General features: G+C 37.4%; 1 long non-coding RNA gene across 1 annotated transcript; it reads right to left on the reverse strand.

Annotated features, from left to right (window-relative positions):
- Window positions 1-8,488: 8,488 nt before the first annotated feature.
- LOC311626597 lies at window positions 8,489-101,377 on the reverse strand. The gene is made up of 5 exons (XR_014795730.1): window positions 101,250-101,377; window positions 99,630-99,785; window positions 56,317-56,409; window positions 55,119-55,401; window positions 8,489-9,187 (listed from the first exon to the last, which is right to left on the reverse strand). It is a non-coding gene; the product is annotated as an uncharacterized lncRNA (long non-coding RNA).
- Window positions 101,378-144,179: the final 42,802 nt, after the last annotated feature.

Genomic DNA, 144,179 nt, shown 5'->3' on the forward strand with positions numbered 1-144,179 from the left:
TGATCCCTTGGTGTTTCCTTAGCCATTAGCCTCCACAGTAAAGCTACTGGGAAAAGAGGTCAGAGAATCAGCTGTAGCAGTGTAGAGTTACACATTTCAAACCTTTGTTTTTACCTTGACTCACAGAATATGTGAGATCAGACTATAGTCCACATAAGAAATGGGAATCAATGTATCAATGATTTACTTGCTCTCCATATTGTGGTAAAATTCCAACCTTTTCTCTATGTTGGGTTCCCCTTCATTTAGTTCCTTTGTGCCTTTATAATCACTTGAGTTCTTAGCTTCTGACTGTCATGTCACCCTGAAATGCCTCCCCTCAGTATTCAAAATCTCAAGCACAGAGATGTTCTTGGAAACTATTCAAACCTTCGGAAAAACAAACCCCTATAAAAACCAGCACATACAGTAGCATTCAGACTTTCAGTTGTTTGTTATGAAAGATTCTGAGCATTCAGACTTGTGTATCACAGCAAGGTAGTAATTACTGAGCTCAACAGCCTATTGTTGGGATATTAAATTAAGGCCAAATAAGATACCTAACCAAACTGCCTCTTAAGTATAGTGACTCACAGACCTAATTGATGTGAGAATCAAATAAATGTTATGGAACTTTTTTTAAGGGGAAGAGATTCCTTTGAATTGAAGTTTAACTTAATGGAATTTATTGAACCCCTTCAAAATTTTCCATAAATTGTCCAATAAAAAACATTAAGTCTTGAACAAGTTTAAGCCATCTTTTAAAAACAGATGGTGAAGCTCTTTCCCTTCCTGTCTACCACATGAGACAGGGAATGTAGTGCTGTAAATTCCTCTATAATTTTAGCTCTGAGACAGGGGTCTGGGGGAAAATGTCTAGGTAAAAAGTCCAGGCTGGCACCGAGCTGCCCAAAGCATATAAGGAGGTGGGCTTTTAGAGTTCTTACGGGGGTGCAGTTGAATGGTGGGACTTTACTATAACTCATTAAAAACATCGGACCCAGAGTAAATGTTCATTTAGTCAGCCTGTGATTTTGTTTTCCTTATGACAGAGTGTTGGTTTGGTGCTTCTTTTTTTATTTTTTTATTTTACTTATAGGTTGCTTTCTGTTATGCAAGGTCAGTTTAGAAGGGTTTTTAAACCTATTAGACAATCTTGATTGTCTAATTCTACCACTATAACTAGTAGTGGGTTAGTGGAGGCCCTAGCATGACATGAAGCATACCATATGGAATATTTGGCATCACAGAAAAGAATTTGAATTCCTTCTCTGCTATATCTAGAGAGAGTATACAATAAGAAGGTCTCACATGCATCCAACAGGAATGAGAAAAAGAGAGAGAATAGTGCACATCGAATGAAGTAAAGACTTAGAATTTTCCAAAACAAATGAAAGACATTAATTCTTAATTTTAACTCTATACATTATTGCATGTGCACTATTAGGCATTATCTGGTTTCCTGGGTGGCCTATATAATAAAAGGCTAATATGCAAATTGACCAACAGCAGAATGACCAGTTGCTATGATGCGTACTGATCACCAGAGCTGACCCTTGGTGGTCAGTGTGCTCCTCCAGGGGGAGTGCCGCTCAGCCAGAAACAGAGCTCAGGGTTGGTGAGCGCAGTGGTGGTGGCAGGAGCCTCTCCTGCCTCCGCAGCAACACTCAGTATGTTTGACTGCTGATGGGCCTAAACCGTCAGTCAGACATCCCCCAAGGCTCCCCGACTGTGAGAAGGTATAGGCCAAGCTGAGGTACCACCTTGCCTCAGAGTGCTTGAATTTCATGCACCAGGCTTCTAATATAATATAACTTATCAGTGCTGGAGATTTAGCTGCTCTTAGAACAATAAGAAATGGGAAGTATCTGGGAAGATAAACCTTCCCCTCTGTTCTTTCCTCCATGGAACACTCCTAGGTGTGGTTCATTTTTGCAACCCTTGTAAAGAAATTACATACCAGAAGGTAAACTCAGCTATTGAGCACCCTATTATGTCTCTTGGCAGCTTGCTGTAGTAGCAAGTATGGTAATGTAATTCATTACATTCCTATGTATTTTCTTTCACGATTTCCCTTTTTTCCCCCATATCCATACCATCCTGGTTTTGCACTTCTCAATGTAATGGCATTTTAATCCATGTCACATTGTCTGCTTTCTTGAGGACCTAAGCTGAGGAACTCTATGAACCACAGGAAGTAAGTATAAATTGTAAATATAAATTGTAAATATAAATTCTAAATATATATATCAAATATAAATATATGATATAAATATATATCATAGAATAAGTTCTGGAAACCAGGAAAATATATTAAAGAAATAAAGACAGACTACTTTCATAAGACCCACATTGTTACATAAGACCATAAAATGCAACAGAAACAATGGAAGCCAAAATACAATTAAGTATATTTTACCATGCTGAAAGGAAATATATAGCAACTTAGGCTCTTATGAACAACAGCAAAATAGAATTCTTTATGGGCAAAAATGAAATAAAGATAATTAATCAATGACAGACCAACATTAAAGGAAATATAAAAATTTATTTTCCGGTAGAAGAAACATGATCCTACATAGAAGTTTGGAAGTAGAAGAAAAAATAAAGAGCAGAACATTTGGTAAATATGTGGGAAAATTGCCCTAGTTGGTTTGGCTCAGTGGATAGAACGTCCACCTGTGGACCAAGGGTTCGATCTGATTAAGGGCATCAGGTGAAGTTTAAAAAAAATATCTTGGCAAATCTATATAACTATTGTCTGTATAAAACACTATGTAAATACTGTTTATAAAATAATGATAATATTTTGGTGATTTAAAATACATATAAAATTTAAAATAGATTGTTCAGAGATGGATAAATGGCAATAAAGTTTTCTATTCACTTTGCATTGTCTAGGAATACGGGCAAAAGTACCTATTTTACTCTATTAAATAATGGATTTGTATTATAATCCTTTGAGTCACTACTAAAATAATAGTAAACTAAGAAAGGTGGAGTACAATGGAAGAAACAATAAGAAGAAATCAATATAAACAAAGGAATTAGGGTGGGGAAAATGTTACAGAAACTGTTTGGAAACAAAGAAAGTTCTATAAATGATAGTAGATTTTAACTGCTTAATAGTGATCTTATATAGATAAATGAGTTCAATGCTTCAATTAAAATACAAAGGTTGTTAAATAGATAAAACAAAAGCACCTCAACCATGAGTTATTTGTAAGAAATGCCTTTCAAATATAAGAATGCAAATAAATGAAAACTATTGAAAAAGAAATACTGAAAATCATTAACCAAATGCTATATTTTAGTTTTATAGACTAAAAGCATTTCCAGAGAGAAAGCATATCATGATTAATAGTAATAAATGTTTGACCTCACCCAGAAGATGTGATAATATAATATATATTTTAAAATATAGCCTTCAGCCGAAACCGGTTTGGCTCAGCAGTAGAGCGTCTGTCTGTAGACTGAAAGGTCCCGGGTTCGATTCTGGTCAAGGGCATGTACATTGGTTGTGGGCACATCCCCAGTAGGAGGTGTGCAGGAGGCAGCTGGTCGATGTTTCTCATTGACGTTTCTAGCTCTCCATCTCTCTCTCTTCCTCTCTGTAAAAAATCAATAAAATATATTAATATATATATATATATATATATATATGTATAGCCTTCAAATATATAAAATAAATGTTGACAGAAATAAAAGGAGACATAGCCACATGTGGAATCAAAGTGGAATATTTCAAGATACTGTTCTTGATAATTAATAAATTAAATGGATAAAATTAGGTTGTTTAAAAAAGTCATGAATCAAAATAAGATTAAAGATAGAAATTATGAGTCTTTTTAATTAAGTGATAATAAAAGGACATCTAAATATTGTGAGATGCAGGTAAAACATAATTAAAGAGAAACTATAGTCTTAAATGGACATCTTGAAAAAGAGAATAAAACCTGCAAAGCAACAAGTTATGCATCTATTGCTAAAAGTTAGGAAATGAATAGCAAATTAAGTCTTGGGGAATGTGAAGGAAGAAAATAATAAAAAGCAGAAGTTGTACATAGAAACAAACATACATTAGAGAGGATTTACAAAGAATAGACTGATGCTTTGAGAAGATCAATAAAATTGATAACACTGATCAAAATCATATGTATAGGAAAAGTAGAAAAAAAAAGAGAGGGGCCGAAACTGGTTTGGCTCAATGGATAGAGCGTTGGCTTGGGGACTGAAAGATCCCGGGTTCGATTCCGGTCAAGGGTATATCGCCAGTAGGGGGTGTGCAAGAGGCAGCTGATCGATGACTCTCTCTCATCCATGTTTCTAACTCTCTATCTCTCTCCCTTCCTCTCTGTACAAAATCAATAAAATATATTTAAAAAAAAAAAGAGAGAGAGAGAGAGAGAAAGAGAGAGAGAGAGAGAGAGAGGGAAGGTACAAAAATCCTAGAAAAATAATAGGCACAAATAAACAATATCAGAAATAAAAATGGACATTATTAAATATTCTGTATACATTAGAAATAAAATATCTATCTATCTATAAAACCCTAATATGCAATTGACCAAACAGCAGAACAACCAGAACGACTGGTAACTATGATGTACATTGACCACCCCATCACCTGACTGGGTTTGCTGGCCAACCTCCTAGTCCCTCCCTCTGGCCAGCATGCACAGATCACCTAATGGGGAATGGGGAAGGGGGTGGCGATGGACTTGCACAGTCAGGCCAAGAAGGGTGCAGGTTGGGGGTGGGGCTGGCTGCTGGCAGCCTGAAGGAAGCCCAGGTGCCAGCAGAGGAGGGAAGCTAGTGCTGGCGGAGCAGTGGGAGAGGGGGGAGGGAAGGAAGGCCTAACCCTGCATGAATTTCATGCATCCGGACTCTAATAAAATATAAAACTTGTTAAGAACTTTTAGATGCCAATATACTTAAAATAAAATGAAATGCACATATTCTTAGAAAATTATAACTTACTGAAATTGACATAAAAGATAAAATGTGTATAAATGCTTTAAATATTAAATATATTGACTCTTTAATCTAAAACCTTCCTTACATAAGGAAGGAAATGTTTTTATAGATTTAGAGCAGGGGTCCTCAAACTTTTTAAAGTGGGGGCCAGATCACGGTCCCTCAGAGAGCTGGAGGGCCGGACTATATGAACTACTAATTCCTACTGTAACACCTTGGCTGCGCTCACTGCCCAAAAAACCTGGCGGGCAGGATCAGACTCCTCTGCGGGCCGCATGTGGCCCGCGGGCCGTAGTTTGAAGACCCCTGATTTAGAGAGAGAAGAAGGGAGAGGGAGATAAAAAATATCGACGTGAAAGAGAAACTTATCTATCGCCTCCCACATAGTCCCAATAATGGGATCACACCCAAGACCTGTGCCATGACCAGGAATCAAACTCACAACCTTTTGGTGTACAGGACTACACCCCAATGACTGAGTCACATGGGCCAGGACTCTACCAAATATTTTTATCAAGAAATAAAAAAGCGTATATTGAGTAGGAATATAAATTGTACAGCCAACTTGGAAAGCTAGTGTTAGTTATTTTTTAGTTATGACCCATCAATTCTATTTTTAGATCAACATACAACTTGTGACACCAAGCAACATGTAGCAAGGTGTTAATAGTATTAGCACGACTCTTAAAATCCCCAACCAAAAATAACTCAGATATCAATCAACAGTAGACTAGCTCAAGACACTATGGGATAGAAATACAAAGAAATGTTAGGCAGCAATAACAATAAATGAATTATAGCTATTTATAGCAAGCAACATGTATACATTTTAAGAACACAATGCTGAGAGAAAAATGTCTGTTATAAAGAAATCCTAGTATATACTGTATGGTTTCACTTATGTAACACTCAAAACAGGCAAAATTAAATTATAATGTTAGAATTCAGGAGAGTGAACACTTTTGAGGAGCCAGAAAGGGGAATTTTCTGTGGTGCCTACAATTTTTTTTTTGTAGAATTTACTTTATGAACATTTATTGAATGGTACCTTTGTTTTTGTGCACTTTTATTCATATGTATTATAAGTCACAATAAAAAATGTAAAATACCACATTAGAAAAAGTCTCAGGTCTCTTTCAAAATCTACAAAGGACACTTTTTGTTTCCTTGTAGTTTCCACATTTTATTTTCTCTTTGCTTGTAATTATAATACACGGCAAAGGTGGCGACAAACAGAGCTCTTTGTTAGAACTACTGACCCATGACTTACACAGATTATTTCTCACTCTCACCAGGTTTCTTCAGGTTAGAGTCAGCACCGTTTCAAACACGAGGAAAGTGAGGCTCAGAAAAAGCTGAGTGATTTCCTCAGAGCATTCCACCATACAAGGTGGGGGCTGAGCGGGCTCTGGAAAAGTCAAACTACAAATACACCCTGAAATGGGTCAGAGAGCAATAATAATGCATTCGTCCAGCTCACTAGGTATGCCATGTTGCCTAAATGTACAATATGTTAAAAATAAATTGTGTATATTTTGTCTTTAGAAGTTCAGTTTGGGTCTGTTTTTTTTTGTTGTTGTTGTTGTTTTGTTTTTGTTTTTTTGTGTTTTTTTTTTAATTTTCCAAGGTTTCCCTAATATCAAGCTTTTCTCTGCCTTCTTGAACATATCAAGTATAATTATAATGAATGTTTTTATACCCTTAACTACTAATTTTATCATTGGGGTCATTGCTTGGTCAGTTTCAATTGATTGTTCTTTCTCCTCATTATGGGTGGTATCTTCCTGCTCCTTTGAATGCCTGGTAATTTTTTTTTTTTATTGGACGTTAGTTTCCTTTGGGGAAACTGGATATTTTTTATTCCTACAAATATGTTTGGACTTTATTGCAAAACGCAGATAAGTTGCTGGGAGGCATGATCCCTTCAAAGCTTGTGTGTAAGCTCTGATAGTCACGACCAGGGTAGCCTTTCATCTAAGATTTTGCCCAACTTCTGAAGCAAAACCCTTATGAGGATTCTACCAGGGATGATGAGGTTTTTCTATGCTGACTGCTGGGAATACAAATAAATTCAACCCCTGTGGGAGCTTCGAAGTTTTCCGCCTTCTTCTTGTGGGCGGTTCTTTCCCTAGTCAGAGACAGTTTCCTTAGAGGCCTGCACTGATCACACCGTTCAAGACTCAGGAAGGACCCTCTCAGATCGCTGGAGCTCTTCCTGTGCAGCCTTTCCTTCCCAGGGCTCTTGTTGTAGCACTAGACATTGGAGGGTCTCCATCTTTCTAGACGCCCAGCTCTGTCCTCTCAACTCAGGAAGACCTTTTGAGTCTCTGCTTTGGAAAATCTTTCCCGGCAGTAAACTAGGCTAATCATTAGAGGACTCACTTCTTCCATCCCCGTCCCCCTCTCTCAGGCATAATCTTCGTGTCAGTGTCTGAAAACCATCGTTTCATGTATTTTGTTGTTTCTCTCGTTGTTTGCTTTTCTGTTTGTTTGTTTCAGGCTGTCACGTAAAGCCAGTGCTTGTTATTCTGTTTGGGCTGGAGGCAGACATACAATGTGTTTGCTTTGGTCTAATCTCCTTCTGTTTTCTACAAGTGAAATAAATCTAACACATGTGTCTGTGTTACACTGACTGGCAATGATGTCAGAACTACCTCGAGGAGAATCTGAGGTGGCAAGTCATAAGGTAAAAATTGAGTGTGCATTCAAGCTCAACTATTTGGATCCTGTTTACACTACTTCCTGGTGCTGTGGAGCTGGGAAGCTGGTTTCAGGAAGGAGTTAATCCTTCCTCTAAGACATACTTGATTGTCTCAAAATTTTATTTTTCCTTTTCACTGCAGAAACAGGCCCATTAATCATCCTATTGAATCGAGGTTATGCAAGGCCAAGCAGTTCCAACTTGCAAACGGATGAAGTTTGGCAAACCCAGTCCCATTTCCAGAACAGCATCTGAGCACTGTGCACCTGCCTGTTCCTTCACCTGAACTCATACCTTGCCAATCCACTTTGTCAATCTTTTCTGGGCTGAGCACCAGGGCTAGGATGCCTTCAAACCCGAAACAAGCCTCCTTGCTTGTGGAATCCCCTGCATGCACTTACTAGTACAGGTATCACAACATAGCCCCTGTGCCCCTTAAGTGAACCTGGTGGGCGAGCCCACATCTCCTTCTCTGTGTCTCTTCTCCCAGTTTCAGCATGCTTTCCACCCCCTCCTTCAATGTCCAGTGCTTTTGCCTGCTGCTTGTCTGACCTTGTTCTTAGTTAAGTTGGGTTATAGCAAGTGGGGCTGGATTTATTAAGAAGAAAACTCTAGTTCCTGTTTGTATGCTACCTACTTAAAAAAAAAAATCCTTATTATTGAAAGTATTACATATGTTTCTCTCCCCGCCCCACCCCATTGTCTTCTTCTAGCCCGCCCCGGCTCCCTACTCCAGGCCTTCACCACCTTATTGTCTATGCCAAGGATTGCATAGATGCATATAAGTTCTTTGGTTGATTTCTTCCCTCCAACCCACCCTCCCCACCTTTCTTCTGTAGTCTGTACCTACTTAATAGATCACCTTTACCAGGGAACACATTGCCTGAAACAAACTAAAGGGAGCATTTCTTAAAGAGGCCAAGAGGCAGATAAAATGGGCTTCTCACATCCCACTTTATCAGAGTATCCGCCAACTCTACTCTGTCTACATCGGAAGCCAATGTTATTCTTACCTGCAGTCTCCAAAGTCTGATCTGATCTCCCACATACATTTCCTTTCTGGATCATATTTTAATTATCTACTTATTGTGGGCTTGCTCTGTGCTTGGCTTTGAGTAAGAGGTTTCACAAGTTCTTCAGAGATCATTAAGCTTCAAAGACAACTTGGCAAAGGGACTATGTTAATCCTTACTTTGTGGATAAGAACACTGACACTCCAAGAGGTTTAGTGATTGTTGAAGTCCTCACAGTAAGTGATAGAGTCAAGAGTCTAACCTCCATCTAGTTTTTCCCACCACACACATTTCGGGAGCAAAACTAATTAATATGAAGATTCATAGGCTGTTTGCATTAAGCTGCCCACTTCTGCTCAGCAGGCCAGTTATGAGATCATGATAGTTACAAAGCCCAGGATTATATACACGGTTTGCTGTTAGATACATACACAGATCAAACCACGTTGTTCATGGTGCTTTGATCTTAGCAGGGAAAGGTCTTTTCCGAATCCAGGGCAGATTTGAGGCATGCTCCCTGGAGGTGAAAAGGGAGAGAGAGAGAGGTGATATCAGTAAATGTTTTAAAACGGATGTGGAGGGAATATTTGATGATGTAACACAAAGCTTTATTACATTAAAAGGGTAGTTTGACTTTGGTAAAAATATGACAACAAGATGACTGTGTTGTTCATTAATGTATCAGGCTTCCTTATTGAGCATATTCTATTTTTACTGCATGAAGAAATCTAAGTGCTATGTTAACCTTCTCAAGTTCCACTTGCCTTTTTACATTCATTACTTTGGAAGCTGATGTTTGCTAGGGACAAAAGAAGGAGGGGGAGTAATGTATATTTGCATGGGCTTTAGTTTAACCTCCATAGCAGTGTTCAGCTCAAGGAAATTCCTGTGGGAATATCTGTGATAAAATGTTGCAGGAAGATGGTAGATTTATGGACAAGGCCAAGTTATATTTCTTCTTAAGTTGAGGTGGGAAGGTAGAAAGCCCTACAAGTATTTTCCTCTCCTACATATTGTCCAGAAATTTACACAAGTAATATTTTATGAAAGTAACTCAAATAAAGCAGACATAATCTCAGAACGATGACATCCCACCTTCCTATCCCTATTCTGCCTGTCACCTTTGCTTTCTTCTCCAGAGCTTTCCTTGCTAACAGTGTGGAGTATACCATTCCAGGCATTATTTTTCCTAGCAACTCACAAACCACACACACACACACACACACACACACACACACACACCTGTTATAACACATGTCACTCAATCTGACTTCATTATTCATTAACAAGACATGAACACAGTGTTGATTCATTCATAGCTTTCACTGTAGAATCTAATTATGTATCTTCCAAAGAAAACTCAGGAGTTCCGATGATAAAAGCTCTTGGGAGATTGCCAGACAGGTCAGGCCTAGATTATTCTACCCATTTGCTTGAATGACTCAGTAGGTGATTTAACTGGTCACAGTATCTTATATCAGTTGTGGCACCTGTCTTGTCCTTTTATCTTAGCGATTTCCTAGCCTCCATGTCACTGCAACTGCCATTGTTGATTCGGAGTAATTGAAAATATAGTTGTAGATATCATGGCTTACTCTGTTTATTGGTATATTTTTCAACAATGTAGACCATTTGTAGAAAGTGGCTGCAATGAAAGTTACCGGCTCGGCTCAGAAAAGGTCCTCAGTCCCTCCATTCTCCAGCTGTGTGACCCAATTCTTTCCTGTGCGTATGCTCCACTCTTTAGACTCATCCTTGATTTTCTTATCTTCTCACACTCCACACGCAATACTTCTGAAAATCCTCTGTCTCTACTTTCCATATATAAACCATTTTTACCGCCCCATGACCACTTCTTACCACCTTCGTTTTTGCTATTTTAATTCAGCTACAATGGTTATTTTTTATAGCTTCTATTTTTTTTGTTTAGCTTTTTTATTTGTTTTATAAGAATTTCTAAATGATTTTGAAATATTTTTAAAAATATATTTTAATTGATTTTAGAGAGAGACAAAAATAAAGAGAGAGAGAGAGAGAGAGAGAGAGAGAGAGAGAGAGAGAGAGAGAGAAAGAGAGAGAGATTGATCAGCTGCTTCCTGCAGGCCTCCTAATTGAAATGGAGCCTGCAATCCAGGCATTTGCCTCTACCAGGATCCAAACTGGTGACTTCTCTGTACCTGGGATGGGATGATGCTCAACCAGCTGTTGATTTTTCATAAGTGTTCTACATCAAGTTTAAGAAATTTTTATTTTAAACTTGTTGGGAGTGTTTTATTAGTCATGTATGTTGAGTTCTGTCAACTATTTTTCTACATGCTCAGCCAGGCTCAAGTATTTTTAGGATGCTAACACTAAATTCCTTGTCAGATAATTCTAACATCTGATTCATCTCTTTTTGAAATCTGTTGATAGTATTTCCTCATTCTAGTTGAGATTGTTTTCTGATTCTGGTATGATGAGTGACATTTGAGTGTCTTGGGCATTTTGTATATTATTTTATAAAACTCTTTTCTATAGCAGGCATTCCCACTGTTAGAGAGCAGCACAAGAGCTGGGTGGGTATGTACAATATATTCACCTTCCCATTGTGCAAATGTGGGACCCTGATTCCCACTGCCTTGTGACATGTGGGTAGGGGAGGAGTTCAGTTCCTCCACTGGCCCCTGTGACACCTGCCAGGGCTACTGTGGCATTGGCTCAGATTGAGTTTATCTTTCAGAGAACCCAGTGGCACTAGGGGAGGAGAGAGGTGAGTGCCAACTCATGCCACCTTTTCCCATCACCTCTTTCCACCATTGCTGTCAACTCTCTGTTGGGCCCTAGTGACATTGGAGTGGAGGTGGGAAGCAGAGTGATGATAAGACCCACTTCCCGTTGCCTCATTAAGTCTCTTTGCTGCCAGGTTGGAATGAGCCTCAGTGTATTTCTGGACCCCACTGACACCACTTGAGTAGGGCAATAAAAGTGCCCATCTGTTTTTTCTGGGAAGCGGGTAAAGAATTACTTGCTGCTTGGCCCTGCTGGCACCACTGGATGGGAGACTGGAGCACCACTGTGTGACGTCCCTGTGCAGGGGATGAGGAGGTAAAGTGGTGGTGGTTGGAGGGGTGAGAGAAGCTCCTTTTCTGGCTCAACTAAAACTGTGGGAAAGTGTATGATGGGTGGCTTTTCTATTGGTGTTTGGTGTGAATAAAGTAAACATTTTTGGCAATATTTACCTTGGTGTGAATAAAGTAAATATTGCCAAAAGTGTTTTCTGTACTTTTAGGCCACACTTCTCCTGGTATTCCCACTAGGACTTTCCTGCAGATTTTTAAAGGGATTCTGTACCTGTTAGCAGATCTGGGTTGGAGGCTTCTGCAGGACCTTTATATCCTTTATGTCTGGGACATAAAGGAGGCAGTAAGGAAACAGGGAACTCACCGCAAGTCCCAGGATGCCTGAATAGTCTGCCTTCTTTTCACCTTTCAGGGTCCATCTATGATTGTTGTTGGCTTTATGTGGATGGTAGATGATCTCGGAGGAAAGGGACTAATTTATGTTGGTCAGAACTGAAAGTCATCAACAGGATCTTTTGAAGATACTAAGTTTTTAAATTATAACAGATCTAAGCCATAGGCCTGGGATGTGACTACCAGCCATGGCCCACCCAGGTAGGAATTTGTGATCAGACCATCCTGAGGTTACTTTTGGCAATTGGGAATGTCCAGTTTATTACATAGCCCCTTTTCTGTTCACAGAAATATTCACATTAAATAAAATATTAACTGTTGATTTTTCATAAGTGCTCTACATCATGTTTAGGAAATTTTAATTTTGAGCTTGTTGGGAGATTTTTATTAGTCATGTATGTTGAATTCTGTCAACTATTTTTCAACATCTGTTGAGATAATTATGTTTTTTATTGTTGTTAATCTGCTGAAGTACATTGATACATATTTGAATGTTTAACTTTATATTTCTGACACAAACCCCAGGTAGTCATAACATATTATACTTTATAGATTTTTGGATTTAATTTGCTGAAAATGTAAGAATTTTTGCATGCATTTTTATTAGAAATATTAGTCTGTATGCTCTTATTATTTATTTGTCAGGTTTAATATCAGGTATTTTCTTTAGATATTACTTGATTATACATTTGCTAACTTTTCTAGACCTCAGTGCCAATAAGCCTTATTTCTATTTCTTGTTTCACCAGGTCTTCTTTTTATATATTCCCACCTTGCCAACAATAATTAAAGCCTTTGATGGTTAGTAATTAACTTTAAGGTCAAGAATAAATTAGTATACATTTAAATTACAATCTTTTGATTTATGGTGGCCCAAAAATGAAGGTAATTAAATGTTACAGCATTAAATTGTGATCAAATCCTTAATGATGAATATTCAAGTAGTTTATTTAAATAAAAAACTGAAATAAAAAACTAAAATTTGAAGGCATTTTTTAAATTATCATTTCCATATCATTTTTTTCCTTTCTTTTTAGATTGTTCTTTCCTAGGGAAACACTTTAGTGACCATGAAGAATGCAATCATGGAATACACCTAAACTTGTTCCTATTTTTTCCCTTCCCCTACTAGTTTAACTTACTAAACTATTGAGAACCAATTATGCAAATGGTGATAATTAATTTGCATCCTTTGACAAGTGCAAATGTTTCATATCTCCAAGGAGAATGAAAGAAGGGGAAATAAGCCCTTATTATTGGAAGAAATAGAGTTTGCAAAACAAAACAATGCAAATATTGATTCCTTGACCAGGACTCTGGTGCCACAGGAGATTTTGCTGTCTCTTTTGCTTGGACTAGTTCCACATGGTGCAATTCCCTAGTTCTTTAAATACAGGAAAGCCTTAAATTTGATATGTAAATCAGGTGATCATTAGAAACCATTTTTATTAGAAAAATAAAAACTAGGTATATGATTATCTGATAACATAGAGCATCAATCTTGCATATGCTTTAAATTAAAACATACTTTTGCTCATAAAAAGATTAATGTGATTTTTAAAAATTTCAGGTAGTTTTCAATAGCATTCATGTTTTCAAGGCTATTCTTTTCTTGAAACAGCCTGATTTGAAGTTTTCCTCTCTGGGTAACTGTTTCCACCTCCGTTCTAAGCCTTAAAGTGTATTAGATATTTAAGGGGATCTAAAATGGTCTTGTGCAAGGTGATGTTATCAGTGGGGTGCTCTCCATGTCCCCAATTGTTCCACGATGAGGTGTCGTGGAAAACTTTGTTTCTGTGGAATTAAAACCCCGAGTTTCCAAGGTCCCATCTCTCTCTATCCCACCAAGGAAAATGTCCCCTTCTGTCTGCTCCATATTTTCCCAGTCCAGTCTAGAGTCTGGCTAGGTCAGCTTGTGTTCCCAGCTGCAGCCCACTGTATGTGTGGTCCACATGGCGAGGCCACATGGCTATGGAGGCGCACAGCAAGTGTTGGTCACTGAGCAAGCAAGACACAGGAGTGCAAGCAGCCAGAGAGAGAATTCCCTTGTCTGGGGGATTTAACCTTCCAGAATTTCCCATGCTTGGAGTGGCTCCACCCACTAGCCGATTATCTTAATTCCCTGGCTATATTGAGAGGCAAGCACCTTCCCTACATCTTCCTGACTTTACTGCGCATGCACCTATTTCCCCCTTAGTTTGATTCCTTCCCCTAGTGGTTTTCAGGGAATGGACAGGTGGTTCATAGGGAGTATAAAACTGTAGCTTCCTGGTGAAGCTGCCCAGATGATCACGCTTATAATGTCTGGCCTTCTTCCCTTTGCTCCTTCCAATTATTAAGAATAATAACTAGTTAGTTACAAAGGTAACAACATGACAGTACAGTATAACTTGAATGAGAGCACTAGTATCACATTATCACAAAATGAGCTGCTACTGAAACTGTGCACTCTCCAACCGTTCTCAAGTATTTCAGCAGTAAGGCAGAGAGAAGAAACCTTTCCTGCAGATTTTCTCCTCTTTTTCCATCCACAACTTCATGGTTGGCAAACTGAGGCTCTTTGGCCCCTTGAGTGTGGCTCTTCCACAAAATACCACAGCCTGGGTGAGTCTATTTTGAAGACATGGCATTAGAAGAAGTTTAAGTTTAAAAAATTTGGCTCTCAAAAGAAATTTCAATCGTTGTACTGTTGATATTTGGCTCTGTTGACTATGAGTTTGCCGACCACTGCACTAACTGAATGATGGACCTACAGGGGTTCCCTCAGGCTGAATTTTCCAGGTAACTGAGCCCTAATAGTTTTCTGTTTTTCCAAAGTTGTTCAGAATTTTGGGCTTATCAGTTAAACTTAGTTTTCAAGTTATTTTTGGATCTTTAGAAAATGTATTTTCTGTCTTTTCATGGTATTTGAGCAGAAAATTAGGTGTTACATGTGCCAATCTTTATCAAACATACACTTCAATCATCACAATAACTCTGGATGGTAATGTTATCTAGACCATTTTTTTTAAGTAGATGAGGAAGCTGCACTTTGGAGAGATTAAGTGGCATATCCAAGATCACAGTTAATCGATACCAGAGCACATACTAAATCCTAGGTGTACTTGAACTTATAACCCATGATCTTGTTTTGAGCGAAAGTCAGGATAGCCAAGTGCCAATTTTGAAGAATGTTCAGTAGAGATGGAGATCATGCAGTGAACAGTGGTAGATTCATTTAAAATATTGTGAGGGCTGATTAAAAAAATGTTTGCAGCGTTATCTAAAATGACAAATGTTCAAATATGGCAGATATAGGAATGACTAAAAAAAGGAATGAGTATTCTTGTTCTACTTCTATGAGTTAGTGGAATCTGTTCATCAGAACTTCAGAAATGGAAGTGAAATCTCTGTTTGCGTGTTTTTTTTTTTTTCTTTCTACCCAATTAAAATTCCATAAACCTTAAAATTGCATTAAAAAAAAATCTCTGGCCCTAGCTGGTTTGGCTCAGTGTATAGAGCATCAGCCTGCGGGCTCAAGGGTCCGGGGTTTGATTCAGGTCAAGAGCACATGTGAGGGCTGCGGGCCTGTTCCCCAGTAGGGGGCATGTAGGAAGCAGCCAATCAATGATTCCCTGTCATCACTGGTGTTTCTATCTTTCTCTTCCTCTTTGAAATCAGTAAATATATATATATATTTTAAAAATCTCCTGATTTTTTACAGGAAAAAGTGGCAATGTTAGAATGGAATTAGAATATTCTGAAATCATTTGGAAAGAGTAAGAGCTACCACAAATATCATCTAAAACTTAAAAATTCATTTCTTGCCCAAGCAATAGCTATTGATAGAATTTTGTATTTTTTATACTTAAAGAAGATTTTAACAAAGAGTCTTCTTTAAAAACAAAACAAAAAAACCAAAAAACTCTACTGTTATTTTTTAATCATTTGAAAGGTTGAGCTGAAACGGGTTTGGGTTTGGCTCAGTGGATAGAGCGTCAGCCTGCAGACTGAAAGGTCCCGGGTTCGATTCTGGTCAAGGGCATGTACCTTGGTTGTGGGCACATCCCCAGTAGGGGGTGTGCAAGAGGCAGCTGATGTTTCTATCCGTCTAACTTTAACTCTCTATCCGTCTCTCTTCCTCTCTGTAAAAAAAAAAAAAAAAAAAAAAAATATGTTAAAAAAAGAAAGAAAGAAAGAAAGGTTGATTTTGTTACCCATTGTTTTGTAAAAAAATGGAATTGTAGATAGGATTGGTGGAAAAAAATGAAGAAAATTACAATTGATCTTTTCTCTCTGTGCATGTCTTTATTGCCTAAAGCTTCTTACCAGCATTTAAGTATGCCTGTCAGTCACAAGCTCTGTTTGCTGTGAGATTGAACACTCAATACATGCCCTAAGAGCAGCATGTTGTGTAGAAGGCTCTAGATGTCTCTCTCAGTATCTGGGGGAGCCTTGGAAGGCTGCTATAGTTGCTACTGATGATGATGATTCACACCTGAAATCCTTTGGGCAGATGGAGCCACCTCATCCAGAGGGGCCTGCGGGTGCCTGAGTCACCACTCTCTTGACTCCAGAAAGGAAAAGCAGCCTGATTCAATCCTACCAAGCCAGACTGACGCTCGCTGTACCAGAACTCTATCCCTTGCTTAGCTCTCTGCTTTTTCATCTTGCTTCCTTCATTGCTACTGGTTTCTCCTGAAAGCACTCCTTTCAAAAATAACTTAGCATAACCATTATGGCTTGTTGCAATTTAGGTTCTTACAAGGGTATTTCTTGGATCACATGATCTCACACATCTAGAGGAAATAATGAACATAAACAGACCCAGAGAAAGAGAACCAGCGATCAGACTCAAACCTCAGAGGGAAAGTAAGGGAGGATAGGGGTAAGGGGAAGAGATCAACCAAAGGACTTGTGTGCATACATATGGGCCTAGCCAGCGGCCATGGACAACGGGGGGTTGGGGGGGGCATATCTAGGGAGGGGTTTGGGATGGGAATGGGGGAATAAGGACAATTATTTGAGACCATAATCAATAAAAAACAACAACAACAACAAAAAACCCAAAAACCAAACTTGCAGCAGAATCCTAGTCTCAGGATGTGCTGTGTGGAAACCAGATCCAAGAAATGTGGCCTTTAACCCACAGAAATAACCTCTCTTATCTAAGTTTCAAGAGCATGCCTGGGTTCAATTTTGAAATATATAGGTGCCTCTATTGCCAATAAGATTGTTGGTTGTGTTCTATTTTTTCTTTTCTCTGTGCTCTTCTTCCATTGATTGAAGAATACTGGTGTTATGTATTATAAGTATTACAATGAATTTTGTAAGCTCCTGAATGTCCCGAGAAAAATGCTCATATTATGGGTGTTTTTGTGGAAATTACTAAAAGAGTATTCACATGGTAATCACCTTCTTTCTTCTTACGTGTTTTAGAAATAATTTTATAATCACTTTCTGTCTGCCCCAAATTTTATTGTCTTCCAGCCATACCTCCTGGGGGCAGCTTCTCACTGTGTTTTATGTGTTTGTTGGTTTCACCAGAATGGAAATAGAACAGATAGGAAACAGAAGCTGATCCTCCTCGTCCCTTCCTGATGTGGACAATGTTAATTTATAACAGAGCTGGTTTGCCATTAATGGGGAAAAAAAAAAAAAAAAGCAAACAGCTGGTTTGATGGAAAATCTGCCCTAATCCCTGGAGAACAGGGAGTTCAGATGTGATATAAACTGACAGAGGGTGAAAAATAATCTTCAGACGGATAACTTAGTGCAGCAAGGATGGGCAGGACTGGATGCCATTTGCCAGAGAAGAGAACACAGCGAATCTTGTGGCCACACATGGTGCTCTTCGAAGAGAGGACATTGGGAAGAGGGAGTAATCAGCTTACCATTGTTTACAGTAACGAAAGAGCGCTAAACATATGGAAATGGAGGTTTGATGTATCACACGTACAGGAGGTTCATCTGCTTAGAATCCTCCTAAGATTACCGTTCTATCTCAGTTGATATTTCCCTAAACACCAGCAGAGGCCTCCAGACACTTCCTTAAATAAACAAGACACTGTCCATGCACAGGGGAGAGCACGGCGGCCCTTGTGTGCACCGGCACCAGGGGAATCAGATGGAATCTCTGATGAAGTTGATTTCAGTGAGTGGGCTGTATTTAGAGGAGTGCTAACTTTTGTTGTATAACCTGCCCACACACCCATAAAAACAAACAAAAAATGAAACTTGATTTAGAATAGAAGGTCATAATATGTGAAACTATTGTAATTTTAGTTCACATTTAACTAATTATCACAATGTGGGCAACATTTAACTGATTATCACAATGTGGGCATTTCTCTAATAACAATTACAATAGTATGTTGTCAATAAGACAGTTCTCTCAAGTCACCTAATTTGCTCAGTTTTCTTGGAATCAAGACACTGTAGATGATGGCATGGAAACAAGGTCAAGGTCATTGGTGGACAACTATCCTGGGTTATTTTGCAAGGACCCCCCCCCCCCCTTTTTTTCTTTTACTCAAATTTTGAAATAAGCATAGTCCTAAAGGAAAAGTTTGCCAAATTGTTAATAAAAACTTTACAGAAAATATAACTAACTCACAAAGAGCCTACTAACAAGCAGTCTACAACACTTTTCTATTTGTAAATATTTGTGCTTTTATATGAGTGGTTGCAAATAAGCACCAAATCCTACATGGCTCACCTACATGTTTCCCCCCTAAGTTTTAATGAATAATCACAATGAGAATCGCCCGATCCTCGAATGCCCCAGGAAGTCTGCTGCTTTCTGAAGTAAATCTCATTAGATTCTGCACATCGCTGATGAAATCGGCTCAGCCCCGACCTCTACTCACAGCTTTAAGAAACTCCAGCAGCTTCTCCATGAGGGACACTTCTCTGACTGTACCTTTAAAAGTATTGTATAAGCACCTTCATTTTGCCACCATACTAATTGATTTTTAGCTAATTAGGAGCATTTGGAGGCCCTAATTTGATAAGAAAGTGTGAATGCATTTTCTCCCACAGCAGGTTTATCATTTGCTGGGGTTATAGGAGCGTGTTAATTAGGTGTAATTCTTCTGTCCGGTTGATGGTTTTTAAACAGCAGTCACCATGCAGACAATAATAGGCAAAGTAGAAGCTGGGTTTTGGCCATTGGTGTGGTTTGTCAGCTGAGGTTAGTTACCCCTGGAACAGAAACCTAGTGGAGGTGGGTATGTATATGCTAATGAAGCAATGAATCTGTTCTTTCTTTTCACAAATGTTCTTCAGAGTTGCAGTCCTCCTGGCCCCAGTGTCAGAAGCTCTCAGGAGGCTGCAGAAATGCACATCTCCTTTCCATCCTTGCCTCTCTCCCCTGCCCTCCCAGCACCCAGTTTGATGTTCATCCTGGCCCTTTTTAATTTTAAATCATAAGTCACTGGTTTTGAAATTCACTGGCCCTGAAGTAGTTGCTGAAGATCTTTTGAACAGTTTGGGCCCTGGGATTTCTTTGTTCAGTCTTTTCTGCTGGAGGCAAAGCTGGGCGGGACTGTCTGCTGTCTGCTGTCTGCTGGGAGCAGTGAAGCAAAAGGAAACAAACAACAGAAATACTGAGATTTCTGTAGTTAGGAGCACGTTTGTAGATGGAGCCCATACAGTGTCTTCTGTTTATATGTGAGGCTTTTCTTAGGGAATGCATAAAGAGGAACTTGGAACAAGGAACCCTTCAGGAAAGGAAAAAAAAAAGGGATGTTGGACATTTTGGGTTGTGAGACTGAGGAAAATGCTCATTTACATAGCGTGAATTCTCTGTTAAGGTACAGTTGCTCTCTAAGGCATGTGCTTTTGTAGGTCCTTTGTTTTATAGCTTTACACCCATCATTTACACATTTGTCTCCCTTCCTGCTTGTGACCAATCTAGAATTAAAAGGACCAAATAAAATAATCTCTGAAAGTCCTCCAGTTATTCTGTTCTACCATTTTTGTTTCTGAAAATCAAATCTCAAATATTGGTCTCACCATCAAAGACCAATTGAATTGTTAAAACTTCCCTTGGAAATGTCTGCAGGTGTTCGAAACTACTTTTTAGTCACGGAATATAACAGGGCGGAGGGAGAAACCCCTTAATAGAATGCCTGGCTCTCTGAAAGGTTCATCTTGATAGATGGTGTGGTGGAGGGGGAATTGCCGCTATTTCCCCTCTTAGTTCTTTTGGCTGGTCTACTAATCAGATCTACTTGAGACAGATTTGGAGAAAATAACCAAATTTAATTATGTATATACATACAGGGGTTCCCTAGTAATACAGGGTCTAGGACAAATAAGGTAGTGAAGGCCTATATGGCATCTTGAGCTAAGGAGGAAGTGGAGGTTGAGGTTTGTCACTTCAGAGAGGGAGAAAGCAGTTCAAGTGGAGATAGAAAAGCAAAGATTGAAAAGGAAATGTCTGCTGGCCACCTTTAAGGACGGGACACAGGGAGGACTTTGATGAAGTTCCCCTCTGTTAAGGACACACTAGTTCATTTTAAACGTTAGTTGTCATGATGATAGCTCCCTTCCTGGCAGGTCCTCTATCTGAACCTTTTAGGCAGTTAGGGGGCAGATCAAAGGGTTTTTTTCTGGAGTCCTTTGTTTCTTAAAAATAACCAGCTTAAAATAATCAATATAGCCCTGACTGGTTTGGATCAGTGGATAGAGGGTCGGCCTTTGGACTGAAGGGTCCCAAATTGGATTCCAGTCAAGGGCATGTACCTTGGTTGTGGGCATATCCCTAGTAGGAGGCATGCAGGCGGCAGCTGATCAATGTTTCTAACTATCCCTCTCCCTTCCTCTCTGTAAAAAACCAATAAAATATATCTTTAAAAATAATCAATATAAAATGTCATATTTTGGTGTGGCAAGCTCTGCTTCCTTCACTGGAAAGAATATAATATTTTGAGACTCCATCTGTTGGTTATAAGCTGATTTAATTGGTCTTTGTGAATCTTGGCTGACTTGCCTATAAGATGCAGTTAAGAATGCCTATCTTCCAACATCGTTGTCAATATTAAGTATGTTTTTTCTTTTGTCATCCTAGTGTTCATAATGATCCTTCTTAATTTTAAAACAAAAGTTACAACTGTTTAACAATGATTGGCAAACGAGCAATTCTATTCTCTTTTTCTACAGCCTGGAGAAGACATACAGAAATGATACCTTGCAAGGGGAAGGAAAAGAAGGAAGAACAGATCAAGGGGAAGGAAAAGAAGGAAGAACAGGCCGAAGGAGAAAATATATTTGGTGTCTGCCACATCTTTGCATCCTTCAATGACACTTTTGTCCATGCCACTGATCTTTCTGATAAGGAAGTCATCTGTTGTGTGACTGATGGTTATTAATGGTGAAAGGCACCACATTCCTTACAGTAAGATTGGCTCAGAACTCAGAGTCAAGAACTCAAATATATGTGAAAGTTTATTTAGAAAATCAGAGGTAAAAGTGAGCCCGCTGGGCTGTGTGGATGAAGCAAACAAGATACAGAGGCAAAAGAAGGACGTTTGGAGTTTATGAAAAAGAAAGCAGAGGTATGTGCCTTGGGGGAAGAAATGGAAAAAGAAATGGACAGGCATGTGAAAGAGAGATTGAGGATGTCAACTCCATCTCCTGCACAACACCTGTGCTTACAATCTGTGGACAGGACTCCTCAAATCATTGTTTGCTATTAATAAATTGTCTTTGTGTTGGCTAAAATAAATAAATAAATAAATAAATAAATAAAATTAACAATGGTTCACAAATAATAGATGTTCAATAAACATTTGAATATCTAGCATCATCTCACATATTTGTTTATATGATTACTACCTGTGGACCCCCATTAATATATAAGCTCCATGAGAATGAGGTAAGTGTCTTATTCAACACCATCCTCCTCTCTTTGTATGTGGCAGACACTCACGAAACACTGGTTGTTTCAATCAATGAAATATCAGCTATATGGTATCTAATGTAAATATTATTGTTATTCTTTGTGGTTAAAATTTACTAGTTAAAATCCAACATAAACACAAAACATATAAAAACAAAAGCAGTATTTATGTTTTTATTTGAAGGAAGGTTTAAAATGAAATGAATTATGTAAGTGTCCATCTCAAGAACACAGGAAAAGAGCAAAGCCAAATCAAAGAAAGTAGAAATAAGAAAATTCTAAAATTAAGATCAGAAATCAATGAAATAGGAAATAAATATAAAATAAAAAAACTAACAAACCAAATTTAATTTATTAAAATACTATAGCTAACAAGTCTTACCCAGAGAAAAGGAAGAAAATAAAACATTACCAATGTCAGAGATTTTAAAAAAGGTCAATGTTGTTGTTGTTGTTGTTTTAAATAAACCTTTATTGTTCATATTATTACAAAAGTTCTTCATTTTTCCTCCTCCACCAGGTTCCTACCCCACCCTCTGCCCTTTCCCCACCCCCCATTGTCTTCATCCATAGGTGCACAGTTTTATGTTCAGTCTCTTCCAGCACCCCCCACTCCTCTTTTCCCTGAGAATCATCAGTCCTCTCCCCTTCCATACCTCTGATTCTATTATATTCAACAGTTAATATTGTTCATCAAGTTTTTTAATTCCCTTGGTTTTTTTTTTTTTGTGTGTGTGTTTGTTTTTTTTTTTTTTTTTTTTTTTTTTTTGTTGTTGTTGTTTTTATTGGCTTCCAAAGGGGAGTTTAAGGTCAAAAGGAGTTTCGGATGTGCCCAGATCTTATTCATCAAAATCTGAGTAAGCTCCTTATTTTTTGGTACAAGATTTAGCATATGGAGACCTTGGTGAGTCAAGGTCCTTTTTGTTCCTCATTCCAAGCACATGGATTAAGAAATCAGTACTGGCCGAAACCGGTTTGGCTCAGCGGTAGAGCATTGGTCTGCGAACTGAAAGGTCCCAGGTTCGATTCTGGTCAAGGGCATGTACATTGGTTGCGGGCACATCCTGGTAGGGGGTGTGCAAGAGGCAGCTGGTCGATATTTCTCTCTCATCGATGTTTCTAGCTCTCTATCTCTCTCCCTTTCTCTCTGTACAAAATCAATAAAATATATTTTAAAAAGGTCAGTGTTAATATGGATAATAAAAACATTAAAAAGGGCAATGTTGAGAAAACTTTAGGCATCTATAATGTAGTGGAAATAGAAAAAATTCATGAGAAACCATTAACCAAAAGCCGCGGAATCTAAATGATTATATATCTTTTGATGAAATTGATTATATTGATATTATTAAGAAAAATCCCCATAAGAAAACTCTGAAAACAAATGGCTGCCTCAAAACCAGATAATATAATATAGCAATATAAAAATTATATATAATATTATATAAAATAATCAAGAGCAAAGAATTGTTATTAGAGACCAAGACTAACATATCCACATTCCTTGTATTCCCAATTATATTATGTATGGCTGTGGAACCTGACAATAAAGAAGGAGAAAAATTGATTCATTCAAAATATGATTGTAGGAGCATTCTGCAAATACCCTTAAACCTCCAGCAAGATGAACAAATGGGCCCTAGAGAAAATTAAGCCTGAAACATTGCTGGAGGCAAAAAACGACAAAACTGAAGTGCCCTACTTCAGGCACATTATGAATCACGAGGAGGCAGGTTTGTTTGGAAAAGACAGTAATGCTGGGGAAAATAGAAGATGGCATGAAAAGAAGAACAAATATGAGATGGACTGACTTCATAAAAGAAGCCATGAGTCTACAGGAGCTGAGCAGGGCTGTTGAGACCTGGACATTGTAAATGTCAGTCACTGATAAGAGTTGCCAGGAATTGGAGCCTACTCAACTGTACTTCACACACAACATATAAATCTTCATTCTCTATAATAATAAAAGCATTATATGCTAATTACACCAGACATCCTTCTGGACAACTTTCTGGACGAAGTCCAGGCTGTGAGAGAAGCCCAGGTTCTGGGTGCCAGAGGGAAGCCAGTGCCAGCAGCCGGGGGAAGGGTGGCCTACTCTTGCACAAATTTTGTGCATCAGGCCCCTAGTCTACATATTAATATGGCTCATTCTAGTTATCTAAAAGTGATTTAACATGTTAACATTCACATATCAATCAATACCACAACTATCTTCATAGCAGCAGCACTATATTTAAATTTATATACTGTATAGCTATGAGAATACATTTATTATAATTAAATGCAAAAACATAGATGAATATCACAAAGATAATACTAAGCAAAAAAAGCAAAACAAAGTATGATGAGTCAGATTGTGGCTGAGCTTGCATGGAGGTAGTAGTGCCCGGGGGGGAGGCAAGAGTGAGACTGGAGAAATTTTCTCGATGTTAGCAATGGTTACTTAGATGGGTTCAATATTGAATATTCATCAAGATAATCAATTATAATTATTGTACCTTTCTGGATAAATGTTTAAACTTCAAAGTAATTTAGATGAAGCATACACAAATAAATCTAATAATATAGCCTAATACTGGGCCTGCAAGCTTAGCATTTATGTTCATGGTATATTTCTGCAGATTCCCACTGTGATCACTCTCGTGTCAAATAAATCATGTTTAGTATAAGGTAAGAAGAAAAATTAAATAAACAAATGCAATAAGAACAAAGCTGTTTAGTCTGGACAGGAGGTGCTCATATAAATGTACAAATAGATGAGTCCATAGTATTATTTCACTTATTCTCTTCAGAGTTTACATTGTAATAATTATTTAGTGATAAAAATACACTATCATTTTTAAGGTCCAAAGGTAATTTTATTGCATAGATATGTTAAAGTCCATCTAAAAAATACCCTTCAGTTCAGCTGATGTGGCTCCGTGGTTGAGTGTCTACCAATGAACCAAGAGGTCATGGTTCCATTGCTGGTCAGGGCACATGGTTGCAAGCTTGATCTCCAATGTGAGGTGTGCAGGAGATACCTGATGGATGATGTTTATCTCTCATAGATATTTCTATCTCTCTACCCATATCTCTTCCTCTCTCTAAAAATCAAGAAAAAAACCCACCACACACACATTAAAAAAACACACCTTCACCTGAACATTTTAGGTGGTTTCCAAATTACTGCCATTCTAAATAGTGCCTGCATGGACTCCTTTTCTAATGACTAAAGTGCTCTGCTTCTGGCTATCTAACAGGTATGTTCCATTCCACCATCACTCATTGCCAGGTGCACACATTTACATGGCAGTGAGAAATGTCTCCCAGTGCACAAACAAGCACCTTCATCATCCCAGAACTCTTCTGTCCCCAAATGGCATCTCATCAGCTTGTTATAAAAGAACATTCCTGGAGTATAGTCCTGTTTAGAAATCTTAGAAGGTCTATGTAAAGAAACTTTGAGCTCTGCCATGTTAATAGCTGAGGAGACTGGGACATCATAGTTCAGTTGTCCTAATAATTTCCTATAATTAACATTGTGCAAATTTTAAAATCTAAAATGAAGTGTTTTCTTTGTGACTATAATCTAAGTTCCTAGTAATGCCTGTATTTCTCAGGTCTTCTTATTCCAATAAAAACCACATTCTTGTTGAAAGATTAAGAAAGAAATAAAAAGAAATAGGCATCTAGCTGTGAAAACATACTGGTTCCTCATTTCTCCCAACACTGTGTATTTTCATACGAGTAAATTCACATTACATATTCAAAATGATAGGTAGATGGTCATAATTCATTAATCCATGGTTCAAAAGCAAGAGTGAAATGTCTTTCTTGCCACCATTTATCTGAATGAGAATAAGACTGTGATTCTGACTTCACTGCAGTGAGATTGTTTATAAAAGGAAATAGCCCTTCTTCACATGAGATGCAACATTTTCAGTCTTTGCAATGACTCAAAAACAAAGACAGTAAAAAGAGATAAATCTAGTGAGGGAACTGCAGAGAACAAACCTGGCCAAAGACTAAAACCCTATAAAATTTGATTTGAGTAAAGCAGGGAGAGGAATTTCCTCTTTAAAATACATGGTAGATAGCATCTCATTTCTTTAAAATGTTTAGGCAAGATAAGCCAATTCAGAATGATATCCAGTGTCACTTTCCTAGGAAAATATGTCTCAGGGAATGACTGATTCAATAGTCTTATAATAAGTAAGTGTAAAAAAGTCTTGCATCCATTTCTTTCTCTTTAGTCTGTTGTTATTTTACTTTATTTATAATGAACCCAACTGGCTTAGAAATGTAATTAAAAATTCATAAAAGCAAAATGAGTAAACAAATGTGTCATCATGCATTTTTGTTTCCACATGCCTCTGAGAACAAGTTGTTACTGACTTTGTATTTTAACTTTGAATTGCTATCACTTGGGGATAATTTGCTCTAATAACCTTACACACTGACCTGAGACATTTGCTGATGAATGTTTTTGTTTTCCTTCTTTGAAATTGTTGACAATATTAGGCTTTCCATAATATAGGAGGAAGCTGCTTCAAAATCCAAAGAAAAGTGACAACACAGTAGGATAAATGTGCAAATTATTCTTCAAATAAAATCTTTGAAAAAAAACACGAACATCTGTTTGAGAATAGAGCTATTAAAGGGAATGTTCTGCACAAACAATATGCCATGCAGAGTAGTTGTACAATAATGCTGTGAAATTGTTTAATGAACTCATAAAAGAGGGAATCTAGTAAAGGAAATATATGCGGTGCACTCTGGAGATATTTGACAGTCTTCAAAAGCAGTTGTGATTACGACTATAATTATTTTAGTAAACTGAGCCATGATTTCTCCTTCTGTTGTAAAACAATGTAAAGTATATTATGAATTCTAAGTAGTATAAAAACCTTTAAACATAAATAATTTCTGCAAATGTTTGCTCTTGGAGCTGTAGCATTGCTTTCATTTTTCTTTTTCATTGAGGTGTACGTTTGTACTGAGCAGAGTATGTATTCAATATGTATCTAGTTGGATTATATGTGTACTTTGTGGAAATTGTTTCAATATTTTGTAGACATGACTTTCACCGTAGATTTGGATGCCATAAAACAATATCATTTTGTCTCTAAGAGTACCAAGTATTTCTAAGATCTTGGTGTGTAGTGGGATTAGAGTAATATTATTTTATTATCAGAAAAACTTGATCAGGGACCCTATAGTGTTGAACATGAAGGCTATATGGCATTTAAAATATTTTTTTAATTTGTGAGGTCAACCAGTTTGACTTGAAGTGGATTCATTGACCAAATTATATTTCAAGTTTGTTTGATATTTCTGTGCAAACTAATTATATCTGCACTCCTCTATTATTTTTATCCTTCTCCATTTGGGAAATTGCGTATTTTCATATTCATAACTCTAGTTAGTAATTACAGGAATGTTACATTTTCTATATATTGCCTTTATCACTCTTATTAACTGAAATTACTGCTAGAAGGAAATTAATCAGACAAATTAGTATGCTTATTCATGAAACCTAGATTATAGCAAACCCTAAGATTAAGACTAATGAAACAATTACTTATTTAATCATTATTAAAAAAGAGGACATTGTTCAGATATCTCACAGTAATTGTGTCAAGCATTAAAAGTAGACAAATGAATGTATTTTTCTTGACTGTTCTTTTATGAAAGTAATATTATTATCACCTGCTGGGAGTTTGATTTCTTATTCAACATTTTCCATATAAGAAAAAGTCTCTTACTAGAAAATGATAAAGAACTGATGTCTCCAGTAAATTTCTGTTCTTTGAAACTTAAGCTATCTGACACTGACTTTTCAAAATATAAAGATGTACTAGTATGTGAGCCCAGATAGTGTTGCTCAGTGATTGAGTGTTGACCCATGTACCAGGTTAGGTTCCCAGTCAGGACACCTGACTGAATTGTGGGTTCCATCCTTAGTATGGAGCATGCAGGAGGCAGCCAATTGATATTTCTCTTTCATCAATGTTTCTATTTCTCCCTTTCTCTCTCTCTAAAATAAAAACATGTTATTTTTTAAAAAGTATATATATGAAAGTGTTCATAAGTCAAAGCCATAGAGCTTATTATGGGTATAATACTGCTGCTACATTATAATAATAAACACTATATTAGAAATATAATATTCATTTAAGGTATTTCTTAAAACAAATTTAAAATGTTTAATTTAACTTAAACATGTATTTCAGAAGCAAAACATGCTGCAGGGCTAATAGTGAAATTTCATCATCTCCTCTGTCATTGCAGCTAGCTTCCCCACACCCACGGACAACCATGTTCAACCACCCGCTTTCAGGTCTTCTGGTGATTGCCTTAATGTTGGATGGCTTTTCTTAATTCCCAACTTTATTATTTTCCCATTGATTTTCAGAGAGAGTGGAAGAGAGAGGGAAAGACAGAGAGAAATACCAATTTAAGAGAAACACATCGATTGGTTGCCTCCTGCTCATGTCCCAAGTAGGGCCCTGGCTGGGGAGGATCCTGCAACCTAGGCCTTGACTGGAATCAAACTTGGGACCCGATGGTCCGCAGGCTGTTCCCCTATCTACTGAGACAAACAGGCTAGGGCTTAATTCTCAACTTTAGACGTTAGCATAAACCTACTGATTTTCTGCTTTAATAGCTGAAGATTTTATTCACACTACTTTTCACATCCTATTTCCTCTCCATCTAAAACAGTTCGAGATTAGTAACTTTATTAGCTACTTTTGAAAATCTAAATATTAACAACATCGGTTTTTTGTTTTATCAAATCTAGACACCATTTCTTGATTCTGCATACTGTAAGGTGAGAATTTAAGCATTCTTAACACTTCCTTATTTTGCTTTCCATAATACTTGGATTTCTTAGTAAAGTACAGGATACTTTCAATTTGAATTTTATATAAACAACTAATTTTTTAATTTTTATATAAACAACTAATTTTATACATACATATATGTCTGTCTGAATGTAAATATATATGTATATACATATATACATATATACATATATATTCATTTGGAAATTGGGAAGCTACATAAGTGATATTTGATGAACTACACTTGGGAAAGGAGAATTTATTTGGAGAATCTAAAAAACAAGACAACCAATGTATCTGTATAACCCCCAAAATCTTAAGAAGTTAAGGGCACAGATACTTCTAAATTAGCATTAGAAGATGAAGCTGAAATAAGGAAAATTGGTGAAAAGTTATATCTAAGGAATAGCTAAACTCTCAGATCACTAAGCCTTCATAGGCTAAATTCCAAGTCCCACTCCAGCCCAGGAAATGAAGTTTCTATTTCTGGCAAGTTGATCTAGGGAGACTCAGCTGGAGGAGAGCAAGTAAAACTAAGCACAGGATATGGCCTTTAATTAGAAAGAAGAAAACTGAGTGAAAGTCTATGTTCTGTATTGTCCCTCTTTTCCTTTTTGGCTCTCAGAATGTTGATGGCAGCACAATTTAGAGGTAGCCTAGAGAATTTTTATCCTGAGCTCCAAAGACTGGCTCAAGACAAAAGGTTTCCATAAACTATCGTTAGGATTTCTCAAGTGAAATAGTATGGTCCCCACTTTATGACTCATAGTAAGAGCCATCAATCCACAGCTTTTTTATTTTCTTCTCCAAACAAAATTTTAGGACCTCCCTTTTAAATATAAATTTCCAGCCAGGGAAAATCAGATATCAGAATCCCTAAAGTAGAAGGCAAAGACCAAAATCAACAAGTAGGAAAGGCAGAAACAAAGCTGATAAAGGAAAACAATAAAACTTTTGTAAAAAGATACATGTAAAGCCCTAGGTGGTTTGGCCCAGTGGACAGAGCATTGGCCTGTGAACTGAGGGTGCCAAGTTGGATTTCCGTCAAAGGGCATGTACCTGGCTTGCAGACTGGATCCCTGCTCCAGTCAGGGAGCACATGTGGGAGGCAACCAATTGATGTGCCTCTCTCCAATCGATGTTTCTCTCCTTCACTCCTCCTCCCTTCTACTCTCTCTAAAAATTAATGAATGTTTCTCTCTCTGTCACTCCCTCTCCCTTCACTCTCTCAAGAAATCAATAGAAAAACATCCTAGGTGAGGATTAACAACAACAACAAAAGCTACAAGTGAAGTTGTCAGTGAGATAAGGTATTGCATTTGATAGTAGAGCAGGTTACTTTCACAAAGGAGCATCCTTTGAGCAAAAGAGAACTCTTTCAAGTTACAAACTACAAAGTGTTTATATTGCAAGAGTTCATGAAGAACCCAGAAAAATAAATCCAAGAAAATAACACCATCACTGGAGAAATGGATGATGGAATTTCAGAACATAAGGGATGAAGAAAATAAATCTTTAAGGATCTGTGAGGTAGGAAGGGGCAGGAGAGGAAGAAAGAAGAGGAGAGAATCTTACCACATAGCTCAAGTATCAACAGCTTTCTATTTTTTTTTAACAGAAACATTGAAAGCTAGAAAACAGTAAAGCAATGTGTAAAAAATCCCAAGGGGAAATAATTTCCAACTTAGAATACTGTACTCAGCTAAACTATTGATCAAGTGTGAAGGTGGAAATAAAAATGTTTTTAGACATACACTGTTTCAAAAATGTACTTCCTATGCAACCTGTGTCTTCAGGAAACCATTTAAAAATGTGTTAGTAACAAAATGACGTACACTAAGGAATAGTAAAACATGGGATCTGAGACACAAGGACCAAACAGAAGGAAGATAAAGAAAATTTCAGGATAATAGTAAAGGAAAGTCTCTGGAAAATAGCTTCTCAGAAAGGCCAAATTAGAGAGGAGAGAATGTTCTAGTAGTTACCGAAAGCTTACCTAATGAGTATAACCATATTTAAGTATACTTTTAGAATTCTGTGTGAAAATTTAAACTGGTGTTAGTTACTTATAAAGCAGTATAAATAGGAAAAAATGCAATTACTAATGTCAAGAAAAACAAAATATTTACAATTAAGGAACATAATTTATAGTATACTATCTGTCTGAGCTTTTAATAAAATTTACAGTCATAATGTACATATTATATATTAATTTGGTGAAATGATAATATAACTGGATTGAGAATATGGTGAGAGGGAAAGAGGAGAGAGAGAGAGAGAGAGAGAGAGAGAGAGAGAGAGAGAGAGAGAGAGAGAAAAGTGGAGGTTTGTATAAAGACTCAAATCCTTTTCTTGCATTATTGGAAGGCATTAGATAATATAACAATTGAAAAATGAAGTTATATAATATTTTATTTATAAATTAGAGGTAAATGCCAGAAGAAATTATTGAAAAGAGATAAAAATTATTACTTGTGCTGATCAGGACTTGGGGGCACAAAGAAATGGAGAAGACAACTTTTTCTTTTGTGTATATGTATTACTTTGATATTAAAAATAAACAAACATATAACAAATACAATGAATGAATAGACAAGAGTGTTAAATGCTCATTTCCTTATAGAAAATAAAAGAAATAAATTAAGCCACATGAACTGAGTAGAATAAAATATCGGAGAAGCTGCAAGTATGGGAATAATAGACACCTTATAGCTAAGAGGAAAGGTGATATTTCTCTGGAGCAATTCCTGTATTGTAATTTGTAAACTGATAAGAAACAGGAAGTGAACCCTGAATGTGGTAGTTTTCCTGCTTTGTACTCACAGCCTGAAGGCCTTTGTGGGGAGCAGCAATAGCTTGTGTAATATATCCTTGTTGGGAGTGGTAAGGCAGAAACCACCAGATTACTTCTGGTTGTAGGAACAGTAGACACAGAGGACTCAGACTGGATGCATTCTTCCTTCTTGAACTTGGTTTTTAAAAGCCTAGGAAATATATCACCACGGAAATAATGACTTCACACTTCCCTTTGCAGCCCAAGGCAATTCTTCAGGAATCCCTATTTGGAATGACTATGAAGCATCACAAAAAGACCTGGCTTTGGGGCAAATTATAGTAACAATAAGAAAGGAAATGTGTGTGTGTGGGGGGTGTCTACATATTTTTAGGGCTGCTATGAGGTAAGCCTTAAGATACCACCACATATCCTAAGTCATATAATCTTTCCCAAGGCATTGGAATTTACACATGGTACTGACATACATATGGCAAAGAAAAGAACTCTTAGATTTCCAGGCAATAACACAGCCTTATTAAGAAGGTGTTGAACCCAATTGAATTCAGTTTTTTTTTTTTTTATAGGGATAGTAGGATACCTCTAGCAATGCAAAGTTAAAGTCTACTAATAAAGTTATGAAATCCAGATCAAGTAAGATGATGGTTTCACTGCACTTTGCCTAGGTCATATGGCATTTGGGATGCCAAATTGGATCTGGCCAAATTGAGACACAGGCTGAGTAAAGAAACAATGACAGTGAGGAGAATCAGTCAGTTTGTATGAGGAACATAGAATCAATCAGTTTGTATAAAGAACATTTAGAAGAACCAAGGATTTAAGTCTAGATAAAGGAAGATATATTAGAGCACATTATAGCTACTTTGCTATAATTAAGTTCTCTTGTATACAAGAAGGAATGGATTTTATTCTGGATTGTTTCTGAGACTGGAATTGATGCAAAGGTAAAAGTTATAGGAAGGACTTGATGGAGTAATTTTTGTTAAGTAGCGAATGGTAGAATATCATGTCTTACAAATTATTGACCCTTCATCTGAATTGTTCAAAGAGCAACCGGATGATCATCAAGTGAGCACTTTGAAAGAATATCCCCACAATGGAATAAAGGTTGGACCAGTTGCAATTTAAAGTCTGAACTAGGTCTGATGTTTCTAGGTCCTTACATCTGTCAATCTCGATACTTAAAAAATATTGGCTATCTCCTATATATCAGAGAATAAAATAGTCATTGTCTTATCTCCTGGAATGTTAAATTCATCAAGGAAGCTAATAATTAAGCAGACATTTGCATATATAATTAATTTAAAATATAACAAATACTATGAAAAACTAAAGACTATTATGGCAACCTATAACACAGGATCTAATATAATTTGGAGAGAGTGGGAAAGCTTTAAGGAAGTGATATTGAAACTGAGATCTAAAAGCAGATTTAACCTCTAGGAAATTACTTTAGATTCAGATTCAAGGTCCAGAAAACTTTTTGGATAGAAAACTGTACATATTGAAAAAAAATTCTACTTTAATACTTAACCACTCTTACATATATCCTTTAGCGCCTCCCTTATTTATTGATGTGATATCGGGTGAAGTTTGCTCCTTTGTTTCTCAGGAGTTGTCTTTGTTCGTAGACTAGTTGATTGGTTTGGATTTACACTTAGGGACTGCTTTTGATGACTTTGTTGTTGTCTCTGACTGACACCAGGACCACTACTCTATGTTTATTGTCACTTAAATGAGTCAGATTCTGAATTATAACCACAGAGGCAAGTGGGATTACTTTCCTGCCCTTGACTTTAAAGTTTAAAATACTGTTTAAATGCCACCTGCAAAACAAAGAAGTAAGGAATGGCTTTAAAAGTAAATTAAACTGTCCTTTTCCTGAGTGTATTTCAAAAACCTAAGGAGTAAAATCTGTCATCTAAATTAAAGATGGGTTTTCACAAAACTTCAAAGAGTCTGATGATATTAAAGGAGTAGCCAGGGCCTATGAAGTGTTGGTGAATAATTACAATCTGAGATTTATTGGTGACTACTCTTGTGTTAGTAAAAGGTTGGCTGACCAGATAAAACCAGGCATTGGCTAGAGGGAGGACTCTTGAGCCACTCAATCTTTTGAACTTTCTAAGGAGTCTTCCAAGGGGAAAATCAGCGTTCACAGGCTGCACAGGAAGATCTTTACATAGACCTAATGGATTCAGCTGGCTTCGTTTGACAGTGTCTGATTCACTGCCTGAGAAATGTTATCATGCTTTGGGCCTTAGGGATATCCATCACACCTGCTAAGAGCTGAATGGAACCTTCCTATGTCTGCTTGGCATGTTATTGAATCTACATTGTCAGCTTCGGATCAATTCAGAAATACAACGTTGTGCAATGGCATTTGATATGGACTTCGTCAAGGACCTTGTAATCAAGAAGTGTCACCTAAAACATGATTACTAGGGCATTATTGTGTTTTCATGGTGCTGAGTAGTTTTCATAGTGTTACTCAAGGCAACACACTCTGACAGTGCTTATGTTTAATACCAGAATAGTGTGGCCTTTAAGTGTGGCAAGCATACAGTAATGGCCAGTAATAGCCTGGGTCTTACTTATAATTGAATTCACAAATGTGGTATCCAAGTTATTTATACAAATAAATATAAATATCAAATTGCCACACTTAAAATGAAAGGTGAGCATTTAGTCAGATAAAGCTCTTATCTTCACTCCAAAATTTTGACTTTAATATTTGAAAGAATTATTTGTTTGGCTGCATAAATACTACCCTAGGAAAGATAGTTTATGAATGAAACAAACTGGTTACTTTCATTTGTCATGAATAATATTAATAATAAGGTAAAATAGGAAATATGGAGAAAAAATTTAAAGATTTATTTATCTCAATTATTTAAAGGTTTTAGATTTTTGTCTTTGAGCAATTCAAATATATTAGTATTATATGAATGTCAGAAGACACTGCAATAAGAAATCTCAAGATTGAAGAATAAAAAAATACTATTCCAGCAGGTCATCAATGCAAGAAGTTCATCAAAAGGTTGTTTTACCTTGAGGCTTCCATGGGGCTGAAGATACATATTATTGCCTGCTGGAATAGCTGAAAGCATTTCCCCAAACCTAAAGATTTGCATATATTATTGCCTGCTACTGGAACAACCGAAGGCAGTTCCCACAACCTGACAATGCCTACTGTATACCAAACCTTACCTTTGATATGTATATCTGCTTTGCTTTAGGACAATTTGTGTTAATAAAAAGTTAGGGGTCCAGAGATTCAGAGAACTTGGTTACTAAGGCTAGGTCTTCTCTGGCTCTCCAAAATGCTTTTCAAATTTATATTTCATGTCTAATCTCTTTATTAATTTACTTGTAGCCCCTTTTCAAAATTCCTGAACCCTTCTAGATTCTGAGAAACACTCCAGCATTAAAATAATAGAAACAAAATTTTATTAAAACAATAAGTTCATCTAAGTATCTGTTTTATAAAAAATATAATTTCTGGATACAGGTATATATAAACTATATAAAAATACTCTCACTCTCAGTCATTTATTCCATGTTTTAGACATGGATTTCTCAATATATATTTAATATATTCTCAATATTCTATTGAAAAATTATAATAGCTCCCATTTATTGAGGGTTTAGTATGTTCTTGGCATACCTAAACTCTTTACATATACATATAATTTATATTCACACCAACCCAATGAGGTAGGCACTAATGTGATTCCCAATACAAATTAAAAAACTGCTTCTTAAAGAGATATATAATTCAAGGTTTTACAGCTAATATTAAAGACAAAATTTGGATTAAGGCATTCTGAGTTTCGAGCCTGACTTTCAATCACAAACTCTACTACTATCTACATAGTAGAACAACTGGCTGAAAAGTGGTGAATTCAGGCAACTTGTCTTCCCTACACACTCTCCAACAAAAGTTTCAAAATTGTGTAAACAGTGCAGCATATTTTACCCCCTTTCACTGTAAGTAGTATCACAAGTAGTGGTCCTGTGTGAGCCATGGATATTGAGAATTCAGAGGTAACATATGACTTCCGTATGAAATTGGTAGGTTAATTAGGACTGAAGTTTATGCTTCTATATTTCAATTGCCTCTTTCTTCTAGTTGCTATTAGACATGTAGACCTGGCGGATGGTGACTTGTAACAGATAATTAGAAAATTTGAAAGGAGAAAAAAAATATGCAGACCTTTTAGAACCAATTAGGTAATCAAGGCTAGAAATTTTAGGATGTGGACTTTCTTTTCTTAACAATCTTTACCATGAAATGTGTCATTCCTCAAGTTATTGTAGTTTCCAGAAACATGATATAATTTCTTTTCTTTTCTTTCTTTTTTTTTAAAAAATATATATTTTATTGATTTTTTACAGAGAGGAAGGGAGAGAGATAGAGAGCTAGAAACATCGATGAGTGAGAGAGAAACATAAACCAGCTGCCTCTTGCACACCCCCTACCGGGGATGTGCCTGCAACCAACGTACATGCCCTTGACCGAATCGGACCTGGGACCTTTCAGTCTGCAGACCGACGCTCTACCGCTGAGCCAAACCAGTTTCAGCAAGAAACATGATATAATTTATTTTCAAAGATCTGTTTGCTCTGTTAGATGGGGTCAAGAACCTTGGGAGTAAAACCTGGCCAGTGTGGATCAGTGAGCGTCAACCTATGAACTAAGAGGTCATGATTCAATTCCTGGTCAGGGCACATGCCTGGGTTGTGGGCTCCATCCCCAGTGTGGGGCATGCAGGAGGCAGCCAATCAATGATTCTCTCTCATCATTGATGTCTCTCTCTCTCTCTCTCTCTCTCTCTCTCTCTCTCTCTCTCTCAATCTCTTTCTCTCACTCTTGCTCTCTTGCTCTGTCACTCTCACTCTTCCTTTCTCTCTGAAATAAAAAAAAAAAAAAAAAAAAAAAAAAAAAAGCCTGGGGAGTGAGGATGACAGCCATGTGTAGAGAGAAAGTGATAAGAGAATCTGGCAGGTTAAATTAGGCCCAGCAGAGAGAAGTAAAAATTGGAGCAATAATATCATGGTTAGCCAACTTACATAAATTATTCAAGTTCTTCATTTTCTGGATTTTTTTCCCTTTCCTTGGAATAATTCTACAATTTTTTAACTTTTTAATAATATATTTTTATTCAAGTGGACTTGATTAAAAGTTTACCTTTGGTATTTGCATTCTTGTGCAGTTTTGAAGTTTGTTTGCCCATTGATTGAATCTTCAGACTTAAATGAACAGTTGAAAGAATGAGGCAAAGTTGTTGTTTCTCACCACTGTTACGCTTTTCAAGTGGTAATATGTAGTCTGATGTCCTTGGGCAAGGAAACAATTTGTCTGGATTTCACCAGCACAAAATCATTTTTGATTAGGCATTATTACCAATTTCTCAGTTTCTATAAGGAATTTAAAGCTCACATTTGAAGGGAAGGGTGTCAAAAATATTTGAACACTCATATGAATGTGTTCCCAGTCCAAAGACTAGGTTCATGTAAGGGTCATTATTTTGTTCATCTTTCCTTAAAAATGTCCAAATTGATGGGTGTATATTATTGTAACATAGAATTATTATTGTAACAAAAATAAGAGTCCATAGGCTCAGCAACAGTACAGGTCAGTGGTGCAGTGTCTGCAGTGTGGAGAGACTGAGAAAGTTTCTTAATCAAAACTTCTACTGATCTTTGATGTCTGCTTATTTATTATCTGTGGAACAGCAGCCTCTTCCTGTTTGATCTCCCAGAAGCCAGAGCCTGTTTCTGTGGCATTTGATTATAGAAACAGAGGTGTCCTCACAGGGGGCCCAGCTGGACGCATCCTGCTTTCTGCCTCTGTTCCTTTCATGGTAGGAGAGAAAGGAGGAAGAAAAGCACGCTATAGAATTGGTAATTGTTTGTGCTACTGGCAGAGCCTCAAGTGGCATTTATTCGGTTACACTCACTTTCAACCAGACGATTCATTTTTGCAGCAGATGGAAGGTGGATAGCATATAAATGTTCGGATTAAACACATACTAATAGTTTAAAATTCTGTCCACTGGTCTCTGTTCTACAACAATGCTGTTTGTAGGCATCCTTTCTGCCCTTACATTGGTGCTTGTTTAGAACAATTCGTAAGAAAAAAAAAAAACTAAGTCATTTGCTTGGTTGTAGTTCCTTACCAAATATTTGAATAGGAGTCAGGTGCCTGTTAGGATGGAAAGTGTAGAAGTTTACGTTTGGCCTTGTTTCAAAAACTGTTAAGCTTTAACAACCCTGGTAATGTGCTCAGTCTCTTAAAGGTTATGGGACTGATATTTCTCTCCCTTTTCATGGGAAGAGAATTAGATTAATTGTTAGGGTGTCACTGAGGAATCTTTGCTTAAGGGTTATTTTTGAGTTTATTCCTGGAAAAAACTGAAACTGGCAGGAACAAGGACAGTTTACTATTATTGATGACTGTTTCCAGGAAAGTTTGGCCAGCCAAGCCACATGGATTCTTGGTCTCTATGGTAAGCTGCCTAAAAGCATACCCCCCCCCCCCGCCTTGGAAATTGTTACAACTTGCTTTTATAATATTGGCATCTCTAAGCTCTTCATGGTACAAGGAATACAATCTTGAGAAGGAGGCTGAAAATACATAAATCTCTTCCACAGTTGGAAGATCTAACTGTCCCTAGCAACATGAAGTAGGGAAAAGTCATTCCAGAAGTCAGAGCGGTTGTGTGTATTCAACCTTCTTAGTGGGTCTGCTGAGATGGATTTGATATTTATTCATATCCATAAATTTAAAATGATAGCCTTGATAAATCAGACATTTATCATAATCATTAAACACCTGGGACATTCAAATGAAAACGAGGATGGCCTAATTCATTCGTTTCTTCATTGAACAAATATTTGTTGAGCACCTTGTAAAGGCCAGACACAAAGTGTTTGTGAGACAAAGTGAGCAAGATAAACATATTTCTGCTTCAGTGAAATTTTACCATATGAAGTAATACAAAACAACGGCAGCTTTTTTCTTTAACACTATACTTTATATTAAAAAAGAGAATACTTGGGTAACTTTCAGCAGGTCACACAATCAAGATGTTCTTCTTTTGATTGTGATTTGCTTGTGATAACATGCACATGCTCTATTTCTGATTTACTTGTGATAACATTACTCATGCTTTAGACTGGTGACAGCTTTTGTTGAAAGTTGGGCACTGCAATAATGTTAATTTATTTATGAAAAATTTAACTTACATCAGTGGCTTTGTTTTAATAACTAAACTGATCAGTTGTCATATTAATGGAATTCCTTTTCTGGCCTTGTTGAATTTAGAACTTGTTAGATAATCATGATTATAAAAAGGTATGTCAGCCTGCTCTTTTTAAATTTATTTGTTCCTTTTAAGAAATTACAGTCTGGAATTTTGCATACATTTATTGTGGTTATTGCAAAGAGTCTGGAACTTATTAGTCAAATAGTTGATATAATTAATTTGTTTCAGGTCTCAAACGAGAGGCAACGTTTTGATAGGTTACAGAGCATGACAGCCTTATTGTTCATTCCATTTCCAGATGTTATTATTGTTAAAAGTACATGTGATCACGGCCATTAGTATATAATATATTGTCCATTCTAATTTACTTTTATGATAATGTTTAAAAAGCATACACATATGTATGTTCAAAGTGAGGTAAGAACTCTGACAATTATATGGTGTTTGCAATAATATAAGCCAGAAATTCTCCATATGGTATGTTATAATAGTGACTCTTTGACTAGTTTCTAGTTCTGCTGCAACTAATTATTTCATCCAAATAAAATATCAAAGTTTGTGAATGATTTAATTTTTAAAATAACTTAGAAAGAAATCAAGGTTACCCTTATAATTTCATTAATTATTATGCACTGTATATTGTGGTTAACTTCTTGAGAGGAAGAGAAAGAACGGAATTGCCTATAAACCTGGATTTATAAGCCTGTGGCGGGGGTTGCATATGTGATTTGTATTTGCCCTGCATGTGCATATGGTGGAAGCATGCGTGATAGGCCTTGGTCCAGGCAGGACTGGAACATCCATGCAAGATCGGTTTCTCCAATTGTCCTACAACCCCCACCTCCACCCATATGCTCTCGATTCATATTGTTCTGACAGATTTATGTAAATAGTTTCCATTATTTACTAGTCGGACTCAGAGGGAAAAAATGGCTGAGGAAAAAAAATTCCTATTGCAAACAGAAGTAACTTCATTTATAAAAGTCAAACTTTCTAGTTCTCTTCAACTCATCATATTTACCTCTTGATTTAGGTAGATTTAACTTCTTTTGGTCTGATGGTCCTGTGCCTTTATCGTAAGCTGCCTCAAGTCCTTTATGGAATACTAGGTTACTTATTATTTATAACTACCAGAGTCTCATCAGGCAACTGGAAATACTCATTTAGTATTTCAAATAAAGGATATTCACTACAGATAATTAATAAATAGGTGACAGAAGAACTAAAAAGCCAACCAGGGGAAATTACTACTTTGGAAGTGAGAAGGAAAGGTTTTATTATCTTGATCATCTACTCAGCCCAAATCTACTGCCAATACGTCCTTTTGACCATATCGTGCATGAAGCCAATATACAAAGACCTGGAAACAGACTCTAGGGGTCGGTTTCCCTGTAACACAGAGCAAAGGGTAAAGAATAGATCTGTAAGCAAACAGGCCAAAGAAGAAATGGGCCAATCAATCAATACAAATGATCTTTTAATTATATTCACAATTTCCTCCAGAAAAGTAAACTGACAACTGCTAAAATAAATAAATAAATAAATAAATAAATAAATAAATAAATAAACAAATAAAAATAAATAAAAAATTTAAAACTGTATCTTTTGCTTAACTTGCAGCAATTTTAAGTCTCAAATTACCAAGAGGTATACTGTACACTTAATTTATTTACTCTTTACCAAAGCATTTTGTTAGTTAAACATAAAATCAGAGAACAGATTTCTGGGAGAAAAAAAATCATGTAAAGTTTTTTCCTGAAATGTTTATAGAAAAGTTAGAAAGATACCTTGCTAAGTTAATCTAAATTTTACTTAAAATCTGGTGATTCTTTGCAGATGGTCATTCCAGCACTATAAATTTTTATCTGTTAAGTTCATAATTTCTATGGTTATTAAATATTTATTTTCAGATAGATGTCAATTATTTGGACTTAGAGTTTGGAGATACTCTGGAAAATAGAGACGTATATATAAAATTAGTATGGATTTGCAAAATCTTAATACTATATAACAGAATAGGTGTTCATGTCTAGAGATTTTCAAAATTAAAAGCAGGAGGTTGGAATGATTTTCAGAGTTTAAAAATATATTTTATTGATTTTATACAGAGAGGAAGGGAGAGAGATAGAGAGCTTGAAACATCGATGAGAGAGAGTCATCGATCAGCTGCCTCTTGCACACCCCCTACTGGGGATATGCCCGCAACCAAGGTACATGCCCTTGACCGGAATCGAACCCGGGACCCTTCAGTCCCCAAGCTGACACTCTATCCATGAGCCAAACCGGTCCCGGCCAGAGTTTATATATAGGAAAAAAAATATCACATATTACATTAACAAGAAAAGACACACACACTACAAAGTATTTGTGACATAGGGAATTTTTGTAAAATGTAATGATTAAAATTGAACCTTGAGTGACTATCATTACATTTATAGCAAAGCTTTGGAGACCCATACAATAGTTTTCTCCTTGGATAATTTGCTTAGGACTTGAGTCCTATTCTGACAGAACCCCCATATCTTTTTCACTTACTGGGAGGAGACGATACCGTCATGCCTTTTAAACTGGAATAAAGCATGAACACATTCTCCATGAAGAAGAATATTTTTTATTATAATCAATCTATTCTGCTAGAATTATATTAAAGCAAAATTTTAACTACAGTTGATATATCAAATGGTTTTATTCTCTCTCTGTCTTGCCTTTTTTCTATCTTCCATTTTGCAAGTTATATACAACTTGAGAAAAATTATTTTTATGTCTAGTTTCAAGGTAGTTAACAACAACTTTAATATTTTTGTCTAGGTTTCTTTGTAAGGAAAAATTATCCTAGACATTTAGAAATTTTCTATTAAATACTAGTTCCATGCAAGATCATTCACTGTAGAGTATAGGAAATGTTCCACCCTGGTCAGCTTGCACTATGAAGTGGGGTGATATTAGTGCCTATCTTGCATTGCTCTGATAGTTAATTTTTGTGAAGAACTCAGAATATTTCTTGGAACATGGTAAATGCTAAAGAAGTTCTAGGTGAATAAGTACATAATTAAATAAATTCCTGTTGTGTCTCTGTCATATTAATTCCCATCTCCTTTCCAGAGCTTATTATATTCACTCTGCTTGGATTCCCACCTGTTCTCTATTTATCTAAATTCTGTGATTCCTTAAGGCATGTTCAGACCTCACCTCTTAAGACTTTTGTGACAATGGGAGAGTCTACTGACCTCATCTTTCTCTTACTCCATTGCACTTATGCACAAATACAATATGCATTTTATTTAGATCTCCCCATTAGTTCTTAAGCAGGGAGGGTACTGGAATTTCCTAGAGAGATTTTCAAAAAATACATATCTCTGGGCCCAGTCCCTATAAGTTTTAGATTCGATGAGTATTGACTGGCACCCCAAACTTGGACATTTTCACTAAAGTACTCTATTAAAAGTGCTATAAACACTTAGTCAAGATACACTGATACAAATGATCTCTTGTCAGTATGTGCATTTTCTTTCTCAATGAGATGATAAATTTCTTGAGGACATGGACTGCGCCTCGTTTTTCTCATGTATCTCCCCACGGTGCTGGGAACATGGTCATGACTCACTAACACTTTTTTTTTGCTTATTAACTGCAAGATATTTATGCATGGAGCCAGTATATGCACTGTCAAAAAATCGAGGTGGCTCATTCAACTGTCACAATTATGCTGTGTAATGAATAGACACGAAACTTTAGTAGCACACAATAAGCAATTATTATGTTTCTAGAATCAGCAGAAATAGGCTAGGCATCTCTGCTGGCTTGTTCGCATATTTGGAGGGTCAGCTGGCATCCGGCTGGACCCACTTAATTGTCTGCAGTTCAACAGCTCACTCAGGCTTCTGTGAGCTGGCTCTGGTCCACATGACTTTCATGCTTCTGGGGCCATCTGGCCAGTCAATGCAAGTTTCTTACGGAAATAACAGAGGACAAGAGGACAAGCCCAGATGCACAAGCCCATTTCAAGCTTCTATTTGCCATGCATTGGCCAAAACAATCCACGTGTAAAACCCATTCATGGGGGGAGGGTACTGCATAGTTACATGGCAAAAACGATAAATTCAAGCAGGTGGGAAGAACTGGGTTGTTATTTTCTCAATCTCTCACAATGGGGCTCTTATTAATGTCTCTTCTGCACAGAGCAGATTCTAATGCCTTACTGAAAGTCAATTCTTGTATATAATCCTGATCAGGATTTTTAAAAACAACCTTACTCTCCCTGAGTAAGCAAGCGACTAATTTTATTCAGAGGAAAAAAGAAGTTGCAAATACACAATCACACTAATGCCACTTCATTTGCCATTAACTAGAAAGCTATCTTCTGTATTTCAGACATGACATCACCCAGATAATGATGTTTATTAAAATAGAACATCAAATGCAGAAAACAAAACATTTGTTGTTCAGTCAGATTATCTTCTACCTGAACAAGGTCTGAGGAATTGTCACCATGATGTATTCGAATTCAGGAAATTAAACCAAGAACTGTGACTGGAAAGATGTAAAAAAAAAAACAAACACACACCACAAATTTGCTTTGAAATAATACAGCATCTTGTCGTCACTTGTGATTTAACCAGTTTCCATCTTTATTACCTGTGGTGCTGTTTAGTGGACTGTTGCAAAGCGACCCATGCAATCTGTTGTGGAAATTCAATTTAATATTGCCAGAGAATCATTTTGGGGCTGAAAGAGAGTTTGTGTTATGTGCCACAGCTTCCAGCAAGTCCATGCCATCCCTTTGTCTAAGAGAACTTATATTTTAAAGAGCCAGGGAATCGTAACATTGCATAAGCAAGTACATGTTATGCTTTTACATATAGTATTCATCACCAAAAGAATAACTAAGTGACTATGACCATTTTTTTAAATGAATGTGCTAGTTTTCTGTATTTGATTCTTTACTTGCTCCCAAGGTAGGTACTTCATTAACTTCCAGTGAGCGAATCTGATCAGCAATACCATTATTGCACATAGTGCAGTCTGGGAAATAGCTTTCCAGTCCTACATTGTCCTTACTGTATCATGGGATTTTAGGCAAATCAGTAATCTAATCAACATTCTTATGTGTGAAAGCAGGTAGTTTGGATAAATGACTAGCAAGGGCCTAAAGGCAAATCACAGATAAAGAATCTGAAGTAAACTCGGGGTCAGATTCATATTTTTGTTCCTGTAGGAGAAATCTGTATAGCACCACCCTGTTAGGGTAGGTTTGTCTCCTATTAAAGGTGTTTTGCTAAATTTTGCTTGGTTTTCCTGTTTAAGAGGAAAGATGTTAACCTGTAGGATAAAGAAAATAAAAGGCAACACATGGGCGCTAAGGTGTGGGCTTGGGCGATATATTCAGTGGAGTTCAATTTTATCACCTTGCATTGATGGGGAGATTTTTAAGTCACAGCAATAGAAATAAATGAGTTAAATGGGACATTGATATAACCAGAAAGTTTCTTCTGAGGCTGTCTAATTGCTAGAGGAGAGAAAAACGGAGAGAGGCAAAAATAAATCTTTCCTGAGACTGGAGACATTTCAGAATGTGATGATGATGGAGCCAGAGAACAGGGCCATTTTCCTGGAAAGTTGGGAGTGACAGCATTCCACAGCTTAAGGGCCTTCTCCCTCTCGCTCACGTAGAGACACATGTGCCCAGTTGCTCTCTAGGCCACACAGCACCACTGGGATCAGGCTGGTCACAAAGCAAGGTTTTGAGAGATGGAGGTTACAGGCTCCTCTTTATTTGCTCAAATGGAAAAATCCTGTGGAACTAACACTGTAGTCTCTCTTTTAATCACAAAGAAGAAGAAAAAATTGCTTTAGAATGTGTGTCAAAGCTTTAGTTGCCTTAGGTTCTTTTTAACAGAGTTTTGTTGCTAATGCCATTTGCTGCAAAGAAAATTTAGCAAGCACTTGGGCAAGCTAGGCTGGGCCTGGGTCACAATACAATTAAGAGAAATTAGCAGGATGGTTCTACAGGAGGATGAGAGAAACAACAGCTGGCCCTGCACTTGGGACCGACCTATATTAACCTTGGGGGGGGGGGGGGGGCGGGGGGGGGGGGGCGGCGCGCGCAAAGGTTAAAATTGGAAAAAAGCCAGAAAATTAATTATTTTAAAATCTCTGCTTTCAACAGTTTCAATCTTGGTGCTTTGTATGTGGATAAACAGTCAATGCTTAGAAAAACACAGAGCTATGAATGTTTAATAGCCAAATGATATCTTGATGTCAAAGCCACTCATATGTACATGCATTTTTAACTTAATTTGACTGTTGCAGTGGGACAGTAACATTGAAGCACAGTTGTTTTCAGGTCTTAGGAGTTTAAAAATTCAAGCTGCATGGCATTGTTTTAGGATAAAATAATGAGGTCAAAGTCATTCATGTAATGGCCAAAAGGAAACAGCACAGAAAAATGGATAATTAATGCCTACATTTATAATTTGGTATTTTTGTATTACAACGATCACCAACATATTTTACAAGAAAAAGGGAATAACGTGTTTTGTTTTTTTTAGGAGACAGCTGTATATGAAGAAACGTGTTCTATTTAATTTGCATATGGAAAATTTAGATCCTTGTTTCCATAAAAAAGAAAAATTGTGACTGACTACAGGAGAACTGCTGGTACTGGAGAGAAAACCTGACTGTGTGACTCATGCTTTGGAACACTGTTTCTCTGTCTCAAAACTGGCCTGAGACCTTCCTATTGCTGGAATATGTTGAATTAGATGGCAGCTTTCAATTAGACAGGGCCATTCAGTCTACTTCCTCTCCATCTATCTGTATCTCTCCATGAGTCATTGCTCCATCAGAAGGATGCAATAGCCATAATTATTTCCGTTATTCTAAAGAGATGTTTCAAAGTAAAAAAGAGAAGGCTAATTTCTAGGTACCAGCCCATTTTCCCGATGGAAATATTCCTTTCATTTTGATTAGACATATTTGCATCTGCTTTTAGCTTTATTGAATGAGCTTTGTTTTCTCCTTGGAGAGCTAAGTTCTTTCCAAACCATTCAGAAATTAAACAATTTCTTCAATTTCAAAAAACTTTCTAGCTGTTTTAACTAGCCAAACTGTCTACATTATCTGAATAATGTAAATCTAGGTAATGTATGTTACCTAAAAATATGGTACATGCAGTAAAAATGTCCAGCACTAGCATAATGGGAACAAATGGGAAGAATTCACATAATATGAGGAATTTTAATGGATTTAGAATTTTAAAAGAATCAATGGTCAAATAATTTATCAGAGAGGCGTAAGGCCATTGCCATCAGACTTCTAAATCTCTCTACCTTCCCTGATATCTTCCTAGGAGACAGCTTTTTAATTGGGTAACTGGTAAATCACACTTTTATTTTGTTTCCTTAGAAACCATCATGTGACAATATCCACCCTCAATAAGAAGTTTTAAAATATCTCTGTGGTTCCTATTACATGGAGAAAGGAGAACTGATTTTGCATGACTCAGCATATGCTGGGCCTTGCTTGTCAAAACAAGTCAGGCACATAAGAATACACAATCTCTTCATTTTGGCCCATCCATCAACCTTTACTACTTATTTATTTATTACTGATTTTTAGAAAGAGAGGGGAGAGAGAAACATCGATGTAAGAGAAACATCCATTGGATGCTTCCCATATGCACGCCAACTGGACCTTTCACCCTTCAGCACATGAGATGGCACTCCAATCAACGGAGCCACACCAGCCAGGGCTAAGCCTTTATCTTTTAGAGATAGTCATAGACGAATCTATTCAGAACTTTCACTGGTCAAAGTAAGTCATATTATTGCACTCAATTTTTAAAATATGAGAAAATGTTTAAACCCCTTCCTCCCCCTAGGAATGAAACTTTATATATTCTTATTTTTATTTAAGTAAATAAATAACTCAAAACAGGTTAAAGATTTAAAAATAAAGCCTGAAATCATAAAACACAGGAAGAAAACATAGGAAGTAAACTACCTGACATTAGTCTGAGTAATATTTTTTTGGACACATCCTTTTGAGCAAGGGAACCAAATAATCAAAAAACATTTCAAAAGCTTCTGCACAGCAAGGGAAACTTTCAACAAAACAAAAAAGCAACTTATTTGCATATTTTGGATATAAACCCCTTATAAATTAAGGGGTTTATATCCAAAATATGCAAAAAACTCATACAACTCAATAACAAAAAATAAACAATCCAATCAACAAATGGGCCAAGGACATGTTTGAATCCTTTATATCAGCCAAATCTGGCTCAGACTCTGTCTTTCCCACAGGACTGAACCTTCATAAACCTTGTACAGAGCCTTTGTCAGACTTGTTGGGCACATAATTTGCTATCAGACAATAAGGAGATTATGAGAAAGCCTAAGAAGTTCTCAAGAATGTGGTTCTATTTTAAGACAAGGGAATACACAGCCTGAGAGAAATTAGTTTAAAATGAATGTAGGCTTTTAAATAATATAGGTAAAAGGTGTCAACAACTTAAAAAATAGGTACATCTCAATTTAAAGGTCTTCCTATCTTAGGTTTATGTTTATAATTAAGGATACACAGCTCTTTTTCCTCACTGAAAATAAAAAAGTTAAATCACCTCTTGAATATAGAAATGCAGACACAAAGCTTGGAACTGCCAGATCCTGGGGTGGTTGAAATGGGGGCTTCCTGCTGAGTCAGGTACATGTCTTTGTGCTTTTTTGGGATTTATTGTTCACTCTGAGCTTAATGGGTGCATGCAGGTAAGTAATGAAGAACAACATCATCATACAAACAATTCATTGAAGTCTGAAGATATGGCTATTTTATATTATTCAGTAAACTTTCAACTTATTTAAAAATATATAGATCAAGTGGCCCCTGGAACACTGTAATTTTGATACTTCCTGATATAAGCAGCTGTATTGTAAAACAAAATCTTGGACGATGACATTTGTGATGGTGGGTATAAAACTTCTGTCTCTCTACTTGCTAGAGGAAAAGATGAGACTATGCAGTTGTGGATCACAGAGCCTGCTGGTGTGAAATTCATCCTAACTAAGCTTAACGCATTGGGTGGCCAAAACCCTGGGCTCCTAGAGCAAATGATTTCAATTTTCACTCTCACTAGCCTTGGTTAATGGGGATGAACACAGGGCAGGAAGGCAGGTGATTCCCCCACCCCCCACCTCCCACCTCCCAAAAGTTACTTTATCCAAGCAAACCACTTTATTTCTTTCTTTTTCTATAGTATGTCACAGAGTAAATTGCTTTAACAATAAACATCCCAGTGGTTCTCACTTCCATTTCTAGATAAGAGACCCTGTTGCTTAGGGAGTTCAGTGGGAAGAAGGTCAGGGGTTTTGACTTCAAGACCCCTGTTTTTTCTCATTATAGAATAGTGATACACTAGGTCCCAGTTTACTCATTAAATCAAGTATAAATATACTTAGTTTGCCAACTGTAATTGTGGGGATGACAAGAGATAGTTGAATTTTAATAAATTTTTATTGTTCATATTATTACAAATGTTCCTTCCCCCCCACCCCCCGTCTCCATTGCTCTCCTCCACCAGGTGACCACCCCACCCTCTGCCCTTTCCCCACCCCCCATTGTCCTCATCCATAGGTACACAGTTTATGTTCAGTCTCTTCCCACGTCCCCCTCTCCCCTTTTCCCCAAGAATCGTCAGTTCACTACCCTTCCATACCTCTGATTCTATTATATTCAACAGTTAATATTGTTCATCAGAGTTTTTTTTTCTTTCTTTTTTTTTTTTTTTAATTTCCTTGGTTTTTAGATTCACTTGTTGATAGTTACGTATTTGTTCTTCATAATTTTTATCTTTATTTACTTTCTCTTCCGAAAGAACCCCCTTCAGCAATTCATATAATTCTGGTTTGGTGGTGATGAACTCCTTTAGCTTTTTTTTTGTCTGTGAAGCTCTTTATCTGATCTTCAATTCTAAATGATAGCTTTGCTGGGTAGATTATCTTTGGCTGTAGGTTCTTACTACTCATCACCTTGAATATTTCTTGCCATTCCCGTCTGGCCTGCATGGTTTCTGTTGAGAAATCAGCTGACAATAGTATGGGTGCTCCTTTATAGGTAACTACCTTCTTTGCTCTTTCTGCTTTTAATATTCTCTCTTTGTCTTTTGCTCTTGGAATTTTAATTATGATTTGTCTTGGTGTGGTCCTCTTTGGATTCCTTTTGTTTGGAGTTCTGTGAGCTTCCTGGACTTGTAAGTCTAATTCTTTCACCAGGTGGGGGAAGTTTTCTGTCACTATTTCTTTCAGTATGTTTTCGATATCTTGCTCTCTCTCATCTTCTGGGACCCCCATAATTCTGATGTTGGTTCACTTGAAGTTGTCCCAGAGGTTTCTTACATTATCTTCAATTTTCTGGATTCTCTTGCCTTCTTGCTTCTGCAGAGGAGTGTCCTCTGGCTCTTTATGTTCCAAATCTTTGACTTGATTCTTGCGATCTTCCATTCTGTTTTTAGGACTCTGTATAATATTTTTTATTTCAGACAATGTATTCTTTATTTCTTGTTGATTCCTTATCATTTCTTGTTGATTCCTTATTAATTCTAGTTGATCCCTTTTCATATCCTCATAGTTCTTATCGACATTTTCTAGGAAATTCTTGAAAAACCTTATAAGCATAGATTTGAACTCTATATCCAGTCACTTTTTGTCCTCCATTTCTTTCGTTTGTGAACTATTTTGTTGTCTCAGCATTTTCGCAGCTTCCCTGATGGGGCGAGGTTTCAGGGTGGAGCCTACTGGCTTGGCTTGGCTTCCATCAGCCATGCCCTATGCAGCTCCTGAGTCCTTCAGTACTCACTGCATGCCCCTCCAAGACTGAGGTGCCCTCAATTTTCGCCTGCTACCAAACAGTCTAGGCTCTCCCCCAATGAGCCCGGAACTGGGGTTCAGTTTAGTTGGAAGTGGAGTTGGAGGTGGCGTTCAGAGCAGTCTGGAGCTTTTGTCTCCTTCCTGCCAGGGCAATCCTGAGGCACATCCAACCGTCCCTGCTCTGCACGCAATGTGCACACCTCCTGGACCTCCTTTCGCCGCTCCCCCGGGGTTCCGCCTTACAGCCCAGCTTCCTTTGTATGAGCCTGGGTCCCTGGGGTCTGGCCTAGAACTGGGGTTCAGAGCAGTTGGAACTGGGGCCCAGCACAGTTGGAGCTTTTATCTCCTTCCCACTAGGGAACGCCAGCCAGGCACTCAGCCGCCCTGCCCTTCCTCTCCGGCTCAGTCCTCTCCACGCACGCCGAGTGTCTCAGTACCTTAGGCTTTTACAGCTCCTCTGCTCTTCCTTCTGGTTTTCTCCTTGCTTCTTGTTGTAGAATTTCCAGTTAGTCGACTTTTCTGTAGTTCTGGGTAATGTCCATTTTATATTTTAGTTGTATTTTATTGAAATTGTTGTCTGCGGCTGTGGCTAGGTGTTTACCTGTGCAGCCATATTGGATTCTCCCCAGATAGTTGAATTTTAAATGTTGTGACTAGTCAAAGTACTATGCAATTGTAAAATAATCATCTTGCTTGTGTTAAGCCCAATAACTGTACTTGGACCACAAAGCCTTCTTCTCCATATTCTTCTTTAGAAAATGTCTAACGCTGATGCATGTGTAGAACCCTGAAATTCTCTATATGAAACATTTAGGAATGAGCTCCCTTAAAGGAAGAGTGGAGAGTCATTAAGAGGCCCTCTCTTAAGATGGTCATTAATTACACTTTTTTTTTTCTATGATGTTTTGGTTCATTTCAATGCTGTTCTATTTCTAATTCATTGATAAAGATGATCCTTTTGCCATAGCCAGTTTAACCTAGTGGAAAGAGCATTGGTCTGCAGACTGAATAGTCCTGGGTTCAATTTTAGTCCAGGGCATGTACCTCTGTTGCAGGCTTGATCTCTGGCCCTAGTTAAGGAATGTGCAAAGGGAACCAATCTCTGTCTTTCTCAGATCAATGTTTCTCTCTCTTTCTCTCTCTCCCTTCCACTATCTCTAAAAATCAATGGAAAAATATTCTCAGGTGAGAATTAACAAAAAAAGATGATTCTCTTACAAGTTTCTGCCACATATTGCTGTGATCTTTAAGGACAAAAGTAAAAACAAATAATTATTTTTTTACATTCCACAATGTGTATGACTGAGATTTTTTTCAGGTATATAGAGTAAGGGTTGGGAATAAAAAAAAATTTTTTTTTTTTTTTTTTGGTAAAGGACAAACATTTTCAGGACATATGATCTCTGTCACAAATACTCAGTGCTACTGCTGTAGAGTGTAAGAATAGCCATAGAGGATATGTAAGAAATAGAAAAACTATTGTTAGCTCATGGGCCATACAATAACAGGTGATGGGCTGGATTTGGTCAGTGGGCCATGCTGAACACTGACCTGAAGATCCAAGAGAAACTTTCATTGCTACTGTACACATTACTTCACTCCAGTGATTTTTTGTTTTGGAAAAATATTTCTAGGGAGTCCATTCTCACAACGCAAACTTTCAGCACTGTCAGCAAAGGCAATATTTAACAGCAGGGGTATAAAATTTAGGTGATCATCCTTGTATAGGGAAAGTAGAAGTACTTCCTCATCAGGAAGTTAGAAACTTCTGTTTTACTGTCAAAGGAGGGAAATGAATTGGCACAAGCTGGCACAGAGTTTGCAAAATCTTGGGACAAAGATACTCTCACAAGGCTAAGTACATCATCACTCTCAATTTTGGTGCTCAATAAGTATATGTTGAGTTCATTGAAATTCCCACAAAGTTCCTAAGTTCTTGCTTATGGTGTAAAATGAAGTAGACATGGACTATAATTGTTTACTTAGAAGACAAGGTTAAAGAAATGAACCTTTAGTAGCAGTCTTTATTGCTATTTGATAAAGAGTGATTATGAAATACTTAAAAGGCAATGAGCGTTTACAAAAGGCCTACTCAGTAGAGCAAGGTGTGCACAATCTAAACTAATAAAAGGCTAATATGCTAACTAGACAGGGTCGACCGGACATCTTCTGGATGTATGACTTTCTTCTGGACAAAGCCATGGTGGTGGGGACGAGGCAGAGGTAGTTAGGGGTGATCAGGCTGGTAGGGGAGCAAGCAGTCAGGGGTGATCAGGCCATAGGGGAGCAAGCAGTTAGGGGTGAGATAAGGCTGGCAGGGGAGAGCAGTTAGAGGCAATAAGGTCAGCAGGGGGGGCAGGCAGACAGAATGGTTAGAGGTAATCAGGCAAGCAGGTGAGCAGTTAGGAGCCAGTGGACCCAGATTGCAAGAGGAATGTCAGAATGCTGGATTAGGCCAGATCCCTAAACCGGCAGTCAGACATCCCCTGAGGGGTCCCAGATTAGAGAGGATGCAGGCCAGCCTGAGGGACCTCCCTCACCCCCCCCAACCCCCCATGCTTGAATTTTGTGCACCAGGCCTCTATTATCTGAATGATTAGCTATTATGAGTTTAATATACCCATGACTAAGCTAATCTATGCCTATAAATTGATTATCTATGGAACCTGCTAAAATCTTAGTTCTTCAGTGTGTAATTTAATCATATGAAGCACTAATTATTGCTGTGTTCTATTATCTTGGAGGCTCAGACATATTCTAAACTCCTCTGCCTCATAGTCATTGCCAAGATATATTTGTCTCTAACTAATCTATAGTTTTTTATGTGTGCTACTTTTATTTGTTCAACTAAATCATAATTCTACCAGCGGCCTGGTGCATGGATTCATAAATACCCCCTGGCAACCTGGGACCCTTCATGGATGTTGGAAAGCAAATTTTGGCCCAATCCCCGCAGGCTCGGCCGAGGGACCCCACTGGTGCACGAATGTGTGCACCAGGCATTTAGTATGCATATAAAATCTTTGGTTAATCTCTTTGCACCCTTCCCTCTGAGATTCATCAGTCTGATCCATGTTTCCATGCCTGTGTGTTGAGTGACTGCTCCCTGTTGGTCATTGTGCATTATAGACACCAACTGGTCAGCTGGTCGGCTGGTCAGCTGGTTGGTTTTATATATACACACACACACACACACACACACACACACACATATGTATATATATGTGGGACAGAATCACATTACATAAATAGGAGCAGCATGATATTGAGAATAAGAATGTGGATTCAGACTGCTGGGGTTCAAACTCTGCTTTGACATTTACTAGCAATGTGACTTAGGATACATTACACAGTCTCTGCTTTTAGTTTATTCATTTGCAAATTATAATAATTGAAGTACTTTCTTGATTGGGTGCATTGCTTTGAAAGCTAAATAAATCAATGCATCAAAGGCACTAAGAATAGTTGCAGGCTAAAAATACACCTTTGGATGCTAATCTGATCCTATAAAATCCTATTTATAAGCTATCAACTTCTCTGATTCTGATCTCTCCATTGAACCCTAAGTAAATTACCCAATTATCATGCCCATAAAACACACTTGACTCGCCCCCAACCCCCGATTCAAATTTATTCTACTTTAGTCTTCTCCATCCAATATAAGGGGCAGTTTTCTTTTTTCAGTTATAACAGCTAAAAAGCAAATACAATTCTGAAATCATCTTTGAGTTCTTTCTTTTCCTCACATTCCACATTCTAGCCATTAGCATATTCTGTGAATTCTAACAAAATATATCTAAAGCAAACTAACACAATACCTTACCTATCATTTAGTCAATTTTACAGTTACCTTTTGCTTATGCTATTATTGCAATAGTCTCCTAATTGGTTTTCCTGCTTCTGTTCATGGTCCCCTACCATCTAATCTCCATTAATTGCCTAGATCTGTATTTATAGTGCCTACCCAGTTTCTGGCACAAACTCAGTAGTCAATAAATGAACTAAATGAAAGTTTGTTTGAAATATTTGAAAGTTAATTGACTTATAACCTTATGTTAGATACTGAAATAATTATACTCAAAGTATAGTAAAATTCTAAATGGTTTCTGTCTTTTAAAAATGTCATAATAAATAATTCCTTTATAAATGAGCATAGAATGAGATAGTAGGACTGCATAATTTTGAAGTATCCATCAGACTAAAATTCTAACATGGCAAATGCCATAATGCTGATAATAAGGCAGGCAAATTAACGTTAGGTGAACCCTTTAGAAAATTCTTAAAAAGTATACCAGATTTGGAAGGTTCAGTTTTGTGAGCACTGAATTGTGAGCACTGATTGGTGAGTCCTGAATTTGTACCAGATATGTAGATTTTAAATTCACACCAACTTAGGACCTATTATTATATGAAAATAAAAAATAAAATAAATCACCCACTTAATCAGATCTTTAACTAAGAAGTTAAAGTAGAAAAATATTTTATGCCAAATTATGAATCATTATTATTTTTTATTTTTTGCAAGTACTGTTCTAGACTATGAATCTTTTAAAAAAATATTTTTATTGATTTTTTTACAGAGAGAAAGAGAGAGGGATAGAGAGTTAGAAATATCGATGAGAGAGAAACATTGATCAGCTGCCTCTTGCACACCCCCTACTGGGGATGTGCCCGCAACCAAGGTCCATGCCCTTGACTGGAATCGAACCTGGGATCCTTGAGTCCGCAGGCCAACACTCTATCCACTGAGCCAAACCGGTTTTGACTGAATCTTTTATTTAGGGATCTTAAAGCAAATGTACTTGTTTGGTATAATTTCTTTATACTGTAACGTTGTTTTTTTAAGTTCAAAAAGGATGCTTTTTGAGACAGGCCCAGGATGCTTTTAACATTAATCTTCCATTCCTCTCACTTCTCTGTAGTGATTGTGTGTTATTAAATATGTGCCATTTCTTTATCCACTTGTCTACCGATAGGCACTTAGATTACTTCCCTATCTTGGCTATGGTAAACAATACTGCAATGATCGTAGGGATGTATATGCACATATCTTTTTGGCTTAGTATATATTTTTTCCAGATATATACCCAGAAGGGGAGTTGCTGAGTCAAAAGGTAGTTCTATTTTTATTTTATTTTTTTAATTTTGAGGAACCTTTGTAGTGGGAATGCACCAATCTGCATTCCCACTAACAGTGCACAAAGGTGCCCCTTTTTCCGCATCCTCACCAACACTTGTTGCTTGTTGATTTATTGATGTTAACCATTCTGACAGGTGTGAGCTGAAATAAATTAAGACTTTTCCTTCACAGCTGCTCCCCCTGCCCACATCCCCAGGCACACACTGACATTATTACCTTTGCACTTCTTCTTGATGGTTGTCCTTCCTACTTCTCAGAGTAGTGGGCAGAAAGTTCCATGGTCAGAGGGAGTTGAGGCCAGATAGAAATGTAAAGGAACAAGTTCATGCCAATACAGCTTGCACAAGGGTATGCCCTAAAAGTTTGAGGTGGTTCAGGAAAAGGTTCCAGATGGTTCCTTTTCATCTTCCATTGACAATCAAATTTATTATTTCTTCTTGAGATGTTTGGTAGAGATGGAAGATGAGGAAGTTGGGTCACAAATGTGTGAATACTGCACCTGTGAACCGCAAAGCACACTCGATTCACAACTATTGATCTAAAAATAAAATAGGAATGATCCGAATGTAGCTTAATATAGGCTATAATCTAGATTTCTTTTTATTTCAGTCTTTGGCTACCAGTGATTCTTTTGAGAGTAGGGAAGAAAAGACAGGAATTCATACATTTCAGAGATAGACAAATACAACATGATTTCACTAATATGTGGCATTAATTAAATTGATTAAAAAATTAATTGATGTACAAAATTGAACTGGAAGCATGGACACGTGAAACAGATTGGCCTGAGGAGAGGGCCGTGGGATGAAGGTAAAGAAGGTGAAGGGATGAGCTAAAGAACATATATACATACCCCATGGACACGGACAGTAGTTTGGTAAAGACCAAGGGAGAGAGATGTATGATGGTGGGCAAAGAGGGGGAGAGTGAGACATCTGCAATTATGTCACCATTAAAAATACCAATTAAAAAAAGAATCTGTATAACATTTAAACACAGTGCTATCAAGCCTGTGATAGCCATCTCCATGTGCTGTCATAAGTAGCTAATGTTGCCTTGGTAACACTACAATGGCAAACAAAGATGTTTTCTGAGAGGCTAGAGGAAATGTGGCTTTCATGCTATCTCACACCCTCCTGTTCCCAACCCTTATCATGGATAAAATATATATATTATTTTTCCTTTTGCTATGAATTTTCACCCTTGAGTAGAATGAAGTGAGCCACTATTTTTCTAGTCTGTTTATTTTTATGTTCTACATTATGCAAAAGTTGGAAATTTTTGTATGATACTGCATATTGAATTCTACAGTCGCCTGATGTGTGGCATTGCTGAGAACACACGAGGGGAAATGCTGTTGTGTGAAATCTCAGGGATATGACAATCCTGACAAGATGTGCTTAAATGAGCTTACCTCGTGTGCTCACACAGCCCAGCCCGGCACTGCGGTTCTCAAAAGCAGCACAGGCAGATGAGGAATGGCTCTCTTGAGGCAAACTTGGAGCTGCTGTAATCAGAATGCAAAAAGGAAATTTGGAGCATTTTAAAGCACTGTTTAACCAGTGAAATAATGTGATGTGAAGAATGATGAAAGATAGGCAAACATGGGTTTCTACAACTTCTCTGAAAGCTCCACTTGAAGATTACAAATCATTATTGTTTTGTAAAGGAAAATATGTAGTATGTTAAAGTTTAACTGGGAAAGGCAGATGGAAGGAAATATAACATACCCAAGAGAGCATTCATTAAAATGTTTAATGATGAACTGTGGATGCTTTTCATGAGACAGTGACACTTACTCTAATATACAGAGACCAAAAAAAAAAAAAAAAATCCCCGAAGGCAATGTTTCTTGACATAGTGGCAATATTTCTCACTTAAGAAGTATTAACTATGAATGGAAGCTTTAAAAAAAAGGAATAAAAATAAGATATAAATGTATGTGTTTGTTTTTTTTTAATATATTTTATTGATTTTTACAGAGAGGAAGGGAAAGGGATAGAGAGCTAAAAACGTCGATGAGAGAGAAACATCGACCAGCTGCCTCTTGTACACTCCCCACCGAGGATGTGCCCGCAACCAAGGTACATGCCCTTGAACGGAATCGAACCCGGGACCTTTCAGTCCGCAGATCAACGCTCTACCACTGAGCCAAACTGGCTTTGGCTAAATGTATGTTTTTAATAGCTTTCTTGTTTCCTGTTTTCTAGGGGAAAATCAGATGTTTGGTAAGATCCATGGTCAAATTTTGATTGGGAAACAATGGTTGGGACATAGATTTGGGTGGAGAAAAGCCTGAATGATCCTCATTTTACAAGTCTGGGTCAAAGCCTGTGAATTTAGAGAAAATGTCCAAGAGGGAAGGAACTGGCAACCGTTGTTACAGAAATACTTCTACCCAGGATAAAGCCAATTTCTCTGTTTGCTGAACCATAACTTACAAAAGCAACATTCAGTGTTTACAAGCTCTGTTTCTCAGTCAATGTACTGAGAGCAAGCTTTATGATTCTGAAGACAGAAACAGAGAAAAAGATTCACTTCTGGCACCTAAAAACACATGTCCCTCGTTAACTCAACTGAGACTGCCTGCCAAAGAACAGAACTCTCCGTCTATGGAGACTGAAAGGTTGTGGAAAAAATAATATAGTGATGGGCAGCAATGATAGCAGAGGGGAAAGGAGGGGGTCCATGGAGATGAGAAGGGATAAGGGAAAAGAGAGACAAGAAATTAATGGTTTCAAAATTTCTTGTTTGTTCCTTCATCTGTCTCCTCTGCACCTATCACCTCATGATCCCTGTAGGTCTATAGATAAAGTACCTTAATTTGTGAGCATCTGTTCACCTGATTTGAATTCCAACTCTCTAGGGGGAATTTGGGATGCAATGAACTTAAAAAGAGTTGCAGAACCATTAGTCACAGCAGAGGTTGGGAGGGGGTCTCTTGCCTGAGGTGCTGCTTGGAAAATGACCTCTGGCACTCCTGGCTTTCCTAATTAAATGCTATCAATCCTGCAGATGGTAAAATGGTGTATGTATTTTGTTTACCATCAGCGAGAGAGCTTTCAATAGAGAGGTGCAATAAGAATGACATTCGTTGACAAAAGAGAGGGTCCCACTGGAATCTGTAAACTTTAACCAAAATAAATAGTACCTGACAATAATTTTTAAAAGGCTATATGAATCTTTGACTTATGCTAAAAGATTTAAAATCCTAAAAAGAAACATGCTTTTTAAGATATTTAAAGGGAGGAAAGGTTTTCTAGTTCAGCTCTAAACTCCCATTCTCCTCCATAATCTGTGAATTTAGCAAAAGCCAAAATTTCCTAAAATTTTCAGGAAAAAAATAAAAGCTCATATTACAGATACGATATAATTCATTAACCCAAATTAGACATTTTCAAAACTGCAAGGAGGCATTTAAAATAATTAAATTAAAACAACATACATAACTTTGGACTGTCCTAAGAAAACTGGACAACTTGAAGTATCGGCCAACCTACCTATACCTTCATCCTATAGATTCTATAGTATAGAAGAACATACACAATTAGTTCTGGTACCATTGCTGCAAATGTTTCTACAGATTGGAAGAGAGGCTGTCATGTTTTTACTCATTGTCTAACTGTGTCCCCACATTTTTGGGTCAGAAATTTGAGGTCCTGAACAGTTAAGCAGCTTTCCCATGGTCTCATTGGAACCTGTGCACCTTGTTGCTTAGATGTATTCTTCCCATAGCACCTAGATTCTCAGGAATATTTCCTATTGCCTTCCTGATACTAATGACAACTACTAGTATAGCTGTAACAGTCCCCAGGGTCACAGTTTCAAGAATGTAATTTATTTTCGTAGAACCCTCTGCTTATAAATTACAGAGTGATATTCAACTATGAAGTTATTTATTTATTTATTTATTTATTTGTTTGTTTGTTTGTTTGTTTATTTATTGTTACTAGGAGATTAAACTAAACATACCCTTCAATACACCCATGAAGGTGGAGCCTTTGAACAAACCAAAATTAAGGAATTGTGGCTGTCAATTCATTATTGTTTCCAGGTGGTGTTTTCCTTTTGTACCTCCTTTTCTTAAATGGAATTTAATTTTGTTAGTGTGGAGAAAAAGGAATGATGATCTAACATTTTTCTCTCTGGACTTACCAACTTCCTCCCCTAGAAGCAAATACTAAGAATGACTTCTGAGGGACAGAAAGGCCAACTAGCAGTAGAAGCACACGGGGAGATGCTTCTCAGTCTTGGGGGACAGATTTATATCAGCACAGAGGTTTGAAACAGTTCAGGTGAGTATTAAAAATAAAGAATTTTTCCAGGATGGGATAGGTGGAGTTTTGTTTTAGGAAATAGTCCTGAAGAACCCTGGGTAATGCACTTAGTAGCTAGACTTTATTCTATGTCCAGTGAGGAATGACTAAAGGATTTCAAATAGAGATGTATACTAGAAATCATTTAAGAATAGACTCGGATGACTTTGAAAAACCTAGATTGTAGGCAACAAAATGCCTGAAGACCAGCTAAGATGCTCTTGCAAATGCTTGAATAAGGGAGGACAGAGCTGGGCTAAGGATTTTACTGGGAAGATTGATAAAAACTGATGATTTAGTAAGAGAGTCAATTATTAAATCAATGGGACTAGTTTTTATTGCTTGTTTGTTTTTCTTGTTTTTTTACAAAATCCAAATAACTAGTGAAACTATATTGAACCACTTAAGGGAGGACTGGGTCATGAAAAAATAGGAGAGAACAACTAACAAAATTCTTGGTATAGAAACAGGGTAATTGATGGCATCCTTAGCAGTAAGATTTACTGGAGAAAAAAGGAGTATTAGTTGGGCATTAGTAGAGGTAATGAATTACATATAAATAGATTACTTTTATGTGTTATGGGACATATGACATAGATGTCTAAAACCAATAAGAATCATCTCCATCCTTTTAAAAAAATGAAGATACTAAGATTTAGAGGAATGAAGTGAATTTAGGTTGATTGCCAAAAATTATATAGAAGAATTAAAACACCCATTCCCGAGATTCAGTCCAGAGTTTTGCTGGGAGCTTCTCTGTGCCAAAACGTACCATATCTCGCCCTTGTTTATTTGGTCGGTTAAAAGGAACATTGGTTGAGTTAATAACATTTTAGTTCCTGGAAAGACTTTGCCGGAGTGTTGCCTTTTCCTCAGTTATTGCCTTGTAGGCTAGCTGTGTGTCAGTATTAATCGTCTGCATTAAGACTTTGCAGACATTCTGCTTTGGGAGCAGAGTTCCATAAAGAAGATGACACATTTCTGTGATGTCACAGGTTCCTTTCCTGAGAGGGTTTTCTAAAGGCTCTAATAATATTCAGTCTGGATGTCCCCATTTCCTCTTTTTGTTTTATTCTGAACAGCTGTGCTGCAAGCAAGCAGAGGAAGTTACCAAAACTGGATGTGATTAGAATGGCTCTTGAACTTCCCTTTCCAGCATCTGTCTTGCTAAGGGGCAATTCCAGCAGGAGGCAACCTCACAAACAGCCTTTGTCAGAGCTAACAGCGTGTTTTCTTGTGAGAAATGTCCCTTTTCTCAATGTGTGGTTTCAAAACTGTTGGTGATTAAAAGAGGAAGTGTTTGACCCTCACTGGAGTGCGTTAATGGTGGCAACGTCACCCTTCCTCAAAGTGAAGGCAAATGTTTGTGAAAGGAGGTTGATATTGAGAGACTTTTTTTTAGGATTACATAAAAATATCATTAATAACATATTAATTTTGTTCTAAAAGAAACAGAAAGCCCATGGCTTGTTGTCCAGGCTTCAAGAAGAGCTATCTATGGGACTTTACAGAATATTGCTCCTGGCTTCTAATGTTTGTGAATTCAACATGATATTTATGTAAAGTTATGGCGACTCAAAGCAATTTCTTTGGTTATTTTGTTGTTTGCAGGTTATTAGAAGATGGCAACATCCTGGGGTATTAGGTTGAATTTTAGTCAGTGGTCTACATTTTCACAATACCATTTTTGTAAATATCAAAGCATTTTCCAGACTTTGAAATTGATGTCTTACAGTGGTTTTGCTCAGTTTGGGTTAGCCAGACACAACTCCCACCTTTTAAGATGCTAATTGTGACCTTTTTCTGGTAAGTTTCAGCACCTCTGGCCTCTTACACTCAATTACTGCTTAGACAGGAAAATGTGTGTTGTTGGTATTTTTTGTTGCTGCTGTTGTTGTTCTTATTTGATTTTGTTTTATTGATTGTGGTGAAGGCAAAGCTAGATGTCTATGTTTATTTAATCCAGGGGTGGGGAATATCTGGCCCATGGGTCATGTCTTTTGGTCTGGCCCTGCCAAGGCAACCAAAGTGGGATTCAAAACTCAATAAACCTACGAGTTTTTGTGTGTTTTTTTGTTTGTTTGTTTTTTTTGTTTGTTTGTTTTCTCATACCAATGTAATTTTTAAGTTGATAATTTTGTATGGCCTGAGAATGATGTTATAAATATCCAAATGGCCCTTGACAGAAAAAAGTGTTTTGTTTTGTTTTTAATGGATTAAACAAATCCATTGTCTTGTTGTCTGTTGTCTTTGGAAAAATTCTGTACCTAACTACTCCCCACCAAACACACATACATGTGCATATCTATCAAGAGGCACGTCTCTACTTCAGGGGATATGATCTTTAAAAAAAAAAAAAAAAAAAAAAAAAAAAAAAAATATATATATATATATATATATATATATATATATATATAGTCTTATCCTCTAACAAGTTCTCTAACTTGAGCCACACAGGTCATTAGTTCCATGATTACTAGTCAGTGAAGTTTCCCACGACCTGTTTCAGGACCCAGTGGTGAGGATGGTGACCCTGTACTATCCCCACTGTGAGTGACAGACTTGCTGAAATGTGCACCAGTGGCTTTAATCTTCCTGATCACATGAAGGACGGGAAGTGGGGGGAGGGGGAGTTCTGGGACTAATTCCCATAGAAGTTTTTCTTGTTTGGTCGCTGGAGCACTATAAGGCAAATGCTCCTCCTTCTTTTAGAAATCCCAGCTGCAGAGGGAGTTGCTGACCACAACAGAGGCTGTTGCCAAAACACTCTTGGAGTGCTGCTATGGCCCAGAAAAAGATGCAAATAAGCAGAAGTTCTCAGAAAAGTAAAAAAAGAAAACTAAGCTTATGGTAATGTTTTAACCTAAAAAAAGGAGTTTTATCTACAGTTACGTCAATATAAACACAGTTTGTGGGTTTAGGGACTAATTCTGCACTATTGTTCATATTGTTCTTTACCCCAATCTTCATCATTATCCCAACATCATTCAAGGTCATGACTGCCTCTTGAAGCAGTACACTGATACATCCAGCCACATGCTTTGTTCCTCCCCATTGCCATACTTCATTCCCAGCCTGGGATTCATTATATGTTTAGAGTCACAGGAAACTGAAAATAACAGGTGTGAAGGAATTTTCCCAAAGAAAATAAATATCTAAATGAACAAAACAAAGACATAGAACAGGTGGGATAAATAGTAAGAAATAAGTAATATAGTCGATTTAAAATTTATGTGGACATGTAAATAGCTAAAATAATTTTGAAAAAGAATAAAGTGGGGAGAATCATCCCTGATTTCAAGACTTGATATATGGCTATAATAATCAAGACTGTGAGGTGTTGGTAGAAACATAAACATTTAGATTACTGGGACAGAATAGAGAACCCAGCAATAGCTCCACACAACTATGACCAACTGACTTTTTTTTTTTTTTTTTTTTTTTTTACCAAGATGAAAAATGGGTATCCATAGCCTGACCTACTCCAAATAAAAAAGAATCTAAACCTCATGCAAAAAATAACTCAAAATGAATCTTAGATTTAAATCTAAATCATAGACCTATAAAGCTGGGATGGGAGAAAGTGGAATAAAATCTTCAGAACTTGAGGGCTGGTGAAGAATTCTTATACATGACATCAAAAGCAAGATTCATGAAACAAATATATTGATAAATTGGACTTCATCAAAGTTTAAAACTTTTACTGCATGAAATACCATGTGCAGAGGATGAAAAACACATACCCTGTAAACTGGGAGAAAATATTTGCAGACCATATTTTAAAGAATTCATAGAATGTAGAAGAATGCTGAACCTCAACAGTAAAACAATTCACTTAGAAAACAGGCAAACTATTTAAAGCACCATTTCACCAAAGAGAATATGTGAGTGGCAAATAAGCACATGAAAGATGTTTAGCCATTAAGTGAAAATTAAGACCAAGGTAAAACATAACTATATACCTATTAGAATTGCTAACATTAAAAGATAGTGACAATACCAAATGTTGGCATGTATATAGAACTTACATACATGGGATTGTAATATGGTAAAGCCACTATGGACAAGATTGTGGCAGTATTTTTTTTTTTAATTAAACACACTTACTATAAATGGTATCTGTTGTATTGCTGAGCATTTATCCCAGAGAAATAAAAATGTATTTCCACACAAACATATATACATAATTGTTCTTAGAAGTTTGGTTTGTAAGAGCTCCAAACTGGAAACAACCAAAATATCTCTGCATAAGGTGAATGGTTAAACAACTTGTGGTCCAACCATATAATGGAATACTAAAATACAAAACAGAAGAAACTATTGATACCTGCAACAACTTATATGGATCAAGGAAATCATGCTTATTGAAAAAAATCTCAGAATATTGCATACAGTATGAGTCCATTTGTAGAACATTGTCTAACCGACAAAATTATGAAGATGGAAAACAGACCATTGGTTACCATGGGATAGGACTGATGGAGTAAGGGGTGGTTTTGACTGTAAAGAGGAGGCCTTTGACTATGAAGGAAACCTTTGTAGTGATGGAAGAGTGCTGTGTTTTTATTGCAATTGTAGGTTTACTAACCTGCACGCCTGATAATTACAATGTCAAATTCCTGGTTTGAATATTGCACTATTAGTGTAAAAGATGTAAATGGAATAAAAGGTACAAAAGTCCTTTCTGTATTATCATTTTAACTTTCTGTGAATCTATAATGATTTCAAAATGTAAAGTTTTTAAGAAATGCACAAATCTATCAGTAATTACATTAAATGTAAATGGATTAAATGTTCCAATTATATGACAAAGATTATCAAACTAGATTTTGGTTTTTTAAAGACAAATATTGTATACAAGAGATATTTTTTAAAATATTAGTATACAGAAAGTTTGACTACAAAAGGATGGAATTACTAACCTAAGAAATATGGTATAACTAGATAAATATAAAACAGGGTAAGTCGAAGCAAACATAGCTTATGAACAATCATATGATTTAGGTCTGTCATCTTTAGTATTTTTCTGGTGTTATAGAATTAGCCAGATCATAATATTACTATGACTGAGGTAAAAAAACAAAATAAATTCATGACTCACTAATGAAGGAATAGAAACATCTCATGAATAGACACATAGCATGTAATTATTTACTTTAACATCTACTTAATTTTTAAGTAACTTATAAAAAATTGTTAGTGCATTCTTGTGGTTCATCCCATGACTATTTCAGAACACTCTACTCAAGTTATTCCATACGCGCTGTTTTGTTTTGTTTTATCATTAAGTTTGCTTGTTTTTTTCTTCCATTTTAGTAGTATTTATGTTTTGATTTCATAAATATATGTATTATTCTTTTTCTTCACTCTCCTGGCATCATAAAACTATTCAGAAAATATTTTTTTTGCAGAAAATAGCAATGCTATTAAAATGTAAAAAGTAAATGGACCTCTCTCAGAAGAGGAGTATATACTGAGCATCTAGAGAAGGAACTAACAATCATTTTGCATGTTAAAAATCAGCTTATTCCATTTAAATCTTTCTCATGTATAAACTTTCTTTTTCTTTGAGAAACTCTTCAATGATCCCCTCATGAAGAAACTTCATTTGAAAATCACAGCACTAAAAATTCCTCTGAGATTTAGATGCCATTTAACTTTATACTGCTTGAATACTACCGTGTTTCCCCGAAAATAAGACATCCTTTGAAAATAAGACCTACTTACAGGTTTCCTATTGAGTGAAATATAAGGAATCCCCCCGAAAATAAGGCCCCCCTAGGCTAAACATGAGATATTTGGTTCACTGATTCTGAAAGAAATGGAGTCACAAGAAATTCACCAGGAAATTCAGGAATTGGATTGTTATGATGATGTTCCAGAAGATGATGACATGATTGTCATTGAATAAATGAGTAAATTCTTGATACTGTAGGATTCACAGTTTGTTTGGTTTGTGTTGACAACTACCGTACTACCGTACCATATACAGGTAATAAATTTCCTTTATTTTCATTTAACAATAAATGTGTACCGTATTCTTCTTCATGGAAAAATAAGACATCCCCTGAAAATAAGACCTAGCGCATCTTTGGGAGCAAAAATTAATATAAGACACTGTCTTATTTTCGGGGAAACAGGGTAAAAGCTGCCTACGTACTCAACTCAGGGGCAAAGTATTTACTATTATTATCATGAATAACTGCAAGATAATGATTAATCAGATCATTTTATATTCATACTAGTAGCCCTATGCATGAATCCGTGTGCTAGTAGCTTGCTGCCACTTGCTTCAACTGGCCATCCACCCACTGCTGCTCCTAGCTCTCTGCTGCTCCTAGCTCACTGTTCCACCCTTCTGGAGCTCTCTGCCCACTGCCTCCCACGCCTGGAGTTCCCCCTGCCCCCTCCCCCCTATAGCTTGCTGCTCTGTCCCCCTCCTATAACTCTCTGCTGCCCACTTATAGTTCACTGCTCCACCTTTCTGCAGATCAATGATCCGGTCGTTATGCCTCAAGGCGTAATGGATAATTAGCATATTCCTCTCTTATTATATAGGATAACATCTTATATTTCACAAGACAGTTCTCATAATCAGTTTTATATTTCACCTTTGCAATTGTGCTATGAGTTATTCAGGGCAGAAAAGGAAACTGAGGCTCAGTGGAGGGGGTTACAAGCCTAACCCCAAACCCACACAACCATTCAGTGGTGGAGCTTGGTCTCAAACAGTCTTCAGAACTTCCAGTCCAGACCTACTGTTACCTTGTCATGCTGCCTTCCCTGCTTTATTGATAGAAGTGCATTGAACCTTGCTGCTGTGGAAGGTTTATCTCAGGAAGTGTTGCACACTCCTCCCTTTGTCCTCTTCCTTATCGATGCACGTGCCTCAGGCTTCCCTTTCCATGGAGCCTGTCTAGTGTATGGGGACCAGCCTGCTGTAATCTGTCTGCTGTGAATTTGTCTTTCCCCAGCAAATGTATATGATTATTTCTGCACCAGCATGTGGTTCCACAGCAAATTCATGGCAGGCTATTCACTGGTTATCTTTGCCTCAGTTGAAGCCAAAGTGGTTCAAGTCCAAATCAGGTAGAGGTCAGTGCCAAGTATAGCCCACAGGAGAAGCTTTAACTTGAAAATAAAATTGGCCATGTTATCAGCATTGAATATTCTGATAACATTTCAATGATGAGATACAATTAAAGACTGCTAAAGAACAAAAATGTTGGTTTTATTTTCAGTAAAAAAATACAAGTATATTTGGATTCACATCATAGTCTAGTTTTTAATTTCATCACCTTAAATGAAAAACAGGACTATAAGGATGTTAAAAGCCAATGAAAACAAGCCAAAAAAAAAAAAAAAAAAAAAAAAAAAGAAAAAGAAAAGTGGGGAGAGAGTGGAAGGAATGTAGAAAAATTGTATGCACAGGGTCTGAAGAACAGCCATCTTCAGAAAAGCTGTTTAAGCTGTTTGTGACTAGGGAAGATGGAGTGTGCAGTCACATGCATCTCAACAATCCTTGTGCATTCAGAGCCCGGCGCCTGTCTTGAAATGAGCTTGTTTCATAATGACCAGGATGGAGCGCAGCTATTTCTGGATGATGGAATTCATCTGGCATGGCAGGGCGGCCTTGTGCACACAAAAACACTTAAAGTCATTTTTTCTCTGTCTAATTTATACATTAAAAATAAACTGCCCTAGAAGGCTTTGCTTTTTTGGAAGACTTTTGGAGTGTCTGCTGTTTTAACCGTGGCACAGTAGAGTCTGCTGTTGTACACAATCAGCCTTTGATATCCTTAGAACTTAGACAAAGTCAATCTGAGAACTCCAAAGAAGACAGGCAGAGAAGACATTTAAGAAAGTAGGGAACAAGTTTTAATAAAATATGTTGAGATGTTTTTGAAGGGGAATTTGGAAAGGAAGGAGATTTGGTTGTGGGAGTATGAGGGAGAGTGGCTTAGACTAACCACTGCCCAGATCCCTTCCTTTGCCTGGACATTGTTTCTCAAATTTCAGTCACATGTTCTTGATTTTTTTTTTCCAATATCAACCTTCAACTGTTCAATTTTTATTTAAGTTATTTCTCTTAAACAATTTTTTTCTGTCATGTCATAAATTGAAAATCAATAATACTGGCTTAAATAGAAATGTGTAAAAGAAAATATAACAATTTTATTCAATGTTAGCAATATACTGTTGTTTGCCCTAAATTCTAAGCTTGAAGACTTACCTTTTTGTTATCACTGGAAAGAGAGATTAATGGGTGTTGGAGAAGCTTTAAAGTTAGGTCATCATCATACTGATTGTTTCCCTTTGATGTAGTAGGTCAGTTTAAAGGGAAATTGAAAATTAAATAACAATGTTCTTATTTTGTGAATAAATAGTACTGCTACTGTTTTATTTTATTTTATTATTTGGTCTTTGTTTTAGTTGCAAGCAACAAAAATCAATACCAGGAGTACATGGAATACATGATGTAAACAGATCACTGTAAAGTCATATCCAAATACCATTACAGTACTTGGGTGAATCAGCTCCATCCTCTACCCTTCCCCACACACAATTTCCATCTAGTGGTAAAAATTCAAAAATCCAAAACAGGAAGCCTTATTGGTTTACTAATACAACATGTCTCTATTCCTTGAATGGAGAGGACTTGGAGATTGATCAACAATTCCACAGAATGTATGTGATGGGAGTAAGATAAATAAGTTAATGTGTCAATTTTATTGGGCCATAGGATAACAAGATATCTAGTTAAGTATCATTTCTGGGTATGCCTGTGAGGGTGTTCTAGAAGAGATTAACATTTGAATTGGTGGACTAAATGAAGCTAATGGCCTTCCTTGATATGAGTGGGAATCATTGAATCTGATGAGAGTATGAATTGAACAGAAGGATGGAGGAAGGTTAAATGAGCTCCTTGCATGATTGCTTAACATTTATCTTCTCTTGATCTTGGTGCTTTTATGGTTCTCAGGCCTTCAGACTTGGTTCCATTGGCTCTCCAGCTCTAAAGACTTAGAAATAACCACTGGCCTTCCTGGGTATTCAGTGTGCAGAATTCTAAGAATCCACAATCATCTGTCTCATAATAAGTGACTTTAGCAAGGTTGATGTCTAAAAGTCAATATATAGGCTGAAGGCCTGGGATGGGGGGCGAGAAAGGCTGGGAGAGGTCAATGGGGAAAAAAGAAGACATATGTAATACCTTTAACAATAAAGAATTTAAATTTAAAAAATAAAGTAATTATTGATAGGTAAAAAAATAATAAAAGTCAATATATAAAAATTAACTTTTCTATATACCAGCAAGAAGCTTTAAAGAAAAAAAAACAAAAACACCTTTTACAATAGACCATATGTATATGTGTATGTATGTATATTTGCCAATTTCTGATCTATATATATATATTATTGAGAAAAAGTCAAGAAGTAAACAAATGGAAGGATAAATCATATTTATGGATTAGAAGTCACACTATAAAGACCAGAAAGAGAATAATGTGTATATGGGTACCTGATTTATGATAAAATGATACATAGGCTGATGGGGAAGGATGATTTTTCAAAAATGGTATTAGTTTAACTAGATATTTTAACCAAAATACTAAAAATATGAACAAATTCAGAGGAAAAAAGTTAACCCCTATCTTGTATCATATACAAAAATTAATTTTACATTTACTGTAGTTCTAAATATGAAACACACTTTGATGCTGCTAGTATGGAATAATTAAGGTATAGATTTTAATGTTCTTGGGATAGAAAAAGTTATTTTAAACAAGACAAAATTTATCAACCAAAAGGGAAATGGTCTCTATATTTAATCATCATAAAATTAGTCATTTCTGTTCATCAAAAGATGCAATTAAGAAACAGAAAAGCAGTACACATAGTGGGGAAGGTACTTGTAATTCAAAGAATAGCAATGTGTTTAGATTTAGGATATAAATAATAAGAAAGGCTAATAGAACAATGGGCAAGAATCTTGGACAGGCACTTAGAAAATAGATAAGTGGTAATAAACAACTTCCCCAGTAATGAGGAAAATACAAATTAAAATTGCAGTAAATAATGTCCAACAACTGGTCAATAGCTAAGCAGATTGCAGTACATTTTAAAAATGAAATACAGCTTAGCAATAAAAAGGAACAAACTACCAACACACATATCAACATGGATGAATTTTAAAAGCATGATGCTACGTAAAAGAATAAAGACACAAAACACTTCATACCATACGATTCTATTTATGCAAAATTCTAGAAAAGGCAAAATCATTGTGACAGCAGATCAATGGTTACTTAGAAGTGTTAGTCAGGAAGGGAACTGGCTCAAAGGGACATGAGAAAACTTTCTAGGATGTTGGACATACTGTATAACATGATTGTTTACTTTTGTTAAAACTCATTTATGTATCCTATCTAATAAAAGAATAATATGCAAATTGACCATCACTCCAACACACAAGATGGCCACCCCATCTGGTCAAAGATGGCTGCACCCATGTGAACACAAGATGGCTGCCAAAAGATGTCTGGCAGGGGAGGGCAATTGGGGTGACCATGCCAGCAGGGGCAATTGGGCTGGCAGGGGAGCAGTTAGACATTGATCAGGCTGGCAAGGGAGTGGTTAGGGGGTGATCAGGCAGGCAGGCAGAAGTCCTGAATTGTGAGAGGCATGTCTGACTGATTGGGCCTAAATGAACTGGAGAGGTACAGGCTGGGCTGAGGGACACCCCCCACCCCATGCACAAATTTTGTGCACCAGGCCTCTAGTTCATGCAATAAGAAATTAGAAGCAATGAATTACTGCACCAATATGGCTGAATTTTAAAAATAGAATCTTAAAGAAATAATTATAAAAAAAATAGGTAAATATAACTCCTAGTGTTCTAAGTCAGAATAGTGGTCACTGTTGGGTGAAGTAAAGGAGATAATGAATTGGGTGGGGGTGGGGTTGTTGTTATGAGAGATGGCAAAGTTTAGTTCTTTACCTGAGTGATGGGTTTGTGAGTAATCACTTTGTGATGAGTTTCTGAATAGTGTATTTGTGTTTTTGACACTTTTCTGATAATTATGACAATTGTCTGGCTATTGAAAAGGTGGGATATAGGGACATTATTAAATAGGTGATTTTTTTTGTCCTTTTGAGATAGAAGATACTTGAGAAATATTACTTTTTTCTTGGGACTAGTTCTCACACAGAGAGAAAACGGAAGGGAAATGGCTTGAAAGGATAATAAATAGTGTGCAATTTCTGAGGAGAGAGGATCTGTAGTCTAATTGAAAGGATTGGCCCCAAATTTGCCAAAGCCGGTTTGGCTCAGTGGTAGAGTGTCGGTCTGCAGACTGAAAGGTCCCAGATTCGATTCCGGGCAAGGGCATGTACATTGGTTGCAGGCACATCTCCGGTAGGGGGTGTGCAAGAGGCAGCTGGTCGATGTTTCTCTCTCATCGATGTTTCTAGCTCTCTGTCTCTCTCCCTTCCTCCTCTCTGTAAAAAATCAATAAAATATATTTTTTAAAAAAAGAATACTATTAGAAAGAATTGGCCCCAAATTAATCAAAGGGCAGAGAGAACATGTGCATATGTAAGTTTGTGGGTAGGGAGTAGAGGGAGTTCCTGTCTGATAGTTTCTCTTCTCTCTAAATTAGATAAAGGTAAATTCTTGAGAGGAAGGAGAGAACTGAACAGATTGCAACTCGAGAAATGTAGAGACGTTTGAAATATTAATTGCAGAGAGAGGAAGGTCAAATTGACCTGTCAGTGTTATAGACCCAAACCAGTTTGGTGGAATAAGCATATACTTGATGTCTTATGAGAAGAACCTCTATTCTGCACTCAGACTATAGCAGTATATAGTTTGGTCTCTTTAACAAGATCACTGATCTCAAGGGCCACGTAGGTTATACATGACATTACTATATCTTTAAGTAAGTAATCACAACTGGTGCTGAGAATAGTTCACAAAGTTGGAGTCACAAATGGGGTCTGTAATTGGTATGGGCAAGAAGAAAGAAAAGATCATTTGCCAGTAATAACAGATTTCATGACAATGGGGTATTCTTCAAATACAATGATGGATAAAATTAGAGAAAACATCCTCATACCTGAGTTATTTGTCTAAGTTACAGGATTAAAAACAAAGACCCTTGCCGAAACTGGTTTGGCTCAGTGGATAGAGCGTGGGCCTGCGGACTGAAAGGTCCCGGGTTCAATTCCGGTCAAGGGCATGTACCGTGGTTGCGGGCACATCCCCAATAGGGGATGTGCAAGAGGCAGCTGATCAATGATTCTCTCTCATTGATGTTTCTAACTTTCTAACCCTCTCTCTTCCTTTCTGTAAAAAATCAATAAAATATATTTAAAAGAAAAAAAAAGAAAGAAAAGCAAGGATGTGGATGCCATAAGAGTAAGGCTCATGGCACCTCCTCTTAAAAAAAAAAAAAAAAAAAAAAAAAGACCCATAAAAGTACATGGGTATCTAGAAATAGCTAGATATGGATTTTAATTTGCAAAATGCTGATTATACTAATAATTCATTATCTCCCCCTTGAGTTTAGGGTCAGTTTAACAGCATGATCTGCACTTACTTTCTTCTGTGTCTATTTCTCTGGGATTTGCTTTTCTCACTCGGCATTTCATTTCTTTTTAGATCCTTTCAGACTCTAGTTCTGGTTCATTCAAATTTTCTGCTAAATAATATTTCATTGTATGAATGTATCACAATTAATTTATTCATTTGTTCCTATTGATGAATAATTTATTTGAATTATTTATTTTTGTGTGTGTTACAAACAATGTTGCTAGGCCATTTCAGATTATTATTCCATGTTCAAGTACAAGAGTTTCTTCAGATTAAGTAGCAAGAAGTACTTTCTGGGTCAGAATGCTATGCACAAATTCAGTTTGATGATAATGCTAAATTTTTGTTCAAAGTGAAGTGCCAGTTCATACTCCACCAACAGCTGGTGAGAGTTGTGCCCTACTTTGGTTTTGCCAGACATTTTAATGTCTGCAAATGTTGTAGTTAAAAGTAGGATTTTTGTATTTCCTCATTAAGCCTATTAAACGCTAGCTGTATAATCACTGTAAAATCACAAGCTGTAATGCTCCTGCCAGCTCTAATTTCCCCTGATTGCAAATTCTTATCTCAGACTATTCAAGTAGATAATGTTAGAAAACAAAATACACCCACTTGCTGTGCTCCAACCCTGAAGACATTTAGTTTAACTTGTTCAGGATGTTCACTGGGTTAATGAGCCAGGGTATGAATCAGGCACTTGGGCATCAGTTTTTGAATAAGGAACCCAAGAAGTATGACTATTTTTACACAGGACAGTGAAGTAGGAGTGGAATTACAGTTTGCCTAAAGGCAACAGAATGATTGCAACCGAGTGTTTCATGCTAAACAGATGTTGCAGTCACTTGAAATATTGCAATCCACTCTGGGCTTCGTTTTATTTCACATTTCCTATCAGACAGCTGTAATTTGCAGGAGCGGAGGGCAGTTGGATGGGACTTGAAAACTTGAGACCTTTGCTTCATCAAATGTTGGTTTAAAAAAAGCCTTTTCTAAGTTTTTTTTTTTTTTTTTAAATAAAACACAATTTTCTCAGATCATTATTATTTCAAAGAGGGCTAATTTAATAATCTATTTGTTAAAATGACAGCCTGTGCTATTCAGACTCACAAGAACATCTACTTTGAGAGCAACACTTTGCCTAATTTTTGGATTTCAAGGAGAATAAACAATTCCATTTCCATCTGTTACTAGTGCCAAATGGAATTTGTATTAGAAAGTTTCCATATGACTAGTGGGATGGGTATCAACAACTTGGCAGAAGAAGTTGTCTAAAAGAAGCCTACTACTCGATTCAACAAATCTGCATAGAGATCAGTCAGGGTTGGTACACTTCTCTCTAAAGAGCCAGGTAGTAAATACTTCAGGCTTCGTAGGCTATTCGGTCTGTCGTATCTACTTAACTCTGCTGTTCGGCATGAGAGCTGCCATAGACATCACATAAACAAATGGGTGTGGCTGTGTTCCAAAAAAACTTGACTCCAAAATCAGGTGATGGGCTGGACTTAGCTTGCAGGTTGCAGTTTGCCAACCCAATTTAGATCGATAAGTAAATGAAATTAAGTGTGAAGCGTAATAAAACGTCTGTTTGCATATTCTTTCTCTGCTTGCCTCTTTGGTGTCCCTGTAATATGAGATACTGCCTGCCATCCCTCCTTATCATTTATTCAGAAGATAATTACACTGGGCTTTGTGTTGAGCTCTTGGTATTGCATTTGGAAAGGTTAATGCATTCTCCCAAAGTACATAGTGCATTTCATGGAAATGTTCATAGGGAAGTTTTGACTGATCAAAATAGTTTATTGATTGATTGAACAGTCCTTCCCTCAGGAGGGAGAAAGGAATGCTTAGCGAGGCTAGTTATAACTACAGATCTGGCAGGTGTTTAAGCTTGTAAACCAAGGGCCTCTGGGAGTGGGCCAGCCTTCCCCCTCGCACCTGTGGCCTGCTGGCAATCCACGTTCCTCTCACTGCCCACCATGTGCCAGCTCCAGGAGGCAAAGTGCACACGTTGTGACATATCACAAGCTATTCTCCTGTCTCTTACAAAATCGACTGAGCATAGGGTGAGGACCTGCACCAGCAAGTCCTACTTATGGATAGTAATTACGGACTTTCATGATGAACCATGATGTGTGTGCTTGGGGTGTGGTATGGAGGGAGAGCAGTGTTTCCTTTCATTTCTCATGAGGCCATTACCTTCTTTCCATCTCCGTACTTCTGCTCTAGTGCAAGTTACCTTCCTCTCTCTTAGACTTACAAAATTCTTTCCTGATTATTTCTCTGGGTCTTTTTACCTCATAATAACCTGTTCTCTGTGCAGCAGCCAGAGTGACCTTTGAAAATTGCCATTCTTATCATGCCATTGAATGACTGCCTTTTTGTTTTTTTCTTCATACTGCTCTTAGGAGAAAGCCAAAGTCATTATTTTGACTTTCTCTCAAGACTGTGCATGCACTGGCCCCAGCTTCCCTCTGCAACCTCACCTAACTCCACTCTCTCCCATGCTCTTGTGTTTCAGTCACATTTGCAGTGTTTAGTTCCTTGAACTAACCCTCCAAAACTGGCTCCACCTATGAACATTTACCACTTAACAAATGTTATTATACGCTTGATCTTCTTTGTATAGTTTTGATTTCTTAGATTGAAAAAAATCTCTAGTTTGCTATAATCTGGTCTATAAAAAGTCATTTTTATAGGGTCTCCATTTGTTCTAACCATCATTGTAAGTCATGTTACATATGAAATTTAAAAATTGTTGTTGTTTTTTGGCAGTAGTCTGAAATGTGAATAAGAAATTCAGTAATTTTTAATTAACAAGATACATATCCTTAGTCCTATGAAATACCAATTAAAGAGTCCTTGAAACAAGTGTTTCCAATAGCAATGACTTCCAAAATTGGAAAATCTGGAAATTTCCATGATTAATTGGGTTGGAAAAACTACTTTTATGTAAAATATGCAAAGAATTGACTCAAATGTGGGTGTATGTTGATTATGATTTGTATTGTACTTGGCTTAATTTTTAACCAAGAAACAAACATGTTATCCAACCCCCAAGCTTCTCCAATTAACAAATGTGGAATTCAGGCTGCCCTGTAGCAGCATTATTTACAAAAGCCAAGACATGAAAAAAACAACAAGCCTATGTATTCATCAATGTAATATATACATTACAATTCACCCATAAAAAGAAAGAAAATTCTGCCATTTGTGACAGCATAAATGGACCTTGAAGGCATTATGCTAAGTGAAATGTCAGACAGAGACAGACAAATACTGTATGACCTCATTTACATGTGGAATATTTTTTTTAAAAAAGCTGAACTCATAGAAACAGAAAGTAGACTGGTGGTTATCAGGAGTTTGGGGTGGGGGAAATGGGAAGATGTTGGTTAATGGATTCAATTTCCAGTTATAAGATGAATAAGTTCTGAGATCTAACATACAGTAGGTTTGCTATAGTTAACAATAATTTACTATATAGTTTATAATACACTTGGAAGTTGCTGAGAGTATAGATCTTAAATACAGGGATGAAAAAAGGTAGGTTTACAGTTGGAATACAATTAAATAATATGATATTTAATAAATAATAATACAAGAATGAACTGTGTTTTGCATACTGACAACTGTAAACCTACTTTTTCTTAAGCCTGAATTCTCATCACACACACACACAAAAGGTAATTATTCAAGGTGACAGATGTTTAACTAACATTATTTTGGTAATCACAATATACGGGTATCAAATTCTCACATTGTATATCTTAAACTTATGTAGTGTTATGTGTTAATTTATCTCAATAAAGCTGGAAAAACAAAAAATTAAAAATTTAAATGGATATGTTTAAACCTATATATATCTTGGATATAATTGCATTGAACCTAACAGTTTCAAGATCTCTACAGAGATTAATTTAAACATCACTAAGAGAAATTATAAATGAAAGGATATAATCAGATTTTATGTATGAGAATTCTATCTCAAATATATCTACATATTCAAAGAAAGCCAAATGAAAATCTAAGAAGAATAACTTCATGAAAACAGATTAAGTCCAAAATAGATATGTGAAAAAGAAAACCAAGAACAGCAAAGAAAATCTTGAAAAATGGCTCAAAATTCGAGACTAAAAAATATAAGATCCAGACTCATAAAGAATCGAAAGAATGAGAACTCACTGATGCATGCACAAACTCTTGGTTCATGACTAAAGTGGCTCTGCAGAGCAAGGGAGAAAGAAAAGTATTTTAAATAAGTATGACTCTGATATTAATATAGAAAAAAAAATTTCACCATTATTTCAGACACAAACAAAATTAGTTCCACTTGAATTATAGTCTGATAAGGGTAAAAACTAAACATAATAAAAATATTAACTTAGGATGATACCTTTCTGTTGTTGGGGCAAAAAGAAAATCCTCAAAATGTAATAACCATCTAGGAAAAGATTGCTATTTTGTCAACATATTAAAAGTAATAACCTTCATTTATCAAAAGGCACCATTAAATGAGTGAAAAGGTAAATCAAAGAGGTAAGATGATATTTACAACATGTATAATATATAAAAGGATCTTTTTATTTAACAATTTTCTTCAAATCAATAAGGTCAACAATCCAATATAAAATAGACAAGAAACTTGAATATCTTAAAGAAGACATTCAGATGATTGGTAAGTATATGTAACCCTCAAGCCTTCTCCCACCAACTGCATTAGTCGACAGGAAACACAAATTTAAACCTCCATGTTTTCTAACTACACACCCAGGAGAGTGTCTTGAAATTAAATAGACTGACCTTACCAAGTGGTCAAGAGGTGGAGCAATGAGAACTGATGGGTTGTAATTTGGTCACCTACTTGGGAAGATTACTTGTCATCATTTACTAATATTAAATAGGCTCATACCCCCACAAACAAGCCCCCCCTTTTTTTGAATGTCTTCTGCAGAAATGCATCAAAAACATGTACAAGGATATCCATAACAAAATTATTTGTGTAACACCCCTACTATAAGCAATCCAAATGCCCATCAAAGGTAGAGTGATTAAAATTTTTGTACATTTATAAAGTTGATTACCTTTCAGCAATAAAAATAAAGGAATATATAGATATATGTATATAAAATGGATGTTTTTCATAAGCAATGCTCCTATCCATGATGGGTGTAGGACATGTGGATATTTTACATATGGATAGTAAAAATTCTACTATAATTTTTAGCAGTAGATGCCAGGAACAAAATCATATGTGCTATTCCATTGAACTTACACAATTTTCACAAAGTGACAAAATTAAGCTGGTAGAAACGAGTCACTGTATTACCTTTGAAGAGGGAGGAGATATTACTGACTCAGATGGGGAAATTGGAAGGTTTCTGGGGGCTGATAATGTTCTATTTCTCACTTTGTATCCTCATTTTGTGATAATTTTTCAATCTTCACAATTAGGTATCCTCTTTTTTAATATTCAGATATATTTAACATTCAAATAGAAATAGAAACAAATATCTGAATTCTAAGTTCTCGTATTTCCCCTATGGGTGTCTAATTGTGTACTAAGTTGATGGAAGTAATTGATTGACCTTGGGTGTTCAGTAAAATGATGGCATGTTTCCTGACATTTATGTTTGAAGGTTAAATTTGAATTGCGATCTGCATCATAAGCTCAAAACACTGAGTGTGTGCCGGTTTTCAATGTTTTTCTATTATTTATGCTATTCCTCTTCTTTTCTATTTCTTTTAATCAATAATTTTATGAAATGATTGACGCAAGGACCTAGAAAATCTTCATGTAAACTGAATTGATGATTCTTGCCTTGCTGTAATAGAGGACATCATTCTTCTTTTATAATGCTAAATGCCAGTCAAAGACAGGAATATTTATACTTTTGAGCACAGCAGTCGGTGCCGTTACAAGTTCAGATTATTCCTCTCATCTCTTAAAGGTTACGATCCGGACACGGGGCTACTTTTAAGGCATACATCATAGTTGACTGTCTGAAGCAATTGCTAAATCAAATAATCATTTTACCACAAATACTTTGAAGCCTTAAAGAAAACTATTCCTTTTATTGCTAAGATAGTTGTAATTTAATTATAATTCTAGATCTAAATTAAAAAAAAATAACCTATCCTACATATCCAAATCTCTCAGGGAAAATGATCTTTTATAGTAATTTAATCCAGGTGGATATGTTATCTGGATTGGAAAAAGTTTATTCTATTACAATGCATCTTTGTCAAATTATAATCCTATATAATAAAAAGCTAATCTGCAAATCAATCAAATGACAGAATGACCACACTGCACACTAACCATCAGGAGGCAGACACTCAACACAGGAGTTGCCCCCTGGTGGTTAGTATGCTCCCAAGGGGGGAGCACTGCTTAGCCCGAATCCAGGCTCATGGCTAGTGAGTGCAATGGTGGTGGTGGGAGCCTCTCCTGCCTCTGCAGCAACACTAAGGACCCCTTGGGAGATGCCAGGTTAGACCCACTCCTCAGGGCTCCCAGACTGTGAGAGGGCTCAGGCCAGGCTGCTGGATCCCTGCCCCCACATGCCCCTCCCCCCAACCCCTCCTGAGTGCATGAATGGCATGCACTGGGTCTCTAGTACAGCGTTTTTCAACCGCTGTTCCGCGGCACACTAGTGTGCCACGAGATGTTGCCTGGTGTGCCGTAGGTGCAGACAAGACAAGAATTTTATAATTTTTCACTATTTTGTTTACTTAATATTTCATAATAAAGTAATTATAAAATACTTTCTTTGTGTTTATTTGATTCCTATTCAAGAGAATTACTTTATATATAGTCAATATAGGCACAGAGTTAAATTTTTTAACATTTTCTAATGGTGGTGTGCCTCGTGATTTTTTTCATGAAACAAGTGTGCCTTTGCCCAAAAAAGGTTGAAAAACACTGCTCTAGTAGTTAATATAAGCATCATGTACCCTGTGAACAACTAATAAAATGTTCACTGACTGACCAATCACTGACATAGTAGAATTTCATTTCTTGCATTATCTCGTTATTTCTGGTAGTCTTCAAAATCTTCAAAAAATAAATACATTTGATAATTTCTTAATATATAGCAATTGGGAGCATTTGGGGCTTGTCAGCATGGGAAAAATGTAGGTACAAAAGGCAATGGCCCTGTAGTGTGTTTTTGAGAGTTTTGGGAGTTCTACCAAAATAAACCCAAAATATTAATAAGTTGTGATTACTTTACGTTAAAGCAGAGTGCACACAAAAATAGGTAATCATTAAAATGTAAATACTTTATCTCTGAGGGGGTAACATATATGTTTTCCTTTTAACATAAATTCAGATTATAGATTAGGATAAGATGAAAATTAAGCCAAGGTGAGGACACTTGTTCTGCTGAACTTATACCTTTCACCAGCAGGCACGTAGGGAATGCTCCTGCACAGGGTGGGTGTAGGACCTCTGGAAACTTTACTTACTCTCTGCTTCTTTGCACTTGTTGGGATCTCAAACAGTGGCAGAAGTGAAGTGATAACATATCAACAGATAACATATAAATAGGGAGTATATCCCAAGGCTTTAACCTAGATGACTTTGGCATTGAGCATTTTAGCACATTATACTAAAATGTTTTTGCCACAGTCTCAGTCAGTACTTATCTACTCCTATCCTGAATAATTATAATAAGAGCTGACATATATTGGGTGTGTTCAACACACGGAGCATAGTGTTAAGCTCTTTATTTTGTCCTATTTAATTCTTAAAAAATATTTTTAATATAATTTTATTGACTTCAGAGAGAAAGGGAGAAGGAGAGAGAGATAAAAACATCAATGATGAGAGAGAATTATTGCTCAACTGCCTCCTGCACACCCCCTACTGGGGGGTTGAGCACGCAACCGGGGCAGGTGCCCTGACCAGGAGTTGAACCATGACCTCCTGTTTCATAGGTCAACACTCAACCATTGAGCCACTCTGGTCAGGCCGAACTGAACCTTTTGAATGCAGGTTATGTGCTTCCTTTTTAAAAATCATTAAAATAAAAGTAAACAATCAAGCAAGTTTATTTAAAGTCATCTCACTGATTAGTACCTTCTCACAAAAACTCCCCCAGAAGACACTTTTTTCTTCTCTAGTCCAGTGTTTTTCAACCTTTTTTGGGCAAAGGCACACTTGTTTCATGAAAAAAATCACGAGGCACACCACCATTAGAAAATGTTAAAAAATTTAACTCTGTGCCTATATTGACTATATATAAAGTAATTCTCTTGAATAGGAATCAAATAAACACAAAGAAAGTATTTTATAATTACTTTATTATGAAATATTAAGTAAACAAAATAGTGAAAAATTATAAAATTCTTGTCTTGTCTGCACCTACGGCACACCAGGCAACATCTCGCGGCACACTAGTGTGCCGCGGAACAGCGGTTGAAAAACGCTGCTCTAGTCTCTTCTCTTTGCTTGACTCACAAGACGAGTCCTCTTCCACCACCATAAGGTTGAAGACCTCAATATTTTCCAGGATTGTTGTTGTTGTTGTTGTTTAAATATATACCTTTTACCTGGCTCAGGGGCTAAAACAGCTCATGTTTAGCAAGTGGAATCCTGCAGAGAGCTCACATCTCTCTGTGAGAAATTGCTTGGTTGTGGTTTATCAGTTATATTCGATCTTATTGGGGCTACCCCAATCTAGGAAACACTTGGCTTATAAAATCTCCCATTGGCTACGGCTTGGCAAAAGACTTACAAGCATCAACCAAATACTGCCCCATTTCCCAGCACCAAGGGGTGGCATGGAGGTTGCCTGGGAGTAGGGATCCAAAAGCCTTCCTCTCTCATGCATTTTGAGTAAGGGCAGGGGGAAAACAGAGGCAAAATAGTGGAATGGATAGGACATCTATTCCATTTCATGCTCATCCCAGATGGATAGATGGTCACACCCAGAGTGCTGGTGGCCTTTGCTCTTCAGGCTGGGGAAAAGAAGGCATTTCAGAGGCTGGGACAGCATAGACGTCTCCAGGAAACAGTTGTATTGGCAGGGCTGAGTCGCAGTTATTTAAACATCCAATAGTTACTGAAGTTCCCAGTGATCTGGTTGTGGCCCATTGATGGCTTTTCCACTGGCATGCCTTCTCAAGCAGTGTTTCTCAGAAAAGAGAATTCAAGAGTAATTATATGTTAGAAATACCTGGTTTCACAGTTGGGTGTGATCAGACCTGTGAACTGCACCTTAATCCATTTAACCTCCTTTTTCTCTGGGTTGCATGAAACCATGCTCACTGGAAGAGTCTTTTAAGCCCTTGCCTTTTATTTCCTCACCTTGCTATCATCGGACTCTAGCAATCCTCTTTTCAATCTCCTTCCTCTTTGAACTGTGCCTCTCACTACCTCAAAGGGGAGTATTTACTCCACACTCGACCTTTCAGAATGACTGTGGGAAAATACAAGTTTAAACTCTCCCTGAGCACACTTATTATGGGATGTTAATGAGAAAGGCTTAATGGGATCCAGTAGAGAAATCCACTGAAATACACACTGGGTGGTTTAATTCTGTCTTTGAATATCTTCATATGACTCTCTCTTACATAGAGAATCCAGCTAACTTCCAACTCCAATAAAATGAGTGCTGATTTGTTACCAAGTATAGCCCATGGGTTTATTAGTGTGAATTTAAAAAAAAAAAAAAAAAAAAAAAAAAAGTGTGATTTAAAAAAAAAAAATCTTATTGGCTGTTTCTTAGAAGAAGCAAAAAATGGAAGCAGATTCATACCTGTAGAAGCCAGAGAGTAAAGTTAACTCCTGGGCATTTCTAGGCCCAGGACACAAAAAAGCCTGGCAGGGGAAAAAAAAAAAAAAAAAGTGATGTGGGTAGAAGCTTCAGCAGCTGGATGTAGATCATCACCACAATTGAAAAAAGCTTTGGAGCCCCGCCCCCTTCCCTGTTAAACTCAATTTGTTTCATAGAGATTTTTATTGGTTTCCCAGTTTGGTACTGTAACCCCCCAAAAATGAGTACATGCCTTTCTTAGGTTCCTCAGAAAGCAGCTTTACAATGGAGATAGGCTGCAGAAAGTGGCTGGACAGAGCTCACAGTAACAGAACCTACCTGTGCGAAAGTGAGGGCATTAGGATTAGGAAGAGGGAGTGGAGAGATGATTTGATTACATGAAGGCTTCAAGCTCATTCCAGAGCTGTTTGTTTGTTTGTTTTTATATATGACTGTAGATGGTATGACTTTACTCTAGAACTACAGAATGCCTGTGATTCTCCTACTGTGGCTTGTCATAAACATTTCATGGTGTTTTCCCACCAAAGATGGTTCTAATATCTTTGATTCTGCTGTATTGTATGGCTGAGGCTTTTTTCACTGTATTCTGGATTTACTGCATGCCCCTTCCTGCTCTGTATCCCACTCAAAGCTTGTAGTTTCCCATGCCACTTAATAAATGAGTAGAGGAGTTCTTAGTATGAAATATGCTGCCTTTAGAACTCAAAGTGGCCTACCAGATATTTTATTTCCTTCTTAGCACTGGGAGAAATAAGAGCAAGTATTTTGTCATTTATTTATTTATTTATTTATCCTATCTAATAAAAAGTAATATGCAAATTGGCCATCATTCCAACACACAAGATGGCTGCCCCCAGGTGGTCAAAGATGGCCACCACAAGATGACCAGCAGGGGAGGGCAGTTGGGAGGGACCAGGCTTGCAAGGGAGGGCAGTTGGGGGCAATCAAGCCTGCAGGGTTGGACAGTTAGGGGCAATCAGGCTGGCAGAGGAGCAGTTAGGCATCAATCAGGCTGGCAGGGGAATGGTCAGGGGATTATCAGGCTGGCAGGCAGAAGCAGTTAGGGGCAATCAGGAAGGCAGGTGGGCAAGCAGTTAGGAGCCAGCAGTTCTAGATTGTGCGAGGGGTGTCTGACTGCCCGTTTAGACCTGATCTTATTTAGACCTACCGGGATCGGGTCTAAACAAGCAGGTAGACATCCCTTGAGGGGTCCTATATTGGAGAGGTTGCAGGCTGGGCTGAGGGACACAACCCCTGTACATGAATTTTGTGCACCTGGCCTCTGGTAAAATATATTTTTATTGATTTCAGAGAGAAAGGGAGAGGGAGAGAGAGATGGAAATATCAATGATGAGAGAGAATCATTGATTGGCTGCCTTCTGCACAACCCAGGCATATGCCTTTGACTGGAATTGAACCTGGGGCCCTGCAGCCTGCAGTTGATGCTCTGTCCACTGAACAAAACCAGCTGGGGCCATTTTGTCTTTTATGTTGAATTTGATATACTGACATGACCCAGACCACTGCACTCTGAAAACCTTTTCTGATGTGTTGGGCTCCTAAATATGTATAGGTTTTATTTTTTACTTTCTGTAGTGCATATGTCTCACCAAGTATCTATATACTTGCCACTTTTTGGTCATCTGGTATAATTAACATGATCTTATTGATATAGAAGGGAACTAACTCTTTTGATTGGGAAAATTTCTTGGTCATTGTAAGGTAAGTATTCTCCCCTACCATCTTACCTAGCGTGGTCTCCTGGGGATAATATAGAACAGGGACAAATAGAGGCAACTTTTTTTCTAGCATGAGCTAAGAGGATGTTGAGCCACTTGGGTATGGAGTGTCAGAAAAAGGGGAAGAGAAAGGAGAAGGGTCTCAGTAGAAACTAGAATCCCCATATCTTGACAGTAATTCGAACCTAAGGAGACAGATGGTCCTTGAGAGATTTCAGGCTATAGAGGCTGAGGAATATTAGGATCACGATGGGAAGTTGAAACATAAAGTTGGATAAAATTTAATTTTTAGGTTTCTGTCTTTCCCCTCACTTACACTCAACTATCAGAATAAGGGGATTACACACACTAAGCTTGTCTAGAGATTCTTTGGAAAAGGTCAACAGAAGGAGAGCAATCATGGCAGATGAGTCAGGATGAGGAATTTGGAACAAGAGATAATCAGAAATATACAAACTCTTAAAAATTCTTTAAAAATGTTGAAGCCTTGGCCTTCTCATAGCATGTAGGAAGAGATCTTGAGACATTTTCTTTGGGGAATTAAAGAAAATTGCTAAGGCCAGAAGGCTGGCAGACCTTGGAAAACAAGTTATATTAAAATTTTCATTTTCGTGTATTGCATTTTCAGCATTAAAAAGTTGTAAAGCTGACATTTCTTCATTAATTTTCTTTGGTACTTCTCTAAAAAAGATATTCTGAATTTGGTGGCTTTCCAAATCCAGGCTGATGAATTATTTCTCTGCAGTAGCATGGGGACTGAGGTTGCATTTGTAAGCTTCTCCCACCACCATATAGCGAGACCATATATGGCTGTGTATATGGTGCAAGGACTGTGTGGTGGGGGGCAGCCCAGGCTAGTAGCAAACAGCACAGATTTTGCAAACAGAAAGTCTTAATCCCTATTGTCTCCTCCACTTAAAAACTGTGCAATCTTGGGCAAGTTACTTAACCTCTCTGTGAGTCAAAATAGCCCCATCTGTTAAAAAAAAAAAGGGGGGGGGTGCGGGGAGGAGATCATAATAGTACCTACAGCTAAGAGTTGTTGTGAGGATTAGATGAACAACACATATAAAGCACTTAGAAGAATGATATACAGTCAATATTAACTGTTACCACAAAATAAAAGTTTTATGGAAGTCTTTGTTGAGTTAGTAAGAACAGGAGCGATTGTTATTTTCCATCTCTATTAGAATTAAAGCTGTGCATATAGGTACATCATCAAATATGTTAATTGGATGGAGTGATCCCTGAGGTTGGGAATAGCACTTTCCACAGCACAGAAAGGAGACTGTACTGCATGATGATCAAAGTAGCTTGTGTCAGCCACTTTGGTTTTGATCTTGTGTAAAGTGCAGAGAAATTACATTATTTATCATAATCCAGAACTCCAGAGAAGTATGGGAGAGAATAATACCAACCTTAGATTGTAAGAAACATTTTTCAAGCACTGCTTGTGTTTGCAGGAAACATATACTAGTAGGCCACGTTTAAGACAATCAAGTGTTAGGGGAAAATACAGAGTAAAGACATGGCCAACGAAAAAAGACAGACCTGCATTCAAATTGCTGTTCTGCTATTTACTAATTCTGTGTCATTGCACATATCCACTCATCTTTCACCTCATCCAGAAAGGCTTTAAAGTAACTTACAAAATAATATGTGAAAGAAGGTGTGAAGGCAAAGGACAAACTTGGAAAATTATAATGTATATGGCAATCAAGAAAGCTGTTATCATTGACAAAGAGCAACCCAAACAAATTAATAAGAAAATGAACAGCCTACGGGGGAAAATAGTCAGAGAGCATGAATAATCTATAAAAGAAGAAATAAAATATAAAATGATATTCAACCTCATAGTAACGAAAGAAATGCAAATTAAAGCAAAATCCCAAAATTCAAATTTTTCTTATTAAATTGAAACTGCTTAAAACTAATGAGGAAAACTAATGACATTCCCAGTTAATGAGAGGGAACAGGAAAATAAGCATTCTTCTAAATCCTGCTGGGAATAAAAACTGTTGCAACTTTTCTGAAAGACAATTTGGCAACATTTACTGAAAGTCTTGAAAATGTGCATACCAACTGACCCAGAAATTTCACTCTGAGGAAATTCTTGTAAACAAATAACAGGACTAATATGCAAAGCAAATGACACTAGAATGTTTATTGCAGCATTGTTTAATTAAAAATTGGAATTCATAAATGCACATCACTGGGATATTGAATTATATAAATTATGGTATATTATATATAAACTAGAGGCCTGCTGCATGACATTTGTGCACAGCAGGGGGGCCCTTGGCTCAACCTGCACCTTCTCCAATCCAGGACCCCTGGCTCCTAACTGCTTACCTGCCTGCCTGCCTGATTGCCACTAACAGCACCCCTGCTGCCCTCTCCACCAGCCTGGTTGCATTTAACTGCCCTCCTGCCAGCCTGGTCGCCCCTTAATTCCCCCCTGACAGCCTGGTCACCCCCAACTGCCCATCTCACAGGCCTGATCATGTCTAACTGCACCCCTGCCAGCCTGGTCACCCCTTACTGCACCGCCTGCTAGCGTGGTTGCCCCCCAACTGGCCCCCTGTGGGCCTGGTCGCCCCACATAGCCTGCTGCTTGGTGCTTTGGTCACCTCTCACTAAACCCCTGCCAGCCTGGTTGCCCCATGTAGCCTGCTGCTTGGTCATTTGGTTGCCTCTCACTAATCTCCCTTTTGGCTTGGTTACCCCATGCAGCCTGCTGCTCACCCTATGCAGCATGCTTCTCAGATGTTTGGTTGCCCCTCTCTAACACCCCTGCCAGCCTGGTCACCTCACACAGCCTGTTCTTTCATCAGATTGGTTGTTTTGGATGAGATGATCACTTAGACTTTCATATACACTGAATGGCCAGATTATTATGATCTTTGAATGTATAATAGCCTGGCCATTCAGTGTATATAAAATAAAAGATAAACATGCAAATTGACCATACCTCCGCTATACCCATAAGCCATGCCCACCAGCCAATCAAGAGCAAATATGCAAATTAACCTAACAAAAATGGCAGCAGCCATGGAGCTGTAGAGAGAAGGAGGCTTGGGTTGCCCCTGACGATCGAGGAAGCCAAGCCTCACACCCTGCTTTGGCCTGCTCTGGCCTCCACTCAAGGCTACAAAGTCCCAATTACAGCAGATAAAAAGATCCCAACAAAAATGGTGGCAGCCACGGAGCTGGAGCCAGCTGGAGGCTTGAGTTGCCCCAGTGATGGAGGAAGCCAAGTTTTCCTCCCACCCTGGCTTGCCCTGGCCTCTGCTCAAGGCTACAAATTTCAATTATAGAATATAAATAAATCCCAGATACCAGGGCCTCTGCTTGGGTCACCAGGTGGCATGGATGGCCTGAAAACCACTATAGGTCCCTCACCCAGGTCACCCCATGTCCCAAGGAAACCCTTACCCTGATCTGGGACACCCTTCAGGACAAACCAGTCAGGCCTGACCCATGTACTAGGCCTCTATCCTATCTAATAAAAGAGTAATATGCAAATTGATCATCACTCCAAAACACAAGATGGCTGCCCCCATGTGGTCAAAGATGACTGCTCCCAAGTAGACACAAGATGGCCATCACAAGAAATATAACTTAATTCCTACTGGAATTTTAATCCTCTCAGCAGGGCCACTAGTTCACAGACTTGCTAGAGTCCAGTGGCCTTTGATCTAATTTTCCAGGTGTCCTGAGCTCAGAGACCCTGGATCCTGACAAATCCTGTGCAGACCGTATGTATCTTATTTACAGTCTACACAGGAGAAAGCAAGGTGCTCTCATCCCAGATTCAGAGCTGTATATGGAAAATTTTACATGCTCAGACAAGGTGGTTATCATTTTATTTATTTGAAAAGTTAGAAAGACATAGCATTTTATGACTCAGAGGTTTTCCATACACTGGGTTTATAGCTGAGTACTTTATAGGAGAAGGAAAAGCTGACACTAAAAGAATAAATTCAGTCCTTTTTAGGAAAATTACTTCATGTAGTCAGTACTAGTATTATTGATGCTTTAATTTTTTTGAAGTGATGCCTTAACTGGGCCATAAAGAATTTAATAAAGAGAAGCCTTAAAATAGCTTGGATTTAGAAAGTATAGTTTCAATTTTATTCATGTTTATAGAATATTGATCATTTGTTATGCACCAAAAGGAATTTATGAAAAAATAAACTTTGTATGCAACACATCTTTGCCAACACTTATATAAAAATATTCTGTAGCTTAGATTCAATCTATATATCTGTGAGAAGTTGTATTGATTTTTAGATATAAATAATTAACTTAATTCTAATTATTGTTAATGTAGCCAAGCTTTACTAATGAACACATTTCTTTTTTAAAAAAGCCAACCATTGCCAGCTGGTATGGCTTAGTAATTGAGTGTTGACCTATGAACCAGGAGATCAAGGTTCAATTCCTAGTCAGGGCACATGCCCAGGTTGTGGGTTCAATCCCCAGAGTGGGGCATGCTCTGGACAGTTGATCAATGATTCTCTCACATTATTGACTTTCCATTTCCCTCTCCCTCTCCCTTCTTATCTGAAATCAATAAAAACATATTAAAAAATAATAATAACAATAATAATAATAAATCTAAGCATTTTTGTGAAATCATGCAGATGGAAAACATTTGCCAGTCTAACAGTGAGTAACCATATCTATAGTCATTTGGAACATGAATAGGGTGCTGAGCAGTCCCTCCAGGAAAGCCCAGAGTAGAACTGCTACTCAGACACAAAACTATTTTTTAACTGAACTCTATGCCATTTAGTGCAGCAGATTTGAAATGGCAAATTTGCTTCCATTTAACTTAAAAATTGTTTTGAGCCAAATTTTTCATTTCTATCTTAAAATCAATACTTATTCTTTAACAAGGTTTTATTATTATTTTTTTTTCTTCCAGTATTGGCTGAATTGAGGTAGGTCTTTAGATGAAAATTTCTTTTGCAAATTCTGTAAGTTTTTAGAACATTATCTCTCATTCTCCAGCATGGATTAACTATGGCTACAGGTTTTTAAGTTAAAATTTTAGTAGTGTTGTGAAATGTAAAAAATTGAAAGAACTTTTCCTTCTCTGCTTAAAATGTACGGTAGGCTTGTGCAGGTTTTCTGAACTCTCCACTGACCTTTAATCTTCTGGCATTGTTTGTTTATTTGTGGCAAGTGTAGCTTCCTTGTTTGGGATACAAAGTTCATAATGATTCATGAGAAACACATTTAGGTTTCTACATCTTGCTTCAGGGCTATCTTAATGGTTGTAGATCAACTAAATTTTTCTTAAAGACCAAGAGAAAGAAAGAGGAAGGAAAGAGTAGCCAGGAGAGAATATTTTGGATTTTCCTGATACATGTAATTCTTGACAAATGATTAATAAGTTCCTGATAATTTCCAAATATAGAGTGACTTGTTTATTCCCTGATTCGACACATGTTTCCATTAGCTATGCAATCAACAGGATGTTTTTCTTTTGCCTTTTCCTCATTTCTGCATCGTTGTCAGAAATTTTGGTAAAATAATCTTGAGTTGAGGTTAACAATAGAGCATCTTCTCTAAGTGAACTGACTTTTATTTTACATCTGTAGACATGAGGATTATGGTTCTGCAAACTGAGAATAATGTGTATCCTGCTCTTGGCACCAACTTTTAGAAACCCCATCTCTTAGTGTGTGATTACTCTGGTTGAGTCCATGTGTTAAGTGGTTGGATGAAGTGGGAAAAAGTTGGAGTGAGCCCAGGAAGAGAGCAATGTCATTTATTTTCAAATGTACTGGCTGCCTGGAAGATACACATATTTCCAAAGAACCAGGAAGAAACTGTTGGACAGGGACTTCTATGTATTGGTGACACAGTGACTGGTAACTTCTTCTGTGGGGCCATGGGGTAAGGCAGAAACTCAGCTTATGGCTGCTTTTTCTTTGCAACTCCTGGGGAAATGTACTCCATGTGCAAAGCAAATGCAATGGTTTTTTTCCCTCCAAGATAATGACAAAACAGTAATGATTTAATAGTTCTGTCTATAGTTTACAAACACACTTCTCCCGTTTAAACTGTCTTTCTAGCTAAGGGCATGATGAAACTCTAGTTTGTATCTGTAGGTCCTCTATCTCAAACAAGAAACATCTATTAGACACCTGCCCTCTATAACATATCACGGAAATATTTAAAGACAATTAAGCTATGTCTCTGTTCAGAACAAATATATAATCTAGACAGGGAGATATGACAGACACTGTGTCTGGGGTCCCTAAATGACTCCCAGATTTGGCGATTTGCTAGGAGGACTCACAGGACACAGTATATAGTATTATGCACAACAATGGTTTACAAAGTAAACTTAGCAAAAATAAAAAGGCACATGGGGCAAAGTCAAGGGGAAACCAGACATAAACTTTCAAGAGTTTCCCCTGTGAAATCACCCAGGGTGTGCTTAATTCTTCCAGTACTAAATTGTGACAACATGTGTGAACTGTCTATCAGAAAACCCATTAGAGACTTGATGCTCAAGATTTTCACTGGGGATTGATTAAGTAGGCACCATCTGCCTAACACATACCAAAATTCCAGTCTTCTAGAAAGAAATCAGATGTCCAGCATAACTGTAATGTTTACAGTTTAAGCACAGTGAATCATTCTTATGAATTAGGAATGGGGGGAACATTCCTGAAATCCAAGTTCCCTGGACCCAGTCAGCAGTCAAACTCTCAAGCAGGTTTTCCTAAGGATAGCAGTGCCAGGCCTGTTGTGTTCCTCTTTTCTGCCTCAATAAAAAGTATTCTAAGCATTAAGTGAAAGATAAAATGTGAGGAAATATTGGCATAAGGAGAGTCACAGACCAATGGGATAGAATAACAATCCAAAAATAGAAACACATGGTTAACTTATTTGGGACAGAGGCTCCGGGGAATTCAAATGGGAAAAGAATAGTCTTTCCAACAAATGGCACTGGAATCACAGACCATTTATATGCAAAATAATGAATCCCTCCTCTTACGGTACCTAGTACCCAGTACCATGCATGAAAATAAACACTAAATGTGTCATAGAACCCAATATGAGACCAGAAGCTATAAAAATTCCTGAAGAAAATGTGGGAAAAGTCTTTGTGACCTTGGGTTAGGCCAATATTTCTTAACACTGAAAGCATGAATTACTAAAGAAAAAAAGATACATTGGACTTCATCAAAATAATAACCACTGCTGTGTGAAAATCATAGTAAGGGAAGTTGAAAGGCAAGTCACTAGACTGGGGTAAAATATTTATAAATACATATTTAATAATATGTGCATATTGTATAAGACAATTTTTTAAAATTCAGAATCCAATAATAAGCAAATGATGCAATCAAAATGTGCAAATGATTTGGCTTCACAGAAAAAGATATAAGCCAGTGATTCCACTTCTGGGAATTTACCTGAAGAAACCTAAAACACTAATTGGAAATAATATATGCACCCCTATGTTCCTGGAAGTGTTATTTACAATAGCCAATATTTGGAAGCAGCCCAAGTGTCTATCTTGGAGTGGATAAAATGTTGTGGTACATTTATACAATGGAATACTACTCTGCCATAAAAAAACGAATAAAATTCTATCCTTTGTGACAGCATGGATAGATCTGGAGAACATTATGTTAAATGAAATAAGCCAGTCATAGAAACCATATATTTTCACTCATAAGTGGGATTTAATGAATAAACTGAACTATTGAGCAAAATAGAGAGATTAATAGATAGAGAGCAGACAGCTCTGGTGTGTGTGTGTTTGTGTGTGTGTGTGTGTGTGTGTGTGTGTGTGTGTGTGTCTGTGTGTGTGAGGAGGTGGGGTTGGGGGTGGAGAGATTCATAAAAAAAGAGAGAGATCTCATGGACATGGACAACAGTGTGGTGATTGAGAGGGGGTAAGAAGGTATAAAGGGAATAAATAGTGATGGAAAAATAAAACAAAATTTAAAAAGTATTAAAAATATGAATAAATACATGCAAAATTCTTAATACTGGTATTATTAGTCATTTAGGAAATACAAACTAAAATTGAGTTACCACTTCACATTCACTAGATTGGCTAAAATGAACCAGAATGACATTTCTATCAAGTGCTGTGAAAGATGTAGAGTGACTGGAACTCAAGCACATTGCTGGTGAGATTATAAAATATACAACTTGAAAAACAGTTCGGCAGTTTCTAATAAAGTGAAACACATACCGTGCAGTTCAGGAATTCAACTTCTAGGTATTTATCCAAATGAAATGAAAACATATATCACACAAAGACCTGTACGTAAGTGTACATGGCAGCTTTATTTGCAGTTAAAAAACAAAACAAAACAAAAAAACACACAGAAGAACCCAGGTATTCATCAAGTGGTAAATGAATTAAAAAGAAGAATCTCTTACCCTTTGAGATAGCATGGAGGGACCCGGAGATTATTATACTAAACAAAATAAGCCAATCAGAGAAAGACAAATATCATATGATCTCACCCATATGTGGAATCTAAAGAACAAAATAAACTGATGAATGAAATAGATCCAGAGAGAAGCATGGAGCAGACTGTCAAATCTCAGAAGGGGGCAGGGTTGGTTGGGAGGATGGGAAGAGATTAACCAAAGAATTTATATGCATATATTCAAAACTCATGGGCATAGATAATAGGGTGTAAAAGCCTGGGGTAGGGGGGCAATGGGTGTGGGCTAGATGGGGTCAATGGGGAAAAATGGGGACATCTCTAATACTTATAAAAATAAAGACAGATTTTAAAAAGTGAGCTTTATTTACACAACAAAATATTACTCAGTAGTGCAAAGAAATTATGAATAGACAAAATAACATGGATAAATCAAAGAAGTCAGACACAGAAGACTTCATAATGCATGATTACATTTATATGACTTTGTGAAAGAGTCATAATTTTTGAGTAGAAAATGAGATAAATTGTTGCCTGTGGAGAGATGAAAAGGGATTGATTGCAAGGGAGCATGAGAGAACGTCTTGAGATGCTGGAAATACTCTCTCTTGATTGTGGTGTGGTGGCATGAATACATATATCAAATACAAAATATAAATATACAAACACATCAAACTACTTTATATTATTCTAATTTATATTACACAAATATGTATTACATAAATAGCTCCTCTATGAGACAGATTGTAAAAAGTGTGTGGTTGTCATACCGTTAATTTACAAATCAGTTGACTGGGCCCTTGGTGTTTGAGGAGTGCAGAGTAGGGAGGGATCACTGTGAACCATGTTGTAGAGAGGATTTTTATTCAGCAAATGAACTTGAGTTCTCCTCCGAGGAATGTGAAACACTCACAGAGGCAAAGCAAGAGAGAAAAGGCATTTCATCTCTTCCTCCTCCAACATTTCTCCATATTCCTAGAGAGATCTTTCTGCCTCTGATTATCACACAAACTCAGGCCTCTCACTACCCTTGTGACAAGTCTTTAGCTATCCCCCATCACCTTGTGGTCCAAACTCCTCAGTGATATGCACAGTGCTGAGGCCTGGCTCCTGTTCACCTGTATCCCCATTTCATACAGCATTTCCTTTGCTTCCTGAATTATCAGGAAGTGGATGTTTCCAGTCAAAAGTGGCTGCCCAGGCTCTTGTCAGAACAGCAGTGTGCCAGCCTTTGGGCCCTGGAGTTTGGGAAGGCAGTCAGGCCAAAAATGCCAAGTCAGAATTCTTGCTGGGGAGCGAGACAAACTTGCTAGACAAGAATTCAGGGCAGTCAAAAGAGACAATGAATCCTGCTCCTTGGACCTCTAGATGGGGTTCTGGCTCAGAACCTCCTGGGCAGGAACTTTTAAAATAAAACAAAGGGTCTGGAGCCTCAGGGCAGCCGTGAGCTCCCAGGTCAGTGCTGAAGCTTCTAGCCTAGGTCAGCATAGCAGAGAGATTTAACCCACAAGAGGAGGCAGTAGAGACACAGAGGCTAAGAGTACATCCCCCATGTCTCTGAGCTCTGCCTTTTCACTTTCATGATTATGCTACTTTGGGCAAGTAACCAAACCTTAAAGCCTCAGTTTCCCAGATATGGAAATTAAATGTGATAATGCATATATAAGTAGTAACATCAGGGCTGGCACATAGCAAGCCCTGAGATAAATGGAATCCGTGAGTGTTAAGAAGAGGAAGTGAAGCAATTCAAGTTCTCTCTACTCCAGCACGTTGAGAGGTGAGGAGTCCTTAAAGCTGCCTGTGGTAAGTAAGAGAATGTGGCACTCAAATGAATGAAAGATTACATCTAGTCCTTGTGAAGATAGAAATGAAGGACACAGAATAATGGCAACAAACACTTGATGAATCACTTCACCTCTGTGAACCTCCGCTTTTCTACCTATAAATCTGGATTTGGTGATATTTCACAAACCTTCTAGCTCTAACATGTTGTGACTCTATAAAATGGGAAGGGTTGTTGAATTATGACAAAAGTACTCTTTCATTTTATATGACCTTAGGAAAGAATGATGCTCTCAGATGATCTGACATTTTCCCGCTCTGACTTGCCTCATTAATTCAGGATTGAAGCAATAACAGATGGGATTGACAGTGACATTGAAATTAGCACATAAATGATAGAAATCTGTTAATTTGGTATAGCACACCCATGTCTGCTCACAGAGTTCAGGACAATAGTTTAGTTGGGGAAAGTTTCTTCACTGGTTAAAAGTGCATGAATCAGTTTGGCTTACATTAGAATTTTCCTAATGAAATGTAAACTACTTGAGAAGTTTTCATCCAAGTCTAACACATAAAATAGGAACTCAGTAAATGTGAGTCCCAGTGCTTTCCTCCATTCTTCTTCTTCTTCTTCTTCTTCTTCTTCTTCTTCTTCTTCTTCTTCTTCTTCTTCTTCTTCTTCTTCTTCTTCTTCTTCTTCTTCTTCTTCTCCTCCTCCTCCTCCTCCTCCTCCTCCTCCTCCTCCTCCTCCTCCTCCTCCTCCTCTCATTTCATACTAGCCCTCAGCCTAGTGATTTGGGGTCTACAGAACAATTAGTTCACATAACCTGTTGCTTTGCTGAGCTCATCTGTTAAAGGAAGGGAAGTCTCAGAAATAAGCTAAAGTGACTAAAAGTCTTTCCACAGGGTTCATCTGGGATCTTCAACTCATCAAAACTTTCCAGTGGAGGCTGTGAGCTAAAGCATGGACAATACAGCTTCCCTAAACTTTGCAAGGGCTAACCTGCCAAGAACTCAACTTCAGTTATATTATATTTTCACTGCTTTAGGAATCAGTCAGTTGCCTTTAGATGCTTTTCATAAACATTAGATACCAGTGTAGTTTTATAACAGCCAAAGGAATTTACTATAAGCATAGAACAGTAAAGAAGACTTCATATGAAGAAATAGCAAAATGAATTTTATCTGGTTCAATAACGTCCATTGAAATTATAGGTTAAAAATCAAGAAAAAAAAAGTTCCAACCTTCTCTAAGCTGAAGATTTTATCACTATATTCACAGAAAGTTGGCTTAGGAAAATCTTTTATGGGAATGTCGTTATGTATACCAAAATAATATTGGCTATAACATAAATACATAGTAACACCATTGTGCTATTAATTAGCTAGTGGGACATAATGATGTTTATTAATAATATATATGGGACAAGCTTGGCCATCAGAAATAAAACAGGATTCCAAATACCTCTCCCATCAACTGCACAGGGGACAGAAAATGCAGATGGTGGAAAGAAGGAAAACTTGGGTAAAAAAAGTACCTGCTGGGCCAAGTAAAATGACCAAAACTTTCCCAAAGATAAACAGAAATCCCCAGGAATTCCATATTTTGTATAACATGATGGAAAGAAAAGCCTTCCAAAAGAGAGTACGTATCGTGAGTTTTGAGCACTTGCAGAAGCAAAGATTAAAGATTATGTAAATATTATTGCCAGAGACCTGAAATGTGGAAACAACCACCCATCACAAAATGAAACACTGCAGACCTGAAGAGGATCAACAATGACAGAAAGGAGGTAACATGGGGTATGATGTCCTCACACTGTGTATTACCTCACCTGTGGAGGAGCAAGTTGAGGTCAGTACCAGTGAACGGAGTGATATAGGTAGTGATGATGACAGTGATCATTTTAATGAGTAATAAGGTGGAGATACCACAGGGGAAGGAGACCAAGTACTCAAATGTGAGTGAAATTTCTAGAAATGTAACTCAACTCTAAAGAAACATGTAATTAGTAGCCGAAATTCTTATACAATGCCCTTGGAGCTGTTGTGTATAGGTGAAACACACCTTTGAGCATTCCTGAGTAATAATAAATGTTCTAAAAATGTTCTCTAGTTTTTGCAAAATGACATATGTCAGTTTAGAGCCAGAGATAAATGCAGGGGTAACAGAGAAGGTACCACCAGTGGTTTTCCTTCCCTGTGCTGCCTTTAGGCTTTGACTCTACATAAAATATTGAACTAATACTTTAAGTATATCTGTTTCAAGTTGAACCAAAGTATAAGTCTATCTGAAGTGCCCATGTGTTTCTGTCTTGTTCATGCAAAATGCAGAGAGCCCTTAGTTTAAAACTTGACATGAGTTACTCGAAACAAAGAGTGAACCATGTTTTTGAAAATCCCTTTGTTAAAGATTCCCTGGAGATCCCTCCCACTTTGGCCAGGGTGCAGTCTCCCTGATTAGTAGAGTCAAAGTTCTAGCACCTCCAAAACCCAGTTCAGATAAAAAGCACTTTTATAGACTATTTCCTTCTGGATAACTACAGTTTCCATTTGTGTTTCATTGACTTTGCTACTTATCTTACTTTTAAAACATCATAAATACTGTAATTGTTCTGACCCATCAGCATCCCTCTAAAAAAGTGGTTCATAAATACCTTGATAATATCTTACCTAGAAGAGATAAATATCTGGTGGTCAACCTTTTCCATCTATTTTCAATATCTAGTTGAAAAAAATCAGTCCTAAATACATCATTTGTTACTGAAACATAGAGATTTTAGTAAATGTATGTTGTGGACCAATCTGGTGTGTATTTGTATGCACTATCTGTGTGGCCCTATACATTATAAGAGAATACTAGCTTGTATAGAAGATTACATGTTACAGGACGATGTCCTGAACAACTGAAAATAACATACTAATTTATTACACTTAACTTGATAGAGTATTTCAAATTGCTTATAGCTGCATCAGCCAGCCTTCGAATTTCAAAGACTAACAACAAACCTACTTACTCTCAAATGAGCTCACCCCCACCCCCCACCTTGATAAGATTCCCTGTTCTCTGGGTGCCAGGCATTCAAGATGACCAATACATGGCCATATCTATAATCTTGTTTAGATAAGTTAAAAATTTAGGCATATGTTTGAGACTGTCCCAAAAGCTCCCAAAGAGGAGGAAGGGTAAATCCAGGCTGAACTATGACCAGCAAGAACACTGAGAAGCTCCAAGAAGTCAATATTAGAGAAAATATAATCAAAAGCCCATTCTCCACAAGTAACCAGTGGGAGGCTTGATCCTCTCTCTGGTCCCATGCTTATGATCCACACATGTCCTCTTAGCAAGACACTAGTTTTTCCCACCCCTTGCCTATGTAGCCAGTATGTCAAGACATCTCCACATTACGCTCCTTGATGAAGAACATGTGGTTCAATTTCACCCACTTGATGCGTTTCTGAAAATGAGAAAAACAATTCCAATCTGTTTATACAATAAAAAGATTCATTAAATTAGATATCTGCCAAAGAAGAAAAAGAAGTCTACACCCATGTGATATGAGGAAGCAGAAACATAGCTGAGTTCTGCTCTTTTATGCTTTGCTAAGCTCAACCTCCTACGAGTATTGTATTTCTGTTTAGAGATTTTTAAATCCTAGTTTTGACTAGGAAGTTAATAACCCCATGAGAGGAAGCAAATTGGAGTGGCTTCACAAAACACTCTGAAATTAGACTGACTAGTATTAAATCCAAACACTCCCACTTCCTAGTTATCCAACTTTGAACATTCACTTAACCTCAATTTTCTCTCCTTTAAAGCTTGGATTCTCCTAGTACCTGGCTCTTAGAGTTCATAGTGAAGATGAAATACAATAGTCCATATAAGATGTTTAATATAATACTGGGCATATAGGAAAAACTCAATATGTGATAGCTGCTAATATTATTTTCAAGTTGACCATGGGTAATTCTTATTTCAATGGTCAGATTCCAATTGGTGATTCAAAAATCTCATTTCACCTTCCTTTCCAAGTCACTGTCCTTGATTCTGAAAGTGGGAAGTCAGAGTCATGGAATGGCCTCAGGGAGAAAGAATGGTGCTAAGTGGACTTCAGTGTGAGCTTCAATGAGGAGCAGAAAAAAGGAAGCCAAGGATTAGACACAGGAGCATCCCTTCCACTGGTCAGTATCAGACCACAGGGTTAAAACTGTGCTGGGCTGGGACTGGTTTGGCTCAATGGATAGAGCATCGGCTTGGGGACTGAAAGGTCCCGGGTTCGATTCCCGTCAAGGGCATGTACCTTGGTTGTGGGCACATCCCCAGTAGGGGGTGTGCAAGAGGCAGCTGATCGATGACTCTCTCTCATCGATGTTTCTAACTCTCTATCTCTCTCCCTTCCTCTCTGTACAAAATCAATAAAATATATTAAATTTAAAAAACAAACAAACAAACAAAAAAAAACGTCCTGGGAGTGGGACTGTCCTCTAGTCTGAGAAGCCCCTTGCTCCTTTGATTCCTCTTTCTTGTCTGACTTCAAGTCAAAGGTGCCTTCCTCTTTTGTCAAAATTTCTGTGAATTTTCAGAATATGACGTGCTCACTTTGAGAAAATTAATGGCAAGAAGCACACACTCTCCTTGAAGAATGATGTTTTGTTATAAATAAGGGACCATGATATTAGAAGACAAGTTTTAATTCTTATGCAGAAATAGACATTGCCAATGGCATAATTACCTATATATGAATGAGGAAATACAGTGGGTTCTTGTTATTTGTGTTGGTTGTGTTCTATAAAGTCACTGCAAACAGTGAATTTATAAACACCGAACCATTTTTTTCCCAAGGGAAATGCAGGATTAGGTTTCTGTGAGCCTCTAGCCATAACATTTTCATCAACCAATCAATACAGAACACCGTTTTACATGTGTTTTTATTTAAAGACACCTGATTTAATGCATACTGTTGATTCATTAGTATTGAACTCAAGGGCAACAGCACTATAAGTCATGTTTGAAGCAAGCTTATCTAGTACACTTTTTTCTTTTCTTTTCTGTGAGACCCATCACAGCCTTTTGGCACTTGGCAACACTAGACAGCACTCAGCACTAACTGGAAGGTATGTACGTTATAACAATGTAAATGTAGAACTATTATATTAATATAACTTCAGTTAGAATTGTAACAGTGTTTAATTGGATAAAACATTTTTAAAGTTCAAGTGGAAAGCTGCCTGAATAGCTACACAATTTTGAAAAGTAGGACTGAGCAGGTGAATTTGCTTATTTAATAAATAATCAAAATATAAAATTGTGGTAATAGGTATTGTTTGAACATTACACAGAATATTTATGAGAAATAGATCATATGTCAAATCTTATCATATGTCAAAATTAATACATAACAAAAAGGTTTTCCAAATACATAGACAAAGTCTGGGTGGGTATGCTTATTTTAAAATAAAAGATATTTTTTAACTACATAGAAATCTAAAACTTTTGTGGAGAATCTATTGCCATAAATGAAGACAATAGAACATGTGGTAAGTTTAACTACAAAAATAAATCAACATAGGTGGCAGATTAAGGGTTTATATAAATAAATGATATATAAAATGTTTTAAAAGTTAATTGGAAAATGATGTGCAAACTAATAAAAAGTGAGCAAATAATATGAATAGGTGTTTCACATAACTGCTTATGGATGCTATAGAGATAGCTAGAAGTTAAGCTGTAAATGTAAACTGTACAATGGTAGGGGTGAATTTTTGCTTGTTTTGTTCACTGCTATAGTCCCTGTTGTAGAACAGTACATGGGAATATAATAGGCACTCAATACATATTTCTTAAATAAATGAAAGATAATATATAGTATAAGATTTACCAACTTTGATTAGCTTGGATTATATAAAGTAACAATGAGTTATAGCTTGTATCTATTAAACTGGTTACAATTTTTAATAGTTAAGGCACCTACTAATATGTTAAGAGAAGGAATTTTCAAGCATTGTTTATGAAAATGTGGACTGTTAAAGACAATTTGAAAGAAACCTGGTTCCATTTATTAAAATGCATAGTAATACACATACCTTTTAATTCAGCAACCAAATGCTGACACTCCACCTCCCAGGAAGAGAGGAACCATCTAAAAAGGGCAGACAATCTTACGAATAGATGTATATGTGCATGTGTTTTCTATGGATGTGAAGAATGTTCCTTCATGCTTCAGATGAAACAAAAGCTATCTATGTTGAAAAGAACATAATCTAAATCATCCTTATAAAACAAACCATAAAGAGAACTAGTTTGAAAATCAGAAGAAAAGCAAATTTAAGTATAATAAACAAACAAAAAAATAACTTAAAAACTGGCATTAACATTTTACCTTTTAACAAGGTTTAGTTCTGGAATGTTTTGGATGATAAAACTGCCCCCAAAGCTTTTCATAATGGCATGTTTATTTTTAAAAATTGCATTGAATACAATAAGAGTTATATTTTCCAAACAGGAACAAACATTCACATTTATAAACATAAATAAAACACTATTGCTTAGAAGGTTTAAGCTATAATTTAGAAATCAGAAGAAAAATTAAAGATGAAAATGTGAATTATTTTGGGCATTTTCTACTGTAGCTGGTGAAAACACATATAAAAAAATACCACTAAGCCGAAACCGGTTTGGCTCAGTGGATAGAGCGATGGCCTGCGGAATAAAGGATCCTGGGTTCGATTCTGGTCAAGGGCATGTACCTTGGTTGTGGGCACATCCCCAGTAGGGGGTGTGCAAGAGGCAGCTGATCAATGATTCTCTCTCATCGATGTTTCTAACTATCACTCTCTCTTCCTCTCTGTAAAAAATCAATAAAATATATATATTTAAAAATACCACTAAGTTAACCACATCAACATTTTTAATATGTCCAATACATTTTGGACATTAGACCATGATAGGAAATTTTTCAAAAAATTGCTTCTTTTGGGGTTGAAAAGTTTAATGTTATCTTAGCAAAACCAATGAGCTTATCTACAAAGAATATGCCTGAGATGGATTAAATTGACATCAGACTTCTTAGAAAATTTATACCCAAAATTACACACTTGGTAGGAATAAGAAACTTCAATTAATAAATTGTCTTATTTATTGGCATAGGTTTGTGCTAAAGTTGAAAATACTACTAATGAAAATAGTAGTCAACATTGTAAACAGAATTTTTTTTTTTGCATAACTTGACCTATTCTTGACTGAATGCACTATATGCTATCCTATATTGCTGTCCTATATTGAAACTAGAGCCTAATGAAATGGTGAAGGCATTTTTAAACCATTGGAAAAAACAAATGAGTTCATGTCTCCCCAAGAAAATTCCTTCCTCTGCTCCTCAGTTGAAAGAAAAGATCAAAACTTTCTTTGTAGGTTGAATAATAACCTAAATAAATAAATGATAATTTAACAAAATCTCATGGATATTTCTAAGAAATTCAGATTAATTACAAATGTTTATAATTTTATTTTCTCATTCATTTCTAGTGAAAGCCTGTTGTATTACTTTCCTGTGGCTGCTATAACCAAGTGTCACACACTTGATGACTTAAAACAGAAATTTATTTTATCATAGTCCTCCTGAAGGTCAGAATTCTCAAATCAGTCTTACTGATGACAAAGGGGCTATGGTCCCTCAGGATGCTCTAGGGAAGACTGTCCCTTACCTCTTTCAGTTTCAGGTGGCTGCACGCAATCTTGTTTGTGGCTGCATCACTCCAATTTCTGTCTCCATGGTCACGTTGCCTCCTTCTGTGCATCTAATCTCTCTTTGCCTCTCTCTCACAAGGCAGAACACTTGCTATGGCATTTAGAGTCTGCCCAGATAATCCAAAATAATTTCCCCACCTCATGATCTTTAGATGAATCATAACCACAATGTACTTTTCCCAAATAAGGTAAATATTTACAACTTCCTGGGATTAGGACGTGATATCTTTGGAGCCATCATTTAATCCACTGAGTTTGCCTTTGAAAATTTATTTCACAAAGAAAATTCAGGCTCATTTTTCTATGCTGAGGTCAGTTTTGAGAAATAAAAATAATTTGCTGAACTACATTTCAACATCAGTAAATATTGAATGTAAAAACATTATACAGTGTAGACTTATGAAAATAAAAATTGATTTATTTTTTTCTCAATCAACACTGATAATATGAGTAAAGAAATATACCTAAAAATTGCTGAAATGAAGGGCAAAATGGTACTCCAAATGTAAAACAGTTGAAATACCAGGTTTCCAAAATATCTTTAAGCAATTATCCTAAACATAAAAAGGAACACCATGGATTATTTTCATGTTCAAAATATATTATTTTTGTGAACAGCTCTTTTACATTATGAAACAGAATAAAAAATATTATTCCCAATAAATATTTTAAGGATGAATTGCTTACTACTTATTACAATTTTAATATTAGATCTAAATGGATATCTTGATGCAGCAGAAAATGTCTAAGGTTTCTAGTTGAAAATTAATATAATGACAATGAAGAAAGAAAAATCCAATAGCCATCTGCAAAGAGGCTAGGAAATGGAGGCACACAAAATAGTTGATACCATTAATGTTTTTTTTTTTTTAAAGTTGGTGAGCATAGAATTTATTTAAAAATACATCTAAGAATAGGTAAATAGGTATGATAGAAAGAGAATAGAATATAAGTCTCATAAAAATAAACAGAAATTAAGCGATGGGGAAGAGAATTGGGAGAATGTGTGAGTATGCTATCTAGTAAGGATAAAACAATATTTAAAGTCAGAGCATATAAAACTGTAAAAAACTCCAATTGTTTAATATTGTAATAAGTATACATTTTAATTTTAGATATATTTTAAAAAACAATACCTATTACAGTGAAATAGCATTTTTCAGAAGTGTTGGTATTTCCTTCAGTGTCACATGCTTCTTTTTTGCTTTTAAATTCTAGAAATATTAAGGATAATAACATTTATTTTATTACTTATTTTGTAAAATGATTTTGGTTTATGTATTTATCCATCTTTCCATTTGAGTATATTTCTAAGGAAAATGTTTGGTCTGATTCATCAAAGTTAATTGGTTATTTTCAGATCATGGGGTTTAAGATTTTTATTTTTAGTTCTTAGTTTTGCTTGCAGTAATTGTTTAAAATAAGAACGAATCATTTTTACTTCAAAATCAAGGTCACTATTTTTCAGAAATGGTGACTTCTAAATTTGAAAAGAGTGCACAAATATGTACAAATACATATTAAACAGACATACATGTATGCATAGTAAATGTGTATGTTTTTTACTGATACAAAAGGATTTTTGGAGCATATATGCAAAGTATAGAAGGGTAGCTACAAAATGATCTACTTGGGGATTTTAATGCATTTATATGAGTGTATTTTGTGATTGTGCATTTTATGTGCCTTTATAAGTATTGCAGCTATTTGAAAGACTATCAAAATGTTGAGCAGTTTTCTCTAGATGTTAAATTTATAGGCAAGCAGTATTTTTTTCCCTCATGATTTTTCCAATTTTTAAAATTAACATGAATTTATTGTGCAATTAAAATATTTTTTTTTTTGCAAAAGCGTCAACTTGTATTCCTTGGAGACATTCAGGAAAATATCGAATGTTTTTGAGAAGTAATCAGTTTCCTGCCTACTTTGTACAGAAAAACTTACAGATAAATTAGGTAAATTTACCTGGTTTCCTGGTGTCCTAAAATAATGCTTTTCACAAAAGCAAGGTGAAGCAAAAATTGCAAATCAAATAAACCTATTAGAGCTCTACAGAAAATTTCTACTTTCTTTATGCTTTTCTTATTAGGAAGTGTTTTAGATAATATGAGTAGACAAGGTAATTTTCCTAGCTGTTCAGTGTCAAAAATTTTATGAAATCTCATCAGGCAAACCTATTTGTTCTGCTTTCACTTCTATTGCACTGTGGTTTGCATTATTATTTACTAACTAGATTACACTCTACTGGTCTCTTAAACTACCTCCCAGCTTTTTTCATGTGAAGATTTATTTTTTTGTCAAATGCTAGCAATTCATTCATTCGATTTCTGTGTAGAGGATGAATAGCTACTAGCAATCTGGAAGCCACAGGAGAATGTCAAAGATTTTTCTTAATCTGTTTTTACAAATGATTATAATAGCTGAGAAATAGTCAAGGACAGGAAATCACCTACGCCAACTAGGAATTTATTGTCCATTTAGGTCTATGAAACACTTAAACCCAGTGGGGATGATTACATTTTTGTTTATTTTAAATTTAGAAGACTTAGAAGAGACACAATAGAGAAGCACTGAGTATTGTATAAACATTTATAGTTCAGACAACTGGAGTTTTTAATAGAATTTTGCTGTAAAGAAATCTATAAAAATATAGACATAAAATAATTAAATTTTATTTCAAACTTGTTTTTTCCCTTTGAAAAGTTTTATTTGTGTATTTGTTAAACAATGATTCATTTAAGATGATATTATATGAAGTCAGATATGACCTAACTTTCCTCACATGTGCCAAAAAGCAGTAATACAGAAATGCACCAAAGAGGTATGAGGAAGAGCATTTAATTTCTGTAAGATTGCTTTTTATGGGTGAAAAGTATTCTTGGAATCTAACAATTTTGTTGTTGTTAATTCTCACTCAAGGATGCTTTTTCATTGATTTTTTAAGTGAGAGTGGAAGGGAAAGGGGAGAGAGAGAGAGAGAGAGAGAGAGAGAGAGAGAGAGAGAGAAAGAGAGAGAGAGAGAGAGAGAGAGAGAGAGAGAGAGAGAGATGATATTTCATCATGTGAAAGAGAGAGAGAGATGAAATCTCATCATCAATGTGAGAGAGACACATTGATTGGTTGCCTCCCACAGCTGCCCCAACTGGGGCCAGGATTGAACTTTCAACCAAGGTACATGCCCTCGACTGGGAATGTAACCTGTGACCCTTTGATGCACATGCACAGGCCAACACTCTAATCACTTAGCAACACAGAGAGGAATTTAACATATATTTAAGTATAAACATATATGTACATTGTCTGCCTTTTAATATTCCAAAAATTGGTAATTCTATGAATTCTAAGCTACATATTTTTTTGCCCAAAAGAATTTCTTCAAATCTTCTTAACACTACTTTGTTGTGTATTGCCCCCACCAGTTCTAAACCTGCTTTCACCAGCTTTGCATAGGCATAACCTAAAAACAAACAAACAAACATGTCTTGGACCCACACAATGTACCTATATATCACTTTCTGCCTCAGGGCTTGTCCAAAGATACTTATGGAAATTCACCTGGCACTCAATCATGTGCAGTGGGGCTGGGTTAGTGCCAAAAGTCACTCTTGACCAGTTAAGGTGGAATGCAAAGGAATCCAAAATGTAAATGTGCTTCCCTTTCTTCACTCAAAGAACAGCTTAGAGACTCAGAGAATAATGCTTCCCAGAAGGTCTGATTGGCACCTTGCAATGCTGTCCAATGCAATTGGACTACTGTTCAGTCCTAGCTAATCCCCATTTCTCTTACTCTTGGCCTCTGAAATCACTTGCTAATTAAAGAACCTGCATATAAGACTTTGGCTCAGGCATTGTATTTAGAAAAATCCAGGTTAAAGCAGGTACCAAAACACCCCAGAAAGCTATTAGAATGGGATTTGGAACTGACAATTAGGACCAGTTGCTGGTTGCAAGTGAGTTTCTCATATATTTGACAAAAAAACAACAAACATTTCTATTTAATTATATACCAGATACATTTATAATCTATCAATAATAAAAGTGTACTGGCAATGCTAGAGAAAACAGTGAGTTGCCTTTCTATTTCCTCTGTGCAAAATATTACAGAAATGTTATATAAAGAAGCAGCCTAAGTATGCAGTCATAAAAAGTAAGATTAATATTATGTTAGAGATATGGTTGAACATAGATAGTATTATGTTTTTTCAAATTTTTTGTTACATGGTGATTCTATCTCAGGTAAGTAACCTGAGATGGTCTAATTTGAATCTCAGATTTAATTATGATCATGTCGTTTTTGCTGAATTCAAACCAGCAAGGATATTGCCCCAGGGGTGGTAAGTTAACTGTCTTGCAACTATGTGGGGTTGTTAGATAATGAAGCCAATACCAAGCAGGCAATGCCTAAAAAGTGTGTGTGTGTGTGTGTGTGTGTGTGTGTGTGTGTGTGTGTAAAGAGAGAGAGAGAGAGAGAGAGAGAGAGAGAGAGAGAGACTTGAACCCTAGTATAAGCCATATCTGAAACCATTGTTCCATTATGTGAGGCAATAGTTTCTTTTTTAAGTAAGTTTGAGCTGGGCTTTCCATCACTCACAATAGAAAGTAAAGATAGAAAGGCATCACTGTCCTCTTGAACACAGTGTAGACAGAGCTTTTGAGTTTCTGATAAAAAAAAACAAAAACAAAAACAAACAAACAAAAACAAAAAACCCCCCCACACAAACCTTATGCAATTATTCCCAGTGCTGTTTCAAACATGGCCCATGAAATCCCAAGTAAATCTTACTTATTAGTCTCCATCTCTTAGCTTCCTTGTCATTGCCTCAGGGAAAACTTTTCTGATTTTGAGTAGGTTATTTCCCCTGATTTGCATTCTCATAGCACCCTGCATTTATATTATAGATGAAAGATAAATTTATTTTTCAATGTCTTTCTCCAAAGACTTTAAGTTCCATGAGAGAGACTTGGTGTGCACTGTTATTTTAAAAATGATATCTCTAGTACTGAGCTCAACGTCAGGTATGAAAAATATACTACAGTAGTTCCTTCCTTATCCATGGTTTTGCTTTTTGAGGTTTCAGTTATCCGCAGTCAACCTCAGTCTAAAATATTAAATGGAAAATTCCAGAAATAAAGCATTCATAAGTTCATAAGTTTTAAATCATTTACCATTCTGAGTAGTGGGATGCCATATCACACCACCCTCTCCTTTCTGCCAGGTGTGTGAATCAGCCCTTAGTCCGCCATATCCACACTGTATATACAATCACCTGGTAGGTGTCCTGGTTGGCAGATCCACCATTGAGGATTTATAATGGCCCTAAAGCACAAGGCTAGTGGTGCTGGCAATTCAGACATGCCAAAGGGAAGTTGCAAAGTGGGCCAAGTTAAATGGTGAAAGTTCTCATCTTAAGAGAGAAAAAAAAATATATGCTGAGGTTGCTCAGATCTACATTAAGAATGAATCTTCTGTTTGTGAAATTGTGAGGAAGGAAAGGAAAATTTGTGCTAGCTTTGCTATCACACTCCAACTGCAAAAGTTATGGCCATAGTGCATCATAAATAGATGGAAAGGCATTGAACTTCTGGGTGGAAAACATATACAGGAAACATGCTCTAACATGGCCATGTGCTGCTCCAGAAAACATCAAGCTCATACGTAGATTTCAGCAAGGGATCCCCAGAAATAAGTGACTCCAAGCTATTTACTATAAGTAAGAGATGGTTACACAGATTCAGGAATTGGCTTGGACGAAATACTATAAAAATTAATGGAGAGAGAACACATTCACATAACTTTTTTACAGTAAATTGCTACAAGAGTTCTATTTTATTATTCATTTTATTGCTAATCTCTTACTGTACCTAATTTGCAAATTAAACTTTATCATAGTTACATATTTATAGGAATGAACTTAATATATATTGGGTTAGGTACTATTCACTGAGGACCGTAGACCATGTCATTTATAGATAGAGGACTACTACACTTAACTGAGAAAATAATGCCTGGTGGAATGATTGAACTAATATAAACAAACAAAAAAAAGCCAAAATATCTTAGAATTCCTCTCTAAATTAAGTACATGACTATGTACATACACATATACATTTATATAAATATATGTGTGTTTACATAAGACTAGAAGCCTAGTGCATGAATTCGTGCATGGGTGGAGTCCACCCAACCTCAATGGAGGTGGGACTGACCGGGGAGAGGGGCAGCAGAAGGTTGACGGGCCTTGCCCTCAACAGGGGTGATGAACTCCTTTAGCTTTTTCTTGTCTGTGAAGCTCTTGATCTGGCCTTCAATTCTAAATGGGCTTTTCTGGATAGAGAAGGGCAAGGTAAGAAATATGCAAAGTGACAAAAGAGCAAGGACCTGCAGCAAGGGTGACCTTCCTTTTGGAAGGACACAGCTGCTCTGGGGGTGAGTGTTCTGTCTCCGTGAAACCCGGGTCTGTTTTTGCATCCAGCGTGTGGAATCACTGAGGCCTATTTGAGAGTCACCAAGGCTGGGAGCGTGATCACAGAACAGTTAAAAACTCATTCGTGAAGGGATATTATGGGTTCTCTCTCATCACAAACCCCACATGTATCTGTGCTACACCAACAGGACTGCTTTAACACTGAAGCCTCCATCTGCAAGCCCACCCGCCTCCAGGAGCTGGCGGGAGGTTGAGAGTGGTGACGTAGATAAGGCCTGTGCCAGGCGACCTGGCAGATGTCAGCAGCTCGGTGGTCTGAACCCCAACGTGGAGTGTGGGGAGGAGATGACAGCATCAGCAGTGGCTTCAAATCTTGTTGCTATTTTATTTTATTTTTATCTTCTTTCCCTTTAAACCTCTCCAGGTTGTGTGCATTCCAGAGAGGGGCAACCTTTGCAGCCTCTTGGCTGGAGAGCAGCCTTTGATCTGGGTTCACATACAGCTGATAGAGTCCTATTTAGAAACACATGTAGGTCTTGCATTATTTGCTATTGCCGATAAAGAGGGTTTTAGATTCTGTCATGTGAATATGCTTCCTGCTTATCCATGAGGGCAGGAGGCCGAGCGCAGCCACAGGCACAGCCACAGTTCTTCACTCGCTCACAGGCCTCGGTCCAAGGGCGGCGATGCAGGTGCTTGGCACACAGAAGGGCCCGGGAGCAGGGTCGGGCAACAGACGCAGAACACGGCCATCTGCGGTCCTGCTTTTCCCAGACCTTCTGTCTCATCCAAATCTTCCCGCTCTGGGTCTGCAGCATCTTCCTCTTGAGACAATTCAGGCATCTGTGGGTCAGGATGTTTATCACACGCTGTTTCTAAGTGTGGGTGGTCAGCAGGAGCGAGGGGCAGAGTTCCTGAATCAGGCTTTCTTCAGCATTGTGGTGGTGGGGGGACAGCCTGAAGGTGCGAACACAACCTGAGCGGACTCCTTGCTGAGCACCTTCTGTATTCCTGGTGGGCTTTTCCCCTCAGAAGGGGTGCCGACAGCTCAGTCACATGCTCCTTGTGTCCATAACCAGCAGGTGTGTGTGTGTGGGGGGGTGCTGATCTGGCCGGATCAGGCTGGTTGACTGCCACAGTGCACATCATAGCCACCAGTTGTTCCCATATTGCTGGTTGTTCTGCCATAATGGTCATTGGCCTTTTATATATATAGACTAGAGGTCCAGTGCATGAATTTGTGCATAGCTGGGGTCCCTTGGGCTGGTCAGCAATTGGGGCTGGCCGGCCAGGGGGAGGACCCACAGGAGGTTTGCTGGCCAAGGCCAGGTGGCTGTGGAAGCACACTGACCACCAGGGGGCAGCTCCTCCATTGAGTATCTGCCCCCTGATGGTCAGTGCGTTCTCATAGCAACTGGTACACCTGTAATGTAGTCAACAGGGCGTAACTGTTGCCTAGGCTTTTATATATGTAGATTTGTATATGTGTGTGTATATGTGTGCATACACACACAGAAAGACAGATATACACACATTCATTTGAGCATGTAGAAGGTAGATTTATAATAGGCCTGAATCCTATGTATTTTCCACAGGGCTAATATCCCTTCCAAAACCATTTGATCTTAGAGTAGAACAATTAGACAAATGGATGACAGAAAAACAGGAATGTATGCTATGAATGCAATCAGCAAGTATTTCTATTATTTATGTTGAAGTATTTTGTTTCTATGTAAATTATAGAAAAATGCTTATACTATCTTGGCTTAATATGTGTTGATGAGGATAGCTCAACATTGGAGATAAGAATAAGTCAAAAAAGATCCTAGGGTAAAAGGATTCAGAATGAAGCACAAGTGACCCCTCAGTGATTGTGGATATCAGGGGATGGAGTAGCTTAGGAAAGGAGATTAACTGCCTATAAATACAAATTGACTATAATCCAGGAAAGTGGAAATCTGCCCCATTTTGTAGCTAAATAAAATTTCTGTGACGTTTCTCTGGCATATCTATACTTAAGAAATATTCTAAATTTGAAAATAAGATAAAAGAGAGTAAAATATATTTTTCCAATGACATACTTGAAACTGGGACATTTTGTTAACAAGTCCATCCTTGGATTATTTGATTCTCTTAGAGAATATAGTGCTGAAGCTACATGTTACTTGGAGATCTTTTTCCCATAGAAAAGGTCACCCCAAAGTTTAGTCTTGTCCCTATTGAAACTGATTAAGCTTTGTAACTTACCTAGACAACTAATGTTCATGTTTTAAAATGTCTCTATAATTAGTTCCTCAAATGGTTTTTGAACCAGTTTTAGTATCCTACTGGTCACACAATTAGTGAGTTAACAATCATTAGGTACATGTCTTTTGTGTAAAAGACATCTTTCTTTTTTCTATAAAAAAGTAATCCTTTGACAGAATCCATGCTCATTTATGCTTAATTAACACGTTTTAAGCTATTAATAAATACATTTCGACATTTTCTTTTATTTTATTGACTATATTAAAAAAGCTTGTTTTTATTGCTTTCCTTTAAAAGACTGGAGCTACTTTATTTTACTTTTTTCAGATGAGTGGACTTTATAAACTGGTTCTGCCATGTAGCAGAACTGTCTGTTCTCTTCTCGTTGAGAGTGGTTAAGTTTAGAAATAGAGTTTGACACGTCATTTGATCCTAATGGTCCTCAGGTACAACCTGTAGATATTAGCAACTTCAGGTGTTAGTATACCCTCAGCTTCTCCTCCCCACCCCTCCACTTTGGCAGTCGTTTTCAGCTTTTTAAACCAGTAGGCAGCTCAAGGAAGTGAATTAGTAAGTATTTAAACCACTTCTCTCTAGAAATTATGAAAGCTGTGTGAGATATGACAGGGCACCAACTTGGGTGAGTTGTTACTGAGGCGGAAGGCCCAAGGGGGTGGTAATAACAATGTCTTCTAAAACCATCTCTTTGACGCCTCTGTCCCTGTGAAGCCAGTATACCATCTGGCGGGTAGGCACGGTGCCATTTCAGCAGATGGGACGAGTAGAGGAGACTCTGAGACCATGTATTACTATCAACCACGGTGTTGGGTTTTCAGTAGAAATATTCAACCCACTCTTTTTCACCTCATCTTTCAGTTCCTCGGTAGAAGGAGATGATATTTCTTTCCTTAAGTGGGGAAAAGACAAGAAATGGGTTCTCTTGGGAATCTGGCGTTATCAGAGTATGGGCCGGTGCCAAATCTTACACATGCTATATTATTCACACAGCTTAGCGAACTGGCTCTTTTTTTTTTTTTTTTTTTTTTTTTTAATATTTTCCTTTCAAATCAGTTTATAACAGCCTAGTTTGAGCCTCATAATTTGGTACATATATGGAATCTTGGGATGTGATTTAGAAATAAAACAAATTGAATCATATTTTTCCCCTTTTGATGTCCTAGAAAGCACTTGAATTGAGAAGGAGAAAGCTATCAGTCATTGTCCGTTTGGAAGATTTTCAGTGGGCGCTTAATTTAGGCATAATGCTATGTTGTGATTTAAAGGAGTAAATTACACAGTTCTTGCCATCAAGAAATGCGTCAGTTTGTTGGGGAGATAAAAAACATACTTAAGATGACATTTCTTTTTGTATTATAAAAGTAATTAATAACTAGAACAGAGCATTTGAAAAATACAGACATGTGGAAGAAAATTAAAATCATCTGTAGCTTCATCATATAAACTTGGAAAATACTAACACTAAACAAATGGTAAAATATAACTTAAAAATAGAGAATTATTAACTCAAAGTCAAGATTTTTGTTAGGGGAAAGTAAGGGAAAGTGATATGAGACTATTACACAGAGAGTTTTGAAAGGATATGTAATCTTATTTTTCTAAAGTTCTGTTATGTGTTCACTTTACTATTTATTATACACACTTTTACAGAATTTCTGTATGTATAATATTTCCATGATTGGAAAATATAGTTCTTGATTAAAGTAAACTACAACTAATGGTTTTATATTGTATAATGTTATTTAAAATAATAAATAATATAAAGGTATATGAATCATGAGAATGTCTCAAAGACGCTAAACTTAGATGCACAGACTAGGTTGCCACTGCTACCACTGACTATACAAGTCTTGGACAAATCATTTAAACTCCCTAATATCAACAGTCTTATTTTTAACCTAAGAATAACTCACAACTATTACTTTACCATAGAATTGTTGTCATGTCCAAATGAGCTACTGAATGTAATGGGGCCATAAATAGTTCAAATGTAGAGTTTTGAAAAATTTAAATACATACATTTTAAATTTTAGAATATGTATTATGCAGTTAAATTCTATAATATTAGAAACAAATGTTTGCAAACAAATGGGGTAAAGCTTCAAATATTAGTCACAATATGTCATAAACTTTCAGTGGTTGCAATTTTCTCTATAATTGTCAAAGGCAAGTTGTTTAATAAGAAATAGCCTTTCACCATGAGACTTCCTCAATATCATCAGATTGATGCAGCCACTGTGAAAAACAGGATGAAGGTTCCCCAGAAAATTAAAAATGGAACTGCCTTATGACCCAGTGATTCTACTTCTGGGTATATCTGATAAAACCCAAAACACTAATTTTGAAAGAATATATGATTCCTTGTGTTCATTGCAATGTTATTTACAATAGCCAAACTATGGAAGCAACTTAAGTGCCCATCAATAGATGATTGTATAAAAAAGGAATGGTACATATATACAATGAAATACTGCACAGTCATTAAAAAAAGAACAGAATATTACCATTTGAAACAGCATGGATAGATCTAGAGGGCATTATACTAAGTGAAATAAGTCAGTCATAGAAAAATAAATACTATATGATTTCATTTTATGTGGAATCTAAAGATCAATGTAAATGAACAAACAAAACAGAAACATTTTTTTATAAATGACCCAGAGTTATAGCTGATCAATATACCTAATGGCTATTTTGCTAAAAATCAGTTTCTTGTGAACTATTTCACTAATGGATCAATTTTCAGACTCATAGATATAGAGAACAGACTAATTGTTTTCAGAGGGGAGAAGGGTGGAGGGATTGGGTGAAAAAGGTTAAGGTATAGGGAAGTATAGATTGTTAATTACAAAATATTCATTGGGATGTAAAGTATAGCAAAGGAAATATAGTCAATCTATTATAATAGCTGGTGCCAGTTGGGTACTAGAAATATGAAAGGGAACATTTTGTATAGTACATGATTGCCTAACCAGTATTCTGTACACTTGAAACTATTACAAAATAATATTAAATGTAAGCTACAATTTTAAAAAATTAAATTGAATTAAAAATAAAATAAAATCAGCCAAGAAAAAAGAAAAGACTCTCTCAATAACTCCAGGGCAAAGTAAATGTCCCAGAATTATAGCCAATCAATATACTTAATGGCTATTTTGCTAGAAATCAATTTCTTGTGAACCATTTTACTAATGGATCAATTTTCAAAGTAAAAATTCACTGAATTGCCCAAATATTCCAATTTGCTAGTGAATTGTTTTGATAAATATTAATATTTTCCTCATATGATTATATACATAAATATTATAGCATTAGTTTAATGAATGTTTAATTCATTGAAAATCAACTAAAATTAAGTGCTTTAATTCTCTTGAATTCTGGCATAGTCTTTTCTATAGCAAATATAATTAAATTATATGGAATATTCTTGAATATTCAAGAGTTGAAAATAATATTCTATACAGTCAATAAGTAATATTTTCAAATGTTTCTTTAAATAAGGTGAATTTGGTCAATTAGTGAATTTTGACAAATGGGTCAGTTACTAAATTGGTACTTTGGAGACTCGTTTTTTAATGAGTTAGCTTGCTTCTTTATGGTAGGACTGGAGTGAACACACTGTGTTTTACAGCAGCATAGAAAGACCTGAAAAGGAAATCAGTATATGGGAGAGGGGAGTTAGAGACAAAGGACATTTGAAACATTTAGTAGGAAGGATATTGAGCTAAACCATTGGATTAGATTGTCAGTTAGATTCACACAAATTAGAGATTTTAACCAGTAGCAAGTTTTACTAATAATTTCAAGGATACAGGTAACATACAAGATCTATATGAAGTAGAGAAAAGAAACATTCTATATGGCTCTTTGTGTCCTTCCTTTGGACATTGGGCATACACATCTGGCCCAGAATAATAAATGAATCTCTCAGTGAAGTTTGTAAGCACATTTATACAGTAGAGAATGTTTATAAGTTGTGGAACATCTCCATTCAATACCTTCAGAGATTTCATTTATGTGGCATACTCCAGGCATCATGATCCAAAACCTGTAGGACTTCGGTTTATTTACTGCAGGAAATCCTTTGCCTAGGGATATCTTGCAAAGGGCATTCTACAGATTAGGTATTATCCTCCTGACAAATCTCATTAATGCCTGTTTAGAGCTATGCTCTGCTTAAGGAGCAGGATAGTTCTGAGAAATGCAGCCTTTTTTATTTTAATATTTTTATTTCCCCCATCACTATTTATCTCCTCTATGCCCTCTTCCACCTCCATCAAACCCCTCTCCCCTTTATCACCACACTATTGTCCATGTCCATGAGTTCTCTCTCTTTTTGGTCAATCTCTCCATCCCCAGCATCCTTACACAATTTTGTCATTGTGCAAACATCATAGAGTATAATTACACAAACCAAGATGGCATAACATACTACACACATAGGCTACATGATATAGTTTACTGTTTCTAGGCTACAGCATATTACTACCCAAACAACATGAGATTAAATCAGCACAAGAGAAAATGATACAATCAAGAGATGCAGTAAACATGATGTATAAGAGGCTTCTGCCAGCATAACAAGGCAGACTGTTTTACAGCAAACTGTTTTGTGTTTTTTTTTTAATAAATAGAAAGAGTGCACTTTCAAATAGCAATAAAAAGTATAGTATAGTAAATGCATAAACCAGTAACAGTTGTTTATTATCATTAGCAAGTATTATGTATCTACATAATGGTGCGTGTTATTCTTTTATCTGCTTGGTAGCACAGTATCATCACAAACATGTGAGTAATGCATTGCACTGTGTAAGGCATTTCGATGGCTTCAGTATCACTAGGTGATAGGAATTTTCTGCTTTATTATAATCTTATGGGGCCACCGTCCTATATGGGATCTGTCATTGACCAAAACATTGTTATGCGAGGCATGGCTGTGCATACAGGTCCAGTTGATAGGCCTTAGGCCAAACCATTGGCTTTCTGTCCTTCCTTCTGACATTGGACATGCACATCTGGCCCACATTCACTTGGGGTAGCCCATTGAAAAGAGAGGAAATGATTATAAGCTATTTAAATCCTTCCATTCAGAAATTGGGGTGAATTTAAAGGTACAATATTGTAAATTATGCAAAATAAAAAGCAAACACACAAAAAAGAAAAATGGGAAATCAAGAAAATTAGAAGCTCAAAAATGTAACAAAATCATAGTGATTAGCAGCTCTTCAGAGAACAATATTTATGTAGCCATAAAAATTTAAACATATAGCTTATAGAAAAGAATGTAATGTGTATAAACACAATATAATTTTGGAATTAAATAGTAGATGAGTTGAAAGAGTCTGAATGATAAAATGTTTATCTTATACAATAAAGTCAATTACTATTCTTCATAGGGGGAAAACAAAGAATAAAGAAACTATTGTATCATTTTAAGTTATAGGGTGAACACATTTTGACCTAAAATTAGCAATAAAACTCAGTTGAGAGGACTGATTGGGTGGCTGAGAGAAGGGGTATAAATTCATGTATGTTTTAATTTTAGAACAGTTTTAGATTTACAGAAGAATTGTGAAGATAATGCAGAGTTCCTATACACCCCACACCCAGTTTTCTCCATTGTTAACAACTGTGTTAGTATGGTATGTTGGTTACAATTTATGAACTAATGTTAGTCCATACTTTATTAAGATTTCCTTAGTTTTTCCCTAGTGTCTTTTTTTAAAAAAATATTTATTTATTTGTTTGTTTGTTTACTTATTTATTATTTATTTATTTAGTTAGTTGATCCTCATCTGAGGATATTTTTGCATTGGTTTTTAGAGAGAGTGGAAGGGAGGGGGAGAGACACACAGAGAGAAATATTGATGTGAGAAACAATGATTGGTTACCTGCCAGGGATTGAGCCTGCAACTGAAGTGCATGCCCTTGACAGGAATCAAACCCAAGACGTTTGGTACAAGGACCAATACTTTAGCCACTGAGAAAAACTGAGTAGGGCTCTTAGTGTCCATTTTATGCTATAGAATGGCATCCAGGATATTACATCATATTTAGTCATCACATCTCCTTAGGCTGCTCTTGAATGTATCAGTTTCTCAGATTTTGTTTTTGATGTCTTTAAGAGTTTTGAAGAGTATGAGTTAGGTATTTTGTAGAATGTCCCCATAAGTGGAATTTGTTTGATGTTTCTCTCATGATCAGAATGGCCATAGGAGGAGGACTACAGAGGTAATATGCCATTTTCAACACATCATACATATCAAGGTATTTACTAGGAACATGGGTTGTCACCATTTAAGTTGGCCTGTCATGTTACTCCACTGTAAAGCCACTGTCTTTCTCCCCCTGTCCTTACTGTCCTCTTCATAAATAAGTGACCATGTGCAGCTCATGCTTAAGAAGTTGGGAGCTATGTTCCCTCTCCTTGATGTAAAACCTACATAAAGTATTTCTAATTCTTTTTATTCTTTGTATTTTGTATTTTTTTGAAGTGTTGCCTTTTCTTTTATTTTTTCTTATTCAGTTTTTAATAGTCAACCCTCATCCACATGTAGTTTCCACTCAAGATGATCTTGAGGAAGATTTTTAAAATATATTTTTTATTTATTTTTAAAGAGAGAGAGAGAGAGAGAGAGAGAGAGAGAGAGAGAGAGAGAGAGAGAGCGAGAGAGATTCTCCACTCCAAGGATCTACATCCAGGGTATGTACCCTGATGGGAAATCAAACCGGCAACCCTTTAGTGCATAGGACGAAGCCCATCCCACTGAACCACACTGTCCAGGGCTTAAGTACAGTCTTTCAAGAATGTCACGTAGTTGGAATCATACAGTGTGTAGATATTTCAGATTGGCTTCTTTCACTTAGTGATATGCATTTAAGATTCACTTATGTCTTTTTGTGATTTGATAACATTTCTTTTTATGTTCTGTACCACAGTGTTTTTATCCACTCACATATTAAAAGATGTCTTAGTTGCTTCTAGTTGGGCCAATCAAAAATCAAATACAGATGCTGTAAACATTGACATGCTGGTTTTTGTGTGGACATAAATTCATGTTTTCAAATTAGTTGGGTAAATGCCTAGAAACACAGTTGTACTATCACATGGTGAGACTATCCTTAGCTTTGTCAGAAACTGCCAAATTGTCTTCCAAAGTGGCTGTACCATTTTGTATCCCCACCAGCAATAAATTAGAGTTCCTGTGGTTCTGCATCCTCACAGCAATTGGTATTAGCAGGTGTTTTTTTGTTTGTTCATTTGTTTTTCTTCTGGATTTCAGCCACTCTAATAGGTGCATAATGGGTTATAGAGGACAATTTTGAACTGGTGCCAAAAATTTAAAATGTGAATACCATTTGACACATCTAGAGATGTTCTTGCAAGCATATATAAATGTCTTTAGAAATATGCTCCTAAAGCAAGTCATAGCACTAGCTGAGTAGGGTTCCATTTGCATAAAATATATATATGTAAATGCATAGGCCATATCGCTAGGGGGATAGAAGAAATCAGTAACAGTGATTTTCTTTAGAGCAAGAAATTGAGAGGATTTAAGTTGGGAGTTGTGAGGAGGAAGGTAGCAAGGAAGAGACAGTTACGTATTATCTTCTATCTCCTTGCAGTGTCTCAATTTAATAATCACGTATTGTCTTTTTAATTAAAAAATTCAAATACTTCACATTGGCTGTAACTTCTAAAAATAAAAATTCTTATGACCTGAAATAATGGATTAAGATTATTGCAAAAAAAAATCACAATTCACATTTTAAAAATTAATTTGAAAATTCAAATTATGATTTTAATAAAATTTATGTTAAAATGATAAATGGCAATATTTTCATAAAGCATAGCATCTTTCTACCTTTTGAGACTCTCCCACCTTTACCCAGGAGTTCCTTTTAATACCTGTGGTGAGTCCAAATCAGATTCGTCCTATTTAGAGTTCGGAAAGCATTTGAAGATTGTTGAGCTTTGAGAAACCTGACCCAAACTACTGAATGCAAAGAATTCAGTATAAAGTATTTTATAAGAAAGTAGATTTGGGAAATCTCTTTAAGAAAACATTAAAGCAATTCGATCCATTAAAAAAACTTTAGACCATATCAGCCAGTGATCTATTTGGCAAACTGACATGTTCATGTATTTTTAATAGAGGTTACATGTACAAGGATTCACTGATTTCTGATTTTCAGATGAGCTCAACATATTTAATTCTTGGTTTCCCGCACTGACTCTTCCATCAAGGCCAATTATAAGAGGAACCAGCCAGAGATGAGAGGTTAGGTCTCAGAGGTATTTAATGAGTTGCTTTTTAAAAATTTAGAATTTCAGACAGTATCTAGCAAGCATCTCAAAATTCTGTCCATTGCACCCAGCAGCTTTTACTGAGTTCTGGAAGTAGTTGACACAGGCAAGGGAATTTGAATTATTCCAGCTCGAACCTGCACATTGATTTCCACACAGTACTTTTTATGTATTGCAGTACTCATAAAAAGTGTGAACTTTGTAAGTGAAAGCAATGTTAACAACTTAAAAATAATAAGTAAATAAATACACATGTAAATAAGCAACAATTACTAATTTTTCTCTTTTTCTCTATTAACTTTCTTTTTTCTTTTTTGGCCTCCAATTTTCTGAGAAAGATAGCTTTTCAAGTTGCAGTGGCACCTAATAACGCTGATGAATGAAAATGTCACTGTTATAGGCCAAACTGTGTCCTCTCACATATTTTAGCCCTTATCTCCAGTACCTCAGAACGTGATGGTATTTGGCAAAAGGGTGGGCCCTAGCCCTCTCTGACTATTGCCGTTATTTGGTTTATTAATTATTTTTTATTTATAGTTGACATACAATATTATATTAGTTTCAGGTGTCCCACATAGTGATTAGACATTTATATACTTTACAAAGTGTTCACCTTGATAAATATAGTCCTTTATGACTAGCACTCTTATAAGAAGAGATTGGAACATAAAAAAAGAGACATAAGGGGCTCATGAATAAAAAATCCTCTCTAATAAAAGAGAAACATGCAAATGGAGCGTACCTCCATTGCCCACCAGCCAATCAGGGCAAGTATGCAAATTAACCCAACAAAGTTGGTGGTTAATTTGCATATCCAGGCCAGAGTGAAGACTGAAGACAGTGTAGAAAGAAGCCAAGTGCTGCAGAAGGGAGCGAAGCTGTGGAGAAGCAAGCAAGAGGAGCAGTAAAGGGAGGGAAGCAGGCAGGGCAGTGGAAACCACAGCAGGAAGCTGTATTGTAGGAATCCCTATTCCAGGAATCTTCCTGCAAGGGGCCTCTAGTAAACAAATAAAATAAAATAAATTTTAAAGGCTCTGAGGAGATAGCAAGCCATCTGAGGACATAGGCCTGAGAAAGAAACCAACTCCTGCCAGCATCTTGATCTTGGACTTCCAGCCTCTAGAACTGTGAGAAATTAAATTTTATTGTTTAAGCCCCTCAGTCTGTGGTATTTGCTTATATGGAAACACTAGCCCACTAATCTATTCACATGGAGTTCAAGGTTCTTAGAAAGAATTCTAGTTGAGGGTCAGAGGGGAGTATTTACTCATAAATACCTAAGAATGAAATGTATTTTAGAAGAGGATTTTCAAGGCAGCACAGGTGATAAAGCAAGTTTGACTTGTTACCCTGGCTCAATTCCAATAATTACAGGCTGCTGTTCCTTGTGATTAAGCCCCTATCCCAGTGATTGGCAAACTCATTAGTCAACAGAGCTGCAGTTTGCCAACCACTGCCCTGGGCCATCTTGTGGGAGGAAGGAAGCAATTCATTGCATGGGGTAGGGGTTAAGGGGGTGAAAGCAGGGCACCTCAGCTTGCAGACCCTTTTGTACTGGGCATGCACTCTTATGCTCATGAGAGCCTTACACAGAGAAACCTAAGCCCAGCCACTTCCACAGACAATGCCAGAGCTAATAATGGCCAATTCCCCAAACCACAAATGTATCAATAACAGCAAAGGCCCTTAATAGTGATACTTTATAATTATAATTTCCTGAATGGAGGCTCCACATAATTTCAACATCTGAGGTTTAATACTTACAGAAAGCATCAAAGAAATAAGTAGCATGTTTTTTTTTTCATCCAATCTGTTCCTAAGAAGCTTACAGTATTGGTACCTGACATTCTCAAGTTCAAAGCTAAAACCAGATGAAAAATTTTCAGTGTTACATGACCTTAATCATCACATAATCCTGGTAGATTTAAAAGATAGCAATCCTTTTTGAATTTTCTTATTCCAAATGCTAGAATCTTAATTGTCTATAGAATTAAAATAACAGTGAAATGAATTACTTAGAAATTAGACTGTGATAGGAAGACTAAAGGAGAAGCCAAATATGTTTAAGTCCTAAAGCAGGATTACATACCAGGGTTCAGTCAACTGTTGGGAAATGCAGGAATTGGGTTTATGTCTCACCCATCTCAGATAGAATATGCCCTCCAGCCCCATCACAAATGTTGGTCAGGCCTGGCCAGTGTTGCTCACTGGCTGAGCTTCAGCCCATGATCGCAGAGGTCTTGGTTCAAGTTCTAGTCAGGGCACATGCCCTGGCAGTGGGGTCTATTCCCAGTAGAGGGCATGCAGTAGGCAACCAATCAATGATTCTCTCTCATTATTGATGTTTCTATCTCTCCCTCTCCCTTCCTCTCACCAAACTCAATAAAAACATGTTAAAAACAAAAACAAATGTTGGTCAGTTTTAAAGATCTTGATTGAGTTTTGGGGTAGGGACCAGAGAAATGTGACTATAAATTACTTTTGTAATACTAAAATGCTTTACCTTAGCTAAAGCACTTTTGTACTACACAAGTAATGTGACTGTCTTTATATACACACATCCAAACTAGAATGAGCAAACATCATGCATGTGTGACATCAAGGAAGTTGTGGTTGGGGTGTGGGCTGAGAAATTACTCAGGAACTTTTGCCTGCCTGGGCAATCCTTGCCTGACTCTGTCAGGAGTGCCACATTTATTGAACACCTGCTATACAACTAAGCACTTTATGCACATTGTCTGATGTAATCGTCAGATGAGGAAATGTAGTTTTCAAATTTGCTCATAAAACTTAGATAATTTGCCGAAAATGACTCATCTGGAATGCTGGGGATCCAGGCAAGGCACCAAGGTCTATCTGCTCCAACTTGTACTTTCTTCATTATTGTGCTCTATAGAGTTTTGTCTTTCTACTATGATCATTCAATTTATATATATATATATATATATATATATATATATATATATATATATATATATATTATTGAGCAACATTTTTAAGATCACATTCTAACTTATATGTATGCTGACCAACAGCTCTTAAGTAGATGCAGCATACCTAGCCTCAACCACTATTGGTGTATTCTAACTCACTCATTTTTACATTTATGATTAGGTTTCTATTTTGGGGAAAAAATAGCTTAAATAATGAAAAGTAGTAGTTAACTCCACCAACAAATAAAAAGTGTCTTCATTCAAGTAAAATATGTATTTATGTAATGTAAACATCAATGGCAAGATGCCTTAGTTTGGATTCCTCCAGAGCAAAACCCAAGAAGAGGATTCAGAACAAGGAATTAGTTTGGGAGGTTAAGAAATACCAGTAAGGGAGTGAGGAATCGACAGCAGGAAAGCAAGGGGCCAATAAAGGATGAGGTATTAGCCATCTACCATGGTGAGTGAATGGAGCTAATCCTGAAGGGAAATGCTTCAGTTTATCTCAACTTACCTCCACTGAGGGGCACTGGAGCTGCATATTCATACAGCAACTCCTGAATCATGGGTGGGGTCTAGTTCTTTGGGAACGACTTCCCTGGGGACTCCAGCCGCCCTGTGCTAGGCGTGGGTGCAGTAGGCACAGAGATGCAGGTATTGGCAGTTGGATGTTAGCTGAATGTTCTGAAGGATATGGGCAGGGCAAGCACAACCTCTACTCCTAAAGGAAATTATTTTTTTTTCATGTGCTAATTATAGAGACCTTGATTAACAGACCATAACTGTGAAAATAGCAATCAGCTGAGCCCTTGCCGGTGTGGCTCAATTGATTGGAGCATAGTTTAGAATACTATACACTGGAGCAAGCTGTCAAACTCAAAGGCTAACACAGGCCAAGTAAATGAGGCAAGTGACCTGGGGGCCATGAGTTTGACATGCTTGTACTAGACTCTAGTGACTAGAGGGTCGAGACACATAGGTTGAGATCCGCTAGCTGGGTTGCCTAAAACATCGGAAAACACAGATATTTCTGTGTTAAAATTCATTAACAGTAGCAAACTTACAGTTATGAAGTAGCAACAAAAATAATTTTATGGTTGGGGGTCACCACAACATGAAGAACTGTATTCAAGGATCATGGCATTAGAAAGGTTGAGAACCACTGCCCTAGACCCTCCCTACTTTGGTTAAAAATCGTATGTTGATGTCAGTATTTTGGTTCTTCTCAAACAATCCCTCTTGTTAGTTTTAAAATTCTGAGTTCAGAGTTTATTGATTCTGGAAAGGCTGAGGGGTGCCAATCATTGGGAGAGAAGGCTCCTTATATCACTCAGCCACGGATTGTCACTTAATAAGCACCCCAATAAAGACTTTAGACATAGAATCCCGGGGCAGGGCCTGATCTTAGCATCTTTTCCAAAATTTACAAACCATGATGCTAAAAACCTTGCCCTTTCAGAACTCTTTTGGTCTGCCATGCCACCATTCAACCACTCTGCTCTTTCCCCTTTCCCCCTAACCTCCTCCCCACTAAGCAAGGGTGACTTTCCTTCTCAGACTTAGGTGACTGCAGAAGCATCAGCCAGATGAAGGCTCAGTCTTCTTGCAATCAAGGAAACAGGTTCCTAGTACTCTCTGACCTGGAAGTCATTCACTAGAGCTGCCAAATCTTCTTTGGACTGTGGAGCAATTATTTTGGTTTCTAAATCCTGCTCGACTTCATTGAACAAAGAATCTGGCTTATTAACAATAACATTCTTAGGCAAATAGGAGACAATGTCAGTAGGGATTTTTAAAATGTGATTGGCAGTGAAAACCCTGCCTTTGGAAAAATAATAGCCATTTCACTGGCCTGAGTTCCTTAGGCCGTGTAGGTCACTGTGTGCCACTGTACTGAAATTGTCCTTCTACAAAATTGGGGCTGGCAGCCAGCCCTCAAACCTGAAATGTTTCAGGCAATAGAGCTGCTTTGGAATCTTGCCCGCATACCAGTGCATATCTTGATCTTGAGAAAACATTTCCCGATATTCAGGGACATTTCCATTGTTCCTTGCAATGGCCCCCAGAGGACACATAGGGCTCTCTAGACCTCTTGACGCCCACGTAAGCTTCCCATGCTGCGTGCTGGCGGCTCAGCACTGAGCTGCATTCACTGGAGACTGTTATTGGAATGCTTGTTCCCCAGACATTTTTTGCTTTCTAATATTTTAAGGGTGAAGAAAGGGCATGAGAATTTTGCTGCATTGAGTGGAGATTTAGGCATGGGGTTCTAGCCTGCTCTGTCATCATAACGATGTCATCAATGTTGTAATATTGTTCCTGATGGATTCTGGATGGGGCGCTAATTGCTGGGGAAAGAGTTAAATTTTTATATGCACCCAGAGTAATGGTGTCACCCGTGATGGTGATGATACCTTTCTCTTGTCAGCCAACTTCTTAAAGTTGGTCATTTTCTAAGACTGGCAAAAGGTGTAGCCCAATACAATGTTTATCAGATTTGCCAGGTCTGAACAAGTCATTTTTCCCACAGTATGTTCTTGAACACTAACTCTATGAGATGCCACACAAAACAATGAAGGTCTGCTAAAGACAAGTGACTTCAGAAATTATGTATAATTTAACCCACTTTTGTAAGCCTGTTATATATATTAGTATATTAAATGACCTTAAAAGGGACTACCAAAAATAAGTGTCTCACTTGGCTTATTCCGCATTTGCCAAATTTATTTGATTATAATTCTCTTTCTCTTCTGTTAAATATAGTAACATTCTATAGAACTAGAGGGTATTTTGGAAACCACAGCTTGGGTGATACTCTTCTGAATAACATAAACATAAGTAAACGTTGTTCAGATGGTAGGAACCTGCCTCTTCAAAGTCAAGAAGACTGAGCATTTTTTTTTTTTTTTGTAATCCTCAAAGGGCATTGTTTTAAGCAGGGGTCTGCAGAACTTTTCTGTAAGGGTTCATTGAGTAAATAGTTTAGATTTTGTTGGCATATAGTCTCTGTTAAAATTATTCAACTCTCATGTGAAAGTAACCACGGACAACACCTAAACTAATGGACATGGTTGTGATCCAATAAAACTCTATTTACAAAAACAGGTAGCAGTCTTAATCTGCGCTGGGGCTGCAATTTGCAAACCCTTCTTCTAGAGTAAGGCAACCACCCTTCATTTATAATTCAGTTATCCTGTACCTTGAGAGCAAGATAAAAAAAGGATGTGGGGCGTTGCTCTACTTTCAGGAGACTGAGTTTGGTTCTCTTAGATCTGTATCTAAAATTCTTCTCATGGAATCACAACCAAGAGGAACTGGTGTCCTCAGAGAAGGTTCAGAACTTGCCTGCTCTTTGCAATAAAAAAATACTGCTTCAATAATTTGCTTTAATTTCCCTCAAATAGGCAACTAGTCATTTCTTAGTAAAGAGAGAGATTTGCCAGCAGGACTCCAACCATCCTGATGGAGACAGGGAGGTGTTTAGGAAAGGAAATCTGCACCAAGAACTAGAAAATATACCAAACCTGAGGTTATTTTAAGTCAAACCCACTGCAGAATCAACAGTGTTCATTATGCACAAGGGACCACCCACCCGAGGAGCATCCAAAGATAATAATCTCTGAGAAAGGGGACCACAAAAATGCGGATGCTGAATCTCTGGCAGGACCTTGTTGTTCGTGTTTAAAGATTGTCCCCTAGATACCAAGGGCATTTCACTAGCTTATGCTGGCAAGGTTTCTGTTTTTTGATGCTTTATCTTTGTGTGACTGTTTTTAACCCTTCCCAGAGCAAGCATTTTGATTCTCTTATAATATCACAGGAAATATGATAAGGGGGGTGGAGAAACTTTATGAAAAGCCTCTAGACTAACAGAATAATAGAATTTTAGTACTGGGAGTAATCCAAAAAAAATGCGAAATCTAACTACATTGAAACGATCACTTAGGCATTGTGCCCAAGATACTAAACGTCAGTGACCTGGCATGGGAGTCAGCTGAAGGCTTTGTTGCTGTCCTTGACCTTGGGAAGGTTGGAGTGTCAGGTCCCCACATGGGCTTCTGTTCTCAGCATGGATGACATGAACATATCCTGAGATGGGGAATATCATAGACAGCACACACAGTTGTTTCCACTCTGTTGTAAAGCATGTGCATGCTTTGAAAATAGTTAAGGCTTAGGGACTAGGATGCACACAATCTCAAGTAGCAGGGATATTTGGGCTAACTCTCAACTTGGAAAGAAAATCTGGCTGTGCCTGCAACACCATAAACCTCCAGCAGGAGTTGGTTTACACAATGGGAAGATGGAGCTGCTGGGAACTTGTAAAGAGTAAGTTTTGAGTGCAGGTCCCTGGAGTAGGAACAGGAAATGGGGAAGTTTGTGTGTCTAATATTTAGGTCACAGAGACTAATGTTTGGGCTGTCTGTAGGAAGAGGCCAAGAGGAACTTTTTCACAGAAAGACTTTAGGAAACTTGGACTCTAAATAGTGCACACTTGAGGTCTAGAATTTTGATTTACCTTTAGCATTATGAAAGTTCAAGGGCATCCAGTGCACCTAGATTGTTTTATAGGTCTAGGTAGCCCATGGAGATGACATGCAGACAGAGAAACAGTGTACATGGAGATGTTGGTGTCTTTAAAATGGTCACTCAAGAAAGCTTGAGGCATCAGCATCAATTCATCCCTGTGACCTTGCAAGAGATACACTGGGGACAGAGCATAAAGGGATTTGAGAGGAGAGGACTCTAAGGCCACCCCCCTCTCTCCCCATGTACACATGAAGTGATCGAGCAGCAACACTGGGACATTAACATCAATAGGTCCCTGTTTTTAGCTGTAGGTGACAGAAGTCTGGGAACGCTCTGGTTATACTTGGCAATATTAAGTTTTAAATTCCCCTTAGGAATTTTAAAGTACTTTCCCCAAATAAAGTAGCAACTTTAACTTTCTGCAAGTCATGATTCACATACCATTGTTAAGCAAGGAACCCACTGAACTAAAACTTAGATATCTTCATGTGATCAGTCTCAGGGAGGTATGTTTTGTCTGCTGTCATGTGTTTGCTCAGTGTAGCGAATATCCTGTGGTTAATGTCCCTCTCCTATTTACATTCTAGGTCCTTTTGCCTCCACCCTCAAATGCTTGTTTCAAAAGCAACACTGTCTATAGATGGGGCTGATAGCACAAGCATTTATGAAAATATAGAGAAATGTTGTCTTGCTCAACCAATGCAAGAACATTAAGCTCCCCAACTCTAGCCTTTTAGAATGTTTACTCTAAGTAGTATATGCAAATACATTTATCTTTATCTCATCCAGCTTAGTCTCCCTCCTACTTGGAATGACTCTTCCCTTGGTACCCTTTGGTGCACTTAAAGAATACTATGGCTGCCGTTGGCCTTCCCTCCAAGATGGAGAATCTTCCCAGTTAAATCTGCCCACATTTACACCTACATCTTATGCTTATTATTTTATGCACATTCTCAAGGTTGTGCTAAGCTCCCAGAGCTGTATACCCTCAGGTGGCTGATTATATGTTTACTACATGGCAGATCTGGGAGACCCAGGCCCAAGGACAGCCTTCCAGCAGCTGAGATGAACTTTCCCATTGAAAGATCAGTTTTCAAAAGCGGAAGGTGTGGATGTGCAGGCAACGCTGCCACAGTTCTCATGCTCGTGGAAAGCTGGGCTTTCCTCACCCCTGAACCCTGACAGCAGTACAAATGCCACACCTTCCACGCCTTGTCCTCTTTCCCTGGCTTTGGATTATGCAATGGCTGCTCAAGACTTGCCTCAACCCTTCCCTCAGGCCTAAGGAATCCTACTCACTGTCCTTTGAACAGCCACATGCATATTCGCCTCCCACCTTTGGGTCACATTGTCACTCCTGCTGAAATTTCCTCCAAAACATCTACATACTTACCCCCTTCCATCCTCCCTCCAAGGCCCAATTTGAGTCTTACTTTGTAGTCCTTTCCCAAACCTTCAACTCATGGGTGTCTCATATTCTTGAAACCTCACCGAACTGGCTCTCTGTCTCAGGTGGGATTCTGTGAGTTCTCATTTTGCTTGATTATGTTTTTATTTTCCACTCTGCACTTCCATTTGGCATTTCTAGTGGTTATGGTTTATTCTCACAGCTAAGCTGTAAAAAAGTTTGTGTATGTGCTACTCTTCTGGATTTGGAAAGTGCCCTAAGGTCTCATTCTGGTGATCAGACTGTTCAGTAGGATATGAGACACAGAGTTGATGGTGAGCATAATTTGAATGGCAGTCTCCATATTTTATACAACTCAGCTGGAAGATAAAAACTCCAGGTGTTTCTTTTGTAAAATGTTCCTGATTTTTTAGAATTAACTGCTACTTAATTTTTAAATGATTTTTTAAAATTTCTTTATTGATTAAGATATCACATATTTGTCCTCATCCCCCCATCATATAATACAAATGAAACAAGGTCATTTGCTCATATTCAATTAATCAATTCTTCTAGAAAACAGTGTGCCAAGTATTACGTCATTACTGGTGTACAGAATTGTAATGAGAGGTCCTAATAGATTTGACTTCCCAGTTTTCACTTGTTTTAATCATAAGCAAGTTGCTTGATTTTGCTTCACCTCAGCTTCTGTGTCTCTGTTTGTAGTGTGCATTCATCAAGAAATCTAAATGATATGGCATAAATCAAAAGTTTTTTTTTAAAAAAATGCATTTTACAAACAGCCATTTCTTGAATTCATTTTTCTCTATCAGGCTTTATGGAGATACAAAAATAAGAATTTCAAAATCTGCAAATTTAGGGAAATTCCTTTTACGAAATAATAAGTTTTAATATTTACTTTCTTACATAATATTCTAATATTTGCTTGTCAGTGCTTTCTGTATATCCCAGGTGAATTCATGTTAATCCCTAATGCCATTCTTTACTTCTAGGAAAGCAGCTTAATTCATCTGTATCCCTTGTTTGTCATTATTTACAGAAGCATAGCTTTGGCCTAATAATTCCATTTATAGGTAGATACTAAGCAGAAATGTCACATATTCACCAAAAGACATGTACTAGAGAGTTCATAGTGGTTTATTTATACTAGTCTAAACTGGAATTACCCAAATGTCCCCAACAGTAGAATAGATTAATTGTGGTATGTTCACACAGTAAAACAGCACTGAAGATAAAACAACTATGTTTACACAACCAACCTGAATGAATCTTAAAAAGATAATGTTGAATCATAGGAGGTAGACACACAAGAGTACATACTCTAAGATTCCATTTGTATAAAATACAAATCAAGGCAAGCTCATCTGTGCTGTAAGATGCTATCCTTAATAGGAAAGGAGGCAGTAATTGAAAGGGACACAAGACGGTTTTCAGGGGGCTGGTTATATTCTGTTTCTTGGTTTGGATGCTGGTTACAGATGTGTGCTCAATTTGCAAACTCACTGAGCTATGGATTTATGATGTGGCGACTTGCCTGTCTATATATTATATTTGAATACTTAAGAAAAATCTTCAAGTATGTGCTGAGTAGTGTTTGTTTTGGAACAGCTCTGCACTGGTTGGCAGGACATCTAGATCTCCCTCTTCTTCTCACCTATCCGCGTTGGCATCTCAGAAATAATTCTTGCCTCACCTACATTTTCTTGAGGCTCCTGACAAGAGAAAATAGCATGTCTGTCTCTCTCTGATTTCCCCAGTGGGTTATTTTAAATTCCCTATTTCGCTTCTTTTAGCACGTGTTTCAAGATTGCTTACTTTATGCTTAATTTTTTTTTTCCATTTGCTCATTTTTAAAAATGATGCCTCTTCTTCAGTTGCTCCCATTTGTTTTTCATTCTTGACTATTGTTAAGTGCATTTTTTCCTTTGCTTTATTTGTGTGTGTTTTTTTCCTTTTAGAATGCCATCTTTCTATTCTCATTCATTTCTCTGTCACTCAGGCGTGTTCTAGATACCAGCTTTCTGAATGGCGCACCCAGGTGCCAGGTATGGTCCAGCCAGTGACTAAAGTCTCTTGGCTGAAGGAATGTGTTACTTCCTTGTCTAACTGTATACATAAAATGATATTTTTACATTTCTGTGCTTGGGCTTCTCTTTACCACACCTGGAGCCATTACGTATGGTGTGAGCAGCGTTGAAATCTGCTTAGACTGTATTTATGGCCAGCATACGGTGGTCCAACATGCAGAGTCTCCTTCTCCCGGGGAAAGGATCCAGGGTGTGTCTAGTATCCCCTGCTTCTTCTATCTTGCCCATAATTCATTGTCTCCTCATCACAACCAGATCTCTCTGTTTTAGTCAGTTAACTTAAAACATGGCAATGTCTCCATAGTTAATCTAGTTCTTGTGCCTCAACAAACAATTATATTTCTATATAATATTATGTGCACAACAATATCTTCTCATAATGACTGAATCCCCAGAGATTATATATATATTTTGTTTCATACCTTAGCTCTCCTGATCAACTTCTGCCCATGCCTTTTCGACTTTAGGAGGTCCCTAACCTCTAACTGTGACAGCTAATGCCATATTGACTACAATTTTGCCAGTAAAGTAGAAAAGATAAAATCTTAATGCTAATCAACCAACAAACTTCAGATTTACATTATAATATATATTTTATCTGTAAATAAATTATATATATATATATATATATATATATATATATATATATATATATTTTTTTTTTTTTTTTCTTTCGACTGACTTCCTAAGTATTGTTGATCTTGACCTCATGGATGGAAGTCAATACTTTTTCTTCCTTCATATTAAAGTAGGTTGGGTTCAGCAGTGTACTATGATATTTAGATGCATTTCCTAATTTTATCTTTGAAACAATCTTACAAAAAGGATATACTGTGCTTATAAAGTCCTTTCTGGTTCTTGCTGGGAGGCTGGGTGAGGCCTTCCCTGAGGAAGCTGAGATAGCACAGAAGACCAGGACATTTCTTCTCCAGGAGTCGGCCTGAGGGGTGTGACCAATCAAATGCTCATGGCAGGAATGTGGCTTCTAGAACAAGCATCCCCAAAGAAGCAGGGACAGGTGGAAATTCATTGCACTGGCAGATTTAGTGTCCAGTGCTCAGGGCTGGTGGTGACAAGCCTCCAGCCAGGCAGTCCCCTGGTGTTGATGTGTGTTCTCACATGGCCCGTTTCCCTTACTTTCTTTTTGTTTCCCAAATGGATCTCTAGAACTCAGGTAATTCTGTGAACTACCTTCTTCCCAGTAAGTCTGTGTATTGTCTCAGTTCCTGATTCAGAGTTTGTTTCTTAATTGATAGGCCTAGCAGATACTAATACTTCAACAACAAGGCATCTGGTGTTCACTGATGTAAATTACCCAACATTCTACATCAGGTGCCATCTAAGCCAGCTAAATTCCAGTTTACTAGACTCCAAACCAGTTCTTTTATTTTATGATACAAAGTCTTTTAAAATGTTTATTTTATAAATATTGTCAAGTTTGTGATCCACTCATCAATACGCTCAGTGGAGAAAGACTGGTACCATCATTCTAGCTCCAAAATCCAGCTGCCATGTTCTTTATTCTCTCTGAGTAAACTGAACTGACTGCTTTCTGGACATGCCACTGTGATTCCTTTACACTGGTTGAGAATATCATGCTCCTTGCGTTGCCTCCAGATAGAACTTGGAGCATGTAGTGTGCTATTCTGTGGCCACAGATCCTTCTTCAAGAGGATAAAGATGGTGTGCGGCCAAGATTCTGTGCTTTGCAGGCCTGCCTTGATCCTCTGACACTAACTTTTGTGAGGATGAGGTTTTTGTTTTCTTCAGTGTGAAAAATGAGTCATTTGTATCAGAGGGGGAAAAAAGGATCTTAAACTATGTTTGATTAAGGAATTGTGCTTTGTGTGTGTTTTCCTTTTTGTGCAAGTTTGTGTAGGTGTTCCTGGCCCAAACATTTTGACATTCTGATAACCTGCAGGACTGGGAATGCTGCAATGAAAGAAATGCATTGTGGAACTGCGAAGAATGCCCTATTCAGGTCTGAAGTGGCACCATCTGTGTGTCTCTTAAAATGTGGGTGCCTTGAAAAGCTTTGTCCTCAAGAGAAAACTTGGCTTCCCACACACTGCCTAACAGTGGTGATGTTGTGTGAGATGTTTTCCCACGTGCCCACCCCTGTGGGCCTTCGAGACCCCGACTTACAGAGGAGGCAAGTTTCATCTAGCTGCTGGAAATAAGAACACGCTGCCTGATAAAGAAGGCAAAATCCCAGCTGTCAAAGCAAGATTTCCAAATTAAGTGGACAGGGCCCTTCTTCGTTTGCATATAAATAGGTTAAAATAATTGCCCACAGGCAGGGGGAAGGCCTACGTGGCCACAGAGGACAATTTTTAAAATCTGTCTTGTTTGTCTTCCTTAGTCCTTTCAAATATGATGAGAGTAAAAGGTTACTAGTTGGAAAAGTTGAACGTTATTCTGGGAACTGTCCCAAATCTTCCAAGGATGCTCCTACTACCGCATTACTCAAAATAGTTTTCATTTGTAACTTAAGACTTTTCAATAATAAATATATATTTAAACCCCTTGTATCACAGTCAAATCTCCCAAGGGAATATATTTAAATTTTATTTTAAAAGCAATAGGCATAGATATTAATAAAATTTAATTATAATTAATGTTTCTTTTTCTACTGTCTTAAAATATAGTTTTTTAAAAAAATAAAATAGTTTAGCAGCCCCTAAAACAAAGATAACAGATAATATATGATATTGGCTAATCACAATTTATTAATTTTGAAATATGTAGGTATCCCCAAACACATTTAATAACACCCAGGCACTTGGTGTCTGTTATCTGCATGTCCTTTGAACTGTTACACAGCGTTTAGGATGGTATTTAGCACACAGCAGGAGTGCCCTGTTGCCAATGACCAGCATTTACATACACACTTTCCATGCTAACTGAGGGGATAAAGAGCAATCATGTAGCCTATTTTTGCGCTTCTTGCTGAGTCTGGATATTTGCTTGACCAATCAACCTTAAATTTTCATCCTTAAATCTCTATCAACAGATTTCCTAGATTATGAGCTTTGTCATTTTGGACTAGGCATTAAGAACTATAGACCTTAGTTTTCTTGTCTACATAATGAGGGAGATGTCCAGCATGATTTGTATGAACTTTGAATTAAAATTCTAGGCTTTCATGATATCCATGCCTTACCAGATAGCTATATCAACCTGGATGTTCCATTGACATATTTAATTCAACAAGTCTAAGTGCTTCTTCCCCCATCTCATTCTTTTTAAAAATATGTATATTTTATTGATTTTTTTACAGAGAGGAAGAGAGAGGGATAGAGAATTAGAAACATCAATGAGAGAGAAACATAGATCAGCCGCCTCTTGCACACTCCTTTCTGGGGATGTGCCACCAATCAAGGTACATGCCCTTGACTGTAATCAAATCTGGGACCCTTTAGTCCACAGGCCAATGCTCCATCCACTGAGCCAAACCAGTTTCGACCCCCATCTCATTCTTGTCCTCATTTCCTTGGAATCATTTTATTTTTTTTTTTTTAAATGCCTCTTCTCCTATGTGTTCATATGCAATCAGATGCTTGACTCTCTCTCTAGGTATAACTCTCTTTCCCAGTTATGCACACTTTCATCCCATTAACATTGAAACTATCTGATTCAAGAATTTATGACTTCTTTCAATAGACTATTGATTTTCCTATCTATAGTTTGCTTTCCTTCTAATCCTACTTACTATATGCACTATTGTTGGATCACATCTCAAACCAATTGCAGCATTTCCTTCTGTGGGTTTCTATTATCTACACTAGAGGCCCGGTACACAGATTCATGAACATTGAAAGGAAATTAATTAGAAGGTGGCTGGTGGGGGAGGACTGGATGAGAGTGGCCAGCCTGGTTAAGAGGGGCCAGACATGCCCTGGAGCCAACCTCTTGTGGTGCCTCCCCAGCCAGCTGCAACTGAGGTAGCACGGTGGCTCTAAAGGCATTTGTGGAGTGAGCAGGGTCCCTCTGGCAGGTGGGATCCCTTTGCCTGACCTGTGGGGATTGGGCCAAAAATGGCAGTACAACATCCCCAGAGGGATCCTGGAATGCAAGAAGGCATTCTGCAAAGTTGCTGTAGCTCAGCAGCTCCCTGGTGGTCCGTGAATATCATAGCTACTGGCTGGTTGGCCAGTCAGCTGGTCAGCCAGTCAGCTGGTCGGCCAGTTGCTTAGCCTTTAATACACATAGATAATAGATAATTAAGTAGATAAATGTTTGTATCCACTATCGTTAGGAACAATATCCCAAACTACTTTCAAGATACTTTCATCCTCTTCCCAGCATATTTCCTATGTTTTAGCTAAATAATACTCCATGATATTTCATTACATATACCAAATATCCTTTAATCCAAGCCTTTACCTATTCCACTCACTACAACTGAGGCTTTCCGTCCTCTCTGCCTCTTAAATTTTTTTTTATTCTACATGTATATCTCAATTGACATCTTGTCCATAAAAATTTCCAGATATTTAAAGTCAGGTGTAATCATGATTTTCTTTGCATTGCCATAGTATATTTTGTGGACTTCTATGATTATCTTCATTATGGAAATTTATAAACTTATCTTTCTTTTAAACAAGCTTTTAAATACCCTAACTTCTGTTACTGTGTCTTATTCATATTTTATTCTTTGAGGATTCTTTCTTAGTATTGTGTATATAGAAATTAAATAAGGATTTGTTGAAAGAAATTGAATTTAAGCTTAAAGTATTGAATGATTATTTGGTTGCAAGTTCTAGATGCCTACTTAAAAAATAAAAGAACTTCTGAATAAGACTATATTTATGCTTCCAATACTGTGTATGTAACATCATTTTCTCCCTCCCTCTCTCTCTCTCTCTCTCTCTCTCTCTCTCTCTCTCTCTCTCTCTTTCCAGACTATCAACTTGTGTGTCCAGGGTAATATAGCCCAAGTGATGGCCTCCTTGTTCAAACCTCCCACAGAGACAAACTTCTCTAAGTTCCAAATTCTCAGAAAGAAATTTAATTAGTTCCTCAGTTCAGGTATCTAACTCTGACCCCACAGTCTGTTAATAGGGGACCTAGTCTTACTCAGCCAGCTGCTCTGTCACCAAGGGCATGCGAAGCAAATTCTGAGACAGGGACAGAGACAGGGCAGAGAATCAATGTTAGTTATCAGAGAGGGGCACATCAGTCCAGTAATGAGAAATCTAAATTTGACCTTATATATAAAATGATGTATATATACAGGCTTTCAGAATTATTCTAAACTTCATGTAGACCTACAGAGAGATTACAGCACCTGCATTGTATCTTCCATGTGACCCACTGGACCTTTCTGCCTGATTCTGCATGGTGCTCTGTATCATTCGCTCCAGTTATTTGCTGTAGTTAAGTCTTAGGGGAGAGGTATCACTTTCAAGAGACTTAAGTGACTCTTTGTACATGGTACTGTCTGGAACCAAGTAGATAAATGGTCAATTATGTGTTAGAATTTTACTAACAAAAGAGCCACCAAGTTGGATTGCAAGAGACTGTGAATATTTAAAATTTAAAACAATTTGCTGCCCCAACCTTCTATAAGAAGCAAGCTGAGAAATAAGTGCATTTCCAATGCTATCCTCATATGTGGCCAAGAACCATCATGAGAGAGGAAGACCCTCTCAGAGAGTGAGAGGCAAATAACCTGGGGAGCTCTTTTCAGGGAGCGGATCCAGGTTTGAATCATGCGCCCCAGAGAGATCCACTTGCAAAGTTGGACGCACAATATCAACATTGCTGTAGGCAGATGTCTGCTATGTTCCCCTCCTCCTCCTCCTCATATTCCTCCTCCTCCTCTTCCTCCTCCTCCTCCTCCTCTTTCTCTTCCTCCTGCATTCTTCTTCTTCTTCTTCTTCTTCTTCTTCTTCTTCTTCTTCTTCTTCTTCTGCTTCTGCTTCTGCTTCTGCTTCTGCTTCTGCTTCTGCTTCTGCTTCTGCTTCTGCTTCTGCTTCATCATCATCATCTTTTTTTAATCCTCATCTGAGGACATACTTACAGCGAGGAAGGAAGAAAAAGAGAGAAAAATCCATCAGTTGCCTTCCATACATGCCCAAACCGGGGATCCAACCCACAACCCAGGTATGTGCCCTGAGAGAGAATCAAACCCACAACTGTTCAGTCCTCACCCAATTGAACTACTCCAATTGGGCTCATCTTCCCCTTTCTTAATGGGACTCTTTATTGTGATTCTATTGTTCTTTATTTAACTATCGTGTATGTGTGATGGGGAGGCAGGTAACTTATTTTAACTTCACAGTCTTTGCCTCAAAGGACCCCCATTGGGCCCTGACACAGATAATATTATAAATTCTGGACATTGAGCCTATTGCAGATTGGAGTGGCTTTGGGCACACCTTTCTTAGAGAAAGGGAGAGTGTATTTTATTCAAGGAAGAGACAGAGATACAACTTTTTGACTAGAGGGTAGAATGGGTGCGTCACATGAGGAAAAATACTGTTCCTAGTTATTTGCTGCCATATCAGAGGATAACTTCCTCCCACATCTGACTCTCAGGCTTGGCCATGGGACAGAAGTGGTAAAATGAGAGTGGGATCAACATAATTCCCTGCTGTGCAGAAGCTGTAGATGGTATCTCATGGGCCTACTGTTGCTGTTTTTCTCTGGGACAGAACAATCAGTCCTTGATAGGAGAGTCTACTTCAGTTTGGCTCTTGAAATGAAGACAACATGGTCACAGCCATTCTCAGTATGAGCAGGACAAGTTATACCAGTGAGAAATAAACAGTAGTTGATATAAGCCATGGAGTTTGGGGAATTTTGGATATGGCAGCATAAAAGTTGGTGATACAGCTTGGCTTATGAAAATAGTTTATAAACATAAAATTTATTCTAGATTTGCTACTGTAAAGAGTACTAAAGCTCTAAAAATCCTGAGAGATGAAGAAATGAAGTCACTTATTAGTTTTCAATGTCTTCTATTTTTTTTCTCTTCCTTTCTTTGTCTCTTTCTTCCTCCCTCCCTCCCTTCTTCCTTTATCAAGCATTTGAACCATGTCTAGCACAATCATGAAGATCACTGTGTGAACTGTTCTGGAAATAGAGGTGAGGAGTGGGGAATGGGAGGAGTGGGGATTTCTACTTTGTTTTCTTTTGTACCTCGCCCCACATTTGATATATTGTAGGTATAGTTTTTAAGTCCCTTCAGGAAAGACTGTTAAAGGGGTTTAGGACAGAGGAAAGTAATGTGCACACAGACTCTCATTTTTGTGAGACAGATGGGAGGCCATGAAGTGCAATGGACTTTGGAATAGTCAGGGATGGGTTTGCATTTCGGCTTTGCTACCTATTAAAGGAGACTGTGGGTTGCTTATGTCTCTTCACCTGTAACAAGAGAACTCTGAAACCTGCCTCAGTGCAGCAGGATGTTGCATGAAAGATATTATTACTTCTTTTAAAAAAAAATATATTTTATTGATTTTTTACAGAGTGGAAGAGAGAGGAATAGAGAGTTAGAAACATCGATGAGAGAGAATCATCGATCAGCTGCCTCTTGCACACCCACTACTGGGGATATGCCCGCAACCAAGGTACATGCCCTTGACAGGAATCAAACCTGGGACCTTTCAGTCCGCAGACCAACGCTCTACCACTGAGCCAAACCGGTTTCGGCTATTATTACCTCTTGATCCTTGTTGTTGATCCTGTTTGCTATTTTTTTTTTTTCCAACATACAACGCTTTGCCAGAATCTTGGAAATTTTATCAGAAAAACATGTTTGAGGTGGCTTATTTCTTAACTTTATTTCCTAGGGGTGGATCCTGTCTTGTCCGTGGTCACATTGTCAACACTGGAACCTGGGTTTCCTGTTCCCCATATGTATCAACTGCTACTGAGTCTCTAAAGGATTCTGGGTTTAGTCTTGCAGAAAACCTTGCCTTGGTTTACTGAAAGTTCCTCCTTATGGTGGAGTAATCAACTGGTAGGTTTCCTTTTCCTTCATTCTTCTCACATTCCAGGACTGAAATGTTTCCACTTAGCTCAGCAGAACCCAGCAAAGCATATCAGAAACTGATGAAATGGTACTTTGTAATTGATTCTGTGAAAGAGCCAGTTCCCCATTTCCCTGAAGTCTTTTCCCGCCCAAATGACAGACAGTGGGTACTACAACATGAGGGGACTGAGACCAGCCACTTAAATAACAGCCAGCGCATCCCTTCCCTGGGGTAAGAGAAATGGATGTGACATTATCATCAAAGATTCCTCTAGCAGCAACAAGAGGGCCTGAGAAAAAGAAACCTGCAGAGAAATGTGGTTCTGCTTGTCAGTTTCATTAAATGGGCACGTGACTTGCATGATTTAGACCCCAGGTGTGTCCCTGAACTACTAGGCTTCTTATTCATGTAACAGCACGATTTTACTTCCAGGGAGTAGCGACATTTGGGTGTAACCAGTGAGGTGTTACTTTGGCATTTCCCAGCGTGCCATTTTAGTAAAGCCCTCTGGGGCTGAGACGTTTGCTCAGAATAAAGCCACTTACATCACACGTTCTTTAGAGAATGCAACCTCTGCCTGCTAGGTCTTAGCACAATGCCCCAGAAAGCAGGGACACACTGGGTTAAATTCTGCCTTGCAGACAGTCCATGTCCAAGTTTGCTTGTTGATGTAGAGAAGACAATACCTGGGCATTCGAATTTAATTTCAGCCCATCCTACTACTGAAGTGAGACTGAGGCTCTGGCATGGGAATACACACTCAATCAATTCTTTTGTTCCGTTGTGAAAGCTGGCTGGGGTCCTGGTAACTGGTCGGCGATCTTCCCCTGGAACCAGAGACACTTTCCTGACACACCCGAGCTGGTGTGATATGTGTGTACCTCTGGGTCTCAGAGCAGAGAGATGATACATGGTGTAGGGAGGTGCCAGCTGGGTGCCCATGTGAGTGAATTGGGAGAGTGGCATGATGTTCCTCTCTTCTGAGGCCTTGCTGACAGTTGCAGTGACAAACGGCTGCCTTCAGGTTGTCATCTCACCTTTGACCTCTGAAGATGAGGCCACTTTGTTTAGAGTTCTAAGCTATGGATAAGATATGTGAATGGACAACCGCACAGACAGTAAATGTTGCCAAGCTCCCCATTATGAGCATGCATCAGTGCTTCCTGAGAAAACCTAGTTATAAGTTTGGAAGAGTTTTAACACTCTCTCTTTTTTTTTTTTTTTTTTTTTTTAATTTTACCATTTAACTTACCTCAGCAAGCCTTTGTCTTCTCTTCAGAAAACATAAGAGAATATTCATACCTCATTACTGGTTCTAACTAATAGACGGGGGGGGGGGTTTGAAAACTATTTCCCTTCACACTTTCATGAAATAATCACTTTCATGAAATAATCATGAAAGGCTCATGTCAACAGATTTGGGAGGTACCTTATAAAATTTATTTTTAGGTTGGCTTTCTTTTTTATTGTCCTTCCTTTTTTTTTTTTTTTTTTTTTTGCAAAGCACGTTAAAAATATTTAAAAAATAAATATAGAGCATAAATATGTGACTCACATGATTTAAATAAAAAATTAAAAATGACTTCATTGATATATGAAGTTCTGGGTAAGCTTTTTGAGACTTCTCCCCAGACATATTGGTGTAGCCGCTTGCGCTCCTCCCATCAGGGACACTTTGCAGATAAAGAGTGAAGTCCACTGTTGCAGGGAATTTGAATGAGCATGAGGAGAAATCATAACAAATCCTCAGACAGTTTTTTTTATATTTTTTACTAATTAGGAAAGCAAGTGTCAGGTACATAAATTGAAATTCGATTTTTAAGATATTTAATTTTTGAGTATGCCTAGGCGACATTGAGATGAAATCCAGAATCACCTGCCTTCTACACCTATGGCATTTTCCAAAGGTAACCAGCCAGCTCCTGCAGACTGAAGGTGTGCAGAGTTCTTCTTTAAATCAGACGCCTCCCCATCTCTTCAGCTGGTAATCCTTCATCAAATTCTTAGAGTCTGCAAAGTAACTTTAAATCACCTCCCTCTGCTTTGAAGAGGTTGTTTCAAAATGCAAACCTAGTGTTTTTCCAGTTTCTTTCAAGTTGCTATCACCCACACAAAAACAAGCCAGACCACATCATATTGCACACGTGCTGCAGCTCTGTCCTCACCTTTCCAAGCTCACTTTCTTTTTTTTTCTTTTTCTTTTTTTTTTTTAAATATATTTTATTGATTTTTTACAGAGAGGAAGGGAGAGAGATAGAGAGCTAGAAACGTCAATGAGAGAGAAACATCAACCAGCTGCCTCTTGCACACCCCCTACCAGAGATGTGCCCGCAACCAAGGTACATGCCCTTGACCGGAATCGAACCTGGGACCTTTCAGTCTGCAGACTGACGCTCTACCACTGAGCCAAACCGTTTTCAGCCCAAGCTCACTTTCATCCGTGTCCACATGTCCCTTTTATTCCAATTATGCCAAGCTACCTATAGAGCCTCTGTGAAATCTTCACATTATGCCTCCTCACCATTGCATGTGCTGTTCCCCACCTGGTGTATACATCTTTCTCAAGGATAAACTCAACTTAAAATAGTTTTTTCTGCCCTAGCCAGTTTGGCTCAGTGGATAGAGCATCAACCTGGGGATTGAGGGGTCCTTGATTCTATTCTGGATTCTGGTGAAGGGCACATGCCCACCCAGGTAGCTGGCTGGATCCCCAGTAGGGGGCATGCAGGAGGCAGTCAATCAATGACTCTCTCTTCATTGATGTTTCTATTTCTTTCACACTCTTCCTTCCCCTGAAATCAATAAAAATATCTATACTAATATAAAAAGGGTAATATCCGGCGAATCCAAGATGGCTGCACAGGTAAACACCTAGCCGCAGCCGCACACAACAATTTCAATAAAATACAACTAAAATATAAAATGGACATTACCCAGAACTACAGGAAAGTCGACTGACTGGAAATTCTACAACGAGAAGCAAGGAGAAAACCAGAAGGAAGAGTGGAGGAGCTGTAAAAGCCCAAGGTATGGAGACACGTGGCACGCGGAGAGGACTGAGCCGGAGAGGAGGGGCGGGTTGGCTGAGTACCTGGCTGGCATTCTTTAGCGTGAAGGAGATAAAACTTCAACTGTGCTGGGCCCCAGTTCTGACTTCTCTGAAACCCAGTTCCAGGCCAGACCCTGGGGACCCAGGCTTATTCATAGGGAGCTGGGCTGTAAGGCGGAACCCCGGGGAGCGGCGAAAGGAGGTCCCAGAGTCGTGCGCATTGCATGCAGAGAAGGGACGGTTGGCTGTGCCCCGGGATTGCCCTGGTGGGAAGGAGAGAAAAGCTCCGGACTGCTCTGAACTCCACCTCCAACTCCACTTCCAACTGAACTGAACCCCAGTTCCGGGCTCAGTGGGGGAGAGCCTAGACTGTTTAGTAGCAGGTGAAAATCGAGGGCATCTTTCTCTCAGAGGTGCTTGCAAGGAGTACTGAAGGACCCTGGGGATTACTGAGACTCAGGAACCGCATTGGGCGAGGCTGTCGGAAGCCAAGGCTGTAGGCTCCACCCTGAAACCTCGCCCCATCAGGGAAGCTGCGAAAATGTGGAGACATTGAAATAGATCACAAACGAAAGAAATGAAGGATAAAAAGCAACTGGATATAGAGTTCAAATCTACGCTTATAAGGTTTTTCAAGAATTTCCTAGAAAAGGTCGATAAGACCTATGAGGATATAAAAAGGGATCAACTAGAATTAATAAGGAATCAACAAGAAATGATAAAGGATCAACAAGAAATAAAGAATACATTGTCTGAAATAAAAAAATATTATACAGAGTCCTAAAAACAGAATGGAAGATCGCAAGAATCAAGTAAAAGATTTGGAACATAAAGAGCCAGAGGACACTCCTCCGCAGAAGCAACAAGGCAAGAGAATCCAGAAAATTGAAGATAATGTAAGAAACCTCTGGGACAACTTCAAGCGGACCAACATCAGAATTATGGGAGTCCCAGAAGATGAGAGAGAGCAAGATATTGAAAACATACTGAAAGAAATAGTGACAGAAAACTTCCCCGGCCTGGTGAAAGAATTAGACTTACAAGTCCAGGAAGCTCACAGAACTCCAAACAAAAGGAATCCAAAGAAGACCACACCAAGACAAATCATAATTAAAATTCCAAGAGCAAAAGACAAAGAGAGAATATTAAAAGCAGCAAGAGCAAAGCAGGCAGTTACCTATAAAGGAGCACCTATACGATTGTCAGCTGATTTCTCAACAGAAACCATGCAAGCCAGATGGGAATGGCAAGAAATATTCAAGGTGATAAATAGTAAGAACCTACAGCCAAAGATAATCTACCCAGCAAAGCTATCACTCAGAATAGAAGGCCAGATAAAGAGCTTCACTAATAAAAAAAAGCTAAAGGAGTTCATCACCACCAAACCAGAATTATATGAATTGCTGAAGGGGGTTCTTTCAGAAGAGAAAGTAAATAAAGATAAAAATTTTGAACAACAAATACATAACTATCAACAAGTGAATCTAAAAACCAAGGAAATTAAAAAAAACTCTGATGAACAATATTAACTGTTGAATATAATAGAATCAGAGGTATGGAAGGGGAGTCAACTGACGATTCTTGGGGAAAAGGGGAGGGGGGGTGTGGGAAGAGACTGAACATAAACTGTGCACCTATGGATGAGGACATTGGGGGGGTGGGGAAAGGGCAGAGGGTGGGGTGGGAACCTGGTTGAGGAGGGCAATGGAGGGAGGGGGGGAAGGAACATTTATAATAATATGAATAATAAAAATTTATTTTTTAAAAAAAGCAAAAAATAAAAAGGGTAATATCCTAATTAGACCAGGAGACTCACATCTTCCTACTGTCTGACTTCCTTCAGGACAAAGCCACCAGGGTGGGGGCCAAGGCAGAGGTGATTAGGGCAATCAGGCCAGCAGGGGAGGGCAGTTGGGGGCAGTTGGGGGCTATCAGGCTGGCAGAGGAGGGAAGTTGGGGGCTATGAGGCCAGCAGGGGAATGGTTAGGTGGCAATCATGCTGGTAGACAGACAAATGGTTAAGAACCAATGGTACCGGATTGCGAGAGTGATGTCCTACTCAGATTTAGGTCCCATCCTGTGGGATCAGGCCTAAACCGGCAGTCGGACATCCCCTGAGGGGTCCCAAATTGGAGAAGGTGCAGGCCAGGCTGGGAGGGCCTCCCCTTACCCAGGGGACTCCCCCACTCCCTGTGCATGAACTTTGTGCACTGGGCCTCTAGTATTTTATAATTAATAAATAAAATAGTCTTCTCTTTATTTATTGAAAAGTTGTATGTTTCATTTTTGCCATGTTCCCACCCCCAGCTACTCACTGTAGCTTTTGCTATCTCATCCCCATAATACCATGAAAATGACTTTCACAGAAATAAACACTCCGTGTTCTAAATAATGAGCACTACAGAATGCCTGTTCTGCTGAAAGTTTCTTGAAGGCATCGCCGCATGAAATTTGCCTTTCTGTCTTACACAGTGAGCCCAGAAATAAGTGTTTAACAATATTGATTTAAGGAAAATTAAAATATGCTAATTATTTTAAATCTACACATATTGGGAAATAGAATTTCATGTTAAAATATTAGGCGTGAAGTGGTCTTTTGGAAGCAGATCGACTTAGGTTTTGATTTTATATTTTCTGAACACTAGCTTTGTGATGTGAGCAACGTAATCTCTCTGAGTCTGTTTTCTCACCTATCAAATATTTAAAAATAATACATGTTTGCAAGTCTTCCTTCCTCTTGAAGTTTTGGGAATAGTTTGAGGAGGATAGGTGTTAGTTCTTCTTTGAATATTTGGTGAAACTCGTCTGTGAAGCCATCTAGTCCAAGACTTTTATTTGCTGAGAGTTGCTTTATTATTGCTTCAATTTCATTAGTTATTATCAGTCTATTTAGGTGTTCTAATTCTTCCTGTGATTGAGTTTTGGAAGATTGTATGTTTCTAGGAATTTGTCCATTTCAACCAGGTTGTCCAGTTTCTTGGCATATAGTTGTTCATAGTATTTTCTTACAATCCTTTGTGTTTCTGTGCTTTCAGTTGTCATGCTGCCTCTCTCATTTATGGTTTTATTTTTTTGGGTCCTCTCTCTTTGTTTCTTGATAAGTCTGCTAAAGGTTCATCAATCCTGTTTATCTTTTCAAAAAAAACCCTGGTTTCATTGATCTTTTGTATTGTTTTTTAGTCTCTATGTCATTTATTTCCACTCTAACAAAATAGTAATACATGCTTTATAGGCTTGTAGTAAATATAAATAACATGCCTTAAAAATTTAGCACAATATTTGCTACAGTAGTGAATAAATGTTAGTTTTCTTTCCTTCCCTTCTCCGAAGACTTGAATAAAAAAAATGTTGTTCATTTATTTAATCCCAGGTCAACCATAAGATTAAATTAAATGAAAATCTACCCCCCCACCCCCCAGTTCTCTAAACATTGTGGTTAATCATCATTGCTGTGTATATTCTGATAAATAACAAAGGCCAAGGTTCTATGTCTGTGCTGATTTGGAGTTGGAACAGCTAAGTTCCAATGTAAGTTTCTTTATTCTGTAATCAGATCCAAGAGCTCACAAAATAGTTACCATAAGTAAACCTGTCAGAAATCTGTAATATTTCTGTATCTATGTATAAACAACTTTGCACAGCTGGCTTGGGACTGTGATAAACTGGGAAATTTCTTCATCTGACGTGTTTCTGAGCCCACTTCCACCCATGGGTACAGGAAGAACCAGTCAGAATGGAATGATATTAATCTTGACTATGTGGAAACACCAACTAGTTCAGAAGTTGAAAATTCTCCACACATAGGCACTTAATTATTTTAATTATGAGTTAGCATAGGCTGTGTTTTGTTCTGTTTCATTTTTAAATGGAAAGACTTCATTTTTCAAAAGGCTTATGAAT

The sequence above is a fragment of the Pipistrellus hanaki genome (assembly GCF_964339955.1).
Source record: "Pipistrellus hanaki genome assembly, chromosome: 8".
In the NCBI taxonomy this organism is placed as follows: domain Eukaryota; kingdom Metazoa; phylum Chordata; class Mammalia; order Chiroptera; family Vespertilionidae; genus Pipistrellus; species Pipistrellus hanaki.